The 104,212-nt window shown below is 35.7% G+C and overlaps 3 protein-coding genes, 2 long non-coding RNA genes, 2 other non-coding genes and 1 pseudogene across 7 annotated transcripts; 3 read left to right on the forward strand and 5 right to left on the reverse strand.

Moving 5' to 3' along the window:
• Positions 1 to 4,707: 4,707 nt before the first annotated feature.
• LOC140822901 (AMSH-like ubiquitin thioesterase 1) lies at positions 4,708 to 12,285 on the forward strand. The gene is made up of 14 exons (XM_073183859.1): positions 4,708 to 5,018; positions 6,412 to 6,476; positions 6,603 to 6,678; positions 6,811 to 7,005; positions 7,193 to 7,281; positions 8,068 to 8,170; positions 8,286 to 8,332; positions 8,536 to 8,878; positions 9,087 to 9,176; positions 9,300 to 9,362; positions 9,445 to 9,519; positions 11,562 to 11,624; positions 11,723 to 11,775; positions 11,863 to 12,285. Exons 1-14 carry the CDS (start codon positions 4,899 to 4,901, stop codon positions 12,032 to 12,034), a joined length of 1,554 nt encoding a protein of 517 aa, XP_073039960.1. The 5' UTR covers positions 4,708 to 4,898; the 3' UTR covers positions 12,035 to 12,285.
• LOC140822902 (uncharacterized) lies at positions 10,563 to 11,555 on the reverse strand. The gene is made up of 2 exons (XR_012116066.1): positions 11,255 to 11,555; positions 10,563 to 11,195 (listed from the first exon to the last, which is right to left on the reverse strand). It is a non-coding gene; the product is annotated as an uncharacterized lncRNA (long non-coding RNA).
• An 8,348-nt stretch (positions 12,286 to 20,633) lies between the features above and the next one.
• LOC140822903 (uncharacterized) lies at positions 20,634 to 23,425 on the reverse strand (annotated as a pseudogene).
• A 20,598-nt stretch (positions 23,426 to 44,023) lies between these two features.
• Positions 44,024 to 44,129, forward strand: LOC140824878 (small nucleolar RNA R71). Its single transcript, XR_012116496.1, has one exon. It is a non-coding gene; the product is annotated as a small nucleolar RNA R71 (small nucleolar RNA).
• Positions 44,130 to 58,880: 14,751 nt separating this feature from the next.
• On the forward strand, positions 58,881 to 58,987 carry LOC140824895 (small nucleolar RNA R71). The gene has a single exon (XR_012116512.1). It is a non-coding gene; the product is annotated as a small nucleolar RNA R71 (small nucleolar RNA).
• A 6,681-nt stretch (positions 58,988 to 65,668) lies between these two features.
• Positions 65,669 to 67,506, reverse strand: LOC140824563 (uncharacterized). The gene is made up of 2 exons (XR_012116378.1): positions 67,041 to 67,506; positions 65,669 to 66,941 (listed from the first exon to the last, which is right to left on the reverse strand). It is a non-coding gene; the product is annotated as an uncharacterized lncRNA (long non-coding RNA).
• Positions 67,507 to 74,427: 6,921 nt separating this feature from the next.
• On the reverse strand, positions 74,428 to 76,051 carry LOC140824070 (alpha-1,3-arabinosyltransferase XAT3-like). The gene is given in 4 exon segments (XM_073185671.1): positions 74,428 to 74,615; positions 74,618 to 75,631; positions 75,728 to 75,796; positions 75,879 to 76,051. Coding segments are annotated over 4 exon segments (1,401 nt in total). The 5' UTR covers positions 76,009 to 76,051.
• A 5,193-nt stretch (positions 76,052 to 81,244) lies between these two features.
• Positions 81,245 to 86,745, reverse strand: LOC140822904 (pre-mRNA-splicing factor SPF27 homolog). Its single transcript, XM_073183860.1, has 7 exons — positions 86,443 to 86,745; positions 85,791 to 85,966; positions 83,926 to 84,009; positions 82,240 to 82,309; positions 81,973 to 82,106; positions 81,841 to 81,890; positions 81,245 to 81,618 (listed from the first exon to the last, which is right to left on the reverse strand). Exons 1-6 carry the CDS (start codon positions 86,668 to 86,670, stop codon positions 81,848 to 81,850), a joined length of 735 nt encoding a protein of 244 aa, XP_073039961.1. The 5' UTR covers positions 86,671 to 86,745; the 3' UTR covers positions 81,245 to 81,618; positions 81,841 to 81,847.
• Between the last annotated feature and the right edge of the window lie 17,467 nt (positions 86,746 to 104,212).

Consider the following 104,212-nt stretch of genomic DNA (forward strand, 5'->3'; position numbering starts at 1 on the left):
TATATATATATATATATATATACATCCGTAGCATGCAAAAAGGCAAGTGGCTCACCTTACGCATTCCACGTCTCGCGCATATGCGCGAGACCTACTGGTCTCGGCAATGACAATAATAACAACTCGCGCATATGCGCCATTTAAGTCGCGCATATGCGCCGATCATTCTGGACGGGTCGCGCATATGCGCGCCTTATCTCGCGCATGTGCGCCGATGCTTCTGTAATTTTCGCGCATGTGCGTCGATACATGTCGCACATGTGCGCCAATCCTATTCTTCCTACATAATGTGATTTCTTCTTGCGGCTCTCGAGATTTGATCCGTTCCGTTTATAATCATCTTAATTATCAACAATAGATTATAATAATCATCACCAAATCTCTTCAGATTAATCGGATAATTTCTCGGGCCTTACAGTGTGCCTGAAGCATTGTGGAAAATTTTCTCATTTGAGTTCAGTAGGATGTATCCTTCAGTCATTAGATTACATCTACATACACCAAACCAACATTTGATTTATTTTGACCCCAACAACGAGTAATTGATCTACTTGGAGATGATGAAAACTCGAAGACTATGCTTACAGAATTTTTCAAAATAAATTGTGATTTTGACTTGACTATGGGAAAAAATGGATTCGTCGAAGAAACAACAATAAAGTGGTTGGAAGAGTATATGTCGTGTCGCCATATGAAGATGAAAGGTTTTATCTTCGTATCCTTTTAAATCATGTCAGGGGCCCTACATCTTTTGAAGATCTAATGACTGTGATTGAGGCAACATATTCAACAATTAAGGAGTCTGCTCAAATGAGGGGATTTCTCCAACATGATGATTATGTAAAACACTGTCTGCAAGAAGCACGCTCTGTTAGAATTCCATCTTCATTGAGAAGGTTATGTGTATCCATACTGATGTTCTATCAACCAAAAATTGTTCGAGAATTCTGGGATGAGTTCCATCCTTACATGTGAAGATTATGGTATTGAAATTTCATCAAGTAACTTAACCATCAATAAGTTATTGCTTGAGATACGAAGGTTGTTGCATCAGTACAAAAAGAAACTTGATGATTTTGATTTGTCATCATAAGTGCTGAGTTTTTAGATGACACATTGCTACCCATAATAATTTAGGACGAGCTTTCTTATCATATTTCTGATGATGATTTGAGATCTATTGAAAATTTGAATGCTTAACAGAGGATTGTGTTTGACACTATCATAGAAAGTATTATGCACAACCAATCAAAATTTTTCTTCATTGACGGTCCTGTAGGTACTGATAAGACTTTGTTATACCGCTCAATATTGGCACATTTAAGAAAAATGGGTAAAATTATAATTGCGGTAGCAACATCTGGACTAGCTACGACGTTGTTTCCAGGTGGAAGAACTGAACATTAACGTTTTCAAATTCCACTTAGACCAACCGCATCAACATTTTGCAAAATAAAAAAAACAGACAGAACTTGCAGATCTAATAAGGCGTGCATCAGCTATAGTATGGGACAAGGCTCCAATGGCTAAGAGTTTCTAAGATATTATGGAAAATTAAATAGCATTTGGAGGAAAGACAATGGTTTTTGGTAGCGATTTTCGACAAGTGTTACAGGTTGTTAAACGAGGGTCAAAGGCAGAACAAATTGCTGCAAGTATTTCAAGGTCAGCATTATGGCAAATCATATAGATAATACAGCTTCAACAAAATAAGAGATCTACTCAAGATATCGACTTCTCGCAATTTCTCTTGCGCATAAGTGATGGATTGCAACGTACTGTGAATCATGATTTCATAAAATTACCAGATTCAATTGTCATACCATGTGAAGGTGAACAATCAATTCAGATGTTGATTGATTCCGTTTTCCTGATATGATAAGTCATGTTAATGATGAGAACTATATGGTTGATAGAGCCATCATCTCACCAAAAAGGTATGTCGACAACATTAATCAAATGCTCATTCTCAAGTTTCTTGGAGAGGAAAAAGAGTATACATCTTGGGATAGTGTAGAAGACGACAATCACAACCTTTTCAAGAAGAATTTTTGAATTCCCTTAGTCCAAGTGGTTTGCCACCACATAAAATCATATTGAAAATAGGAAATCCTATTATGCTCTTGAGGAATGTTGCGGCCGAACTTGGTCTATGCAATGGAACAATATTATTATGCCGCAGTCTGGGTAGAATTTTATAGATGCCGAGATCATAACAGGTCCTCACAAGGCTACCAGATTCTTTCTACATAGAATGTCCTTGAAAAGTGAAGATAACTCTGGATTACCATTCGAGTTGACACGTCGACAGTTTCTCATAAGGCTTCGTTTTGCTTTGACAATAAACAAAGTACAAGGTCAAACAATCCCAAGTATTGGCATATTCTTTTCGTAGCCATGTGTTCAGTTACAGTCAGCTATATTTGGCACTTTCAAGAAGAGTCTCATAAAATTCTACAAAATTTTGGTAAAAGATGAGAATTTACAGCGTCGATCTGGTGTATTCACGAGAAACGTGGTTTTCAAATACGTATATCTACCTAAAAAAGAATGATAAAGTGTAAGTAAATCAACTCTCTTTATTGTAAATTTTAAAAAATACATTATGCACAAATAGTTACAATAATCGTTAAATACATGCTATATGTTCAATGTTAGAATTTTGGAGATGCTGATATATATATTCCATTATCTGTGTTAAACTACACGCAGCTATATGTGGCACTCTGTATTTTGTCCATGTTTTTATCTCTGCAATGTTTCTCTATTTCTAATCCTTTAGCTTATTACGTCTCCCGAATAACTATTTTTGGCATGAGTATTACATTTTCTATATTTATTAATTCAAATTTGAACAGTAATTTGTTAGTGTCTAATGGATAAACATATTATTTACGATTTTTTGTTTGTTGATATAAGTTGAATTTTTTTGCTGATTATGATTTTCCTTTGTGCTTTTTTCTCAAAAGCTGAAGATTACATGTTGCAAACAAAGTATTTGTAGAAATAACATACTCAATTCAGTGGATCATATCTACTCGGCCACATCTCATCTGGTTTGTTTTTATTAGTGAATAAGTTTATGGTATATGAAATATTATGTTGCTTTGTACTAGTGATCATATCAAATTAGTTTGTTTGTTTTGATATTGCAGGTGATAATGTATTTATTACGAGTTTAAGGTATTATGATCTAATATCTCACATATTCTCAACCAAGTCACTAAATTATTATCTTAGGGCTTCTTATATATTGTTTTATTATAAAGTTTATAGACAAATTTAAATTTTTGTTGATAGATTTTAAACTCAAATGTTTCAAAATCTAGCAAAGTTCAGATAACAAAATTCAAACTTTCATATAGCACATTATACTATATACAATGATTTGTCATATTTTAATATCTGCTGCATTTGTATTTAAATCTAAAGATTCATACATGGAGAACAAGGATGATGAAGGAAGTCTTACCAATAATGTCCATAAATAACTACCGCCGCATGTTTTTAAAATTCTTTGTATTACATTAATAAACTTGACCTTAGCATGAATTTACAAGTTTATTATTTCCATTGATTTATCTACTTAATTTGATTTCTATTTCAACTTAAGCAAAATATAGTATGTGTATTCCATAAAGATTTAATTGTAACGAAGTTAATTTTATAATTGTTTATATCTTAATTTAAAATTCTGTAACTATTATAAAATTTGTATTCTTAATATTTTTCAAGTGATTTATTTATAATATTTCGATTTTTCTTGGCAATTAAAAAGAGTTTGCCAATTTTTACTTTATTTACCATAAATTTAGCGAAATTCTTCCAGTGGTTTAAATTTTGTTATGTCATATCAGTTTTTTTAGCACACTTAATAGATTGCTTTATTTATTTGTATGTTTATGTTGTACTTGGTTATATTCTATAAAATGAATATTTTCTTGTTACACTAGAGCAGAGAGGGTTTAACTTATGCATAAAATGCATAATGATAAATACCGTTTTAATTGTTTTCCCCCTTCAATTTATTAACTTAATTTAGAAGACAAATTTGAGTTTTTTGTATTCAATAAATTTTAGTTTGATGATATAATTTTGATATTTTTTTGAAATGTTTTGACTATTTATTTACTTCTTTTACATTTAAATTTAGCATTATTTCAGATGAGATGATATTATGGCCTTCAAAACAATATTATTTTGAATGATAAAAAACTATATCATATAAGGTTACAAATTGAGGTTGATAGATTTATTTAAGGTTGGAATTCATTGACTTTCATGAATATATTCATGATACAAAATATTTCGGTGTCAAGATGTTGTAATATCATGAATGTTTAATATATTATGCTCATATATTTATGACACAATCAATGCGTGTGCCTTGATGGCTAGTTATATATAAATTATATAGTGTCAATTATGTAATCTTATCATAGAACATGGACGAAGTTAAAAAACTATGATCAAGTTTTCTCACATCTATACTATATATTAAGGTTAGGCCTAATAAAGACAAAAATGAATACCAATTTTTTCTTCTAACTTTGCCCTCATGTAATATCAATATCACAATTTTGTTTTTTTAAAATTTCAATACACTTTGATAATCCGTTGATAATTATAAAAAAGAATACAGATGATAACCAGTATAAATTGAGAATGAATATTATATACACTGGCCGAGGTATTTTACTCTAAATTACGATAGTTTTATCTATGAAACAAAAATGAAAGACTTTTTAATTAACGTACATGCTGAATGACCGACCTTCTCTGATCGATCAGTTGTGCCGGAGCCAGAAGTCGCCGCCAAAGGTTGGTTGGCCGACGAGCCTCTGAAGAAGAGCTAGACTTCAAAAGAGAGATAAAGAGGAGATCATCCGTAGAATCTGATGGCTCGATCTTCTCCCGAGGGAAGCATAAACATATCGGCGAATACGAAGAAAATCGCCGTCGATAACCGAATTTCCATCCGTTTCTACTTTCGCATAGCCGATAACATTCTAAAGCAGGTATACTGATTTTATCCGCATGTATTTTGTCATCAGTAATGGTATCGGCACCAATTTGTGAATTGAAGAGGCTTGTTGCCTCTTGGTTCTCGATAGTGACAATGATTTATTTTCTCGTGGAAGAATTTAAATCGAATTCTGTTTATTTTTTTGGTTTTTCGTTGTGTATTGCGGAGGAATGATTTTTGTGATACAGTAGGGTTTTTGTACCAAGTGAGACTGGTGATTAAATATGCTGGCAGAGTTTGTGTGTTGGAGCAGTGATGTATGTAAGAAATTCAAAGGATTTGAAGCTACTGATTTAGAACTTAGACACGCCCGTGTTCAAATTTTATTTGGATTTTCGTCATTAGGAATTGCATATTTTCATCGACTCAATTTCATTGATTACAACGCATGTTGGAATGTTGTAATTGTTGTTTTGCGTCACACCACTCTAGTTGGTAACAAGTAGGAAAAATCGCATATAAATTTTCCTCCTATTTTGAGAATACATCACCATTGAACTGGGTAAGAAGTGAGATCGGTTAATTTGAGCTGAAATAATTGAAAGAATGGGTGTGTCTTAGCTGAGAATTTCCAGTAGCTGTCACCAATATTGAATTCCAATGGAACATTTAACTGAGGGCTGTGTTTGTGACTAAATCGAGCAGAGATCGAGGTCTGCTTAAATTTCAAATAGCTATTTTCCCGGATGATGTCTATGATCATAAACAAGTATGTTTCAAACTGATGAATTAAATCAGTTCTTAAGCTAAAATATAGAAGGTGAACATTTATTGTACTGCTCCATGGGTGATTGGAAGTGAATTCCAGGACAAATAATTTAGGATACACGGATACTGACAATATATGCATCGAGATTCTTGCACATTATTTGTTGCTGGGATCCTTTTTCCAGACCATCAGACATGGTTTTCTTTGGTTTCCCTTGAAACAGTTTTTTGCTTATCATATATGAGAGTTCATTGTACTGGAAGTGGAACATGCTTGGCTTCGTCTAGATTATGGTGAAAAGTACATGAAAACCTGAAGTTTGGTTTTTGCAGAGGTTTCTTTCTTCTGTGAATAAAGTATTTTATTCTCTTTGACTCGATTTTATTTTCAATCAGTGTTTGGGTACTATTGTTTGATTTTACTATTTTACTCTACTGTCTTCCTCTCCTTATTTAATTTTGAACTCGAATGACTAGACTTGTTAGTTTAATGCCATGGTATCGACTTTTAGATGTGCTTGTAGCACAACAAATTCATTTCTCTTACTCGTTGATGATTTGGTCACTTTACAACTAAATATTATTTGTTTCATATTTTATCCACCTCTCTATCCATCTCTTTCAATATTTTTGTTGTTTTCCAACTTTTCTCAGTTAAATATTATTTCATTCTGCAGGCCGACATCTTTCGAGAAGAAAAGAATGTTGTAGATTTGTATGTTATGCTTCTTCGATTCTCAAGGTAAGAAAGGATGTCTTGAGATTCATTGTGTATTTTACAAACAACCCTTTTCGCCAAAAAAGTATCAAGGTAGCATGAAATACTGGAGGTGATTCCGATGATTGTTGTTTGTTGTCTTTTGTTTAGTTTGGTTTCTGAGACAATACCTTGCCATCGAGACTATAGAACATTTGCACATGGAAATAAACTTTATATCAAACGGGTAATAGTTGCTATCCATTGTTCGTTTTATATTAATAATTGTTATTGCTGCCCCTTCTATGTTGCGTTTTTTTTTTGGTTAAAATCTAATCTGTATTCATTCCTGAATTTTTCTTTAATATGCATTCCATAGAGACTGATAGCTGCATTGACTGAGCTTGAAGAACTGAAGCCAGCTGTTCAATCAAAAATTAAGGAGTTGCATGAAAGACAAATTAGTCGGCAAAATGAATCCCGATATTTCCGGCAAAATGAAACTTGGGAATCTTCAGTTCAAAGACCTTATTCGAAGCAACAAAACTGGAGTAGTTATAATAATACAAAGAAGGTACTTCAGTACCCATCTTGTTGTTGGGTACTTTCTAGTTCTACTGTCAGTTGAATGCCTATTCAGTTTTAAATTAGCTTAGATCCTGAAAGTTTTTTTTCAAGCTAAATTAATTGCTGAATTGATGTGGTCAGCTATTTATTGTTTCCCACGAGCTAGTTGTTTACCTAATTATTGAGTTTGACAGAGTCTAGCGCCTGCTACTGTCGAACTTGGATATCATGGATCGAAGGTTCATTTGCTTGCAAAACCGGTAGAAGAGCATCTCAGTAAAATGTAAGCTGTTTAAGTTAACTCTGTCGATCTTTTCATCAGCAGAAAGCATTTAGTTTTAAAAGCTTAATTCCTCCTCACTGGAGTAGGCACTGATATGTAGAATTAAATAATGTATGCATACTTAGATTTTATTGTGGCTGGAAATTCTTGTCATTCCTTCAACTAAAAAACACATTTCCCATTGTAGAATATGATCCTAAATATGAGTTCTTTAATTTCAGTTCCTTTTGTAAATCACTCATTGGAAACCGAAGTAATTTGTGAAACTTGTTTTTGCTTTTTATCCTGTGTAAAATGTTGACACTATTTGTATCATTAAGACTGTTTTAAATGTTAATGTTGATCTCACTTTCTTTGAAAGGTATTGCGAAATGGGAAATTTTTATTCTATAAATGGTATTCACTAGTTTGTTTTATTGATACTCTTGAGACGGCCTTATATTTAGAATTTCTCATTTTTAAAAATGTAGGTATTATATTCGACATATTAAATCACAATTTTCAATAGAGTTGATGAATAGTTGAGGATTTAAATATGATCATTTCTGACAGATTCGAGGCAACAAAGATTAGTCTAACATTACACTCTACAACATTGTACATACTGGTTTGAATCAATTGGATGCATGGAAAGATCAACTGATTTGTGAATGTTTATGACATACGCATGCACACAGTTGTATATCATGATACTGGATGCTCTCTGCAGGCATTCTATTTTTCCCAAAAAATTGACCTAAACTTACGTCAATGTGTAGAAATAATGTTTTCCTGCTTTTTGGGCAGATCAATCAGTATTCCCCGCCCAAAGGAGGAAACTCTGATTAGACATTCTATTTTGGGCCCGAACGGGCTACGTGGACAATGGCAACCTCCTCCTATTCATAAGGTGGTCCTGACAATTCGTTGATGAATATGCATAATGAAAGAATTTTAATATATATATATATATATATATATATATATATATATATATATTATATTATTTTTCATTTTTTTTGCAGATTCAATATCCAAGAAATGATGACTTTACTCCTATAGAGGTTTCAAGGTAAACTTATGTATCTGAACCAAAAATTAAGAATTTTTTTGCCACTTGATTTTATCGTTCGAGTTAAATTTTATGGAAGGCGCTTGGTAATCTACATATATAACTTGATTTTTGAGAACTTTTAGTTTCTTTAGTGATACGCTGCTTGTTTATGATTTGTTGATGGACATATGACGATTATACATGTTTTGTGATCCTTGTAGGGTCAATAGCACTCAACTTTCTATCAAAGATGGAACTATGACAGGAAATGATTGTGGAAGTTCAGAACAAGAAAGAATTGTTTTGGAATCTGTAGTTCAGCCAAAAAATTATTGTCAATCAATAAAGAATCAAGAATTTGATTCACTCATCTCTTTTGAACCTATTGAAATCGTACCGCAAACAGAAATTATTAGACAACCTTCGCCTCCTCCTGTTTTAGTAGATGTACAGGATCTTATCCCCACCTCAACTCCAGATTCTGAGACTATGCCCGAATGTGGGCAGGAGAATTCTTCTAGTGTTTCTTTTATTCGCTCTGAAGATCCTCTGCAGTTGCATATAGTAAGGTGTTAGAGTATTTTTTTCAATGTGAATGATCTGTGTTTTTTTTATCTGAAATCAGGTGTTACCGAATAGTTCTTTAATTTAAATATTCCATATTCGATCTTAACTTGATTTCTCTGCAAAAATATCTAACGTTTGTAGCAAGCTTCCACAGTAAAGAAATTTAGAGAAGTATACATACTCATTGTGCTTGTTCTTTCTTCAGTCGACCCAAATGATGGACAGTTTTATGAAGCTGGCCAAGTCTAACACGGATAAAAACTTAGAAACATGTGGGATCCTTGCGGGTTCTCTTGTAAGTACCAATACCATTTAGATATTCTATTCTGATGTTTAACAATCACCAAAGTCATCATTTCAAATTTGTTGCATTATTTACTAGATGCATTCTTTAGAACACACCTGTTTTTTGTCACAGAGAAACCGAAAATTCTATATCACAGCTCTAATTATTCCAAAGCAAGAATCAACATCAGACTCGGTAAGCCAAAGTTTTCCTCTTACATATGCACATCACTTGACAACAGCGTCTGAAATTTGTTTTAATCATTCTGGTCAAGCAGTGCCAAGCCACAAATGAGGAAGAAATATTCGAAGTGCAGGACAAACAAAGTCTTTTTCAACTTGGATGGATTCATGTACGTATAATTTTGGCCTTTGGGTGCATTAGGTGTGTTTTTTGGATTATTATCCATGAATAAAATATGTTTCTACTGTCTTTGGTTTTTGCTGTAAGCTAAAATGTCAATGTTGTTTTTCAAGGTCCAACTGCTCAGTGATAATGCTATTTATTGATTTTATTTATTTATCCTTTGAGTAAGGCGTCTCTGTGTTTGTCCATTTATATTTAACTACACTTCTTCTATATGAGTTTGTAGAATCAGGTCTTCTTGTTCTTATGTTTCTCTCTCAGTAATTCACTGGGTGTGTATAGCAGTGATTATGAACTCCATCATTATCCGGTTATTTTATCTTGCCACCAAGTCATGTGGACGGAATTAACTCTGCCATCACTGTTCTGGTTAAGTCAATAACTCACAATTGGCACTTGTAACATTCTCAATAATATGCTTTAGATATATCACATTGGAGAATAACACTTGTTTTTATGAGAACAAAAATAGTCGAATAGTGAAGTACTCGTTTTACTTTAAAAAATTATAAGTAGAAGCTCTCTGCTGTAACAGATCTTTAATTTGTCCATTATAAAATATGCAATTTTTAAAGATATTTTACAGCAATGACATAATTATTTTCATAAGATTACTTTGGGAGCCAGAAGGTGTTTACCCTTCACTTACTGCTTCTAGGACTCAATGAGCTTCTGTCTATATCAGACACAGTAACCTAAGTGAATGTCAGGCTTAATGTTCTAACTGAGACCCCTTAGTTATCGACATGGAATCCTATATTAATTTGGAATAGAGACGATGATTTTAATTAGGAATAAAAATCATATTTCGAATGAGAATAATATTTGAGGTGCTCCGATTATAATATATCGGAAATCAAGGTTTCCTTGTTTTTCAGGTTCTTGTTAAATTTGAGCTTTTTCCCCTAATCGATTACGAATGTCGGATTCTATAGATTCTATGTACGTGTGCGTCATGCAAACCATTTATCCAAGGTTTACCATCTCTTGCTACGTTGTTTATCTTCAGCGCGTCTCTGATTCCTCCCATTTGGATAGTCAGCAGCTTGGATAATGGATAGCCCTGCTCTTTTAACGAAATAGCCCTTACTACTGACCTCTCGACTTCTACATATGTTGGATTTTTTTATTAAAAGTAGTTAGAGGGGGTTCCTGATTGGTCTGCTCTGAGTATTGAGCTGCTGACTTCTGAACACTTAGGAAAATTTCACACCTCCTCGACTACTCTTTATAGTCTACTCAGTTCGGTCAACACTTTTTGGCCCTTACTGTTTGTCACGAGGAAAGATTTCTTCTTTGCTTTTTTTTTTGTATCCAAGCATCATTTTCTTCCGCCTTCCGGTATTGGTTCTACCTTTCATTGCTCCTTTTTAAGGGATTGCTTTTTTAACTCTAAATATTCAAGTGGGTGCCATCTGATGCATGAAAAATAAATAAGTTTTACTCTCAAATCTCATGCATCCAGAGCCCATTCAGCAACTATGAAATTTAAACCATGGATGGTTTTGGTAAATAAACAAGAACTTTGGTGCTGTTTTGTTGGAATAAAGTTGACAAACATGTGAAAGTTAAGGCTCGTCTTGATAAGGAATGCCTGTGTGTTTTCATCGCGGGATAGTAGTGAATTAGATGAAGTCTGCGGAGAATTTTGGGAAAGGAAACCTGCTTCCTCTATTGTAGTGAATTGGATGAAGGCTGTGGAGAATTTTGGGAAAGGAAACCTGCTTCCTCTATCGACGAGCTTGCAAGGAAGTGAGATGTGACTTGTGAGGAAAACTTGTGGCATATAAGACAACTTTCTCGAGCATGAGAATGCTGAGTTCTCAGTGATACTTTTCAGTAGACAAGTTTTACTTTCTACAACAACATATGGTGTCCGCATTGAACACTTTCCATAGCATAGCCTAAGGATATGCGGACTGAAATATCTTGTGGCGCATTTTTTTTAATTGCTCTTGGCACAAAGCATGTATCTTTCACAGACCACATTAAGTATTAACATTTGACTAACTGATTGATGTTATGCAGACACATCCTACACAATCTTGTTTCATGTCGTCAATTGATGTTCACACGCACTACTCGTACCAGGTAAAATCATGTTTCATCGACCTCCTTATATTTTGGTGGTTTGCTTCTGCTTATTAGCTTTCCGCTATTTTTCAAACACATCTTTATGTATTTTTCAGATAATGTTACCCGAAGCTATTGCCATTGTCATGGCGCCAAAAGACTGTTCCAGGTTAGTTCTAACATTATCATCGCATACACGTCCTTTTTTCATCAAACGGAAAGTCGCATATTAAACTGGAATTTTTTGTTCACTCAGAAACCATGGCATTTTCCGGTTAACAACAGGCGGAATGACAGTCATAAGGGAATGCCCAAGACGGGGGTTTCATTCCCACGACCCCCCTTTGGATGGTAGCTCTATATACAGACATTGCACCGATGTTTATCTGGATTCCAATTTGAGATTTGATGTTATGGATCTACGTTGATCTGTTTGCAACTGGATTCATCAAGGATTCATTGATTTGAGAATTTCATTCATTAATGACACGATTGAAAGAAATGTCTTGTATTGTTTTCGGACAGATGATCGCATATGGTTTCCGGGATCGAGATGGAGACGGAGACGAAGATGAAGTGATGTGTCTTGTTTGAATTTGACTGATCGAAATACGTAATACTTTTCATCATCTGTCATATATATTCACTTTTTTTTGCCCCCTGAGTGCATGCATTTTAATAATCAACTTTAGTACTTCACTATCAATGGGATGACGATTTTCAATTTTCTGTTTTCTACAAAAATATAAGTTCTCTAAATCAAAATTAACTAAATCTGACAACATATTGCTGTTGTTAGGCCATTACTATTTGTTTATAAATACAGGTTATTCATGTTTTTAGAAACAAAATAATAACTACCTAGTTTATATATTTACTGCTCCCAGGAATTGATGTTGAAATAGGACCCATAACAATAAATAAATAAAGAGATGTTTTTACCCAACGCATGATTATGATTTAATATCTCTTGGATAGCTCTATATCAAGTTAAATATTTTTCAATATTAATTGTGATGAATTTTGAATATACCAAACATGATTATTATTATTTAAATTCGTTCCACAAATCATTTCTACGGTCAAATCATTGTATCCAAATAAAAGATTAAAAAGACTGTGATTTTAAATCCATATATGTTTGTTTTAGAAAAGCTACCTATAATAGATTTTAAATCACAAACTAGTTATTTTTGAATCGTTTATATGAAATCTGAATCGTTATACATAGTGCCAAGCCGGAACAATCATCCGTGCGCCTGTATATATATGTACAATGCTCACAAATTTACGGGGTGGTGGTACGAATCAACAAAAAGAAAAAAATAGGTCTTTTGTGAGACTGTCTCACATATATTTATATGTGAAACGAGTTAACGCTTATCATATTTACAATAAAAAGTAATTACTTTTTTTATAAGTGACCTAAATAGAATATTCGTCTCATAAAATTGATCATGAGATCGTTTTACATTAATTTGTTGAAAAGGTGAATGGAAAGTGTGGGCTGTGGTGTAGTGTGATCTCCATAATTGGTACACTGCAACCTCAATTAAGTTCGAATCATTAATCGTTTCGGGAAATAAAATATAAAAATAATGGTTCTCTTCGAAAATTATGAAAAATATTGAGAATAGATGTCTTCTCTTAAATTGAATGCCACTTTCTAAGTTTTATTACATCAATTTTTTTGAATACAAGTTTTACCTTTGAAAACAAAAACTGTCATTTTGAACTTTCATTATATGTTTTGTACTATTTTATTAAGTTTGAGTATCTCGCAAGTAAGGTGTTATAATATATTATTTTTGATATAAATTCTATCTAAAAGTAAATTTATTAAGATAATAATTGCTAATTATTTATATAAAATATGGCTAAAGTTAAATGTTAAAGTATAATGTTGTGTATGAAATTATAAAATATTGTCCAACTTATTTTGACTTCTTTGAATTAATTTTATTATGAATTATATAAAACATTTCGGAGTAAAAAATATGCCATAAACTTATATAAAGATACCACATGTTAAGCATACATAACGTACGTGATTTCACAAGTTTTGATGAAATCCTTCCTATTATATATGATTAAGAAAATATTTTTCAATACACGATTTTGGAATTTATATCAGTTTTTAAACAAAATATTATCGATAACTTTTTTTTTTATGTTACAAGGCATCCAAGTTTCATCCAACTAATTCTCTAGGTGAACGACCTTAATGGCACGGACAAAAACTTGTGTAAGACGGTCTCACGAGTCGTATTTTGTGAGACGAATCTCTTATTTAGGTCATCCATGAAATATTATTACTTTTTATGCTAAGAGTATTATTTTTTATTGTAAATATCGATAGGGTTGACCCGTCTCACAGATAAAGATGCGTGAGACATTCTCACAAGAAACCTACTCTAATGCACCCTATGTATATATTAATTGGTTGTTGAGTGAGTCATACTCTCGAGTAAATTGAAGGGGGCGAATCATGTTTACTACCATACGACGGTGCATTGTTAAGTGTGTCCCTCTCGCATTCGTTCAAATAGTTTCTTAACTATTCGATCGGAACTCCAGCCATCTAGAAAGCGCTCTTTTTCCTATCAAAGATCAGCCCTCGACAAATGTATCTTGATTCCTTGCGGCCAGGCCATTTTCCCGCTTCCTCTTCCTTTGGTCGAGTGAGTCTGTTCTCAAAAATATTATGGGGCGTATCATAAGCAAGGCCCCAACCTTATAATTTTAATATACGTATAATATTGTAGGCCCAAGATCCTTCAACTAAACGGCTCATGCAGCCAAATGCTTGAAAAGGCCCAGACACTCAAGTCCCAGATTCATCAGATCATGCTGGTTGAAACTGAACGCCATTAACAAGACAAGGCACTCATTCAAGAACTGCAAAATTTGGTACAAATTTGACTGGTCAAAATGCAGCTCTACATGCCTTCATTACTCAACTGCAGGACGAGGACGATCCAGAAAAAAATACTGAGGATAATCAATAGAAAGACCCTGAAGAAGATCCAATGGAAGACGAAGTCATAGGATACGATGAGATTATAGATTACTAGATCTTTAGTATCATTTGTAATAAGGATTTACAATCCATTGCTTCTGTTAGCGTCATCCAACTTTGATTTATATGTTTTTCATCCTATATGAAATCAATAAAAATTTATTCAACTTATTCATTGATTGATTTCATGTTTGAACCACTATTGCTTCATATATTTGTACCATGTTACAAACATCTTAGAAATGTTAGAGATTTTTCTCAACAAATCATGTTTTGCACGTATATAAACATGATATATAATATGCGGAAGCTTAATCGAGAATTACCTCCGACCATTGAAAATTTGTTGAAGCTTTCTGATTTCCTTTCGATCGAAGCCTTCTAAACACTCCAACACTCCTTTAGATGGTGTAATTTCTGTATGAGATTATGTGTTTAGGGACCTCAATGCCTTCGGTATTTATAGGCACACTCATACCATCACCGAGTGCTTTGGGAGCTCGAGATTCAAATCAAATTTGTATACGCATCTCAATTTTCAAAATTTGAGGCTGCCGTGTACAAATTTTCAACACGTTTATTTTACGGTTACGTGTCACAATTTTCTTACATTCTCCCACTTGACCCGTATATCTCATTTACCATAGGAGAAAACAAAATACATGAATCATGACGATAGGTCATCTAAAAGCGATTATTATCTTCCATGTATCACAATGTATTATATCTCTCAAATAACTTAATGAATAAACCCTATGTTTATTCGAGGTCCAACTGTATTGATATTTTTCATGATAACTGAATATGCATATAACTGAATATGAAAAATATCATAACTTAATGAGTTTCATTAATTTTGTTTTTACAACAAATTACATAAAAGAATCAAGTCTCATTCTTTCTGTATGATCCTTGAATTTCAATGTGGCATGCCTTTAGTCAAATGATCTGCAATTATCAATTCAGTGCTAATGTGCTCGATAACCATGGTTTTATCTTTAACACGTTCTCGTATGGCTAAACACTTAATGTCGATGTGCTTGCTTCGACTACCACTTTTGGTATTTTTAGCCATAAAAACAGCAGCTGAATTGTCACAATATATTCTTAATGGCCTAGATATAGAATCCATAATTCTAAGCCCATAATGAAACTCCTTAAATACACCACACAATAGTGCTTCAATGACGAATTTTGACTCAATAGTGGAAGTAGTAAATCACTTTCCAAATTGTCAATTCGTCTCGCATAAGCATGTAAAACTTTAATATCATAAAGGTATCGCAAAATATTTTGCAGCTTTTTAGTGGTCAAATATTTATATTACTCTGATAATAATTAAGCTCCCACTAACCTTCTGGTAGTCATATGGCCCACAATATTTCAACAAAACTTAATGAAGAGATAACATTGTAAAACCTGAAATACCACTAATGTGAGACATGTTTCAATCCATATCATTTTCTTAATCTTGAATTATTAAATATTCATCATCACTAGAGAAGAATTCTTTATGTTGTTCGATATTGCCTAATGAGACTTTATTTGTTTCAAAGACTCATTTAAAAAATGAATAGCAATTGAACCAACTTTCTATGGAATTTATATGATTGGTTTCACAATACACCTATTAATTGGAGGATGTTGTGAATAGCAATCGATATATATAACTTGTGTGGATGAATGAGCATCATAATGATCAATATTCTGAATTTGATCGCTTCCACTAATCAAGTCATTCTCAAGAAATTAATATCAGAGTAATAGCAATATGCTGCAAATTTAATGAATACATGCTAATGTTATTAAATGAAGCAATAAACCATATATCATGTTTTACCCATGTAAATCATGATTTACATATGAATCACTGACATAAAAATTGGCTGTGGACTGAATTTTTAATTCAATTATATTCATACAACTTAATGATATAACTATTGAATTATATTCAATTCTTAATCCATGTAGATAAATTAAGAAAATAATTCAATATTGTATCCTAATTAATCATATTTAACATAACGAAATTTCTTATGGGATAAATTTCAATGTTCAAATATAATTAATTACAATTTATATCCTTATAACCAAATGTGATCCTCATAATTTATGTATAATTTTAATTCAATCAAAGATGCTGTGGCTACTCTTCAATTAATTAAAATCACACGAATCACTAGAATATTAAATTCTTTATGCATAAAATATTTATTCTTCATAATTATTCATCTCAAAGTATTATCATAATGATGAATAATTTTATGTAATTTATGTCTGTTATAACTAAATGTGATTAAAAACTAATGTATAATTTTGCATAATTAAGGGTGCTGTGGCCAAACTTTAATTATTTAAAATTAGACGCTTCACTAGACATAAATTTTGATTTTATAAATATCCTTTATGTGATCCTTAACCGACTTAATGTATAATTTCTCATAATTAAGGGTACTGTGGTTAAACCTTAATTATTTAAAATTATACGGATCACTAGATAAATGTCCTTTATGTGATCCTTAACCGACTTAATGTATAATTTCTCATAATTAAGGGTGCTGTGGCTAAACCTTAATTATTTAAAATTATACGGTTCACTGGACAAAATTTTGGCTTTACTTAATGCTTTATATAATAATTATTTCGCAATCAACACTTTCCAAGAGTGCTCCCAAGAAAGATAGGTAGTGCTAAGGCCCTTTAAATACCCAACTCCTAGACAGAGCAATGTTCATCAGGGAGACCAGTGGCTAGTCAAGGCAGTTTAAACCGGTCTATGAAGAACTCCCTCCGATCATGTTTTCTTACGTCACTTTATAATTATTATTCAACTTAATTATCCACATTTATGTGAATCTTTATAAGCCAAAAATTTTCATTAAATAACTTTATATTCACATTTTTATTTAATATGAACAAATATGTTCCCCATCAGTTTTTCTCTTCAATCAGAGTAGTGATAAAGTGAGGATCAAAATGTGGGCTCCTCATCAGTTTTTCTCTTTTATCAGAGTAGTGATAAAGTGAGGATTATTTGTTTATTTGTGAACATCTGAAATATTTTATTTAAATATTATATTCACATCTTTACTTAATATGTTCATTTTAAATTATAAACAACTTAATATAATTTAATATGAACATAATGTGAATATTGTTTTTCAAAAATATTTTTCAATACAATTTGCATTTAAAAAAACTTTTAAAAAAATAAATGCAAATATAATATTAAATTTGCATGTACACATCAAACAATTATCCATAATATTTGACATTATATCTAACATGCAAAAATAATTTCTAAACATGTAATGAAAATTACATTAATCTTTGAATTATTTTAATGTGTACAAATTATTTAACCAAATACTATATGTATACCAAATTATACATATAACTTAATAACACATTAATAATAATATAATTATTATTATTATTATTTTAAAAAATAATAATAAATTAATGCATTAAATTTGTGGGTCCAATTGTAGATGCAACTGGACACATTTCACGTGATTGAGTTTCTGTCTCAACAAATGAGATCTAATTGTGTCTGAATTCATGCATTTCAACCGATGAATTCAATTGCAAGAATATGAATTGACTACGAAGTCTTATTTCTTCTCTAACTTCACCGAAAACATCTTGCTCTCAAAAAAACTTCTTACAAATTTCAAGACTTCAACCGAGAACATCAAATTCCGATCAAAAAAAAATTCTCCGAAGAAATTTCAGGTAAATTTCTTATGATTTATGGTATACATATTTCCAATTTTACGTAAACTAAAGTTCAAAAATCAATTTCTTAAAATTCAAGCTATATTTGAAAACAAATTTTCAAGACAGAGATATCAAGCTCTGATACCAAATGTTAGAGATTTTTCTCAACAAATCATGTTTTGCACGTATATAAACATGATTTATAATATGCGGAAGCTTAATCGAGAATTACCTCCGGCCATTGAAAATTTGTTGAAGCTTTCTGATTTCCTTTCGATCGAAGCCTTCTAAACACTCCAACACTCCTTTAGATGGTGTAATTTCTGTATGAGATTGTGTTTTAGGGACCTCAATGCCTTCGGTATTATAGGCACACTCATACCATCACCGAGTGCTTTGGGAGCTCGAGATTCAAATCAAATTTGTATACGCATCTCAATTTTCAAAATTTGAGGCTGCCGTGTACAAATTTTCAACACGTTTATTTTACGGTTACGGGTCACAATTTTCTTACAAGAAACTCTTAGGTGTGTAAGAAATGGCTGAGAGACTTCAACTTAACAAAACTCAACCCGCGATATGCCAACACTAATCATCCACCACCGCCACCACCACCACCAAATAGAATCAAGAACCATTATGGATCCCTCCGAAGGAATCGAGTCCCAACATTTGACAACAATCCCGACCTAGAAGTTGGTCAAGGCTTGCTCAAGAATATGAGACCCAGCTCCAATTGCTTGAAGTGCCAAATGGACTTAAGTTGACTATGGTAACACAGTTTCTAGAAGAAAAAGAGGTCAAATGGTGGAAGACAATCTCACCAGATATGACAGAAGTGAGACCAATCACATGGAAAAGGTTTCGAGTAGCGGATTTGAATGTAACATGCCTGATAATGGACCTATTGGATATAAATTAATGGGTTTTTAATTTAGTAAAATTAATTACTAACTGGCCCATAGATGATCAATTATTGGATAATCAACTTTCAATTCCTTATCAATTTATAAAAAAAGTATAATTATAAATAATTACTAATTTTAAATATATAATGTCACTTCAAATATTCTATTATGTTAAGACACCAAGGGGTAAAATAGGTAGTATAGTTAAAATTATAAAAGTTTGACTATATGTATAAGTAGACTATTGATAAAATCTTATGTATCAAACTCGAAATCTAACCAAATTAAACTTATCTAAACAAGTATAATGAATTTGAAATTGGTATTTCTATTGAGGTGAAGCACACCCCTTAAATTTTATACAATAGTGGCGAGATTTCTCATGTAACTAAACAACTCGCACAAATAGAATCTGAACTTAATATCTCTCGTCTTGAATAATGTTCAACACAAAAACATCACGTCATGAGATTTATTGGAAAACAAATTCCAATATTTACATGCTCAATACCAATTTTCCAATTTTGTCAGGCCGGGGCCGAAGATGTCAGGAGTGATCGTCGATGCCATGAGATTACACGGACAATGAGCGGCTTCTGACAGACTTCTAGGTGAAAGAGGCACGAATGAACTGATCTCACACTAGAATGAAAGAGATTCCAAAGTTGTTTAGGTATGAGACTGTAGCAGTTGAGGAGTGACTAAAAGATTTGATGGGTACTATTCTTATCAAGAAGGTGCATATTCTTTTCGGGAGCTCATTACATATAGACTCCAAAGTTAAGCGTGATTAACTTGAGTCAATTCTGGGATGGGTGACCCCCTGATAAGCTTCCTAGGATGCGTGTGAGTGAAGACATAAGAACCGATCCCATACCGAAAAGAGAGGGATTCCAAGATTGTTTAGGTATGAGACCGTGCAGTTGAGAAATGGTTAAAAGATTTGATATTATTACTCATATCAAGAATCTGTATCTTCTTTTCGGGAATTCATCATATAAGAACTCCAAAATTAAGCGTGTTTGACTTGAGACAATTCTGGGATGGGTGACCCTCTAGGAAGTTCTGAGACGTTTACAATTATGAAATTGATTACCCTCTGTAATATTTCATAAGGTGCGTGTGCGTGAAGACATAAGCACCCTAGAAAAACTCCTCTTGATACTGTGAAGAAAGTCGTCTAGGAAGTTCTGGGAAGTTTACAAATTTGAAATGTATGATTCTTTGGGAAGTTTCTTAAGGTGCGTGTGATTGAAAACAAAAGCGCGTTGGAAAAACTCATCTTAGTATTGTGAAGACAGTGGTTGAATCTGGACGTTACAAATTTCGTAACCGAAAATTTGTAAGATCTAAAAAAACATACTTACTCAAACACCTTAATAATTTGGTAACAAAACTTTTATAAACAAGTTTGCTACTTAATTATCCCATTGATCATATAACATAACACATGACAATATAATCAAAGCAACCGATTTCAATGCAATGGGACAAGTTAAATTTTGTCGCAAAAGAAATATCATACAAAATGTTATCACAAATATGCTCATATCCGAAGAACACTAGACTCCACATCTCCACCATACACATCCTCCCTAACAGAGTGTGTATGCAGATTCCTAGTAAATTTCGTGGTAGTGTCCAGAAAATAGAGAAGAAACGACATCACGCAGCAGCAAACGAACATGGGTATAGGCCCGAAAACCCAGAGAAAGAGAGGGAATGACAAGTAAAATGCTCGGAGTCCAAGTGACCAGAAAAAGGAACCTTTGTTCAAGTTCATTTCGACGTATTCGATACAATCTTTTCTGTCTACAGACAGGGGCACCGAGACCAGAAAACTAACATGGGCATAGTACCTTATAGACTGCACATTGCAAAAAAAATGCAAAAAGAAAGCACACTAATATAGCAAGGAACTTGACAGAAGCCACTACAGAAGATTTATTTCCATGTATAGACTCTAGAGAAGAGGTTGATTGGTTGCTGACGTACACACTGATCAACGAACTGAGAGTGATGGCCGCGGTCGCCAAAAGGGTGGACGCCATTATATTGTTGCGTAGCGTTTGAACTGCCAAGACGCCATTTTTGAGTGGATCCTGAAAATTTAGTCCACAAGTTAACTCTGGTTTGCTACCAGTACCTTTACGTCCCAAGCGGAAAAAATAATCGACATAAGTAGCCAAATAAACTGAGGAAAATGGAAACTTCATGTTGGGATAATAAAATGCGCCAAAAGCTGGGTGAAAGAGTATTACTGAAAAAATTGATACTAATACAAGAAAGTATACTTTAATGTTTCAAAAACAGGCTAGCATTCATTCTAAGTAAGATAGTAGCAACCCATGGAAATAACCCAGCTTCTTGCTCTTGCAACATGACTATTTTCTGAAGTCCATTTTGTAGAATCATGCATAACACTCCACGACAGCTCATAAAAGTATTTGAAGCACTTCTTATGATCCACTCCATCGCTTTACTTTCTCTTTGATTATAGTGTTCGATAAGTTTTCATTATGAATTGAAGGTAACCGATGATTTGTTTCGGTCAGAAAGAATACTCCTATGTATAAGGATTAAACTGACACAAATATTTGCTGAGGTAACATAAATATGTAAAGAGCAATCTAGTGCGGAATCAAATTTTCACAGCCGAAATAAGCATTCTATAAATATTATGGCATTTTAATAACAAAGATAACAACTCTTTGGATCATTTTTTTCTATGTATGAACTGAGATGCTTATAAGAGTTTGACAGCACACAAATAATATCCCCTATTTCACTTTAAACAAGAAATTTTGTTCAACTCGCTGACTGCCAGTAGGCAAAGCCCATGGGATTGAATCTAGATACAAATTTGTCAAATTTCATAAATATCCTCAAGCATCAACTTTTAGAATGAGCTTCTCAGCATCTAGCATCTGAACTTGTTTGTAAACACTAACTGATTAATACATTTGATAGGAGCATTAAGGACTAACTAGTCTAGAAAGCAATTCTAATATCTTCAGAAGAGAAAACAGGGCCATATGAAATGGAAAAACTTGATTAATATATAAACTGGAGCTCTTAACATCAGCAATTTTTTGTAGCCTAAATTTTTTCTATTTCTTTCTGGAGTATGGCTTCAAATGCCATAAAGAACTTGTGGTCATTAGTGTGCAGACATCACATTTATTGGTCCACAGAGAATTTTTAAGGGGGTATCTGAGTCAAGAAGAAAGTCCTCTATAAATACCCAAATATCAGCTCAAAAGTTAAACTCTGGAAGCCATAACTAATTTAAATTCACTTTACATATCCTCCTATTCCACTCTATATGCACAAGACAATTTACTATGTGCTCAATCGATGATATCACAGCCAGTGATACTACTGCTGACCTGATAGCAGCAGCATACGATAAACAATCAGTGGTCCCATTAGAAAAGTTAACTTTCTCCCCTGATAATTACATTACTCTTTGGAAAGCTCGAAACTGGAATCCATACAAAACTTTTATCCACACCCCCAACGCACACACCACAAACAAAGAGAAAAAACATGGAAATTTGATAGACACCAAGAATTCCTGTAAAGTAATTATGATGTTTGATCAAATTTGGCACCTCAAGAACATGGCACCTCAAGAACATGGCGTTGCTATAAAATATTAACAAAAGACCAAACACTTCAGAATCTGATGGCTTCCAAGTTCAAATGGCGGCCTAAAAACAATGAACTATCACAATTAATTTGCAGCCCAACAACAGAAAAAAAAGGAGAAATACATTTGCCCAAGCACCCACACACACGCACACAAAAGATAGATAAGAGTGAACAAGACTCACAGACATCAAGCAGAAGACCCATTTGTGGCGACTTTCAACATTGAGCCCGATTACAGTTCTTCTGGGATTGCGTATTATATTGTAAAGAAGCCAAAAATGGTACGCCAACAGCACTCCCATGCCTAAAGGGACTAGCACGAATTCCAGTAGATTCTCGTCCATAGCCAACTTACTCAACTTTCCGGCACAAATTATTTCCCACTTAACTATAGAGTAAAGAAGATACTTGACCTGTTCTTCGCCTATCATTTTGCTGGTCCATCCCGACATGTGGCAGCACCAATATAGCTACACCAAACCGTACTAGAATAACGCTGGATTCACAGGGAACAATGGTAAATCGTGGCAGAAAAAATATATCAAATATAATAATTTAAAGAAATGATAATGCGATTTTTTTTCGGTAATTTAGAGAAAATGCATCTGTCATTGTTTTGTTATGATCCAGTTTTCATTACTTTTACTTTTTTTTTTCTTCTGTAACGTCTGAAAAACCAACCTACGTAAATCATATATGTGTAAAATTATTTTAATTACTTAATTATTTTATTTAACTAGAAAAATGCACGTGCGTTGCACGTGAACAACTAAACTGCTGAAAATATATGAATGAAATTTTGATAATATTTAAATGAATTAAAATAAGGATAGTAGTATTTATCAATTGAAACAAATCAAACTACCAAAAAATAAAAATCATGATCATAGACGGTATATGAATCAGAAAATTTATCTTATCTACATGACACATTTTCAATATGCTTTTTGGTTGATTTTGACAATTCAATAACTCTTGTCGTAATTTCATAATATGCGTATAATTATTTTGGTATACTCAACAAGTATATGATCATCTTTAACATTTATTATGTTATTTAGAATCCTCATCGGAGATTAGACATGCTTGTAGTTTGTTTCTCCATCACGATATTTTTTCAGTTTTCTACATTGTTTTTATCTGATAATCTTATATTCGACTATTTATTTATTTATTTTTTGAATAATTTTTCAGTTTATGATAATCATCAACAGTAACATAGAAAAAATTATTTTAGTCGTGATAGATTTTTACTTGTGAGTAAAAGTATGTATAACCTATATATTTTTCAACAACATAATCAATGAATGATGTTATAATTTCTTCAAATATCGTGATATTTGTAATATCAATTTTATATATTTAATATCAATATTATTAACATATAGCTATAAGATTAATAAATTAGAACTGTTTATATATAGCTATTAGGTTAATATATCTACTCAAATTACTATATTAGAACTGTTTCCTCGTTTAATTTGACGCAATTCAGGAAAGTAATTTCGTTAGTTATTTTTTATAGGCTTTGGAACAACGATTGCGTTCATCATATCATGGAGATAATATAGTTTCAATCTCATTTGTTGTGTCTAGAACATAATATTATATTATTTATTGAAACAAAACAAATGTTTTTCTATCGAGTTTACATTTTGTTTATAATATTTTATATATTGTGGAACGACATAAAAATTAATTATTGTATTTTAAAAATTTTGAGAAGAGACATGAATAACATAATTAAGATGCAAATAAGATAATAGATATCATTCAAATATATATAAAAGTATTTGTTTCATTCAATATTTCATCTAATAATACAACTTTTAGATTTTATGAGCATTTTGTGATAGTCAAAATTAATTTGATGAAATGTTGTAGAATTATATTTTTATTTCACTATTTGGCTAAGTGGATGTATTTGACGATGAGTTTTCAATACTACCATTTTATGTCTTATGAATTAGCTGATTAGTCACTTTGACTTAAAAAAAGACAAAAACAATCTCTTAGCCACCACGGAATATATCGAGATGATATTGGATGAAATAAAGTGCAATTGGCTCAATGCCTCAATTTACTAAAAATTCACAAAATTGATCTATTATGTCCACAAAATTTTAGAATTATTCTCATACCGTTATTATTAGAATGAGAATTGTGTACACTTTGTTTTTCATGTGTTTCTTTTTCTGGATGAAGGATTTTTTCTTTTTGAAAACGATTTTATTTTCTTAGAAATATTGACATTTTATATGACATTCATACAACATAATTAACACAAATGACATATAACAATAAAACATGTTAACTCTAGGATAAAATACTCATTTCATTGTAAGAACACTAAATGATCAAATGAATCACATTATTTAGTATTATTTATTTAGCAGCATATATAAAAAAATTGACCAAATTGCTTAAAAACAGTGTTTGAAATCAGTTACATACAAACATTTCTCTCAATCACGTATCTCAATTGACACATAAAGAGTTTGAAAATATCTCTATTCTAAATGAGGAAAGAATATTTATTAATAATTTATTTTTATTCAATATGTATCATATTCCTTCATCTTCCCATTATTATCTATCATTAACATGGTAGAGATTTTCATGAATTTGCTTGCAATGTATAAATTTAAGAAATTAAAATTAAATTAAATTAATAGATTATCACCTTGATATTCGGAATATTAACAAATTTTTAATTTATAACATTATTATAGTAATTTTCTATGAATTTGATGTCAATGTATAATTAAAGTAATTAAATTTAAATTTAAAAGTAAAATTACAATAATAAATATCTTAACTAAGTACTCTATTAATAATTCTATTAAACTAACGTGCAAAATAATTTAAAGAACCTCATGAACATGCCAAATTATAAAAACAAAATGGTAAAATAATAATCCTATTAAACTAACGTAGAAAATAATTTAAAGAACCTCAAGAACATGACAATTTATAAAACAAATAAAATAGTAAAATAGTAAGTTTACAAATGAAAATCATATATTTATAAAAATAAAATAGATATAATATTATTAATTTTTTTAAATATATAAATTAAATTAAATTTAAAAGTAAAATCAAGTTAATAATTATATTGATTTAATTAAGTAGACTATTAATGATCATATTAGATTAATATAAAAAATTCCTCATAAACATGACAAATTGTAAATAAATTAAAGGGTAAAGTAATATTAAATTTAAAAGTAAAATGAAGTTAATAATTATATTGATTGAATTAAGTAGGCTATTAATGATCATATTAAATTAGTATAGAAAATTACTTAAAGAGCCTCATAAACATAACAAATTGTAAATAAATTAAAGGGTAAAGTAGTAAGCTCACAATTCAAACTCATATATTTATATGTATGTTAGATTGATTTTAATTACTAACATGATATTTGTATGATTGCATGATTAAATGTATGATATAACATGATTACATGAAATTAAAGATTTTACCCAAATATTCGATAATAGGCAGAGAAAAGTAGACCGAAGACGACCAAGACAAGAATAATTATTTTTCATTAAATGATGGCAAGACTTTCTAATATGATTTAAAAATGATCTAACTTTCCTAAAAATGCTGGAGTTCGAATTATTTTATGAGTCGAGCTCAATTTTTCTCGGGAAGCCGGTTTGGCAAACAAAAAGTTTTAAAAGATCAAAAATATTATTTTATGGAAATTTAATTTATAAACTTTTACTATTTAATTAATTAATTGTTATTGGGCTGAATTTAATTATTTAAAGTAGGCCCAATTGTCCTTAAACTTGCAAACCCAAAATCAAGGCCCATTAGCATGTTAATTTATTTATAAATAAGCTACCTAGGCTTTCAAAACACCACAATTAACTATACTAGTAGCTGAAATTAACCTCAAAGCACACACAATTTTCGAGAATAAGGAGGAGAGAAAAGGCTTGTGTTCTTCGTCGTCCGGTCGATCAACGTCGCACCCTCGTCAACGATCGTATATTCGAGCGTTATAAACGCAAATTTATGTTTCTAAACCCTTTTAAACATCATACAAATCATACGATACATAATTTAATTGCCAATACATGATAAAATATGAATGAATTGTGATTAAAACATGATAAAAAACCAAGGTAATAACAAGCTGCAATAACTGTGGGCTTCAGGAGAGGGAGGACCGAGGGTTGTTGGGTTTGCACTTGGTTCTATGGCTTGGCTAGGGTGCATGGGGTGAAGAGGCTCGAACAGGTCTTTAGTAAGGTTTGTTTGGGATGTGGTTAGGTATTAGGAAGTGTCCTAGCAGGGCTAGGGCTCGCGCTAAGTGGGTGGAGAAGAGTCCTTGCGTGAAGGGACTCTTCACGCGTAGGATCAAGGGGGGCCGAGAGTTTCAGAGGGAAGCTTTAGAGAGGGCTGGGCCAGGGTGGTCCAGGGAGGGTCAGTGAGGCTCGGGATCGGTGGTAGCTCAGGGAGGATCAGTGAGGAGTCCCACGCGAGAAGGGGACCCCATCACGTTGAGGAGAGGTGCGTGCAGCTTCTGTTGCTTCAGGTGGTTCGTGCACTGGTTCAAAGGCTTGGGCTGGTCTGGGTTGGGTCTGGGCATGGTCCAAGGATGGTTAGAGTCAGGTGGGCTAGGTGGTGGCTCGGCTGGAGGAGTCCTAGGGTCATTAGGAGTCCTTGGACGAGAAGGGAACCTTGTCCGTAGGCTGCTGTCTTCGTTAAAAGTGGTTTGTGCGTGGGTTCAAGGGTCTGGGCTGGGCTTGGTTCAGGTCTGAGCGTGTTCTAGGTCCAGTAAGGGTCATGGGTGGTTGGTGGGTAGATGGCTTGATGAGTCCTAAGGCAACTAGGGAACCCAATACAACTATGACACCAACACACGCACACAATGCATGCACTCGGGTCCAGAGTGCAGGACCTCTAACATGGTTCTAAGAGCTGTTTAATGGGCTAGGCTTGGTCAGGAGGGTGCCTAGGTGGGTTGGTTCGGGTTTGGCTCGAGGTGGCTCGACCGTGGCTCGAGTAAATATTGAGATGGCTCGGTGTGTTCATATATGGGTCAATTTCGAATTTAATAAGAGTTAAATTGGAACCATGGGTCCAGGGTGTGGTTCATGTCTCACAAGGGTAGATTAGGTATTAAAAATGTTATGCTTAAAATTTGGGATCAAAATATGGAGTTTTGGATTTATCCAGGATCTAAACGCATCACGAATCGTTAATTAAATAATTAGTTAAAAAGTTTATATTTAAGCTTAATAAAAACATGAAAAATTATATTTAAACTTAAATAATTATTTGAGATAAGCCCATGTCATTAAAAGTAAGAAAAAGATAAAATCGAGAATTTTTACGTCTAGGGGCAAAACGATAATTTTACACTTGAGAAAATACGAAAAAAGCTTGGCAGCGTCCCGAAGGATCATAATGTTTGTTAAATGATATTTTATGATTTACATGATGATTTTGATTAAATATGATATTTTATGATTATTGTAAAGCTGTGCAATTTGTGCTGTTTAAAATGCTATTTTTGGAAAGTTAGGTTATTTTATGATTTTTAAAGAAAAGGAAAAATATTTTGAGGGATGTGAATTGACTGTGACAAATGATATATAATATGTGGGGGATCCGTTTTTTGAGGGAATAGTGAACTTACATTTTTATGGGGATGTCTTAAAGGGAAAAGGTATCGGAGAGAGCTTATTTTCAGGAGAAGGCCCTAAAGTGAGTCCATGTTTGGGAAAAAGGCCCCAGAGAGAGCCTGTCTATGGGAGAAGGCCCTCTGAGGGGGTCCGACGATCGTATTTCCATGGTGGAGCCTAGTGCCCACCGCCATGGACCATGTAGAGCTGAAGACTGATCAGTCGACCGAAAGATAAAAGCTAGTCACTTTCAATGATCAAACTTCATCCAAAATGATATATGATTGAAAGCTTTACGATTAAAATGATTTTATGATATATGATTTATATTTAAAGATTTTAAAATGATTTATTTATGCTCAAAAACTATTTTAAATGATTTATGATTAAATTATTTTAAATGGTCTATTTATGCTTAAAAGCTATTTTAAATAAAAGTATGATTTTTAATGCATATGATTGTATATGTATTATTTTTTATTCATGTTTGGAACTTGTTGAGTCTTTAGATTCACTAGATTTGTATGATGCAGGATTTGATGATTTATGGGAGACGTTGACGATTGAGTGGATCGAATGTAGCAGTACACATCCGAGACCTTTATGTTTCCGCACTAGCTTGTTAGATAAATGATTTAAAGATTTATGTTAATGATTTTATTATAGATATTTATATGCTTATTTTATAGTTAGTTTGATCTCTTTAAAGGTCGATTTAGGAGTTTTGGTTAGTCGATGATATATGATTATTTTATGCACTTGAGATTTTAAATGATAATTTATTATGGTTTTGAAAATGTAAGTTATTTTAATTAGTATTGTTGAGTTTATGATTTATGATTTAAAAAAAATAGAGGCCATTTCAAATACTTGACAAAAGTCCGGCTTTCTTTTTACTACATGTGTCATGCAATTTTACATTTTTTTTATCATTTTTTAATGAATAAAAAATAGTATGAATCCCTATTATTTTTGGTCATTGTCCCTTTCTATTCTCCTTCCCGGTTCCCACTCCTCTTCTCTTCTGTGCGAGCAACCATTTTTTTCCTTCAATTTCCTACTCGCCATTATCTATGAAACCCTTTCCCGTTGTCCATCGGCACAATTTACCATATTTCACAGGTATATGTAACTGACTCTTCCCACAAACCCGTCGCTAAAAATCGTGAATCTGCGTAACCAAGCGTAGAAAATTCCTAGCAAAGCCGAGTCCCTACCAGCAGAAACCACATGTCCCATCATCCATTGCCGTCCTATTGCTGGAAACTTTGCAGAACCAGAATTTCTGGGTCGAAGCAACGTATGTGAGGAGGAGAAAATAGGCGCTTCATTTTTGGATTTCCGTGGAACTACCACCCTATAAAACTAATAAAGGACGATTAAATGATACACATTTCAATTGTCGTTTATTTGTGATCATTTTTGTAGTTGTAATGGTTTTTGTGCGTAAAAACATTTTTTTTCTTCAATCTCATTTTGGATACACAAATGGATTTATGACGTTGTATGTTCATAATAAGATTGTCATTTGCGGAAAGAACCATCGGCCCCATAAAAAATAGTGGAAGTGAAATAGTTTAAAGAGGGCACAAAGCATAGTTCAGGGCTGCGATTTGCGAAAAGAAGCTTGACTTTGGGCAGAAAATTTCTTCAGCCAAACACCATATGCACGAATAATGTTGAACAAAGTAATATGCTTGATTAAATCCAATTTAGGTTTTTTTTTTGTTAATAAATTTTGGTGCATTATCGTGAAATTGAATTTTAGCCCAGTATTGTGAAATTGAATTTTGTTGTTTTGACCGAATACGTACATTAATGTGCATGATCTTGGGAACAAGTTTTGTTTAACATAACGTGTTAGTTTAGAGTATATGATTGGAATGATAGTTATGTGATATTAGTTTGGCTTGTCAAAATGAGTTTGTTTTAGTTTATTTTGATGGAATGTTTTTTATTTGGTTTGACATAATGTTTTTGATTTTGTTTGACAGAATGAGATTGTTATTTGATATTAGTTTCTGCATGTAAGATCATTATCATGTTTCCACTTGATTTCTTTTGTGCGCTATTTTTTGTTTGACTTGACTTATCTTTTATCAAACAATTTTGAAAATAATTGTTGAATTATTACGATAATTTTGTAGTAAAATATTTCTAAAATGAGTACCGAAAAATTTGGACGATTTTTTTGAAATATAATGTGAATAGAAAAATTTCTGCTTCAATATTGTTTGAGCACAAAAGTCGATTTGGTTCCGTTGTGATTTTATTTTATGTAATTCATTTATCCCCATTATTTGAGTTTTTATTTAAAGTAAGAAATTATAGAACTAATTTTCTTTTTTGGATGTCCATTTTATTTGACGCCTAAATCGGCATAATCAATTTTAATATTTTAGATATTTCACGATCGATTTATTGATGGAATACGGTTCCGGGAGCGCAATATTTTTTTTTCTTGGAAGTTGCCGCTACTTCAATGGTTTTTATTTGATTTCAATTCCTAATGACGCAACTCTGTTAGAGATATTCCAGAGTTTAGGACAAAAATGTGCGTTTATTAATTCTGAATTAAAGATATTGCAATACATGGCACCACATGAGCAGATTTCAATAACCCTGAATGAAGATGATAATGTCTGAAATATGATAAACCTTCATAGTTGTTTGAAATTAAATATAATCAAATTGATAGCAGTTCCAAAACATGATCAGAGCCCGGTCAACATAAATGTTACAAGGTAACTTCGTTATTTTTTTTGTTTGCATTGTTTTTATTGTTTGTTTGCTAATTTCAGAAATTGCAAAGTTGATAAATGAGTTATTGCTTGTTTTTTTACTACTGTGCAGTAGTACTTGAGTATTATTTGTTATATTTTGTAGTTCAATTTAAATTAGGTAAAAGAATATTGATGTGTTTCCTCATGTATTTTATTGATTTGTATTAAAATGGTTAGGTTTGATTTTGATTATGAAATTTGTCCTGACGGAGGTCACGAGCTTGACATTGACACTTTAACCAATTCTATTGATGCTTGGATTCATTGCATACGTGGTGTGGGCAAAAATTTAAAGATACAGCCGAATTCAGGATTTGTCTTAAAATTTTTGTTATTGCCAGTAGAAGATCTTTTAGTTACAGGAGAAATGAAAGTGGTAAGATCTTAGTTCTTTGCAGCAAAGATAACTGTGAATGGAAAATTTATGCCTCCAAACATAAAGCGGATAATTCATTCGGCATAAGAAAGTGCAACCTAAACCATAGTTATGGGGATGACAATTTGTGGAGTAGAGGTCACCCTAAAGCTGATTCATCTTGGGTAGCTAATGTTGTGAAGGAGAAGTTAAGGGGAGAGCCATTATATCGCCCATGTACAATGCTGAAGGACATTGAAAGAGATTATGGAGTAGAACTTGAGTATCATAAAGTTTGGGCGGGTAAAGAGATGGCAATACATGATATTCATGGAACTGATAAGGGGTCGTATGATAAATTACGATGGTATTGTCGTGCTATTAAAGAAACAAATCTCGGGAGTTTTGTTGAATGTGAAATTGATTTGATGACAAAAAAATTTAGACAGTTATTCATACGTTTTCATGCCTGTCTTGTTAGTTTTATTAGTGGTTGTCGGCCATTAATATATTTTTATGAAACTCACATTAAGAACAAGTAAATATGATGTTTATTAGGCGCTGTGGCAAAAGATGCGAATGATGATATTTTTACACTTGCGTATGCAGTTGTTGATGCAGAAGACAATTCTAATTGGGAATGGTTTTGCTACCGGTTAAAAAATTTCTTGGCATCCTAATACATCATGATATTCCGTAGCTACATTTTTTTCTCTGACCGACATCCTGGACTTATCAAAGCTATTTAGTCTATGTTCCCTGGTAGTCACCATTCTTATTTTTTAAGACATCTGGTCGATAACTTTGTCAAGCAGGTTTGTCTTATGTTGATTTTTCAATATTTTAGCCATCTGTTTTTTTATTCTTTATCAGTTGGTTATTATCTTTAATTTTTTTTAATTTAATTTTGTAGGTATTACGTAGGTATCCTCTCCATAACAAAAAACATTGGTCTTCTGTTTTGAAGAAAGCTGCGTACACCCCATCAAGACACGAGTTCTCGCAGCATATCAAAAGCATAATCGAATCGTGCCGCTTGCCCAGGAGTTTCTTGTGTGTGTCCCCAGAAAATTTGGCCAAATCTATGTTTGTGGGTAAGCGATGGGATGTCATTAATAATAATATTGTTGAAAGCTGGAACAATTGGGTAAAACCAGGGCGATGTCTACCTATTGCGAGTATGATAGATAATATATGAATTCAAATAATGACCACGATGCATAAAAGATGAGAAAAACCTTGGAGCTGACCGGATAACTAAGTCTAAGAAAGAAGAAGGATGTCTCACTTGCATACGGTCAATCTCGAACCTTAAGGTGCACAAGTCATGTGGAAGTCTGTTTGAGGTGATAGATGGGGACAAAAAATTTTCAATGGATTTGAATTCATGTCGTTGTTAATGTCGATATTGGCAGATCTATGGGCTACCATGCAATCATGATTGTTCATACATATAATCAAAGTCTCTGTCGGTTTATCAATTTTGTGATGGATATTTTAAGATGAACATGTACCGTCAAACTTATAAAGAATCATAAATCCAATTCCAACGTATGACATGATTGAGGGCTATCCTTCTGCTTCATTTTCACTAGCATCTGAATCACGTTAATCTATACAAAATTTAAAAAATATTGTTAACTATCCTTTTGATAAAAATATTCTACAATTAACATCAAATTTTTTTACCTCTACATTGGGTGACATGCAGTACATGTCATGCACATATTTATGTTTTCTATTGCTCAATGTATTGAAATAGGCATGAATAAGGTCAGATCGTAATTCGTTGCCAAACAAACAAAGCAGTATTTCGTGCTCATACAATATCACGTCATCATCTTGCCAAACTACACCACTACAAAGACAAAATAACAAACCTAAAAACTCAAACAAACAAAAAACGACAAATTATGATTTCACCAAAATTTTAAAAAACAATATCTTTTTACCCCAAAAAATCCCCGCATATGTACTTTTCAATTATGTCTCTCTCTTCCTTTGATATCTGATCATGACCATCATAGTCATGTCTTCCTCGGAACTCCTGCAAAGATTCCTCTACGACACTTTTAACATCAATATCATCCTATATAAAAACAGGAAATATGCAAATACAAAATTCATTAACAAAATTTAAGCTCAAAGAAATCATACAAAATATAAATTATTTTTAGCTATTGCCAAACAAATTAATTTTAAATTACCAGATCCAAGACGAGTGATGATTCTTGTTTTCTCTTGTGCTTTGGGGTCGTACTAGGAGGTGTCCAATAGTCAGGATGTTTTCTCTTTTTCAACCGATCTGCTCTTTTTTGAACCGTCTTCACAATAGATGATTTTGGATTAGAAATAATCATTTATTTCCCTTCTTCAATGTCAGTACCTACGTGCACGTTGTCTCCAGAATTTGTGTTCATATCCACTTCGTCCACAACCACTTTCACACAACTCTCCACTTTAACGTTGTCTTCCATGTCTGTTTTCACTTTGTTCTCAACCACTTCATTCAAACTTTTAACTGAAGCATCAACATGTCCATCTACATCTTGCTCGGTATGACCTTCATCATACATATGTGTCACATCCTTGAAGATAAATCGGGGGTGTATCATCTTCAACCACTTCATTTTTTTCCTTCAACACTTTAATCTCATTTTCAAGCCTTTTTTTTTACCTCAACAATCCTCTCTATATGATCAACGAGCTTTTTTTCCTCCTCAAATGGTTTGATCAGAACAATCTAACAATATTAAAGACAAATTTTTAGTTTTATTAATACATGTACACAAAACAATAGGATGATGCAGATTAAATTGCGCAAACCTTGTTCGATCGCACAACCATTAAAGCAGCCTCTGCCCTTTAGGATTCACGGGAATCTTGCTCTCTCCCCACTAGAATAAACGAGGAAAGCAATGTAAAACACGAGGTTCACCGAGCATAGAAAATCTTTCATACACCCAAGCCTATACAAATAAAATGATTAGCTTTTACTACAACAAACAAAAACATATATAACCTTCAAAAAGAAAAATAAAATACCATCAATCCAACTATGCAACCTCCCATATACTTTTTATACTTTCATTTCACTTTAGAGAATCCAAGATGGTCTTCAATTTCATTAAGCAAAAACCTAAAGGCTGCATCTCCCCAACATATCCAAAAAAAATTTCCAAATTGTCCGAGTATTAGAAAATAAACTTTGGTGTTCCAAAATTACTGATCGAGCAAAACTTGCACAGTGAAATCCCCAATAAAATATGATTTTGTATGCTCAAAAATTAATCGCAAGTGCACGATGTCAAGTAATAATATAGTGTACGTGAGTACAAGTATCGTTCCACTGAAGACTGTGTTTTACAATTGTTATTTTCAGTTATTTAACATTTAGCAACGAAAATTGAGTTGATTGTTTTATTACTACTAAAATCAAATAAGAATGCAAATAATAAGATTCAAAATCAAGTAATGAGATATAATGTCTAAAATGGTTGAGTAAAATTCAATGAAAAATGGATTTGTTGGGAATCTCGGTTCACCTACCCCTCGTTAATTTATTAATTCGTTCGATTGTGATCTACGCTTCCGACAGGATTTCCTAATCTATTGAACACACTCTCTCGAGCTATGCCAAACTAATTCTACTCAATGAAGTAATTAAATATCTTTAATTATTTATCAAGAGCAAATCGCATTTCGATCTATAAAATCCCCTAGTTTTCGACCCTAAGGACTATGACTATCGGCACGTATCCAATTTCATATATCTATGTAAATTGTAGATCCGCGAATTATACTACTCGATCCTATCACTCGTTATTCTCTCGAACTCACTCGTGATATGAAAACGTCGTTAAAGTTAGCTACGCTTTAATGACACAGTAAAACAGTAGTAAAATCAAGAATACCGCACAATCAAAATATAAATTAATTCAAACCAACGTTCGGGGTAGGATCCCCTTTAATCCCAACAAATAATAAAGTTAGCTACTAGAATTCATGATCAAAATAAACATAACAAAGTTTAAACGATGAAAACAAAATTAGAAATACTAGATTTGATGAAAAACGCAAAGAACGATGTCCGGAAATCGGCGAATCTTCAATCCAAGCACTAGCTCCAAGCTTTTCTACTCTTTTTCTCCTCCTTGGCTGCCGAATACCCCCCCAAAAATCGTGCCTAGTGTATCTTTTTCTCAGACTTCTCTTTCCAAGTTGAATGCAAATCAAAAAGGGAACTTTCCATTGTCGCGTCGCGCTGGGGCGGTCAAGTTTCACCGCCCTAGCGCCAAGTCCTCTGCCCTTTGGTTCTCTTCGCAGCCTCTCGCGCTGGGGCGGTCAAGTTTCACCGCCCTAGCGCGAGGTCTTCTGTTTTGAGTCTTCAGCATCTTGCGCTGGGGCGGTCAAGTTTCACCGCCCTAGCGCGAGGTCTTCGGCCTTAAATCCTCTTTTTGGTTTATTTTCTCCATTTTCCTGCACATTAAGGTAACTTCAGTGAGCGGTGATCAAAGGTAATAGACTAAGAATAAATAACCAAAATGCAGACCTCATAAACTCTAAAACGATGCAAACTATGACTCCTGCAATACCTTAAAACACGTAAATATGACCTCTATCAACCCCCCATACTAACCTGTTGCTCGCCCTCGAGCAAAAATAGGTTGCAAGATATAACAACTTGAGAAGTAGTACATCGGTGCATTCATGGTTCTGGTTTGCCTCAGTGAATATCAACACATACTTTATCCACCAATTTATTAACACAAGACACTAGTTTCAAATTTCACTACGAAGTTTCGACATTACATTCTTTCATGGATGTGTAAAACAATGTGTGTGTGTGCACTGTTGGCTCAAGCATCATGCATTTTCATAGTAAAGATTTCAATGCCGTCAGTGACTTTAATCTACACTTTAGTGTACCATCCCTTTCTCTCATCCCTCTTCACTAACACTGATACACAGCACAGCTAAGTAGGACTTGGTATGAACAAAATCATCAATGCAAGGTAAGGGTGTCTCGAGCAGGCTGGAACGGACAATGAGGGAGGTGTAGTGGTGTAATGATTGCGCACTTTCAGACTTTGTGTCTGATTTCCTTCAACTCCATACATCTCCATTCTTTTAGCCCAGGAATAGAATTTCATTCCTTTATTTGGCTCTCCCACACCTTACATCTCCATCTTTCATTTTTTTTTTGACGTTTTGTTTTGTGCCGCAATCTTTCATTTTCTGTTCTCCCTCAAACAGGGACAAAAAGTATTGGCGTGTGGTGGTGTCCACTCTCAAGGGTGCCTCAACAAGATTCGATAATGGTAGGTATAAGAGTGCAGATATCGCCACACAAGTATTATCAGTAAGCTCAGTTCAATGAATTAGTTTAGCAAATATGTGCCTACTCAGTGTTCATATCGAAGGATGTGTTCAAGTTCAAGTTACCTAGTGCATTTCAAATTCCCCACAGGCAATGTCCAAGTTCACTATGTCATGCACTTTGATTTTGCCAACATTTGTGCCGAAAATTTCATTATCCATTTCAGATTTTCATGTGTCCACCTCTTGTGTATTCTAGACTAGTGCCGTGAAAATAACAGTGGTCATGTGTATGTGTATCCCATTCAACATCATCATTGGCTACCATACATCATTCTAGCACCATTGTACATCACTTCTCAGCTGACAACAACGAACACGAGATAAATGCAATCCTAAAACAAAATGAACTAAACAACCAACCGACACATGATATAACTAAATAACCAACCAACATACGACATAACTGGAGTAAATGCCCACCCCCCAAATAGAAACGTGCACTGTCCCCAGGGCGCAACACTTACGAAAACAACGATGCAAACGATCAGACCAGGAGTTACAAATGCAGACAAAATGCACGGTGAATAAAAGCAGAAAGTAAACGCAAAATAAAGTGAAACGGGAAGACTCCCCTGATCACTGGTCATCCTCCTCGTCATCGGGTGGTACAACTCCATGCTCTACATCGTCGGCCTGAGGATAAGCATACTGGAAGGGGAAAGGAGGTGGGTATGCCGGTGGTGGTGGGTAAGCTACGGTGTCCATGCCCATGTGCAATGCCATCCCACGGACCAGAGACTCCATCGATGTCATGTGTGCGCTATTGACAGTGTTATACTGATCTCGATGGACCGCAAAGGCACCCAACTCGTCAAATTTTTCAATAATGGACCGGCGGCGGGGCTGTGGTGGTGGTGGTGGGTGGTTGGCGGCCGCCTCCTCCTCAGGTACCTCTGGGAAGTCAATCGCACGCTTGCCTCTCTTCGTCTTCGCCCACGAGACGTCAATGGGCCTCATTGGTTGTAGCCATTCGTCCTCCACATTAACGACTACCCCGGCTCGCACACACAGCTCGGTAATAATAGTAGGAAAGAATAGGGCAATGCTCGAGCTATGTATGGACTGCTGGATCTGCGAAAAGATCACTCGGCCCACATTAATTGGTATCCTTTCTACCAATGCGTACACCATGATGGCGCGGTCCTTCTGAACGTCACTGGTATGTGACACTGGCATCAATCGTTTGGATAGGAATGCATACCACATCGCGGGTTTGAACAACAAATACTTTTCCAGAAAGCAACTCGGAGTCTTTCACCTAGCACCCGGGTAACATATAGATTGCAAAATGACTTCGAAATTTGGATTTGCGATCAGCGCCTCTAAATCAGACTCATCAACTACAGGGGTAGCTAATAGTGCATTTATCGTGATTGAGTCGAAAGAAACTAGCTTACCCCGTACCATAGCCGCGCCATCAGTTCTCTCGGCGGCGTTGGCATAGAATTCTCGCACAATCGGAACCACCGCAGCCTTAGGGGGCGCACAAAAGGATTCCCATCCCCGGTTCGCAATAGCCCGCATCAAACCCAATGACCCCGAAGATAATTCAAACCCCCGCTCCGGAATGGAGCGCCTATGAACTTTGGCATGTTCATATCTCTGTCGTGCTTCCTCGGTGACAAATTTACCTCGAATACCAGAGGATGAGGAGGAAGAGGCGTGTGTTACCTTGGATTTCTTCGGGGCCATGAATGAATGTGTGTGTGAAGCTTTGCCAAGGTTACTCCGCGTGGCTGTCCCGAATTTGAGTGAAGAGTGGAGTCACCAACTGATTGAGTGCTCTAGGAGTGTAGGAACCCGAGAATCTGCAATTCAAGAAGAAATTTGAAGGTGAGGGGCGATTTGTGCAGAGTGTTCGGTGTGGGAGGGGAAATGGGGCGTGCAGAATGAAAAGGGAAAGGGGAGATCGCGTTTAAATACCGTGGCGCGCTGGGGCGGTCAAGTTTGACCGCCTTAGCGCGAGGCTCTCGGGTGAAAACAAAAGGGTTTTGCGCTGGGGCGGTAAAGTTCCACCGCCCTAGCGCAAGACCCTCGGTCCCCAACGTGCCATGGGCGTTCGCTGGGGCGGTCAAACTTGACCGCCCTAGCGCCCTAGCTTCTGTTTTTGTTTTGTCAAATTTTTTTTTATTTTATTTTTTTAAAATAAAACAACAGTAAAATAAAATATGCTGACACGAAAGAAAAAGAAAATAATTAAATTGACACGAAAGAACAATGAAATCAAATGCGAGATAAGGGGAAGAAAAGTAGTTCTCAATTTATAGTCGAGAGCTTGACTGTCGGCCCGTCTCAGTTTGAATTGTCTTGGAACCGGGTGATTCCAAGTTGTGGCGCAACTGTGCCACCCATGTAGTGCTTCAGGCGCTGGGCATTGACCGTGAATGTCCCGTCTTTCCCATCTTTCAATTCTACAGCTCCCGATGGATAAACTTTGAGATCAAGAATGGACCAGACCATCGCGACTTCAATTTTCCGGGAAATAGTCGCAACCGGGAGTTGTAGAGGAGGACACTTTCACCTTCTTTGAACTCTCTCTCGATGATCCTCTTGTCATGGGCCTTCTTCATATTTTCCTTGTAGGTTAGTGCGAGATCATAGGCCAGATTCCGGAATTCCTCCAACTGATCTAGTTGAAGCAAACGTCGTTCACCTGCATCAGTAAAGTTCAAGTTTAGTGCTTTTGTTGCCCAATATGTCCGATGCTCTAACTCTACAGGTAAGTGACATGCTTTACCAAACAATAATCTGTACGATGTCGTGCCTATTGGTGTTTTGAAAGCAGTCCTATATGCCCAAAGATCATCATCTAACCTCACCGACCAATCCTTCCTATTGACACCTACCACTTTTTCCAAAATCCGCTTAATTTCTCGGTTAGACACCTCAACTTGCCCACTCGTCTGAGGGTGATAAGGGATAGAGATTTTATGTGTGACACCATATTTGCTCAAAAGTTTTTCAAAGAGTTTGTTGCAAAAATGAGTGCCACCATCACTAATGATTGCTCGTGGTGTTCCGAATCGGTTAAAAATGTTTTTTTTAAAAATTTTAGGACCACTTGAGCATCATTAGTGGCGTACGCTTCCGCCTCTACCCACTTAGACACATAATCCACAGCAACCAAGATGTATTTTTTTGTGAAAAAACTAGGAAATGGTCCCATGAAGTCTATCCCCCACACATCAAACACCTCACATTCAATGATATTATTTAACGACATTTCATGACGGTTAGAGATGTTACATGACCGCTGGCATTTATCACAATGTAGCACATAAGAACGAGCATCTTTGAAAAGAGTTGGCTAATAAAAGCCACATTCAAGTACCTTGGATGCCGTCCTTGTTGGTCCGAAATGACCACCTACCTCACGGTCATGGCAATGGTTGAGAATTTGATCAAACTCTTCCTCCGCTACACACCGTCTTATCATGGAATCTGCACAAATTTTAAACAAAAATGGTTCCTCCCAAAAATAGTATTTCACGTCAGAAAAGAATTTCTTTCGTTGGTGAAACGATAGGTTTGGCGGAGGTGTGCCTGTGACAAGAAAGTTAGCGAAGTTTGCATACCACGGACAATTTCTCACCTCAAAGAGTTGCTCATCAGGGAACCAATCATTGATAGCACGATCGACAGAATCATCACAAATAAATTCTAATCTAGGCAAGTGATCTGCTACCACATTCTCGACACCCTTCTTATCTCTTATTTCTAAATCAAATTCTTGTAACAATAAAATCCACCGAAGAAGGCGTGGCTTTGCATCTTTCTTAGCAAGCAAGTATTTAAGGGCAGAATGATCAGTGAATACAATTACTTTGGACAAAACAAGGTATGAATGAAATTTGTCAAGTGCGGATACTACTGCAAGTAATTCCTTTTCAGTTGTTGCATAATTCAATTGAGCCTCATCTAAGGTCTTACTTACGTAGTAAATTGTGTGAAATACCTTGTTTCGCCGCTGGCCAAGTACGGCCCCTACTGCAGTGTCACTGGCGTCGCACATGATCTCGAAGGGCAGGTCCCAATCCGGTGCCACCAAGACAGGAGCCGTAACCAAGCGCTCCTTTAAATCCTCGTATGCCTGCAAACAGTTAGAATTAAAATCAAAGTGCATATCTTTCATAAGTAGAGAAGATAGAGGTTTGGCAACTTTAGAAAAATCTTTGATGAACCGCCGATAGAAACCGGCGTGGCCTAAAAAACTTCTAACTCCCTTTACTGAAGCTGGTGGTGGTAGGTTCTTTATGACTTCAATTTTTGCCTTGTCCACCTCAATTCCTTGCTCCGAAACCTTTTGCCCTAAAACAATCCCCTCTTGTACCATGAAATGGCACTTTTTCCAATTGAGCACCAAGTTCGTCTCCTCGCATCTTCTCAACACGGATCTCAAATTCTGCAAGCACTCATCAAACGTTGCACCAAAGATATCCATAAATATTTCAAGAAAGGTTTCAATCATATCATGGAATATAGCAGTCATACATCGCTGAAATGTAGCAGGTGCACTACAAAGACCAAAAGGCATTCGGCGAAAAGCAAACGTGCCATAAGGACAAGTGAAAGTGGTTTTCTCTTGGTCCTCAGGTGCAATTGTGATTTGATTATACCCCGAATACCCATCTAGAAAACAATAAAATTCATGCCCCGCTAATCTCTCCAACATTTGATCAATAAAGGGAAGGGGAAAATGGTCCTTACGGGTGGCATCATTCAACTTCCTATAGTCAATACACACTCTCCACCCCGTAACAGTTCTCGTGGGAATAAGTTCATTCTTTTCATTTGTGATCACCGTAATACCACCTTTCTTAGGCACACATTGAACCGGACTTACCCAAGCACTATCGGAAATAGGATAGATAATACCTGAATCGAGAAGCTTAATGGTTTCAGCTTTTACTACCTCTTGCATCTTTGGATTCAGTCGTCTTTGAGGTTGCACGAGAGGTGAGTACTTCTCTTCCATCAAGATTTTATGCATGCATATCGATGGACTGATTCCCTTGATGTCTGCCACCTTCCAAGCGAATGCCCTTTTGTGCTCTTTGAGAACTTGCAACAATTTGTCCTCCATAGCATCTGTCAAAGCAGCAGAAATAATGACAGGCAATGTGTTATTCTCACCTAGGAATACGTACTTTAAGTGCGGAGGTAAGGGTTTGAGCTCAAGCGTCGGTGGCTCCTCGATGCTCGACTTTGAAGGGATCAAATCTTTGCGTTCTCCTAGGTCCTCCAGTCGCATCCTCATTGGCTTTCTCCATGGATGGTTGGCATTGAGATGTGCCACAATTTCAGTTTTTTCATCGTCCAATTCCTCTTCTCCCAACTCAGTAGTGATAGTGGCCTCCAAAGGGTCCCTAAAAGCATCCTGCACATAGTGAGAAACAAGAGAGTCAAAAGCATCAATTCTAAAACAGCTATCAGAATGCAGTGTGTGCTTAAGTGCATTAAAGACATCAAAAGTAATCTCCTCCTCGCCCACTCGCAATCTCAACTTCCCTTCTTGTACATCAATCAGTGCCTTGCCAGTCGCAAGGAATGGTCTCCCCAAAATGAGGGGCATCTCTGTATCCTCCTCCATGTCGAGCACCACGAAATCGGCAGGAAAAATGAATTTGTCCACTTTCACTAGCACATCCTCAATCACTCCGCGGGGGTACTTGACAGATCTGTCAGGCCAGTTGCAAGGACATCCTCGTCGGCTTAGGCTCTCCCAACCCAAGTTTCCTAAACACAGAAAATGGCATCAGATTAATACTTGCACCAAGATCACATAATGCTTTATGAAAAACAACATCACCAATCATGCAAGGAATAGAGAAACTCCCTGGGTCTTTTAGCTTAGGTGGGATTTTGTTTTGCACCAAAGCGGAGCAATTCTCGGTTAAGTTGACTGTCATATGATCCTCCAACTTCCTCTTATTAGCTAAAATGTCCTTCAAAAATTTAGCATAACTAGGACATTTGCATTAGAGCATCGGCAAAGGGAATATTGATATGCAACTTTTTAAACACCTCAAGAAACTTACCGAATTGTGCATCTAGTTTTGCTTTTTTAAGTGCTGCAGGGAAAGGAGGAGGTATAACAATTTTTGGTTTTGCAGTGGGTGCTAGTGTGGAGTTAGAAGACTTACCTTTAGATGTCGCAGTTTGCTCCTCCACTGTTTGAGTTTTCTCTTTTTCCCTTGACTCCAAAACTTTCCCACTTTTCAACTCAATAGCCTTCACTTGCTCTTTTGGATTAGTCTCTGTGTTACTTGGTAAGGTGCCTTGCTCTCTACTTGCTATCATATTCGCTAATTGACCAATCTGATTTTCAAGTCCCTTAATCGACGCATCCTGATTTTGAAGTCTAGTTTCAGTGGATGAAATAAACTTAGACATCATTTGCTCCAAGTTGGACTTTTCTTCTCTAGGAGGATCGGATCTGTACATCGGTTGTTTGCCATATTGTTGTCCTCCTTGCGGTCGATTCTGACTGTTTTGACCGCCCCATGAGAAGTTGGGATGTTGCCTCCACCCAGGATTGTATGTGTTCGAATAAGGGTCATTCCTTGGGCGGTTTTGGACTCCCACTTGATTCACCGGTGCCTCATTTTGCACATAAAAGGGATTTCCATCTTGACAGTCTTTCACATAGTGTTCCCCTCCACATTTCTCACAGAATATCTCTTGCAAACGCATAGCTGTGCCACCCATGTTCAAGCCATCTAGCTTCCTGTTCAATGCATCCAGTTGTGCAGTAATAGCAGAAAAATCAGTTACCTGGTGCACTCCTGCACTTCTCCGCTGGTTGTTCCTGTCAGATTGAGGGTGATAACTGCTAGCAGCCATCTCCTCCAACAACTCATATCCTTCTTCCGCAGTCTTCAGCATCTATCATAGTACGGTTAGGAGTAAGCAAACCGTAATAAAATGTTTGAACGACTAACCCAAGTGGTAACTCATGATGTGGGCATCTTCGTAGTAGGTCCTTGAAGCGTTCCCATGCCTCATATAAAGATTCCTGATCGAATTGAGCGAATGTTGTAATGTCTGCCCGCAGCTTCATGGTCTTGGAGGGAGGGAAGTATTTGGTGAAAAATGCTTTCGCCATGTCCTCCCATGTAGCAATCGAACCTACAGGAAAACAATTTAACCACGCTTTAGCTTTATCACGTAAGGAGAAAGGAAATAAACGCAATCTAACAGCATCATCAGAAACTCCAGTGAATTTAAAAGTATCGCAGATTTCAAGAAAATCCGTGATGTGCGTGTTTGGATCATCCACTGCAGTTCCTCCGAATTGGACTGTGTTCTGAATCGTCTGGTTATGGCTGGCTTGATTTCAAAGTGATTTGTCCGCACGATAGGTCTCACAATGCTAGGGCGTGCACCATCCAAAGAAGGTTGGGCATACTCCAGCATCGGTATGCGGCGTGGCATCTCGACTTGTCTATTTTCACGCTGTTCCTCCTCACGTTCTGGCTCGTGTCTCTCCATCAGTTCTTTAAGCCTCTGTTGTTGTCTTCTCCTGCGGAAGGTTCTGTCAATTTCAGGATCAAACTCAAGCTCCACGTCAAGTGACTTTGGCATGCACCGGAAGAGATATCTGTAATAAAATATGAAATGTTATCTCAAGAGAGATAAAATAATGCTAAAGGAAATAACTAAAAATAAAATTGTAGATTAACAGTCCCCGGCAACGGTGCCAAAAACTTGATCGAGCAAAACTTGCACAGTGAAATCCCCAATAAAATATGATTTTGTATGCTCAAAAATTAATCGCAAGTGCACGATGTCAAGTAATAATATAGTGTACGTGAGTACAAGTATCGTTCCACTGAAAACTGTGTTTTACAATTGTTAATTTCAGTTATTTAACATTTAGCAATGAAAATTGAGTTGATTGTTTTATTACTACTAAAATCAAATAAGAATGCAAATAAAAAGATTCAAAATCAAGTAATGAGATATAATGTCTAAAATGGTTGAGTAAAATTCAATGAAAAATGGATTTGTTGGGAATCTCGGTTCACCTACCCCTCGTTAATTTATTAATTCTTTCGATTGTGATCTACGCTTCCGACAGGATTTCCTAATCTATTGAACACACTCTCTCGAGCTATGCCAAACTAATTCTACTCAATGAAGTAATTAAATATCTTTAATTATTTATCAAGAGCAAATCGCATTTCGATCTATAAAATCCCCTAGTTTTCGACCCTAAGGACTATGACTATCGGCACGTATCCAATTTCATATATCTATGTAAATTGTAGATCCGCGAATTATACTACTCGATCCTATCACTCGTTATTCTCTCGAACTCACTCGTGATATGAAAACGTCGTTAAAGTTAGCTACGCTTTAATGACACAGTAAAACAGTAGTAAAATCAAGAATACCGCACAATCAAAATATAAATTAATTCAAACCAACGTTCGGGGTAGGATCCCCTTTAATCCCAACAAATAATAAAGTTAGCTACTAGAATTCATGATCAAAATAAACATAACAAAGTTTAAACGATGAAAACAAAATTAGAAATACTAGATTTGATGAAAAACGCAAAGAACGATGTCCGGAAATCGGCGAATCTTCAATCCAAGCACTAGCTCCAAGCTTTTCTACTCTTTTTCTCCTCCTTGGCTGCCGAATACCCCCCCAAAAATCGTGCCTAGTGTATCTTTTTCTCAGACTTCTCTTTCCAAGTTGAATGCAAATCAAAAAGGGAACTTTCCATTGTCGCGTCGCGCTGGGGCGGTCAAGTTTCACCGCCCTAGCGCCAAGTCCTCTGCCCTTTGGTTCTCTTCGCAGCCTCTCACGCTGGGGCGGTCAAGTTTCACCGCCCTAGCGCGAGGTCTTCTGTTTTGAGTCTTCAGCATTTCGCGCTCGGGCGGTCAAGTTTCACCGCCCTAGCGCGAGGTCTTCGGCCTTAAATCCTCTTTTTGGTTTATTTTCTCCATTTTCCTGCACATTAAGGTAACTTCAGTGAGCGGTGATCAAAGGTAATAGACTAAGAAGAAATAACCAAAATGCAGACCTCATAAACTCTAAAACGATGCAAACTATGACTCCTGCAATACCTTAAAACACGTAAATATGACCTCTATCAATTACTAATTGGAAATATAACACAGTTAAAAAGCAGCAAAATAAAAAATCTGAAAAAATCATCAATCTCAAGCTCATTCCTGGCCAAATCAAACAACTTCTCTATTATGACATTTCTCTGCACAAAGTTCACCCCCTTGAGATGACACTCAAGAAGTTTGAACAAACTTTAAATCTAGGTTAACGGATTGACCAACGCCCGACAACCCTATAACGATAGAGAATTCCCTCGAAGTTAATGTGTTGGAATTTTTCAAGTTCGCAATCTTGATTTTGATGATAACAAAACTTGGTAATTTGTGTTACTAATAATCTACCTTAGTGTGCAGAAACTAGGATCACTCACGAGCTGTTTACATCGCAAGGTGAAGACCTAACTGATCGCACAAACTGAATCAGTCTAACTGTTACGTCAATTGACCAGTCCAGCTGATTCTCCAGTTGATAGGTGGTTCAGCAAGAGAACCTCAGAAGCCTGGCCAGCCGAAGGAGTGTTCAACTGATGAAGAAACCCAGCTGATCAGTTCAACTGAACGAGAGGGAAATCAGTTCAACAAACGAGTCAACTGATTTCACCAGCCCAACTGAAGATCAGTTCAGCTGACCAGTTCGAAGCATCAGTCAGAATCTTTCAGTTATAGATGAAGACTTACTCTTTCAGTGGATTCCAGCTGTGCGTGAAGGTACTAAGCCATTGTCCAGTCAAAGGACAATAATGGATGTTACATCAGAGCATTAAAGACAAAACGTTTCAGAAGGGCAGTCGAAAAGTCGAGACACAAAGTCCAAGACTCGAATTCAAGATGCAACCGATACAATAAATGAGTCTCACTGTACGATCAGTTTTCCCGCCTATATAAGAAAAGATCAGTGAAGACTCAATATATAGAGAGACAAGAAGCTTCAACGCAAATACGAGAGAAAAGAAAGGGCACACTTATTGCACATCAGCTTTCAGAAGCAATCAGCCCAGAGGGACTTTAACGTGTTATCTGCTTAGTTTAGAAGCTCATTTCCCTCAGTGTGTGAGAACATCCTTGTTCAGTTCTCACACACAAACACTCTCAATCACTCAATTACAGTCTTGTACAAAGACGTTAAACTAGTGTATGTAGTCTTTGACACATAGACGTTAAAGAAGTATAGGCTAGAAGGTGCTGCCTTCAGTCGTAGCCAGGAGTTCAGTTTAGGCAGTAGTGTAAGTCCTAGCTGAGTGAGTTTGTACAAAGTATTGTATAAATCAAATTCTTTAGTGGATCCTACCCGAGGTGGTAGAAGGGGTGACGTAGGAGCAGTTGAATTCTCCGAACATCAATTAAACATATCTTGTGTATTTAACTGATTAGTTGCTATTTTCAAATTGTTTAGATCAGTTAGAGTATCCTTTAGTTCAGTTGTCACCATAACTGAACCGATGAATGCAAAAACTAATATATTCTTTTTCGGTTATTCAGTTTACATAAGTTAAAATAAAATCTATTATAACAGTTTTTTTCACGAAGGATTACTTCGAGTTTCTTCCGCTTGGTTTTAACCAAACTCGATTTAATTTATCGGTGTTAATATTCTTAGAACACGAGCTATTGCAGCTCATTGGAGAATATAGTGTTCAAAATTCCTTTGAAGGCACTAGCACACTCGATCCTTCAGAATGGTACCGTGATATTGCTTCCAAAACAAAAGCTACACGTCTCTACTTCAAAGCGTTTAAGCATTGAGTAGACTCTTGATGTGCTTATAGAAAGCTTTTTGATCTTCAACCAAGGTGCCAGAGGTGAAGCTTCTATCCTCTTCAATTATAACTCACCCAATCTAGGAACCAATTGCTCCATCATGGCTAAAAACTTTGTTGGCGAACACCTTGAGTAACCCTCTTTAACAGAGGGTCCAATATCTGCATCATTATCAGCCGTATTTTCTTCACTCTTCTGTTTAGTCTTCGTCATTCTAATCCACATAAAAAAATTACAATATTACACACGAATAATAACTCAATAAATGTCACAGTGAATTGACACGATAACTCAAGAAATTAGACAAATAAGTTGCTACAAACATGAACAACCAATCTCAAATAAATATCTTACGACAATACATAATGATCTTACATGTCGAAAAATGATAACGATCTTACATGCGGAAATTAATATCAAATAGCAATCACATTTTGTCAAACCAAATCAAAAACATTCTGTCAAAATAAACTAAAACAAACTCATTTTGACAAGCCAAACTAATCTCACATAACTATCATATTAAGCATATTCTCTAAACTAACACATTCAGTTAAACAAAATTCATCATGCACATTAATGTTTGTATTCAGTCAAAACAACAAAATTCAGTTTCAGAATAATGGGCTAAAATTCAATTTCACAAAAAAACCCTACATGGGATTTAATCAAGCAGATTACTTTGTTTAACCTTATTCGTGCAAATGGTGTTTGACTGACCAATTCTCTGTCCTAAATCCAAGCTTCTTTCCTATTACGAACATCATCATAAATCCATTTGTGTATCCAAAATGAGATTGAAGAAAAGAAATTGCTTTTACACAAAAAATTACAACTACAAAAATGATCACAGATAAACGACAATTGAAATGTGTACCCTTTAATCTTCCTTTATTAGATTTATATGGTGGTAGTTCCACGGAAATCTGAAAATGAAGCGCCTATTTTCTCCTCCTTAGCTACGCTGCTTCGACCTAGAAATTTTGGTTTTTGCAACATTTCCGGCAATGAATGCTGGGACTTGTGGTTTGCGCTGGTAGGGACTCTTCTTTGCTGGGAATTTTCTACGCTTGGTTAAGCAGAGGTATGGTTTTGAGCGACGAATTTGTGGGAAGATTCAGTTACATAGACCGGCGGAAACTATGGTAAATTGTGCAAACGAAGGAGAATGAAGGAAAATGACGAGTAGGAAAATGAAGGAAAAACAAACAAATTCTCACACAAAAGAGAAGAGTGGGAAGCAGAAGGAGTAGTAGAAAGATAACATAACCAACAAAATTAGGGATTCTTATAATTTTTTATTAATTAAAAAAGGGTAAAAAGGTAAAAAACTCAAGAAACATGTAGTAAAAAGTAATTTGGACTTTTTCAGGTATTAAAACACCAAAAAAAAAGAAAACTGAGGGGACTGAATCTTAAATAAAACATGGTAAGATGTATTTTTTTTTCCAAATTGCCCTTTTTGTGTATAATATATATTGGTAGAAACTATCAAACCACATAGGAAATGAGACACGATGTCTCTCTCTCCTTTTACATTCCAATGCCCGATAATTATCATAATTACACAATTTATGTGTAATATGTAAACATGTATAATGTGTTAATGCATTTTAAAATATATATATTTCATTGTTTTGATAATGATAAATCTTTTTATATTTTGTCACTAATATTTTTATCGAGTGTGCAGTGATCGAGCAAAACTTGCACAATGAATAGTCCCAAAATTTATTTTATAAATGAAAGCTCGATTTAAATATCGCAAGTGCACGATAGTCAAGTTATAATAAACGTAAGTGAATACGAGTATCGTTCCACAAGGACTGCGTTACACTATTTTTATTTTCAAGTAAAATTTCTTTAGCAACGATAAAATGAGTTGATGATTAAACTAATGTAAATTAAACAACTAAAATAATTAAAATGCAAAGAAAACGTATTCAAGAAAGCAATGATTAATTTGGATTAAATCAATTGAGAAATGAATTTGTTGGGAATTAGCAGTTCACCTACCACTCGTGTTTAAATAATTACACTCTACTTTTACTCGTGCATTCGACGGAATTCCCTAGACTAATTAATATACTCTGTCGAGCTATATTAATACTAATCATAAACATGCAGTACTCAAGTGTCCTCAATTATTTAACAGTTCAAGATTGCATTACATTCTATGGAATCCACTAGCTTTCATCCGGGTGAACTATCACTATCGACACGTACCCAATTCCGTATATCTACTAAAATTGTAAATCCGTGGTTTATACTATTTGATCCTATTGTTAATTGTTCTATCGAAATCATCAACAACATGAAATAATCAAGGAAGTTAGCTAGGCTTCGATTGAAACAAGAAAGAACAATAGCATAAACAAATCACTAATAAAAACGTCGAGAAATAATGTTAAACACCGAGTACGGGGTAGGATCCCCTCAAATCCCAACAAATCTAGAGTTTAGCTACTGAAATTCATGATAAAAACCAACAATCAATGTAAGAAATAAAATACTGAATAATGAAAATACTAAAGATGACGATGGATGACGGCCACGACGCGTGGAAATCTTGAGGTCTTCGAAATCTCCTTTTTCTAGCCTCTCCTCCAAGAAAAGTGATGAAAAATATGATAAGTCCCAAAAAAGATCGCTGATCTCGTGTATTAGGTTTAGGTGTAGGATAGAGTCCATAAAAAGTTGGAAACAAATCTTCCTGAATCTCGCTTCTCGCTAGGGCGGTATATTTTGGCCGCCCTAGCGAAAGGTGCTCGCATAAACTTCCTCGAGCATGTCCCTGGTTTCGCTGGGGCGGTCACTTTTGACCGCCCTAGCGAGACACTTGCGCATAAAATCCTCGGCCATACCAAAATGCTCGCTGGTGACCGCCCTAGCGAATCCTCTTCGATATTTTGACCAATTTTCTCCCACTTTTTTGGTTCAATTCCTACAAAATAACCACAAAATACACGAGATCAATCACATGCTAAATAATGCTAAAAAATGCAAAATTAAACTAAAACAAACTAATATGATGCATGAATGTGACTCAAAACCAACACTAAAAACACGTAAAAACGAGTCCTATAAACCCCCTCATACTAACCTTTTGCTCGCCCTCGAGCAAAATAGGTTAAAGCACGAGATTCTAAACAAACACAACAAACACAAAATACTCAAACAAGAAATAACCAACACAAGTAAATGTCAATGGTGAGTTAACAACTTTTATGCTCATGCCTCAGTGAACTTTCCCACATACAAATCATAATCAAGTCAAATCACAAACGAATACTCATTCTTATCTTCACATAAATCTTGACACTAATTTGAATATGTGTGTGTGTCATGATGGGTCTAGTCATTCGTACTTCAAATAGATCAATCATCAAATCATGCGAGTCACTCAATTAACACTTCAATACAAGTCTCACTAGCATGCACCCCCGTGTCCATTTATCACTAACCATAAATTGAACTTTATTCAATTCTTAAGTGCAGATAAGGGTGTCGAAAAGAAGGAAAATAAGCTCAAGTGGCTAAAAGTTGGGAGTACACTGATCATTTTCATTGTGCAATCGTCAAGACCTTTCGTCTAAATTTCCTCGTCTCCTTACATCTCCAACTTTTAGCCTAGGAATAGAATTTCATTCCTTTTATTTCGGCTCCCCCTCACCTTACATCTCCCTTTTTTTTTTAGATGCACAATTTTCACACATGTACTCCCTAGGCTAAGAATATATAACTTTGGATTACAGCTGGTTAGGGGTATGATATTTTAATTCAGTGCATTGAAAAGGGGGTATATGTAAAGTTCAAGGCAAATCAAATGTTCTCATTCAAGGTCCCAATTAGTGACTTATTTTCACGGGTTTACATGCTAAATCAACTCATAAATGATGCCTTTCAAGTTAACCACACAAAACCTTCAAATTTCACCATTATTCCTACAAAATTCTAGTCCCCACACATATGTGCTCAAAAAGTTCAAACTTTGTACCAAAATTCATGCTTTAACAATCAAGAGTACCATTCATGAAGTGACCCAATCAATACTTTGTGCTCAAAAAGTTCAAACTTGTACCAAAATTCATGCTTTAACAATCAAGAGTACCGTTCATGAAGTGACCCAATCAATACTTTTGTATACTATCAATTCAACATCATCATTGGCTCATAAACTATGTCTTCTCACCATAAACGACACCAAACATGCCATACTATAACGGACTAAAAACAACCAACTCAAAACAAGCAATACTAACAACACCAAATAAACTCCCATAACTGAAACTTGACACCACCAAAGTAATATAATTCCACCAAACAAAAGAAATGCAACGAACTTAAAACCAATTAACTAAGCAAACATAACAATCTACCCCCCTCATACTAGAGTTGTGCAATGCCCTCATTGCACAAAACGAAACAAACACTAAAAACATAAAAACTCATGAATGTAAATGCAAAGACAGAATATGCAAAATAAAAAGAAAGGAGAAACAGTAAACTCCCCTGATCAAAAATCATCCTCCTCCTCATTCTCTGGCGGTGGAACTCCCTCTTCACCTGCTGGGGGCATAGGATAATTGTACTGAAAATGGAAGGGTGGCGGGTATGCGGGTGTAGGTGGCCGTCCGGAAGTTTCGATGCCCAAATGAGTTGAGATCCCCTGCACCAAGTATTTGATGTTCTGAATGTGAGCCTGATTAACGGCCTGGTACTGAGTCCGATAATTGGCCCAAGCGCCCAATTCGTCGACGCGATCTCGCATGGCACGGCGGCGTGGCTGCGGAGGTAGTGGTGCATGTGCTAAGGCCGGAGGTGGTTGAGCTGCTCTCCCATAATCGAAAAATACCTCCTCAGGCAGCTCAGCCTGTCTTTTCTCCCTCTTGATTTATAAAGAGCCTCATCAATGGCTCTCATCGGCGGTAACCACTCATCATCATCTGCGAATATCACCCTCGCTCGGGCACACAGCTCAGTCACTATCGTCGGGAAGTAAAAAGCCAAATTGCTGCTATTAATACACAAGTTAAGCTGTCTGAAAATGAGCTTGCCCACATCAATCACCAGCCCAGTACAGATGGCATAAAGAACAACCACCTGCTCACGCTGCACATCACTCGTATGACCGACCGGCATCAATCTCTTAGACAAGAATGCATACCACAATGCCTCCTCCACTTTCAAAAATTTTTCAAGAAAGATCGTATAAGTCCCAGGTTGTTTCCACGTGGTGCTCGGATAACAGAGTGTGCGAATGATCAAATCATTATCCGGGTTAAGCACCCACGCCTGAAACACCGAATCGTCCACCGACGATAAACCCAACATTTCATTGATCGTCTTGGAATCATACGGGACTAGATGTCCCCTCACAAATGCCTTATACTCATTCCCCTCCGGAGCATTGGCATAAAATTCACGCACAACCGGAACCACAGCTGCATTCGGTTGTGCTACAAAGATATTCCACCATCTTCTCTCTACTTGGGACTCCAAAAAATGATCGATAATAGACGAGCTAAATCCACGCTCAAGGATTGGTTTCCTATGTAGTCTAGCATGTTCAAATCTCTCCCTAGCTTTTTCATTCACAAACATAGATGGAGTGGACCGAGAACTAGAAGCACCATGAGTTACCTTAGATCTTTTGGGTGCCATGTCGAGACTGGAGTGCACAAAGTATCAAAACGCCGAAAAATTCTTGAGGGTCACCGGAGATGCTCACCGGAATCTGTGGAAGATGACCGGAGTTGCTTGAAAGACCACCGGAGAAGAAAATATTGTAGCCTAAATGCTTCCTGGTGGAGTGTATAGACCAAGATGAGTCTTTGCCCTGAAAAATCAACAAATAATAAGTCTTGAGCACAAAAGATGGAAGGAGGCGCCGAAAATTGGAGGTGTAGGGGTAGGGTTCGAAGTGGAGAAGAAAAGAGAAGAGGGAGAATTTTTTTAATCTGCACGACTCGCTAGGGCGGTATATTTTGACCGCCCTAGCGAGAGGTCCTCGACTTAAAACCTTTTAAAAAACCGTATCGCTCGCGGGGGCGGTCAATTATGACCGCCCTAGCGAGAAGTTTTCGGCGACTATGTTATTGAACAATGCGAGTGCCCACTGGGGCGGTCAGTTTTGACCGCCCTAGCGAGACATTCTCGTCTAAAAATGAATGAATGCCATGCAACTACCTAAATGCAAATGATGCGATTAATAAATAAAGAAAATATAATTAAGATCAATATAAGGAGTAGAAGTAGTTCTCAATTTATAGTCTACAGCTCGACTTTTCACCCATGTCCTCAATGACTGTCATGGAGCCGAGTGACTCCAATTTGTGGCTCAATTGTGCCACCGATATAGTGCTTCAATCTTTAAGCGTTCACAGTAAATGTCCCTTCCTTGCCATCATGCAACACCACTGCACCCGATGGGAACACCTTGGCTATAGTGAATGGTCCTGACCACCTTGACTTTAGCTTGCCCGGAAAGAGTCGTAAGCGAGAATTGTATAACAACACCGCTTCACCCACTTTGAATTCCCTTCTTATAATGTGTTTATCATGGGCTCGTTTGGTGCGTTCCTTGTAAGATAGTGCAAGATCATAAGCTTTTCCTCGAAACTCATCTAACTGATTCAACTGCAGCAATCGTTTTTCACCTGCAAGAGCAAAATCAAAGTTTAGTGCTTTGGTCGCCCAATATGCTCTATGCTCTAATTCTACTGGTAGATGACATGCTTTACCAAAAAGCAACCTATATGGTGTAGTGCCTATAGGTGTTTTAAAAGTAGTACGATAAGCCCACAAAGCATCATCTAACCGAATGGACCAGTCCTTTCTATTCACATTAACCGTCTTCTCTAGAATCCTCTTAATTTCTCGATTGGATACTTCAACTTGTCCACTACTTTGGGGATGGTATGGAGTGGAAACCTTGTGGGTGACACCATATTTGCCCAACAGTTTATCAAAAATTTGTTGCAAAAATGGATGCCACCATCACTTATGATTGCACGTGGTGCACCAAATCGATTAAAAATATGTTTCTTCAAAAATTTTAACACCACTTGTGCATCATTAGTGGCACAAGCCTCTGCCTCCACCCATTTAGATACATACTCCACTGCCACCAAAATAAATTTCTTTGCAAAAGACGCAGGAAAAGGACCCATAAAATCAAACCCCCACACATCAAATATTTCACATTCAACAATGTTATTTAAAGGCATCTAATGACGGTTGGAAATATTACCTGTGCGTTGGCATCTATCACAATTGAGAACATACAAACGAGCATCCTTAAAAAGAGTTGGCCAATAGAAGCCACATTCAAGTACCTTAGATGCCGTCCGTATGGGTCCAAAGTGACCACCTACCTCACGGTCATGACAATGGTTCAGAATTTGATTGGTTTCCTCCTCCGCCACACATCGTTTTATCATGGAATCTGCACAAATCTTAAACAAAAACGGTTCCTCCCAAAAATAATATTTCACGTCTGAAAAGAATTTCTTTCTTTGGTGAAACAATAAATTAGGTGGAGGTGTGCCAGTGACAAGAAAATTTGCAAAATCGGCATACCAAGGGTACGCATTTATCTCAAGCAATTGTTCATCAGGAAACCAGTCATCTATATCATCGTCAATGCCCTTAATTCTAACATGCTCAAGCCTAGACAGATGATCATCAACTACATTTTCCACACCTTTTATATCTCGAATCTCGAGATCAAATTCTTGCAATAATAAAATCCACCTAATTAACCTAGGTTTCGCATATTTCTTAGCAAGCAAGTATTTTAGGGCAGAATGATCTGTATACACAGTTACTTTAGACAGAACAAGGTATGAATGAAATTTGTCGAAAGCAAATACTATAGCAAGTAATTCCTTTTCAGTAGTAGCGTAATTCAATTGAGCATCATTTAAAGTCTTACTTGCATAGTAGATGGTATGAAATACCTTGTTCTTCCTTTGACCCAGCACCGCACCAACAGCTGTATCACTAGCATCGCACATCACCTCAAACGGTAACTCCCAATCAGGGACAGTCAGAACAGGTGCTGTCACCAAGCTTTCCTTGAGTATCTCGAATGCATGGAGACAAGTAGAATCAAAATTAAATTCAACATCTTTCATCAACAAAGAGGATAAAGGTTTAGCAATTTTAGAAAAATCTTTAATAAAACGCCTATAAAACCAGCATGCTCTAGGAAACTTCTAACTCCTTTTATTGATGAAGGTGGTGGTAGGTTTTTGATTACTTCCACCTTGGCCTTGTCGATCTCAATTCCATTCTCTGATACCTTGTGTCCTAACACAATTCCCTCTTGAACCATAAAATGACACTTCTCCCAATTTAACACCAAATTGCTCTCTTCACATCTAATTAACACCAAGTTCAAATTTTCTAAACATTCATTAAATGAGGAGCCAAAAATAGAGAAATCATCCATAAAAATTTCAAGGAAATTTTCAATCATGTCATGAAAGATAGCGGTCATGCATATTTGAAATGTTGCAGGTGCATTGCATAAACCAAAGGGCATACGCCTAAACGCAAAAGTACCATAAGGGCAAGTGAAAGTATTTTTCTCTTGGTCCTCAGGTGCAATTGTGATTTGATTGTATCCCGAATATCCATCTAAAAAGCAATAAAATTCATGACCTGCTAATCGTTCAATCATTTGATCGATAAATGGCAAGGAAAGTGATCTTTACTGGTTGTATCATTCAATTTCCTATAATCTATGCACACACGCCAACCCGTAACAGCTCTAGTGGGAATCAACTCATTTTTTTCATTAGTAATAACAGTAATCCCAACCTTTTTAGGCACACATTGTACAGGACTTACCCACGCACTATCAAAGATAGGATAGATAATACCTGCATCAAGAAGTTTAATTGTTTCAGCTTTTACTACCTCTTGCATCTTTGGATTGAGTCTCCTTTGTGGTTGTGCTAGAGGTGAGTATTTATCTTCCATCAGAATTTTGTGCATGCAGATCGAAGGACTTATCCTTTTATGTCCGAAACCTTCCAAGCGAATGCTCTTTATCTTAAGGACTCCCAAGAGCTTACTCTCCATATCATCTGTCAAAGAAGAGGAAATAATAACAGGCAATTTATTATTTTCTCCTAAATATACGTACTTGAGATGTGGAGGTAGTGGTTTGAGCTCCAAAGTAGGTGGCTCCTCTAGGCTTGACTTTTGAGGCATTAAATCTTTTATGTCTCCCAATTCCTCTAGTCTAAGCCTCACTTGCTTTCTCCAAGGAGGAATGGCATTCAAGTGAGCTACCATCTCCATCTTTTCCTCGTCTAGCTCGTCCTCCTTCTTTTCAGTAGGGAGAGTGACCTCCAATGGTTCTTTCAATCCATTCTGCATAAAATCACAAACGAGAGAATCCAAGACATCAATACGAAAACAACTATCATTGTGCATTGTGTGCTTGAGAGTATTGAAGACATCAAAAATAATTTCTTCTTCTCCAACTCTCAGTCTCAATTTCCCTTCTTCAACATCAATCAGTGCTTTCCCTGTAGCCAGAAACGGTCTCCCTAGGATTAAAGGCATCTCTAAATCTTCCTCCATGTCAAGTACCACAAAATCTGCAGGAAAAATAAACTTATCCACTTTCACCAAAACATCTTCGATAATCCCACGTGGATACTTGACAGATCTGTCAGCCAGCTGCAACGACATCCTAGTTGGCTTGGGTTCACCTAATCCCAGTCTCCTAAACACAGAAAAAGGCATCAGATTAATACTCGCACCAAGATCACATAGAGCTTTATGAAAATTAATGTCACCAATAATGCAAGGTATAGAGAAACTCCCTGGATCTTTTTGCTTAGGAGGCATCTTGTTTTGAACTAAAGCGGAGCAATTTTCAGTCAAATTCACCGTCATATGATCTTCTAGCTTCCGCTTATTTGCTAAGATATCTTTCAAGAATTTTGCATACCTTGGCATATTCAATAAAGCATCAGCAAAAAGAATGTTAATATGCAATTTTTTAAATATCTCAAGAAATTTACCAAATTGTTCATCTAATTTAGCTTTCTTCATTGCTGCAGGAAAAGGTGGAGGGATAAAAATTTTATTCTGTGCAATAGGTGTAGATGTAGAGTTAGAAGACTTACCTCCTTGATTTTCCACCTCATCCTCACCGTGCTTGGTCTTTTCTTCATTAGACTCGAGTGCTTTTCCACTACGCAATTCCACAGCCTTCACATGTTCTCTTGGGTTAGTTTCCGTGTTGCTTGGCAAAGCTCCTTGCTCCTTATTAGCAATCAACTTAGCCAATTGTCCAATTTGATTCTCTAACCCCTTTATGGATGCATCTTGGTTCTGAAATCTCGTCTCTGTTGCAGAAATAAATTTAGTCATCATTTGCTCTAAATTGGACTTCTCCTCCCGAGGCGGTTCTGGCTTGAATCCTTGGTGCATCCCATATGGTGGACCTCTTTGTTGGCGATTTTGGTTGTTTTGACCTCCCCATGAAAAGTTTGGGTGATTCCTCCATCCCGGATTATATGTGTTCGAATAAGGGTCATTTCTAAGACGGTTCTGGAATCCCACTTGTTTTACCGGTGCTCCCTCAGGCACATAGAATGGATTGCCATCTTGGCAATCCTGCATGTCATGCTCACCCCCACACTTATCACAGAAAATTTCTTGCAGACGCATAGCCGACCCACTCATGCTCATCCTATCAATCTTTCAATTCAAAGCCTCTAACTGTGCTGAAACCGCCGACAAATCATTAACTTGATTAACTCCAGCACCTCGTCTCTGCCTATCAGACTGAGGATGATAGCTACCAGCAGCCATCTCCTCCAATAACTCATATCCTTCCTCAGCTGTTTTTCTCAGTAAGTTACCACAGGCAGCAGCATCTATCATAGTACGGTTAGGAGTAAGCAGACCGTAGTAGAAAGTTTGAACAACTAACCCAAGAGGCAGCTCATGGTGTGGACATCTCCTCAACAAGTCCTTGTAGCGCTCCCATGCCTCGTAAAGTGACTCTTGCTCATATTGAGCAAAAGTAGTAATGTCGGCTCTAAGCTTCATAGTCTTCGACGGAGGAAAGTACTTGATCAGGAATGCTTTTGCCATATCCTCCCATGTAGTAATAGACCCTACAGGCAAACAGTTTAACCACGGCTTAGCTTTATCTCTCAGTGAAAATGGAAATAAACGCAAACGAACAGCATCATCAGACACGCCATTAAACTTAAAAGTATCACAAATTTCAAGAAAGTCAGCTATATGAGAATTAGGGTCGTCAAGTGCACTTCCCCCAAATTGGACAGTGTTCTGAATCATCTGAATGATAGCTGGCTTGATCTCAAACTGATTAGCTTGGATGACTGGTCTTACGATGCTTGGACGTGCTCCATCAAGAGACGGCTGTGCATAATCCATCATCGGTATACACCTTGGCTCCTCTCTGTGTTGATTGTCTTCCATTCTTTCCTTCGCTCTTTGCTGCTGTAGTCGACGTCTAGCTGTGCGTTAAATCTCGGGGTCAAAAGGCTCAAGCTTAAACTCGAGTGATCTTCGCATGAACCACAAGAAAAATCTGCAACACAATGAGAGTATCAAATAACAATAAAATAAATAATACTAAAGAATTTAAATGAAAAATAAAAATTGTGAATCAACAGTCCCCGGCAACGGCGCGAAAAACTTGATCGAGCAAAACTTGCACATTGAATAGTCCCAAAATTTATTTTATAAATGAAAGCTCGATTTAAATATCGCAAGTGCACGATAGTCAAGTTATAATAAACGTAAGTGAATACGAGTATCGTTCCACAAGGACTGCATTACACTATTTTTATTTTCAAGTAAAATTTCTTTAGCAACGATAAAATGAGTTGATGATTAAACTAATGTAAATTAAACAACTAAAATAATTAAAATGCAAAGAAAACGTATTCAAGAAAGTAATGATTAATTTGGATTAAATCAATTGAGAAATGAATTTGTTGGGAATTAGCAGTTCACCTACCACTCGTGTTTAAATAATTACACTCGAATTTTACTCGTGCATTCGACGGAATTCCCTAGACTAATTAATATACTCTGTCGAGCTATATTAATACTAATCATAAACATGCAGTACTCAAGTGTCCTCAATTATTTAACAGTTCAAGATTGCATTACATTCTATGGAATCCACTAGCTTTCATCCGGGTGAACTATCACTATCGACACGTATCCAATTCCGTATATCTACTAAAATTGTAAATCCGTGGTTTATACTATTTGATCCTATTGTTAATTGTTCTATCGAAATCATCAACAACATGAAATAATCAAAGGAAGTTAGCTAGGCTTCGATTGAAACAAGAAAGAACAATAGCATAAACAAATCACTAATAAAAACGTCGAGAAATAATGTTAAACACCGAGTACGGGGTAGGATCCCAACAAATCTAGAGTTTAGCTACTGAAATTCATGATAAAAACCAACAATCAATGTAAGAAATAAAATACTGAATAATGAAAATACTAAAGATGACGATGGATGACGGCCACGACGCGTGGAAATCTCGAGGTCTTCGAAATCTCCTTTTTCTAGCCTCTCCTCCAAGAAAAGTGATGAAAAATATGATAAGTCCCAAAAAAGATCGCTGATCTCGTGTATTAGGTTTAGGTGTAGGATAGAGCCCATAAAAAGTTGGAAACAAATCTTCCTGAATCTCGCTTCTCGCTAGGGCGGTATATTTTGGCCGCCCTAGCGAGAGGTGCTCGCATAAACTTCCTCGAGCATGTCCCTAGGTTTCGCTGGGGCGGTCACTTTTGACAGCCCTAGCGAGACACTTGCGCATAAAATCCTCGGCCAGACCAAAATGCTCGCTGGTGACCTGCCCTAGCGAATCCTCTTCGATATTTTGACCAATTTTCTCCCACCTTTTTGGTTCAATTCCTACAAAATAACCACAAAACACACGAGATCAATCACATGCTAAATAATGCTAAAAAATGCAAAATTAAACTAAAACAAACTATATGATGCATGAATGCGACTCAAAACCAACACTAAAAACACGTAAAAACAAGTCTTATCATGCAGCATAAAATCTAACAAAATTAAGAATGAATAAATTAGGGATGTAAACAAGTCGAGTCAAGCCGAACAAGATTAGATTCGAGCTCGGTTTGTTTATGATATATATAAGCTTGATCTCAATTCGAACTTTTATCATTAGACTCGAGAGCTTGGCTGATTTGAAAATTACCAAGCTTGCGATTAGCTTGACTCATTAATAGCTCGTTTATCATGTTTAATATGTTGAGAAACATAACCAAATTAAATAACTTTTCTTACAGCGGAATGATTGATTCTTTTACCTTTAATGGTAATACCGGATCAAAATATTTCCACGATATCAACAATGATAATAATTATGAAGAAAATGACGAGACCGAAGTCCAACAAAATAAATCTCCATTATATTAATAATAGGTACAAATCGTTCTTATAACAATAGGAGATAACAACAACTCTTTCTAGAACAACTTAGGGGACACCAAGAACTTCAAGAATAATTATTCTTGGATGACATAATCAATCTTACTTTCAAAGTGGATCTCACACAACTCTAATCACATAGAAAATTCTTTCTAGTGTGGAAGATCGGACATTGCCGCAACCACAGAGCATACTAAAATTTATCTAAATGACTAGGCTATACAACACTCAATTACTTATGTTTTTGCTTGTCTTGGGATGGATGGATGAATGCAAATGTATGGCTATTTATAGGAAAAATTTTGGGTTTGGTGAAGTGTGAATGATAGATGTATTTTTAAAGTTTGGTAGCCTAATTTTAACCAAACTTTGAAGAATGGTTTGAATACAAATTATGATTGAATTGTCAACAATTCTCTCCCTCAAGCTTCATTTGGTACATTCAAACAAAACTGCCACATTTCTACAGTTTTCCAACTTTTTCTTTGGACAATGACTTCGTAAACATATCAGAACCATTATCATTGGTATGTATCTTCTCAAGATGTAACAATTTCTCGTTGATCAACGCATGTCGAATCCAATGATACCTTACATCAATATGCTTTGACCTTGAGTGTAAACTGGAGTTCTTACTCAGATGAATTGCACTCTGACTATCACAATAGAGCGTAAATTTGTCTTGTCTCAAGCCTATCTCTTGTAGAAACTTCTTCAACCATAGTGGTTCTTTACATGCTTCAGTTGTGGCTATGTACTCGGCTTCTGTTGTGGACAATGCCACGTACTTTTGAAGTTTTGATTGCCATGAGACAGCTTCTCCTGCAAATGTCATCAAGTATCTGGTTGTGAACAACATCACCAGCCATATATGCATCAGTATAAACTTCTAAGGCAGTTTGACTACTTCCGAATCTCAAACAAAGCCTAGAACTACCTCTCAGATATCAGAATATCCATTTCATTGCTGATCAGTGATCTCTGCAAGGTTTCGAGAGAAAGCGACTTACCATGCCAACTGCGTGAGCAATGTCAGGTCTCGTACATACCATCACATACATCAAACTACCGACTGCTGAAGCACAAGGAACCCTTTCCATTTCTTTCTTTTCTTCCTCACTTGTGGGACATTGAATGGAACTTAATTTCAAATGACATGCAAGTGGAGTGCCAACAGCCTTTGATTTATCCATTTTGAATCTTTCAAGAACTTTCTCAATGTATTGTTCTTGAGATAACCATAGTTTCTTATTGGCCATATCCATGAAGATCTTCATTCCAAGAATCTGTTTTGCTGGTCCTAAGTCTTTCATTGCAAAAGACTTGTTAAGCTCTCCCTTAAGCTTTTCTATCTTGTTTGGATAATGAACAATTATCAACATACAACAATAATATGATATCATTATGATCATATTTCTTAACAAATACACAATGATCAGAACTGGTTCTGATATACCCATGATTCATCATGAATGTATCAAACTTCGTGTACCATCATCTTGGAGCTTGTTTCAACCCGTACAAACTTTTGTTTAGTCGACACACCATATCCTCTTTGCCTTTAACTATGAATCCTTTCGGTTGCTCCATATATATTTTTTCATTTAGATCACCATGAAGAAATGCAGTCTTAATATCGAGTTGTTCTATTTCCAGATCCATACTAGCTGCAAGTCCCAAAACAACTCTTATAGAGGACATCTTCACCACTGGTGAGAAAATTTCATCAAAATCAACACCTTTCTTCTGGCTAAAACCCTTCACAACTAGCCTCGCTTTGTACGTTAGCCGTGATTTACTTTCTTCAGTCTTCAACCTGCAAAACCATTTATTTTTTAGTGCTTTCTTACCTTTTGGTAGCTTTACTAAGTTGTAGGCGTGATTTTCATGAAACGATTGCATCTCTTCTTTCATCACTTCAATCCACTTATCTTTTTGTGTACTTGATGCAACTTCTTTGAAAATCTCTGGTTCTCCGCCATCAGTGATCATCAAATACTCATTTGGGTTGTATTTCGTAGAAGGTATTCTTTGTCTAGTAGACCTTCTGGTCTTTGTTGCTAAAGGTGGAGTTGAAGAATTTTCTTGACTCTTGAGCATTTATTGGCTCAATTAACTCATCATGCTCAGTTTGTGTTTCTCCCCTGTGATCATGAATTGTGGGGGAAATAAACTGGATCTAAATTTACAGAAATTTCTGAATTGGATGATTGCGATTGTTTGTTGTGTTCCACATCAAAACCAATTTCATCTTCGAGGAATAAAACATCTCGGCTTCTAACAATCTTTTGATTCAATGGATTCCATAATCTGTATCCGAACTTTGTATGACCATAACCCAAAAATATACACTTTTTGGTCCACAGAGCATCAACTTTATTCTCGTTCGCGAAGTGATGGAAGATACTGTGTTCGATAAAACATCGTATGAAACCGACAGCTTTCCGATGCAGTATAGTCCATTCTTCGTTTAATAGGTTTTATGGCTTGGCACTATCACCACTCAATGGCAAATACAGATATTTGCAATATAGAATGTCCAACATGCTTGCCTTCTAAATGGAATAATTTGATCCGTTGAGTTTAAACATCCCTCCAATGGATTCTTCCATGTATCCTAATGTGGCTCTGATACCACTTGTTGGGAAAGATAGCCAAATTAAATAACTTTTCTTACAGCGGAAGTGTTGATTCTTTACCTTTTAGTGGTAATACCGGATCAAAATATTTCCACGATATCAACAATGATAATAATTATGAAGAAAACGATGCAATGATTTTTACGTGAAAAACCCAAATTAGGGAAAAACCACGAGACCGAAGTCCAACAAAATAAATCTCCACTATATTAATAATAGGTACAAATCGTTCCTACAACAATAGGAGATAACAACTCTTTCTAGAACAACTTAGGGGACACCAAGAATTTCAAGAATAATTATTCTTTTCAAAGTGGATCTCACACAACTCTAATCACATAGAAAATTCTTTCTAGTGTGGAAGATCAGACATTGCCGCAACCACAGAGCATACTAAAATTTATTTAAATGACTAGGCTATACAATACTCAATTGTTTGTGTTTTTGCTTGTCTTGGGATGGATGGATGGATGCAAATATATGGCTATTTATAGGAAAAAATTTGGGTTTGGTGAAGCGTGAATGATGAATGTATTTTCAAAGTTTGGTAGCCTAACTTTGAACAAACTTTGAAAAATGGTTTGAATACAAATTATGCTTGAATTGTCAACATAAAGAGCATGACTCGTTTCGAGCTCGTTAAAAATACTCATTTCAAGCTCATTAAACATGCTTGTTTAAGCTCCTCCAATATTTTTAGCCAAAAAGCGAACTAAGATGAGAGAATTTAAAGTATATGCTTCTTATTTTTATAACATTTCAATTTCTTGAATTTCACTAAAATAGCAATGTGGGACAAAAATTCATGGCCCAAAAAGATAGCCGAGCTCTAGCTCAAACTCAAGCTCGCGAACTTACGAGCTAAATATTCTTAAGCTCGAGATCGGCTCGATAAGCTTAATAAGCGATCTCAAACGAGATTTTTATCGAGCCGAGCTCCGAGTATTCGCGAGTGCATGGTTCGTTTACATCCCTAGAACAAACTATATAAAAATTGGAAATTATATGTACAAACTACATAAGTATTGGAAATTATATGCTAAAATCTACTAGATGAAGGGACGAGCCATCCATCTTATGGTCCTAGCATTCGTATAGACCGGGTACGAGAGACAAGTTGTAGGTTCAAGCGACTTCGATGGTCCAACTCGAGCTAGTCATTTATCCCGACATATAGCTATTGTAGAACAAATGACGAAGAAAACAACTAGTTTGAATTTTTTGTGGCAGTTTGGAGGCTGTGATACCACCTATGGGAGGCTACAATCAGCATAAGTTGAGTCATAAGATCACAAATTCTTGTATTTTGCACTTGTAAGCTCATATACTTGTATTTATAAGTCTTTGAGAGTTTTGAGACTTATTCTTATAAACGAACTATTTCATTCTTACAATGGTTCGGAATTTACATACAATAGGAGGTGTTTTTTCTCAAATTGTGTGGTATGGTGTTCAAATAACTATGCAAGTAAGAAACTTTTGCAAGTCACTCCAAAGTAAAGTTGGTGTGGACGTGTGGTTGTGCGTCGCTATACTTGGAGACCTCAATATTTGTAGTTATAAGGTGTCCATAAAAATCATATATCATCGAAAGTACGTTATTGTGGCCATTTGAGCAAAAACATATAACAAACTCCTCAATATTTGTAGTCAATAAAAAACGTTTTACACTTTCACAAGATTATCTCAACATATATATATTCACTTGCTTAAAAGCTTGAGTGCCTCAACTAATATACTTTTGAACCTGTCAATATCAATGGTAACATTCTGATTATGCAAGTAAATGGAACTCATTTCACTCCATCCCTTTCTATTAATGGATGATGGATCTTTCAAAACTGGATCTTCGCTTGAATATTTCAAAATCAAGGAACTCTCTTTCACTCCTATCTTATATTCTAAGTACTGTAACTTCATATCAACACAAGGGTCTCCAAAAGTAACTTTAGGAATCCAATCCATTGCCCCGAACGGAACCACTTGAATAACGATGGCGTTTTCAGGCAAGAAGACCATATTGGTTAAACCAGCTCCATGTATTCCCATCAGCACATCGCAGGAATTCACAACTTGTGCAAATCTTGATAGATTAGTCGATTTTTCTGGCTCTGCTAGTATAACCTCAAAGCCTAGATCCCTTGCTGCTCGAGAGACTTCATCATGGTTCATCAAGACCCGAGTTTTTTTCCTTGTTATGATCATGATACGTGGCCTCCCTGTTATGCTATCTCCCTTACTTGCTGTGTTACGATTAGCCAAAGCCAGTGTTCTCTCCAAGGAATACGTTTCTCGTAGTAGTCGTCTGAAGTTGCTCATTGAAAGACCAGATGGAGACTGATTTGATTCGACTGATAATGGATCTATGATGAGTTCTTTGTGAAAGTTAAGGCCAGCAACCATTTTCTTGTAGCAATGCACTTCTTGTTTCTGTCTGTCAATGGCCATAATCTCATGTCTAGTGAACTTTTCGAGTATTTCGCGGTATTTCGACAGCCACCAAGGCTGATAATCACTCGCAAGAAACTGCACATCCCTTTAAAATCAAAGGAAGTTGTGTACAATGGAAGTATCAAATCCGCAAAATCGTGGAAAAGGTTTCCTGCATACCCGCTAGTTGAGAAGAGTATGGCAGGAGATTCATGAATTTGGGTACACTTCTGAATGTTACTGATGTTTCCTACAATTTTGACAGTCCATTTGTTGATATAATTAATTCCCTTTCTGGGATAAGGCCGTATACTCCATGAAATGGTAGAATTTTCGATGATTTTTGCGTCAGAAGTCACCAGAAATATGGTGGAGGAATTGGCCTCAATCCTTATATCTCCTTCCATCTCGCAATAATCTGCACCTGCCTCCAAGATTCTGCAAATGGCCTCCGGCCTTTTCGATTTAACTTCTGAAAATTCGAAGCGAAACACATTTACAGCATCAAATCTTGGTGATTAAGGTGGATCACTACATGTTGGTATGGCATAGCTGCAATGCAAGTATTTACCTGATGGCTCGGAAGTCTCGAGCATAGAATTCAATGAAAATGGCAAGTTGCCACCATGATCACCAACTGTGAACATTGCACATTTGAATCGGATCCAGCATTTGAATATACACGAACAACAAAGCAACGAAATACATATATACTTACTAGATCCATAGGGAAGCAAATGAGGCTTGAAAGTTGAGCAAATGCTGATTGTGAACATGACCTAATGCACAACATCCGAGCCGTTTGCGATCATATCGAGTGAAACCTTTTACAATGATGGGATCATACATCTTTATCCAATTGCGATGGAGATCATGAGCCAAAGTCCTGGTTTTTATTCGAGTTGTGGCGACGATGCAACTCGAATTCTAGAGGAAGAAGAAGATGAACATTGAGTTAATAAAGGAGCTATGCATCAGTACTAATTCTTTGCAGTACTATTCTAATCCTAAATCAGAACTCATTTGTTGTTTTGGACTTTTTACCAGTGGGAAATGCATAATATAATGTAGAGTTTAATTATTTGTGGGCATATATAAACAATAATGGCTACATATGCTTTAATGTTCTGTTTAATTATGTATTAGATTACTTTTTTCGTTACAAGGGTAGGTTCCACGTCGTAGCTAGTCTTGTAACACTTCGATGCGCACCGAGTAAACTTTCGAACTAACTCAATAGCTTGCAAATTACACATATCAAGTAATCTACACTGGGCAGAACATGTGTGACAAACTCGTCCAAGAAAATATTTGTAGGAGAAATCGAACTCATGATCATTGGTTAAACGTTCACCTGCTTCACCAAATCAAATATCATGAGTGACATAGATAATGTATTGTTGTTTTTCAGTATGTATTTTTGGCACACAACACGTACAAACATATTAAATTTTAATGTAAAATAATAGTAGTGTATGTATATATAAAATATCAAGAATATTACAAAATCAAGCCAAGAGCACTTGGTGAAGAATGTAAAAAAATCTTGAAATATTAATATACTTGTCGTCTCGGTCGATTAATATATATGGGAATGGGATGAGGGCAAGTAGTGGAGGAATATTAAAATTGTGAATTTATTACATCAACCAATTTTTTTGTTTAAAAAAAATTGCAATTATGGTTGACATTTGAGATCCGTAACAATATTTTAAACATTTTTTAGCACTAAAATAGTTATTTATAAATCATGATGAGCTGTAAGAAGAATAGGAATTTTGATGAGTATGTCATTTGAAGGTAGAGATCGGTTGAGATGAAAATGACTGTAAACAATATTTGTTCGTCAGCAGAAGAAAAGTTTCCAATTTTATCATTCACTTTCTTTTTTTCAAAGAGAAATATACCCATTTCATAGTTTTTTTTATATAGCAAAAAGCCATCGAAGTTTGCATTTAATTTCTTACAATATTCGAAGCATTGGGCAAAATCCCTTCAATATCACATTATTAATGAATTAAATGAGCGATTATTGTATCTTGATTTTTCTACACTCTTCTAAAATGTTTCATGATATTTTGTACTTAGTAATCACTACTATTAATATTATTATTTAATTAATAGATTCTGATTGCCTTTGTGCTCTTAAATTTTGGGCTGCAAGAGGGCATTGTCTTAAGGTGTTAATCTGTCCAAATAATCAATTATATTCAAGCCAAGAAGTTCCATAAGGAGTTAAGCACCAATAAAATCGAAATCAAGCCTCATTCGAATCGTCAGCTGCCGAGATCGTGCGCTTCCAGTTGAGTTTCTACAGCGTCTAGCCAACATTTTAAGGCATTATTTTGCGTGTGTATCACGTCCAAGTCTTGCTCGTAATGCTGTCCAATTCACGTTCAAGCTCTGCCCAGGTTCGGCCAAGGTTACGTTCAAGTATCGACCATGTTCGAAACCGCAACTTTGAATCACAGTAAGTAGGCTTATATATGTTTTCAAGACTTATGTATGTGTTAAATTTCGATCATATACTGTATGTTTTGCCTTGAATCGTTTGCTTCGCATTTGCTTCTTTTCCTAAGTTCTGTTCTGATTCGATTAGTCTCGTCTGTTTCGTTTCGATTTGATCGGTTTGATCCGTCTGTTTCATCCCAATGAGATAAGTTTGTTTTATATGATTCAAATGATGGCACATCCCCAGAAGGAGCTCGGATGCAAAAAAGGCCCAAAGGAAGCTCATTTACTAGAGAAGGCCCTAGAGAGAGCCAAGATCAATGATAGCCCATGGTCATTATTATAATATCTGTGTTTAGTATGTGATTCTGATTTGATAAGATTTTGTTCTATTTGATATGATATGATCGTCTTATATAAGTCCTGAACCCTGTCTGTGCCGTTTTCGTCTTCTGCTCTGAGAAAAGATCACTTTAAATATATGAATATGTATATATTGTTATTCTGGTATTCAATCGGCCCCCACTTGCTGAGTGTTTCTCAAAACGCTTACTCCCTTGCGTCCCTCCACAGATAATAATGAAAAACTGGTGCAAGAGATTGAACAAGATCAATTTTCAGGCTTGTGAAAAAATCCAGAGTTATCAAGACCAAGTCCTGATTTCATGATTATATTTTATTTGTTTCCACAATTTGCACTTTTCTTTGTAAGAACAGATTCCGCATTATTTGTATTTCACATATGTAAAGACAATGTTCTTTTATGAATTAGACTGATTTTTAGCTATTTGCTACGAGGATTATTATTTTCAATGAAATTGCTAAACAATATCAGATGTCATTTACACCTTGGTTTCGGGGCGTGAGTGACAGATTGACAACGAGATGATGTCATTATGTAACTCATTGTGAATCATCAATTACAGGCCCACCACCCTCTCAATAAGCCCAATCATATTCACAACATGCTCATGGACCAGAGCCTCGTCTTGCATGAATGTAATCATGAGCTTCTTTAAAGTATTGTGCATCAATGTACGAGTTTCAGCATTGTACAACTCTTGCATGTGCATTCAAATGTCAACAACATTTATTATTTCCTCAAATTGTCTCCACAGTTCATTTGATATAGAATCGAGCATATTATACTTTAATTTGCATACTATGGTCCAACCATCTAGAATACTTTATCAGTTCAACAAGACTGACATTAATGTGTATGTCATTTTCTCCGAGTTCAAAATATTTTTCTGAGGCAATTTTGATAATTAGATTTCGGTTAACTTGTTTTAATCAAGAATAACATAAATGAATGACATAATGAAATCTTAAATATACTAAATATGAAAGAGATAATCATTGCCGAAAATTTTAAAATATTTATAAGATATAAAATATGGACTTTAGTTTCTATGAATTATCTCCCACTATTTTGACATTTTTATCACTCTATGATGAAAACGGAAAGTCCAATTTCCTTAGTGAGTATGCAAGACCCAATTTCTGAATTATGGTCCCAAATAATATTAGTCAATCATAATTTCCAAAAGGCGCATATATTTTTACCTCACGTTTAATGAGAACCCAATAATACGATTTCATTTATCTTCACGTGTCGAACCCGACCCATCGATTTTGAACCTTAGTTGGCGATTGCCATGAGATCCCATAATATTAGGAGCCAAAGTCATGAGAGTTCCACGTAGTTCGCATCAAATATGTCAGTGGAAGTCACAAATTTCCAGCGTCCAAGTCTTCCCAATATTATGATCTAAATACTGATCACGGATAGCGTTCATCATGCAACCACCGTCAATGGAAGACAAGAAAATATTAAAAAAAATTTAATTTTTCTTTTAATATGCTTGATTTAAATTTTGAATCTTATCCAAAATAAAATATTTTAATTTTGAAAATTTGTATCATCATTAATTTTAAAATCTTCTGTCATGTTTGTTTATATGTTTACCGGATTCATCCAACTCTTCTTATTATATTATAATAATAACGCACGTATTGATTATTTATAATATATCACATGCATTATAAATAATAAAAGATGATCGATAATTGAGAGCTAATTGATAAATATGAGTCATATATGTTTCCAAGTCCAAAACCTTGGTAAATGTACAGGACAAATGCAATATAATTTCTAAATAACTCACTTGAATCAGTATACAATAATTTTTTTATTATAAATTTCTCATGTATGTATTTTATATTCTTTAAAATATCATGTATAATTATTATCAACTTTTGATAATACAATATATATTCCTGTATATCCATATATACACATATAAAACAAAAATAACTTTTATTTAATTATTTAATTAATTAGTTAATACATTCTAGAGTCTTCAAGAATGTTTCATGAGAATTTTGTACATAGCAATCACATCTAATAATGTTACTATATAATTTGTAAGATTCTAAATTTACTAAATAAATAATTGTGAACACATTATAATCCTGATCGACGATCAGACAACGCCGATGTATCGAGGTTACAAATCTCGATAATAAAATGAAAAATGAAAATTTCGAAAGAACTTTTTTATAACTGTTCCATTTTTTGTAGAAGTCTGTTTTTTTGAACTTTTTAACTAAAACAAAGTTAAAAAAAAAAAGATAGTTCACACTTCTCACTTAATTATCTGTTAACTTCCACATTTTCCGTTACATGAAATCAACGTATAAACTCATATATAAACAATTTTTTTGATCTCTATCAAACTATAATCGCCAAATTCAACTTCTTGAACTTGGCTATCTCAACGAGAACACATAATCCAATATATGTGTGATTCTCAATGGATCAGAGATACAGCTAGTCATGGGTTCACAACTTCGTGTGATGCAAAATAACATTTATTGCAATTCAGGCTTACCCTAATTAGTCTCATTCTTTTCATCAACCCTTTGACCAAGAACGTCTAAACTCAAGTCTGATTACACATGTCGGATCATAGTTAGAGCGTCTAGTAGCATTGCCTCATGATCTCTTAGGCATTACTGATAGTGTATGCAAAAACTTTAAGCTATGGTTAGCGTACAATACGGTCCATTTAACTCGTATATCCCAATCAAATATGCAATCACAGTACAATCACACATCTGTATCAATGGACATCTTCATGCGCTCATCTTTGAAGCATGACATTTACATAAAAGATTATAAACTCAAGCTCACACGACATTTATCTTTATTTTAGGCTGTTGAATCTATTAAGAACCTATTTAGAATTTACGGTATGCTTTCTAATTAGTTTCATGATCTTACGTTAAGAGGCAAATATCAAGGTACCTATAGTATATCCAATAACTTTATTTATGTATCTTATATGGTTAAACAAATAAAATAAATGTCATAATTGAATAAAACCATAAAATATTACTAAAATAAATATTTTTTCACATAAGAGTCAATTAAAACTCATGTCATAAGTTAGCTCACTGTGCACCTACTATAACAATGACTACCTAGGTGACGTCTAGGCGCTCAGCGGCTGTCCACCGTCCCGACTTTCAGAAAGGTAATGTCTCTAGGAATTGTTAAGAAAATATGCAGCTTAATTTAATATATATAATTTTTTATTTTCTTAAAAAAAATTGGCATATTTTCAATCAATCTGTATTAGACAAAAAAATGAATATGTCATTGATTTTGAGTTTGAATATAATATATATGAATTATTGAAAATAAATGGAGATAAACAAGAAAAATTAGATATTTAGGTAAAAAAGCCGCTTTGGTGCTAGAAGGTACCCGCCCGCCCACCGCTTTTGTAAACACTGAAAATACATATATTTGCAACTCATTTCAAAATATTTAATATAACACTTGATCTATTATTGCTCATCACCTCATGTAAAGAGTGTAGCCAGGATATTAATCTGGCGAATAATATTTTTTGAATTGCATAACTATTTTCTCCTTCCACCACATCTTAAAACATATCCCACATATTTGATTTTCTCATTAAATAAAATTTCAGATTATTTCATTTACCTTGGAAGGAATTCAAGCATTTAAAATTTACCCAAACCATCTCCCAAAAAAACAACAATTCTGAAAATTTTTACGACCCTTTTAACTTCTATTCACTCACAATTCATTCATTTAATTGAACCATAATAACACTGAAGATTCAATTTTTTTTGCCCACTGAGCCAAATATTTGAATGATATTGAAGATTTTTGTGATTGGAACCTCTCAGGACTAATCTGGGAAGAGATAATACATCTTGAACTTTATAGTTGTATCAACATTTTGATTTATAAGATCATCAAGTTAAAGAATAATTAGAATTTTAAATCTTCATAAAATCTTAATTATCCCTCTAATTTTCCCAAAATCTCAACTTTAAAGTCTCCACATCTTCACAAACTAAAGCTGCAATTTGAAGGATATTAAAATGTTAAAAACCACTAATTTAAATAGACTATGAAAGTTTAGACAAAATTTTGTCGGCAAAAGTAGGCTATTGCCATATACACCATCCGCCCCTGCTCGTGTACTCTCAATCGGACATCTTTAGTTAATAATCAATTAAGTTGGATTAACATTCACTAAAAACATCTTTTGTTGCCACATTTTAAAATCAGTTTTAGAAATCCCTTCACATAAGGAACACCCGTCGTTAACCGATTATGTTATATTTCAGGTTTGTTAGGAAAATATGTTATTTAATGAGAAAACTGTATTTTTTTTTATTTTTTATGTTGGCCTATTTGTGATCTTCATCTTCTATGTTGTTAAATTTCAATTTCAGTCAGTTATCTTAGTTGGCCAATACTTACACATTCAAGGTTTTGGATCTAGTGTAATGCACAATATTACTGTTGAATCAAGTTGACTTTATATGAGGTCCACATGATCCAACGACTCTACAGTGCACAACATTGTGTTGTGTATCAAACTCACCTCCTGGGTGCGCCCTCTTGGGTGCGCTTGACGACGAAAATCGACATGTCATATTCGATTTTTATTATTCCTACTCAATGATGGATCAGATTTCTTCCAATATTAGGAGTAGTCACTGTAATACTAGGCATATAAGTGATAGGACTTCAATAGGATAGAGTAAAAGTCTTTTTATCCAGCTACTAAAGCTGCTTCTTTGTCATAATCTAAGCCTCAGTCTTGATGGATGGAGGATGCAAGGTTAGCCGAAAGATGGTTATCTGTGTAACGTGTTCCATATAACGTGAGGTCCACATGATCCAATGACTCCATAGTGTACAGCATGGTATTGTACACCGTAGAGATCCTTTCTCCCCATTCAGCTTATATTGGTTCTAAAAAGGAAAGATTAATATAAAGCATTTCGATGGTCAATACAAGGAAGGAACCCACTTAATTTTTTTGGTGATCAAACTTTCATATATAAACGTATGTTGATAAACCCATTCGGAAATCAGTTTTTTACAGTAAAAAACTTCCTCAAGAAGCGAAATCACTAAAAAATTGTACATTTTCACAAGATTAATATCATATTCTTCAATGACTTAGAAGCTTGAGTGCTTCAACTAATGTACTTTTAAACCTGCCAATATCAATGGTGACATTCTGATTTTCCAAGTAAGTGGATCTCAATTCACCCCATCCCTTTCTGTGAATGGATAATGGATCTTTCAAAACTGGATCATCACTTGAGTACTTCAAACTCAAAGAACTCTCTTCAATCCTATCTTATATTCCAAGTATTTCAACTTCATATCAACACAAGGGTCTCCAAAATCATGTTTAGCTAACCAATCCATAGCCCCTAGAGGAACCACTTGAATTACGACAGCGTTTTCAGGCAAGAAAACCATGTTGGTTAAACCAGCTCCGTGTATTCCCATCAGCACGTCGCACGAATTCACAAGTCTAGCAAATCTTGATAGATTAGTCGATTTTTGCGCCTCTGCTAAGACGACCTCAAAGCCTAGCTCCTGTGCAGTTTGAAAGACTTCATCGTTGTTCATGAGGATTCGTGTTCTATTCCTCGTTATGATCATGATACGTGGCCTGCGGCGCGCTGTCAAGTTATCTCCCTTACCTGTTGTGTTGCGAATAACCATAGCATGTGTTCTCTTTAAGGAATACGTTTCTCGCATGAGTCTTCTGAAGTTGCTCATTGAAAGACTGGATTGGGTTTGATTTGATTCGACTAATAATGGATTTATGATTAGTTCTTGGTGAAAGTTCAGGCCAGCAACCATTTTCTTGTAGCAATGTACTTGTTTCTGTCCATCAATGGCTAAAATCTCATGTCTAGTGAACTTTTCGAGTATTTCGTGGTATTTCAACAGCCAACAAGACTGGTAATCACTCACCAGAAACTGCACATCCTGTTTGAAATCAAAGGAAGTTGTGTACAACGGAAGTATCAAATCCGCAAAATCGTGGAAAAGGTTTCCTGCAAAACCACTAGTCGAGAAGAGTATGGCAGGAGATTTATGATTTTCAGTACACTTGGGGATGTTATTGATATTTCCTACAATTTTGACATTCCATTTCTTGATATAATGAATTCCCCTTCTGGGATAAGGCTGTATACTCCATGAAGTGGTCGAATTTCCAACGAATTTTTCGGCAGATGTTACAAGAAATATGGTGGAGGAATTGGCATCAATCCTTATATCTCCTTCCATCTCACAATAATCTGCATCCGCCTCCAAGATTCTGCAGACGGGATCCATTTTCTTCATTTCAACTTCTGAAAATTCAAGACAAAAAACACATTAATTCTAAATTGTGACTCACGAGTCTAGGAGATGATCATTAAAGAACATTCCTTATATGTACTACTCACCTGTTGACTCGGAAGTAATTTCAAGCATAGCATTCATTGACAATGGCAAGTTGACACCATGATCAATAGCTGTGGAAATGAAGCACATTCGTATCAAGACGAGCATTCCAATATACATAACCGAACGAAACGAAACACACTTACTACTTACTAGATGCGAAGGGATGCAGACGAGGCCAGAAAGTTGAGCATATGGTGATTGTCAACATGATGAATGCACAACATCCAAGTCGCTTGCGATCATATCGAGTGAAACTTTTCGCGATAATGGGATCATACATCTTCAATATATGTATATATCGATCGAAGATCGAAATGAGCCAAAGTCAGGCTACCCAATGTAGCTCGAATTCTAGACGAAGAAAATGATCATTTAGTCGATCAAGAAGCTATACATTAATTAATACTAATTCTTTGAACTCTTCTAATCCTAAATATATACACATTGTTGTTGAGGACTGCATAAATATAATATAGAATTTTAATTATTTGTGGGCATATTTAAACAATAATAATGGCTATGGTTTGGTGTGTGCCATGTTAAATGAGCTATGTAATTAATTATCAATTATATTATTTATTTTTTTAATAAAGGTAGGTTGTAGTATTGTAATTGGTATAAGAGCAAAAGTTATCAATTTGATTCGAACTATAGGATTAAAGTCCTAAACATTCCAAGAAATAAAGTATGTTGAAAATTATTATTTTGTCCACTAATGTATTTTATTTTGGGTTTTGATTTATTAAATGTTCAAACTTTGGTTTTGATTTTATTTTATCTGGCTTTTAGTCCCGATTCGTTGGAATAATCATGTGGCATCGGAAAATACTGACGTTGAGGAATTCTCCTTTGAGATGAAAATTAATATTTTTTATGGGTCGAAAACATTTATCATAAAATTTACGTGTGAGATAGTCTCACCTGAGTTTTTGTGATTCAAAATATATTAATTAATTCAATGAGAAAATCATAAACGGACAGATTTAATCTAGAATGGAACAATTTATAATTGTTAGAAGAAAAGAAATAAAGAAACGATTATTAAAGAAAATTCAAGATATTTTTCAATCTAATGAATTCTTTTACTCGTTTTTAATTTGATTCGATTTAGAGATTAGAGAACCAAATCAATTTTTATCTTAATTTATATACATGATATAAAGTTACCAAGAAATGGTTTAATTAAAAATTGAGGATTACAAATATGGTCGTATGTCTATTTTATGATTAACAAAAATTTAAGCTGGACAATGATATCAGTAATAATCTATTATTTTATATGTAACAGATTCTTTATTTATAATTACTCGTCGTTGAAAGTGTTTGTTCTCTTTTTCTATTGAAATGGAAATTTTCTCTAATTTAATTATATATTAGAACATATATAATTTTAATATCTGGATTATGGGAACACGTTTTACGAGCACTTACAATATTATTTCATTAATATATATATGCTATTTCATTAATATATATATATATATATATAAATAATTTTGATATACAATATAACTTTTGACAAAAACTTGTGTGAGACGGTCTCACGAGTCGTATTTTGTGAGACAGATCTTTTATTTGGGTCATCCATGAAAAAATATTATTTTTATGCTAAGTGTATTACTTTTTATTGTGAATATCGGTAGAGTTGATCCGTCGTGAGACCATCTCACAAGATACCTACTCATAAGCTTTTTGGTATAAATTAAAGTGTGTACATGTACACCAACGTTCTTACATAAATGAAGCTAAGAATGTCGAATAGAACCGAATCCATCATCATGAAACTAATTTAAATGTAACGGGGAAAAAAATTTCATTTACGAGATATCGTGTTCGAGAACTAATTATAATGTCAAAAATTGTTTGAGAACTAATTGTCATGTCAAATCTTTTAAATATCAAAATTCTTGATATTGTTTGTCGGTTGATATGGTATGCGACCAAGTAGTGGGGAATATTCAAATTGTGACAATATTATTTCATTGACCAAATTAAAATAAAATTATCCTTATAGTTGACTTCTTATATTATTTTAATATAATGTTCCATTATTTTTTAGTAATCAAATAGTTAGCTATAAAATGATGATGAACTGTATACAAGATCACACATTTTAAGAGTATCATTTGAAGGTTGAGAAGAAAATGACCTATAAACAGGAATTATTTGTCAGCTTATGAGAAGTTTCTCATCTCATCATTCATTTTTATTTACGACAAAAATTTTTGTGAGACGGTATCATGGGTCATTTTTTGTGAGACCGATATTTTATTTGAGTCAGCCCAAGAAAAATATTAATATTTATGCTAAGAATATTATTTTTTATTATAAATATCGATAGAGTTGACCCACCTCACAGATAAAGATTCGTAAAACCGTCTCACAAAAAACCTACTCTTTATTTATTTATCAATCTTTATTTTTTTGGTTGCATTTTTTTATATAAAAAAAATGTGAATACTTAAAAACACCAATATTTAATATCAAATTTATCAGTGTATAATATCAAATTTTAATGCTTAAAAATACAATATTTTGTAGATAATTAATGTAGACACCAGCTCATAACATTTACAATAAAAATACATGTTTTATTAAAAAAAACAAACAAATTCTAAACTGGTTCAAACAAATTTCTAGAAAAATGTATACTTGAACATATAAAAAATAAAAATCAAATACCAATACAAATTTACTTTTCAGAGATATAATGGGTTCTTCTCCAGTTAGGTATCAGGTACCTCTTGGTTGTCAAATACTTCTAAAATATAAACAAAAATATCAATCAATCAAATAAATAAATATAAATACCATATTTAACATAAATAACGATTATATTTCAATCGTATCCACTATCCAATATGATCAAAGATTATATTTAAAAAGTAGTAGTATAATAATAATTATTTAAAACTAACATAAAGCATATACAAATAACAAAAATTCCCAAATGATGTATATAAATTTGTATTCAAGCAAATTAATAATGATAAGTATGATATAAACTGTCAATTATTGTCATGTTTGACATACTTAAGGGAAAATAATCATTTCTCTGTTTTGTCATTTAACTTAATAAAGTTGAGTCATACTCCTGCACGTTTGTTTTTTGTTGATTCTTTATTAATATTAATCAGGCCGCCTCGACCGCACCGCCTATGCATGAGGCGGGTGTCGAGACGGGTCGAGGCGGAGAGTAGGCGGGTCGAGGTGGCGAACAGGCAGTGGCGGGCGAGGCGGCGAGCAGGCGAGCGAGGCAGTAGTCAACAATTTTAAAAACCTAGTCAACAATTTTAAAAACTTAGTCAACAATTTTTAAAACCAAGTCAAAGTCAACTAATTTTAAATATTATGACTATTTAAAGGTCTTACTTGGAGAATGGTAGTGGAGGCCTTCGAGTGGATGAAGTGCTACATCCAAGGAGGAGTGCAAGGAACATCCCCATTAGAGAACTTAATGAATATTTAGAAACATCGGAGGAGGAGAATGAAGAAAATGTTGATTGAGTCCGATGGTGAGAGGATCGTGGATGTAGTAGAAGGTGCATATGTAGATGATTTGGAAAATTAGTTATGTTTAGTCTAGTACTTGTTCTAATGATGGATAATTGATTGAAACTTTGAAAATTTAAACTTAGTTTTTTGGTAAAAAAAATATATTACTTCGTTAGCATAATAACATTAATATAATGATGAATCTTTATTAATTGCACATTATCTAGATGATATTATATTTTTTACTTAAACATTATTTAATTGCACAGTTTACATAAAAATGATAATATTGCATGATTATCTAGAAAAAATTACTTAAAAAAATCCAACCGCCTAGACACTGCCTGGGCACCGCCTAGGCGGCCGAGGCGGTAGGCGGTCACCGACCGCCCCGCCACCGCCTCCCGCCATTTACAACCTTGATATTAATATTAAGGGATAATACCCATTTTCGTCCTTATTGTTTACCGCTTTTCCTATTTTAGTCCCTTCTCATTTTTGACTGCTTAATTAATCCTTCAAGTTTTCAAAATCTTCCCGAATTAATCCCTACCGTTATCTTGACGTTAAGATTATCGTTGACTTGACATTAGCGACGGTTTTTATTAAACCGTCGCTAATTAGCGACATGTTTTCAAAACTTCGTCGCTAATTAGCGACGGTTTAATATTTTCATAAAATGAAAAAAATTAATTTTAATAATTTTTAAAAAAAAACTTAGAATCAGACTATGCTAACAATATTAATGATCTTAACTAACATGTCGAAACTAAAATCGTGTAAGAGAGAAAAATTTTAAGTGTTGTGAAGTGGTGTTGATGAAATGGAAAGAGAGTATTTTTATAGACAGTTTGCGACGGGTTTTGGTAACACCGTCGCTAATCGCGACGGTAATATTATTAACCTTGAAGTATAGACGTTTTTGCAATCACCATCGCTATTTTACCAAAAGTATAAAACAAACTGTCTATAAATATACTCTCTTTCCATTTTCATACACATCACTTCACAACACTTAAAATTTTTTTTCTCTTACACGATTTTAGTTTCGACTTAGGGTAAACTTTTTCGCTTTAATTTTTTGTAAATTTTTAAGTGTTAAGATCATTAATATTGTTAGCATAGTCCGATTCTAAGTTTTTTTAAAAAAATTATTAAAATTAATTTTTTTTATTTTATGAAAATATTAAACCGTCGCTAATTAGCGATGAGTTAAAACATCGTCGCTAATCAGCGACAGTTTAAAAAACTCCGTCGCTAATTAGCGACGGTTTAATATTTTAAATTTTTTCTCCATTACACGATTGTAGTTTCGACTTAGGGTAAACTTTTTCGCTTTAATTTTTTGTAAATCTTTAATTGTTAGTTAAGATCATTAATATTGTTAGCATAGTCCGATTTTAAGTTTTTTTAAAAAATTATTAAAATTAATTTTTTTTATTTTATGAAAATAGAAGCGACGCTAATTAGCGACGGCTTTTGAAAAACCGTCGCTAATTTCTACAGTTTTTCACAAGTCAACGTTAATCTTAACGTCAAGATAACGGTAGAGGCCAATTCGGGAAGATTTTGAAATCTTAGAAGGATTAATTAAGCAGTCAAAAATGAAGAGAGACTGAAATAGTAAAAGCTGTAAAACGAAAATGGGTATTATCCCTAATATTAAGGTAACATTACACACATCAACATTTTCAAGTATCACACAAGTAATCCGATGACGTGCTCCAAAAAAAGTGAAGTGTTGACGCAATACCTAACATTCGATATCCTTGGTATTATATGAAAACCCCAGAACGGCCATATACTATTGACTTATTTGTCTTCTCTTCACCTGATAGAAGAAATCAACTAAGAATTTGGTTTTGGTTTTTCTTCACTTCATTTTCAATATCCATATTATCGTCTCCCAGTATTGTTCATAATTTTGGTATCCTATTTCGATACCGCATGGCATTCTCTTTATATTTGAACCCGTAACATCGGTTGGAACTCATAATGGTCATATTGCGATAGCGATGGTATAGCGCATGTGTTTGCGAACCTTCGCTGCGATGATGTATTAGTACTTCGAATCCAATGTTAGACTTTTACATGGCTTAAAAATTTGTTTTCGGAGGCTCAATTGATGTTAAAGGCATATACAACAATGATTTCCACATGACAAATGACGAAACATAATACTTCTTGAGTTCTCATTTCAAGTTCCAAAAGAGAGGCTCTGCTGAACCAAATTCAAAAACTAGTTTGTGTGCATAGAAGATCGAACATATGACCAAGGGTATAGAGAATACAGTACAGCAACTCATACCGTTATAGGAGAAAGATCAGTAGAAATCCAATGTCAATACCAAGACCACTTCAATTTCCACCTTTTGGATTAACAATCTACATGGACCTGCTCGTGAGTTTCACATAACGAATATGTTTATTAACAAAATATGAATAACTGATTCGAGAAAATATATTCACATGTGTACAGAATGTAATTATAAGTAAACCCTCTGCATGAATATATCCTTAGCCGGCTCTCTACCCATGGTTCTTGCCACAAAAAAAACACGGTACCAAAATCTGTAAAATACACCAAAACAACGGAGTCCAGAAGGGTGAATCAAACCTTGTTTTCAAGCAGGGCCATTCTCAACATTTGCTTCTAAATTCCAGCCACTAAATATTATAAAAAAGAACTGCTTTCATAAGCGAATCAAATTTGAGTATATGAAAACTGAAGCAACAGAACATTATTTACCTCTGAGCAGCCTCATTCTTCAATTCTTGAATGTGCGATTCAATTTCAGCACATGCGCTTTGGATTTCAATGTTTTTCAAACAAAGCTCCCTCCATTGTGTGGATAAAGCACTGAGTTCATAAGCAGTATTTTGCTGCCCAATTCCAGAATTAGCATAAACAACACATATGAATAAAAGCCAATAAAAAATATTTTTGCAGTATGTTCAGCTTTCTTTCCACCATGGTAGAGTTCAGAGAACCTAAATGGCAAGTCCTTTCAATTACCTGGTGATATTTCCTCTCTCGGTTAACTGACTCAATCTTCCCATTGAGGTCCATAACTTCTGACTGGATTCTGACATGGATACCAAAATTCAGGGTCACGACAATAACCCTCTTTAGTAATAGCAATATATTAAAATTAACGCCTCAATGAGACATCATAACACAAATCCTCTTTGGTATTAGCTATACAAAAATTAAACTCGTGATTAATTTCCTACATCATGAAAAGTAAATTTAATTTCAAACATGATAATGTAGCATCAATGTACTACTTATCATCTCTCCATAAGGCCCTACGACGCTTTTCACTAGAACCTTCTTAGAGCATAGATATGATAGTTCACTTTTTTTAGTAATGACTGAAACAATGTCTTGCCTCTTCATTGGCATGAGTAACTGGTTTATCATCTCCACGATGTGGTTGGAAGAATTTTACTTCCCTCCTCTTCTGAATTTAACAAGGATCATACCACCCTATTAATAGCACTATGCGTCCTTTTAGCCATTTAAGATATCACACTCATATGAGCCTTTTTTTATTGGAAACTAAAATTTATTATAATGATAATAAAAGAGTACATTAAGCGGATAAGCAATCCGCACGTTAGAAGGGAAATAAAATCAACATTACAACTCCATAATCACGACCATACATATTTCCAATCCCTAACTAAATCTGAGATACAAAGATGTTTATACTCTGGCAATATCGTCGACCAACTCGCGACTCTGAATTTTATTTTCTCCCAAACTTCGTCCACAGTCTCCGACGTCTCTTCAAAAATTCTTCTATTTCTTTCCAACCATATCGACCAAAATATGCAATGAATTATCATATACCAGAACCTCGTATGTTGTTTCCCTATTTGCAAACTCGGTTCCATACTAAACATGTCTTTTGCCTTTTCCAGGAACGTCCATAGTCCCAATGTTATTTGCGAAGGAACAATGCACCAATAAATGATCTCCTCTTGCTTTCGGCACAAACAACACCATAATGAGCCTTTACCATTAATTGCTTTTGTGATGCAGCAAAATTCTAGCGAACATAGCTTGCAGCATAGATAAAAGCATGCACAAATTTGTGACAGCATTATTAATGATTTCCAATACTAAGTCCAATAAATTTTCTGTGGGTTGCAGCAGCTACAAGTGTAAAAACTCTGAGAAAGATATACAATCCTCAAGGTAGAAATTGTGCACGTTAATACACATGCTGTCAGAAAATGTCCATTGATGTGGAACCCTCGTAAATATCTCAACGTAAAGATTACTTGATTATTCTTCCCTGAACAAACAATTACCATTCTCTGTCGCTAGTAATGTTGTAATTAGTCCACGCAATTATGCCCTAAACCCAAATAATTAAAACCTTTAAGCTATAGTTCATCACCATAGACTCTGTCAGCAATTACTTTACATTCTTCTTTACTAACCAAATGTCAGACTGATGGCACATGAGTAAACCCAAGAGATCCACTTAGAAAAGTCTTTCTGAAACATGATTTCAACACACCACATGTAACACTAATGGTCCGTTCTCGGTGGCAGATATATTCCAAAATGCCATAAATAAAGGGGATAAAAAGTGATTGAGAAACTAACAGGATTAAAAACATAATTGGAACAAACAAATGGCAACAAGATGTTTAAAGAATTAGAACAGAAAAATCATGCGGACCACACCTTGATAAACATGCTTCCAGCTGTTGATTATACGACTTCCAAATGTCTGGCCCATGCTTTGACATCAGGTCTAAATTTTCTATCCTACAACAACAAGAATAATAATAATCATACAATTTATCGAGTTTATATAAAAGAACAAGATGTCGAGATGTCGTATTACATGCATAGAATAAGTGAATATGTTTCCAGTACAAGACGGAATGCGGTGTTTTAAGAATGTAAATGGGCATAGATTGCATCACAAAGAGGCTCAAAAAAATAATGAAAGCTTCAAAATTCAACCGGATTAATGATACATTTGTGCATCCCCCCATTGGAGAAGGCAATTATTTGAACATGAAAAGGCTAATCTGCAATTCCATTGTTCCACTCTCATGTATTTTGTCAGTAGGTGTAATGACCTGAATCCTTGTTTTGAATGATTAAGAGATAATTAATGAGTTGTTAATTAAGTATTATTAAAGAATTGATAATTCGGGATCAATCTGTTGGGATCTACCGAATTTAAAAAGGGATAACCCGATCTACTTCAGATTTCATTATCTTGATAAATCCAACTAGACAAATGAGATCCTGACACGTGGCAGATAAGATTGATTCAGATTTTCTGAAATAGTCTAGATGCAGCCTATAAATGGAAGCTGAATTTTTTTGTTTTCTACGCCGCATTCTTCGGAGAAAGTTCTAGTTATATCTTAAGTTTTCTAGCCAGTTTCTAGGGCACTTTGGTGTCGGGAAGTTTCGGAGCTAGTGTCGACTCGAGGAGGGTCGGTGAACGGAGATCGAGACATCATCAGCGGGCTGACGACAGACGCATGTATAATTCTAAATCCTTAGATAGTGATTTAAGGATCATTAGAGCTTTCTGTCAGATTGTTTTAGTGAGGTACGTGATGTACTGACTGAGATATCCAAGCATAATATACACACTTATATGTTGCATATTTATCTGTTGCATGATACATGTTTTACTGTTTTGGCATATTATGCATGACATATCATGTTGAGTCTGACATCTTTTGAGATATACCTCGTTTGTTGGGGTCGCTCAGCCCTATTCTGTATTATGGACGATGGGGCATCGAGAGCTACAGTGTCCGACGGGACCCGCGGGCTCTGATGACCTGGACATTGTAGATCAACGTCTTGATGATGAGTGAGGGAGCCAAAACATGCCTAAGGCAGATCAGAGACTACACACTCAGGCGCCTCTAGACTGAGCATGAGATTCTTGATTTGATCCTTGATATCCGAGCATATTGCATTTCGCATGCATCATATCAGTTTGTATACTCGTACATTCACGTATTGGGCGATTGTCGCTCACGTCCTTGTTTTCATCTAGGGCACCCCATTCCACGGGACAGGTCTTAGGTTGGACGGTTCGGACGACCAGGGCAGTGGCTAGAACAGTTGGATTTTTCCGGTGGTGATCCAGTGGAGGTTTTTTGTGGTTTATCGTTTTCTCATTTCAGAATTATGTTTTCGTTATGGTTGTATTAATGTTTAAGACTGTTGTTATTGTTTTGTTTTCGTTTGGGTTGTAAAATAATTAAGTATTTGGTTTCCGCTGTTTAATTGTTGTTATTAAGTTTAATGTTGCATTTTATTAGTCTGTTTAGTAGTGGCTCGAGTAAGGACGCTACAGTAGGACTGGACCAACAGTAGCACAATCATGTTATTAGAACTCGGCCCAACAAGACAAATCTTTATCCCATGAGTCAAAAAGTTAAACCCTTCAAATCAATTTAGTTAGTCATCTCCCAAAAAACTTAAGCACTTGATAAGTAACAAACTTCGACACAATATCATCAAATCTCGATTGATGTCATCCAGACAATTTAGTCCTGACTACAGTGTACCTGATCACTTGATGCTGCAACAAACGCTGCGCTTTTCGAACAGCCTGCTTCCACGCGGTATCATCATTCCGCTTGTTCACTGGTGGCACTTCAAGACCATATCTGGATGTATCCATTTGCGCTGGAGGCTTCCCAGCTCTGACCCTCTCATATTCCCTAGCAAGCATCGGATGATCCTGCAACATGCAGCATATGGTGGTAGCATCAATTTATGTGAATGTATGTGACACATTATTAACTCCACTAAAAATGAAAACTTTGAACGGGACATAAAGAGTTGCAACAGATAGAAAACAGTTTTAACGTAAAGCTGAAGTATGAGACAGAATAACGAAGATGAGGATTTGCACCAAAATGCCACAATAAATTTATCATAAAGTCACAACTCATTGCACCAAAATGCAGCATTCACTATCTAAATTATCAGCTATCTAAGTATATCCAATGATTAACGTAAGATTAATTAGTTGAAACTAAAGACAGTTCAAAGTCAAAAAACCAAGAAACCCTTCGAAGAAATTTTCTCACTCGATTAGAAACCACAGCAACGTTGATACCAATAAAATTTCGCTAACCGGTCAAATCTGGTAAAATCCACTTACTCTCCAACATAAACAAGAGCTGATGTAAAGAAATTTGTAGTCTAGTAGACCTGAAAATTGAACTTTGGGAGAGGAGGAAGGCCTTTGAGGAAGTCGGAAGGTTTTTTGGAGCTGCGCCGCATCTCTTCTTCCACCAAGCGGTCCACCTCTTCCTTAACTGTCGGATCTCCATAGTCGTCGTCTATGTACGGTAGAGCATCGATTATCTCCGCCGGAGAACTCGAAGGGGGAGCCTCCAGCATTAGAACATCGGTATCACCGCCGTTCGCCGTCGCCATATCCGGACGAAATCAATTCCCAAACTCTTCAGCAAAACGCTAACCCTATAGCAAATTATTGGGTGGCATTTTAGCAATAATAATCATATATTAATATTTTAATAAAAAACTATGTACGAAATTAATTATTATTATATTATAAGCAAATTAATTATTAATTATTTTAAAATTAGTAACCCAATTTTTCAAGGGCATTTTTCAAAACTTCTCAATCCCTAGTTTCACTTAATCATTACTATTTTGCTCATCAAAAATTAGTTCAAGCACTCTAACTTATTTAAAAAATGTTGCAAAATTATCATTGATCCCCTTTTTAGGTACATGGCGTTGTTATATAAGCTTATAAACAACATATTATTTGTATCAACTTGTTGTATCCTACGCGTAACTTAGAGCAAGCTTTTTGAAATCAGTTTGAAGCATTTCTAAGGTTATAAAAAGCGTGAAGCGTCCCAAAGCGCGGATGTCGAGCTCCAAGTTTTTCAAACTTAAGCGAGATTAGCACGAGCTTAAGTGTGAAAAAGCGTTTTTTATCTTTAGTGTAATTGTAATTATTTCAAAACAATAAATAGATAAAATAATACAAATATGATAAATTTAAGTCTGATACATTAATTCTCATATTTATAAAAACATAAAAATCTCAAAATTACAATCTTGATTTATTTTTACAACTAGACTATATTAAAAATTGTTAAATATTTGTCAACTCATTTTCAGTCATGTTTAATTACAATTACAATTAAAAAATAAAAATCTAAATTATAAACTAATTTATTATTTTAAAAGAGAAAGACATACCTTCAAAATAAAAAATAAAATAAAATAAAAATAAATAGATGCGATTGATTGTACTTAAACACGTTTAATTAAACACCTTAATTACATTTAATTCGATCAAACTACAGTTTAGTTTGACCGCTTTTCTCTGAAGCGGGGTGTTTTTGTTGAGTTTCAAGCTTCCGCTTAAACGCGCTTTTTGGACACTGATATTTTCATGATGTCATTGACATTAGCCTTGTTCATCTCTTGTTAAGAAATTTTCAAAAATATTTTTATGAAATTTAATAATAACAATATCAAAAATATAATTTTAACATAAATTTTTTCATCTTAATAATCTAGTCTTTTCAGATTTAGATTCAATTTTATTTTTCGAGAAACTTTCACATGTGTATTAGCAATTTTTAAAGTAAACTTCTTTGCAAATAAAAATAATGGTCATTTTTCATAAGTCTTTTTTACTGCATAAAATTCTTTCGTTGATATGTCATCGTATTGCTTGCATTTGAGAATAGTTGTAGTAGCCCGCATCCTATTTATTTAAATAAACATGATTAAGTATCTTTAATTAAGTAAATCATGTGTAATTTGACTTTAGAGTTCGTGTGAGTAAGCCGAGGTGTAGCCAGAAAGGGAAGAGCAGCCCGGGAAGGGAAGATCAGCCCGGGAAGGGAAGAACAGCCCGGGAAGGGAAGATCAGCCCGGGAAGGGAAGATCAGCCCGGGAAGGGAAGAGCAGCCCGGGACAGAGCAGCCGGGCATAGCCGACGGTCCGAGAAGGTCAGTCAGGGAGCTCAATATTGTCAGGGCTGACGACGGACTAGACCCGATTGATAGGATTTCCTGTGGACTAGGATTGCTTTACTAGAGGTACGAAAGTACTATCCGAGATATCCTGGTCGAGTATACATTCTTATATGTGTTGCATGATTATTTGCTGCATTGATATATGTCATATGATGCATGCTATTATGTCACGCTTATTGCTGCATGTTACATTTCATCTTGAGCCGTATCTCTTTCGAGATAGCCTTTATTGTTGAGCTGTATCTCTTTCGAGATAAGCTATATCTTGTGGGGCCGCTCAGCCCTGTCTTGTGGACGCATGGACACCGAGAGTACACAGTGGCCGACGGGTCCGGAGGGCTTCGGTGATCCGGGACATTTTAGGTCCACGTCTGATCTTGTAGTGGATGCAGTGACCCAGAGGAGTACCGCGCGGCACTATCCACTTGGCGCCTCTAGACTGAGCATATTGAGATTTTTTGTGACTCCCGTTTCTTGACTACCCTGGTATCATATCATAGCATGTGCATTTCATATAGGCTTGTATACTCATGCTTTTGTACTGGGCGTTCTTATCGCTCACGTCCTCGTTTTTCTTTATCTTGGACACCCCATTCCTACGGGGCAGGTCTCAGGTTGGAGGGCTCAGGAGGAGGAGGAGGACGTTGAGTAGCCATTTGTTTTAGTTATCAGTACTGCTTTGTTTCGAGACAGTTGTACCATTTATTGTTGTTTGAATTATTCTGGACTTCGATTGGGTTGTATATCTATCGTTTGTTGACCTTTTCCGCCATTATCTCTGATTGTAATTAATTAAGTTAATTGCATGCTTAAATCTTGATTAGTAGGTGATTCTGGAACGGGTCACTACATTTATGGTATCAGAGCATGCATATGATTTTGGGATATAGATTCTGTTTTAGGATTTCCGTTGACCATTTTACCATTTTTCCCCATTCTATCTTGTAGCGATGGCTGACCACCTTGGTGATGAGAGTAGTCAGGGGAGTGTAGGTCGTTGGGGTGACCAGGGCGATCGTAGGCGTCATCGTGAACATCGTCATCGTCGTGATGGCCCTAGGCGTATTGAGATGCACCGTTTCATTCAGATGGGGCCTAAGCCTTTAGTCGGTGGCGAGACTCCCGATGTTGCTGAGGATTGGTTAGAGCGCATGGAGAGTTGTTTCCGTGCATTCCAATGCACCGAAGAGCAGCAGATGGAGACCCTTGGTTTTCTTCTCGAGGGCCGTGCGCGCAAGTGGTGGCGATCGACTTCTGCGCCGATAGTCCAGTCTCAGGGTAGGGTGACTTGGGCCGAATTCCGTGCAGCTTTCATGCAGCTTTATTTTCCTCCAGCCCTTCGCCAGGCAAAGACGATTGAACTTCTGAATCTTAAGCAGGGTAGTATGTCTGTTGATGCATATCAGCAGAAGTTCTTCGAGTTGTTACCCTTTGCTCCTCATATTAGTGGCAGTTCTGAGGCCAAGTATGACCATTTCCTTCAGGGTCTTAACCAGGAGATCTTTGATCGAGTCACTGTCTGTGATAATCCTACTTCTTATGATGGGTTAGTGAACCGGTGTCGCCAGGCAGAGATCAGTCTCCAGCGTGGTAGGTCTATTCTTTCTTCTAGACCTCCGAATACTTTAAGCCCTCGATCTCAGTCTTTCAAGAAGTCAGGTTCTTCTTCTTCTGGATCTGGATCTCTGTCTAGAGGTGTTTTTCGCTTTGGTAAGAAGAAGATTTCTTGTGTGCATTGTGGGAAGAACCATCCATCGGAGCAGTGCCGATCAACCGCGGGAGCTTGTTTTCAGTGCGGAAAGATGGGTCATCTTAAGAAGAATTGTCCTCAGTTGCGAGGTGGAGCAGGATCTGGTTCCGGATCTCAGACGACTGTTCAGCAGAGGACACAAGGTCAGGCAGTGGGCGGTTCAAATCTTCGACCTCGTGCCCAAGGTCAGGTATTTGCGCTGAACCAGGATCAGGCTGCAGATGAGACAGGGAGAGTCATAGCAGGTACTTTTTGTTTATGCGGTATTCCTGCTTTTGTTCTTATTGATACCGGAGCATCACATTCATTCATTTCTGCACGATTTGTTAAGCATCATAAGTTACCGTATGTTTCTCTAGACGTCATTCTTTCCGTTTTTACTCCGATGGGTCATTCGGTGTTAGCAAAGCGTCTAGTAATGGGTTGTCCTTTAGATTTTGAGGGTAACGAGTTGACTGCGAATCTTATGATCCTAGAGATGGAAGATTTTGATTGTATTCTGGGTATAGACCTGTTGACTACCTACCGAGCTACTGTGGATTGTTACAAGAAGCTTGTTCAGTTTCGTACGACTGAGAGCTCTAGTTGGTTTTTCTATGGTGAGGGAGCGCGACCTCCGATGCCAGTGGTATCTGCTCTGAAAGCCTGTCGTGCTTTAGAGTCGGGCGGGGAAGGCTACCTCATCTATGCGATTGATTCATCCACAAGTAGTGTTGGTACAGATGATATTCCAGTGGTTTGTGAGTTTCCTGATGTTTTCCCAGATGAGATTCCTGGTTTTCCTCCGATTAGAGAGGTGGAATTTGGCATCGAGTTAATGCCAGGGACTACACCGATTTCTCGTGCCCCCTATCGTCTTGCTCCGTCAGAGATGAGGGAATTGAAGCAGCAATTGCAGGATCTTCTTGATAAAGGTTATATTCGTCCGAGTGTTTCACCTTGGGGAGCTCCAGTCTTGTTTGTCAAGAAAAAGGATGGATCGATGCGATTGTGTATTGATTATCGCCAGCTGAATCGTGTGACGATCAAAAACAAGTATCCATTACCTCGTATTGATGACTTGTTCGATCAGCTTCAGGGTACCTCTGTTTACTCCAAGATTGACTTGCGATCGGGTTATCATCAGATGAGAGTCAGAGATGATGATATTTCCAAGACTGCATTTCGTACTTGATATGGGCATTACGAGTTTCTAGTTATGGCATTCGGATTGACAAATGCGCCAGCGGTGTTCATGGATCTGATGAACCGAGTCTTTCGGGATTTTCTAGATCAGTTTGTTGTGGTTTTCATCGACGATATCTTGATTTATTCTCACAGTGTGGAAGAGCATACTCATCACTTGAGGATGGTGTTGCAGATTCTTCGCGAGAAGCAATTGTATGCTAAGCTGAGTAAGTGCGAGTTCTGGATTAATCGTGTAGTATTCCTTGGTCATGTGATTTCCAAGGAAGGAGTTTCTGTGGATCCTAGCAAGATTGAGGCAGTGCTGAATTGGTCACGTCCGACGACAGTGGCCGAGATCCGTAGTTTTCTAGGTCTGGGTGGGTATTATCGTCGCTTCATCGTGAATTTCTCTCAGGTAGCTAGACCATTGACGCAGCTTACTCGGAAGGATGTTCCATTTGAGTGGTCATCTGAGTGCGAAGATAGTTTCAGAGAGCTTCGTCGACTTCTGACTTCTGCACCTGTTTTGGCGTTACCGCCAGGATCTAATGGTTTCCGTGTTTACACCGATGCCTCCTTTCAAGGCTTAGGGTGTGTGTTGACGCAGAATGGTCATGTGATCGCTTATGCTTCCAGACAGTTAAAATCTCACGAGGAGAAGTATCCTATTCATGATCTAGAATTAGCTGCTATTGTGTTTGCGCTAAAGATCTGGCGTCATTATTTGTACGGTGTTCAGTTTGAAATCTTTACTGACCATAAGAGTCTTAAGTATCTGTTCACTCAGGCTGAGTTGAACATGAGACAACGTCGTTGGATGGATCTACTTAAGGATTATGACTGTGTGATCAAGTACCATCCAGGTTCTGCGAATCTCACAGCCGATGCTCTTAGTCGCAAGGTGAGAGCCTCTGCACTTCAGACCAATGCTATGTCTAGTGCTGTCCAGGATTGTTGTTCATTGGGGTTTAAGTTCAAACATCGGAAAGGTATGGAGAGCATTCGTGTTGCTACCATTTTATCTGAGCCAACTTTGTTCACTCGGATTCGAGATGCTCAGATGTCTGATCTCAAGACTCAGAGATTAGCTCGGTTGGTTGGTGGAGATAGCAATTTCCATTATCAGACTAATGGTCTTCTGTTTGTAGTACCAGAGGATGATACTTTGAGGGAAGAGATCTTGTCTCAGGCTCATCGAAGCAAGTTGAGTGTTCATCCGGGAAGCAATAAGATGTATAAAGATTTGAGGACACGATTTTGGTGGAAAGGGATGAAGCGCAGCATTTATCAGTTTGTCTCCAAGTGTCTAGTTTGTCAGCAGGTTAAGGCAGAGCACCGTCGACCTGGAGGATTATTGTTGAATTTACCTATTCCTGAGTGGAAGTGGGAGCATATCACGATGGACTTTATTACTCACTTGCCATTGTCTTCGAGGAACAGTGATGCTATTTGGGTAGTGGTGGATCGACTCACCAAGTCTGCTCATTTTCTGCCATATAACCGTGATTTCACTTTCGATCCTATGGCTCGATTGTATATTCAAGAGATTTTACGTTTGCATGGAGTGCCAGTCAGTATTGTTAGTGACAGAGATCCTCGTTTTACCTCACGATTTTGGGGTAGTTTCCAGTCAGCATTGGGTACTTCACTAAGTTTGAGTACGGCTTATCATCCAGAGACCGACGGTCAGTCAGAGAGGACTATCCGTACACTTGAGGATATGTTCCGAGCTTGTGTTATGGATTTCGGAACCGCTTGGCAGGATCATTTGCCTTTGATGGAGTTCGCGTACAACAACAGCTATCATCGTAGTATTGGTATGGCACCATTTGAGGCGTTGTATGGGCGACGTTGTCGTACTCCATTATTCTGGGACGAAGTTGGGGAACGACATGTTGAGGGACCAGAGTTAGTCCAGCAGGCTATTGATAAGGTTGCAGTAATCAAGAAGCGGATTAAGACTGCTCAGGATCGACAGGCTAGTTATGCGAACATCAAGCGTCGACCTCTTCAATTTCAGCCAGGTGAGAAAGTGTTTCTCCGAGTTTCGCCTTTTCGCAGGATTTTGAGATTTGGTCACAAGGGTAAGCTGTCTCCGAGATTTATTGGTCCATTTGAAATATTGGAAAGCGTGGGAGATTTGGCTTACAGACTTGCATTGCCGCCGTACCTATCAAGTATTCATGATGTGTTCCACGTATCTTTGTTGAGACGATATGTAGCAGATGAGTCTCACATCTTACATCCCTCTGAAGTTCAACTTGATTCGGATTTGTCTTACGTGGAACGACCAGTTCGGATTCTCGATCGCAAAGACAAGGTGTTGCGGAATAAGATCATTCCTCTTGTCTTAATTCAGTGGCAGCGCAGAGGCACTGAAGAAGCCACTTGGGAGTTAGAGAGCCGAATGCGTTCAGAGCATCCAGAGCTCTTTTGAGTTGTACTGTAGTTGTACTATGGATGTATGTGTGTCTTTCCGTTGTAAACCAAACATCGGTTGTATTCAACAGTATTTTAGCTGTTTTTCGATGCTGTGATTTCGTTTCGTTCTTCTTCTAGCCTGATTTCGAGGACGAAATCTTTTTAAGTGGGGGAGAATGTAGTAGCCCGAATCCTATTTATTTAAATAAACATGATTAAGTATCTTTAATTAAGTAAATCATGTGTAATTTGGCTTTAGAGTTCGTGTGAGTAAGCCGAGGTGTAGCCAGAAAGGGAAGAGCAGCCCGGGAAGGGAAGATCAGCCCGGGAAGGGAAGAGCAGCCAGAAAGGGAAGAGCAGCCCGGAAAGGAAAGATCAGCCCGGGAAGGGAAGAGCAGCCCGGGACAGAGCAGCCGGGCATAGCCGACGGTCCGAGAAGGTCAGTCAGGGAGCTCAATATTGTCAGGGCTGACGACGGACTAGACCCGATTGATAGGATTTCCTGTGGACTAGGATTGCTTTACTAGAGGTACGAAAGTACTATCCGAGATATCCTGGTCGAGTATACATTCTTATATGTGTTGCATGATTATTTGCTGCATTGATATATGTCATATGATGCATGCTATTATGTCACGCTTATTGCTGCATGTTACATTTCATCTTGAGCCGTATCTCTTTCGAGATAGCCTTTATTGTTGAGCTGTATCTCTTTCGAGATAAGCTATATCTTGTGGGGCCGCTCAGCCCTGTCTTGTGGACGCATGGACACCGAGAGTACACAGTGGCCGACGGGTCCGGAGGGCTTCGGTGATCCGGGACATTTTAGGTCCACGTCTGATCTTGTAGTGGATGCAGTGACCCAGAGGAGTACCGCGCGGCACTATCCACTTGGCGCCTCTAGACTGAGCATATTGAGATTTTTTGTGACTCCCGTTTCTTGACTACCCTGGTATCATATCATAGCATGTGCATTTCATATAGGCTTGTATACTCATGCTTTTGTACTGGGCGTTCTTATCGCTCACGTCCTCGTTTTTCTTTATCTTGGACACCCCATTCCTACGGGGCAGGTCTCAGGTTGGAGGGCTCAGGAGGAGGAGGAGGACGTTGAGTAGCCATTTGTTTTAGTTATCAGTACTGCTTTGTTTCGAGACAGTTGTACCATTTATTGTTGTTTGAATTATTCTGGACTTCGATTGGGTTGTATATCTATCGTTTGTTGACCTTTTCCGCCATTATCTCTGATTGTAATTAATTAAGTTAATTGCATGCTTAAATCTTGATTAGTAGGTGATTCTGGAACGGGTCACTACAATAGTCAACTGCAATACCTGCATGATTGTTCTCCATCTAATGTAAGCTTTGTAAGAACCGTTGCCCACCAATGATCACTGGTATTTGTAAATAATACCAGATCATCGTCATCTTGAGTAATAACTATTTTTAGAAGATTTTTGCGGATCTCTTTTTGTCTAAGTCCATTTGTGTGTACTTCTATCTATATAAATATTGCATCTTTTTTCAGTAGTTGGTTGAGAATTTCATGTGTTTTGCTAGGTTCTTAATTAACATTTCAATAAAGTTAACAACACTTAACTTTGAAGTTGTTTATTTTCTTTTAGTTCACTTAAAAAATTATGCACATTTTTCACTATGTGTTCTCGCAGAATTATTCCTAATTCTTTTATTTCTACTTTAAAGAATTCAATCTTCCTTGTAGTAATGAATGTTTTATTTTCAGATAGGACTAGTTCTTATTTTTTTACAAACATTAGATAAAAACTCTAAATGTTTAATATTTTTATCCTTATTAGAAGATATTAAAATATCACCAATATAGACAAACATAAATTTAAGCTAATCTTTGAATAGATTATCTATTTTTTTGAAATACCCGGAGAGCATTAAACAATCATATTGGCATTATTTCCAAAATATAATGACCTTATGATGTAGAGAAAGATGCGACTTTTTTGTTTTTTTCCTTCATCTTAATCTGATAAAATCCAGAGTTACAATCAAATTTAGATAACATTATTGTGTTTTATATACAACTAATTAAATGAATTATATTGAATATAAAATACCAATCAAACTCCAGAATCTTATTATTTTTTCTAATTAAGAACTACTTTGGGTTTACATCTTTTTATTTCATAATGATTTATTATCAGAAAATATGAACTATTGTATGGTTATATTCCTACTTTGATTAAACCAATATCCAAATGTTCTTTGATAATAATCTACATATCATTTCGATCAACTACATTCATCGGGATAAGCTTACATATACGAACTCATATTCCTTGTCTTCTTTGATTTTAAAGTTGGCTTGAAGTTGGTTTCTTTCCACCATGTCAAGGTATTTTCATTGTAGTTTTTTTTATTTCTTGACATCTTATAGGGATATCTCTCGTTTCTAACTCTACATCTTTCTAATGTAAAGATATCTTGGGGAATTTTACTTCTTTCGATTTGAGGTTCTGTTTGCTTTTTTTGGAGCATTGTTTCTCCAAATATTTTGGAATCCTTCATTTTCGTGTGTACTCCTTTATCTTCATGCTTGCTGCGAAATTAGATTAGAAATTTCTTGTAAAATGTCTCTATTAGTCTCTAGATTATGACTTTGTGGTCACATGATATTGTGAATACTAATCATCTAGTCTCGTTTTCTTTTGTATAGGATTTAAACATTTGCAATAAATTATTTCATAGCAAAATGTCTGCTTATGTATGATGAAAATAAATGGGTGGTGTTTTCACCTTGTAGCAAGGTGTTTGTCCAGCACCTCCGATTCATATTCCGTCATCTTAATCTCTTTATAAATGATTAAGATTCGCGTGAAGAATCTCGTCCTACAGAAATCTCGTCCCACGATCTTATGTAATTACTCTTCCAATTTTTTTGGAAAAACTCGTATTTTTGTTGTACTACTCATGTATGATGAAAATAAATGGGGTGATGTTTTCATCATGTACCAAGATGTTTGTCAAGCCCTTCTGATTCATATTTTCGTCATCTTAATCTCTTTACAAATGTCACCCCATGAATCAATATAAGCGGCAAAATATTATGCTTTGTATTGTTCAGGTAATATTTTTACTGATTTATATATCAAGATTGGACTTGTAGTCATTGAATTTTCCACATTTGATCTTCTTCCATAAATTCAATTTCGTTTCAAGTTGTTTCTAAGGTTTATGTTTTTCGAGAAAATCTAATCCAATAATCAAATTATCCGGTTCTTTTCCTTAAATTAATTTGATATGAATTTCCAACTCACTAATGTTTATTATTCATTGATAAGTTCTTATCATAAGTTATTCCAAAGAGCATATGGTAGTACAAAGAAATTGATTCCTCTGTATTGTAATATCGAATATTATTTCGACTACCATCCATCTTACCAAATATCTAATTGTTTTCATTGTTGAAAAGCTTTTTGTTACAGGTTGGCTTTCCTGGATAGGTATTTTTTTCACATGTGACTTGTGATTCTATCTCCACGAAAAGATAGTCTCTTTGATTTTAGTCCAAGACTTTGTTTTTTTGTGTGATTGGTTTGTCTTGGAATCTAGATATCTGTTTCCTGTATTAAGAGAAAATCGATCCTTTTTGTATAAATTTCCCGAGCAAATTTTCCTAATATACCTAGAATTTCTATAAACTCATTTATAAAAAAATAGTTATTAATGTTATGTATTAGATAGAGCGTATGAAATTTGATATGTAATAGAATATGGTTTATCACATTTTTTCATCAGATTTTTTTTTATTGAAGTTTTGATGTAACATCAATGTTCGTCTGAAATCTCAATCTGCCAAGTACTAAGCAATCTTGGATAAATTACCCTACAATTTTCCTTACATAGAGATTTTCTGAAATGGTTCCCATTATCGAGTTTTGAAAATTATCAATCGTTTATCATATACATCAATATCAATGAGTGAATTTATCATTTATTTAAAAGTAGTTTTTATCATTATCTGGACTGCTCTAATATGAATCCAAGACATAATGTTTGCTACTTCGGGTTTGAGTTTCTCTAATTTTTATTTTATTTCATAACAAGGAATTAATTATATGTCCATTTGATTTCTCGTAAGTTCCATGCGGATCGTCATTTTTCTTCCAAAAATTTTATAGATTATATTATGCTTTATGTTTCTTAGGCCAAGAATTCGTAAGAATTTTTTTACATCTCTTGCATATAATCTTTGATATATCTGTAGGCTAATATTTTCTTTCATTATCTTTTGGACTATGTTATGAGATATAGCTGTTCAGCTAAAAAATTCAAACAAATCTTCACGTATTTCGCATTGAAACACTTTGACTCGATTCAAACTTTGATTCGGTCTCTCCCTCAAATCCTTTTTGACTCAAGACTTTTTCGTATATACTCTCATATAAGAGAATATCACAAAATGATATACATGAATTAAATCTTGATAATAAAATATTTCTTCAATATCTTGAGTTGAATTGAAGTGCCTTATTCCATGTCTATTATTTTCTGAACAGTTGGTTGAAATATGAAATCTTGCTCCTCGTGTCAAGTAGTTACAATTTTTAAAACTTTCATTGGTTCTAGTGTGAGCTCTTCCGAATGTTTTCTTTGTTGGTTTCTATATCGTGCTTCGAGATGAGTTTGACTGGCCTTCTGCCTAGACCACATTGTTCTTGATTTCCAAGAACTACTTCTATTTTTCCACTTCTAGCGTAAGTATGAGATTCAAAGCTCTTTTTTCTTTTTTTTTTCTTTTATGGTTTACTTCCAATAATTTTTTGAAGATTATTTTCTTTACCATATAAAAGGAGTACATTTATTAACACACTTTAATCGTTTATAATTCTTTTTAATTTTTGTCATATGACATCATTTGCCAACTTCCTTTAAGAAAAGAGACTCATCTAATCAGAGTATCTGGATTGCAATGGATATATTTCTTTATTAAAATTTCTCTCAAGAGACTTAACATTTTAGAAAAGAAAAGTTGCATTGTTGTATTTTCTTCGACTCTTGAATCTAATCTATATTTAGTTAATAATATAATATATTCATCCACTAAATAGATGTAATAAAATTTAAGATTATACAAAGCTTGAGTATATTTCTTTTCCGTCTCTCTGTGTATTGACTGTTAAAATAGTCTACTCATATAAATTGTACTTTAAATATGGAAAACATTCTTCCGGGTATCGCATTAAGAGATTTTCTGGCAATTACTGATCCATTGGTTTCTGTAAAAGTCATGTCTTATGCGATTTTGACTGATCTCATCAGACTCATTTTTAAAAGTTTAATAAATCATTTGTTGATGTCAAGTGTTTCTGTAATGCCCGAGATTTAACTACTGTAATCAGACGTTGATTAATTGTCAGAATTGTGATTAGCAAATATCACAGGGGCTAAATAAAACGTGAATCAGGAAGCCGGGCGTTGGTGCATAACAAGTCAAGATTTCGGACAGAACCTATGGCGCCCGAGCGGTAGAAAAGCACCGCTCGAGCGCCAATGAATCATAAATGGAGAATTTGGACAGAATGCCTGGCGCCCGAGCGGCAGAAAGTTACCGCTCGAGCGCCAGCGTGTAGACCGCCGAAGCATGGACAGAAGGTTCCGCGCTCGAGCGGTAAAGATTGACTGCTCGAGCGCGAGTCATGCAAAACTATATATATATATATATATATATGTATATATATATATATATATATATATATATATATATATATATATGTATATATATATATATATATATATATATATATGTATGTATGCTTCGAGATTTCTTCAGAAACGAGGATAAAGGATTGAGGAAAAGGTTTCTGAATAAGAGTGAAATATCCTTACGCCTTTTGTGAGAAATCCGTCCGTCTGATTTTGAATCCGACTTCAGTACTGTGTTCCTATCAACACAGGCTACAACTGGACGTAAGTTTTATTACGTTTAGACATGTTTTGACATTTTGCTATGGTCAGAATTGAATAGGATTCATATATGATGTTCTTGTCATGTTAAACATCATAGAATCGAAGTCAGATTGAGAAACAGACTGTTTATACAATTGTTACGATTTTTGAAAGATATTAACTGAGATTCTATACCAGAATTGTGTTAGTATTCAGATTATGAGTTGTATTGACACAGATTATGAATTCCAGTATTATATTTGTGATGTTCAGAACTGACGGGGTTATTCAGGTTGTATTGTTATGCCGTCAAAACATCAGTTGATTTAAATTGATCAGATTCAGTTATGATTTAGATTTCATCGTGATATTCGTTGATATGAATCAGATGGTATCTTGTTCAGATATTGATCAGAGTAGATTCAGAGTTGAGTATTGATCAGAACAGACTGTATATTGAGTTATTCACTGATACAGAGTATTCGATATTGTCGTTTCAGATTTGATATGGACAGATTCGAGACATCGTCTTCGTCAGATCAGGAAGACAAAGGTATAATTCATGTGATATTCGGGAAGCATAACTCAAATTAGATTAATTTGAGTTTCCCACTAAAATCACATACTATATTATTGTTTTTATTGTTACCTGGTTATGCTTTGATTATAGAATTGTATTCAATCAGGTCAGATAAATGTGATATTCAGTTATGAATATGATTATGCTTTGTTTACAGATTGTTATCCATTGCATTTAAGATAGGAAAGTCTTGACAGTCATTGTCAGACTTCTAGAAGTTCGGTGTATCTCAACTTAGGAGTAGTCATTACTCCTATTGCCAGCCGTCGATACAGCTCGGACCGAAGTCTAGGAATAAGACGTACAGTCGCCCCGAGTGGTTGGGTAGGTGACAGCCAGTGACGTCTTATTCACCCCGGGATCCCTAGAGTTATAGTTGAGTCGAGTCTAGACATGATTTGATTAGGACTGCATGCTCATATGGATGTGGCTCCTAGATCATGGGACCCATCGTTATTGCTTTCAGTTATGATAGCATGTTTGTATGATTTAGATTGTTTATGTGCATATTTATTGATTTAAATTGCATGCGAGTTTAAATGGATTTCGTAGATTAGGAAATCTATTATTTTGATTCTAATCATGATTTATTTTGACTATATACATGCTTACCATGTTTTATACTGGGATTGACTCTCACCGGAGTTATCCGGCTGTTGTCTTGTTTTGTATGTGTACATGACAACAGGTGGGGCTGGATCAGGGTCAAGATGATGATGAGAGAAGACGAGTGTAGCGTGGTGATTCCGGACTTACAGTAGACTTGGTTTTATTACTGGACTTTAGTAGTTGAACCTGAAATTAGCTTGTTGTACTTTAATACTGAAATGTATTTATACAGACATGTATAGTATTTAGATTCCATTACCTTCCGCAGTGATATCTTAAAACGAAAAATTTTTAGACCCTGTTTTATCTTAATTGATAATTTAAATCCCAAAGATGATTAGCGTCCGGGTCCCCACAGTTTCTGATATGATTCTCATAGCTGATATCCAATAACCTATAAGACCTCTGTTTTTGAAGTCTAGTAAATCAAAGTTAAGCATAATCCCATAAAGATGTATTGGTTCTAAACTATCTTCACATATGGTGTTTGGTGCAAATGAATTTGATTCTTTCTTGACCTTATTCCTGTTGGGTGTGATTCTCCACTAGTCTAGAAAATCTGTTTGGGTTCTTCCCATGTTTGTTATAGGATCTCACACTTTCTCTATGTGGTTCTTGTAAGGGTATTCTATTAATAATAGGATTTTTACCCTCAGTTGTGTTCATCTTTAGATTTACGACCTTGAAGTTCACAAAAGACTCTGCAAGATCTTGAAGACCATCTAGATCAATTCTTTCTATTGTTGTCATCAGTTAAATGTTTTTCTACTACTTTGGTCATCTATCTTTGATGTAATAAGAATTCTGTAACGTACCGTACTTTTGCTACTTAAAATTTGCGGAAAAATTTAAAATTTTCTTAAACATAAAATGACATTTGAAAGTTTGTCATAAAAATATCTCAACCAAGTCCCCCATAAGACATGGCTGTTCAAAATAACTACAATAAAATTTGCTCACGAAAGGTTTGCTCAAAGTGTTTCCCTCAAAACATGAAATCAGAGTGAAATAACATTTTGCATAAAACATAAACATGGCGGTCCTCAGGTTTAGCCTCCCGCTCAGTCCAAGCCTGCCCCTTGGTCGACACCTCCTGTCTCCTCATCAACATACTCACCTGCATCGATCAAGTCTAGCGAGTCTAAAGACTCAACACGTATAAACTGGGAAATAGCGAGTACTACATAATAAAACCGCATGCAACTTTAAAATAGAACATACATACTTGAACTTGAACTTGCATACTAAAACTTGAACATACGTACATAACATAGACGTGCCATAACGTGAAAACTTGTCATAAACATACTACATACTCGGACATACGTAACTTCAACATTTTGCGTAGAGGTATGTTTCAAAGCAAGTGACCCATAACATAATAAATGCCTGATGAGACAAACCACAGTACTGGGCTGACAGGGACGTATCCACTGCCACATACATGAGATCCCCGTTCATAATTTAACGGGCTGGTTGGTCCCCGTTCATAATTTAACGCTTTCCAACCACGATCTAACACGTTCATAATTTAACGGGCGGATTGGTCCCCGTTCATAATTTAACGCTTTCCAATCCTAAATATAATTTGGTCACAAGACATTTAGCATACCTCAAAAACTTAAAAATATTTTCTTGCACGTCATACATACTTACTTGACGTTGAGGGATTCATTGGACTTCGATCGGGGTCGTTGCTGCACATACTAATATGAATTCACATACGTAACTTACATAACTCAGACGTAAATATCATACTTACTCCCAAGCTCAATCATTTCTTAGGACATTCCATAATTTCCCATGACACGACCTTGGTAACCCTCGCACTAAACCATGACATCGAACCTCAAAGCATGCTAAAATATTTTCCCAAAATATGCAAGACACGGACCCCGTGCCCAGGTCCGGCTCCGGGTCTGTGTAGGTACTGTAAAATGTGGGTGCAGAAAAGGGAGTCATAGACCCCGTGCTCAGGTCCGTGTAGGGGTCCGTGTAGACTCTGTAAAAAGTGTCGGGCAGAAAAGGAGGGGCACGGACCCCGTGTCAGGGTCCGTGTACTCTCGGGTTTTTGGCATTACGGAGGAAACAAAGGCACGGACCCCGTGTCAGGGTCCGTCTGTGGGTCCGTGTACCCTCGGGACAAGAAAACTTCGGGAATTCTAAACGTGTTTTGCTTAACAGTCTAGACTCGATTGCACGGACCACGAATCGACACCCCAAGACTCATCCTAGCTTGCCATAACATCAAAACATATTTGTAAAAATTCCCAAAGCGACGATGTTCACCTACGACACATACCGTTCAAAACGTGGCAATCGACATCAAAGCGTGACCTACGATTTTTAATTAAATCGAGCGCCTATGGACATGAAACGAAACCTCAAAATACTCCCAACATCGTACTAAGTATACCTAACTGCAGCAACGATCGCCCGACAATCCCCAATGAAGCCTGCAACAATAAATCTCAAGGACACATCAAAACATAATTTCTGAAAAACGCAGTTTGAGCAGTCCCACGAAAAACGCCATAACTCGCTCAATATTTTTCCAAATAACTCGAATTTTATATCAAATCGAAGGTATCGAAAAGTTCTAAAATTTTGTACTTGAAAGTTTTCTCAAAATCCCGACCGAAAATTCGCAGTTTTAATAAGAACAGTAAAAACGTGATTTAGATCTAAAAATTTTTCCTTCAAAATCGATCCCAACAATTAACCGCTCAAACTATGAACATCATACATGAGTTTTACGCACAAAACAATGCACACATAATTTGACTTGATCGACGCATCAAAATAGAGATTATACATGATTTTTGATGATAAATTTTACTGAAACGACGATATCGAAGCGGAGACGGCGCAAGGCTTGATCCGGGACGACGGTGGCTCAATTTTCTTTGAAAGAAACCAACGAAAATTTGCTGGAATTACAGAGAGAGGGGCGGCTGCTCTATGGACTAAGAACCCTAATATTACTCTTCTCAAAAATATAAAAGCTGAATTGAAAACTTGTGTGTGAGTGTTAGCCGCTATTTAGTGTGTGTAAAAGTGTGTGCGCGTGAGTTTGTATAGATAAAATAGTTTAATTACATAATTAAGCACCTAATTAGAGGATGATCATGCATGGGTAAATAATTAGTATTAAAAGAATACTAATCAAATGCTAACTTCACTAAAAATTCCTTAATTAAAATAAAACACATAAAATGCTAATTTTAAAAGTTTTAAACTCTAAAATTCCCAAACAAATAATTTAGGCTTTAAAATGCTAAAACTTAATAAATCATTTAAAATGCTTCATCCTCAACCTTAAAATAAAATTACCACATTTTAAATTTGCCAAAATCGTCACCGGTCTCTTTTCATCAATCCCGCCTCGAATAATCGCCTGAAACATAAACTCGAAAAACATTTTAACGTGCATCACTTATAAATCATTTAAAATAATGCATTCAAATAAACCATGCATGGCTTAAAACTCATTTTAAAATTAAT

The sequence above is a fragment of the Primulina eburnea genome, chromosome 2 (genome assembly GCF_022965805.1).
Source record: "Primulina eburnea isolate SZY01 chromosome 2, ASM2296580v1, whole genome shotgun sequence".
Classification (NCBI taxonomy): domain Eukaryota; kingdom Viridiplantae; phylum Streptophyta; class Magnoliopsida; order Lamiales; family Gesneriaceae; genus Primulina; species Primulina eburnea.

What these genes read in the sequence shown, in the direction of transcription:
- LOC140822901 (XM_073183859.1), top strand. Translation starts at nt 4,899, where the DNA reads ATGGCTCGATCTTCTCCCGAGGGAAGCATAAACATATCGGCGAATACG. An exon ending in ATGCTTCTTCGATTCTCAAG is followed by an intron (nt 6,477 to 6,602) that starts GTAAGAAAGGAT and finishes TCTTTTGTTTAG; the next exon opens with TTTGGTTTCTGAGACAATAC. An exon ending in TTCAACTTGGATGGATTCAT is followed by an intron (nt 9,520 to 11,561) that starts GTACGTATAATT and finishes GATGTTATGCAG; the next exon opens with ACACATCCTACACAATCTTG.
- LOC140822904 (XM_073183860.1), bottom strand. Translation starts at nt 86,670, where the DNA reads ATGGCGACGGCGAACGGCGGTGATACCGATGTTCTAATGCTGGAGGCT. An exon ending in TTGCAGCATCAAGTGATCAG is followed by an intron (nt 84,010 to 85,790) that starts GTACACTGTAGT and finishes TTGTTGTTGTAG; the next exon opens with GATAGAAAATTTAGACCTGA. An exon ending in AAGAATGAGGCTGCTCAGAG is followed by an intron (nt 81,891 to 81,972) that starts GTAAATAATGTT and finishes TATAATATTTAG; the next exon opens with TGGCTGGAATTTAGAAGCAA.